Source organism: Pygocentrus nattereri, chromosome 26, assembly GCF_015220715.1.
Source record: "Pygocentrus nattereri isolate fPygNat1 chromosome 26, fPygNat1.pri, whole genome shotgun sequence".
In the NCBI taxonomy this organism is placed as follows: Eukaryota; Metazoa; Chordata; class Actinopteri; order Characiformes; family Serrasalmidae; genus Pygocentrus; species Pygocentrus nattereri.
The window spans coordinates 13,938,313-14,082,491 of NC_051236.1; positions in this window are offsets into that span (position 1 = coordinate 13,938,313).

The following is a 144,179-nucleotide window of genomic DNA, read 5'->3' on the forward strand; positions in this document are numbered from 1 at the left end:
ACTACCCACCACGCCACCATCCCACCCTTTAAAAAAAACTTGAACATTGTTAGGATAGACTTCTTTGTAATATGATTAAACTACTTTTAGCATGGAGCCAAATTCATTGCTGTTTTCAGACCTGGCTCCATTAGCCATAATAACAGTCCAACTGGATGACACAGCATTTTAAACTGAAAATTCAACATTATTTAGCCACTCTAAACAAAACAATTACAATTTTTGTAAAAAAAAGTGCATGTATTGGTCATGAGACAGTAAATGACCAACAACAGTGCACTGGAATGTTTTAATATGTAAAAGTGGATACTGGTGTATGCACGTTCACCAATACCAGTTAATGCAGATCACAAGAACTATAGGGCTTGATACAAGTAAACACATACACATTGCCTGGACCTCCTCTATCCAGTGGTCAGGGTTTTGCCATGCAGCAATGGGAGAGAGAGAGAATGATCATGCTGACCCCATAGCAGCAGCCTACAGCAGGCAGGGGACTAGTAGCTCTACTGCACAGAATACAAATCACACACACACTGACCTCAACCCACAGCCTGTGTACTAATACAGAGCAGACCAGCCTGCCGGCCTGAGACCTGTCAGAACTGCCCTTATTCAGCATTGCCCCTCTGGAACGAGCCTCAGGCCTAAAACAGTCAACATGGAGGCATAAAAGGAGGTTCATTTCCTGGATCCTGTTCATGTTGATCTACAGGATGAGTAAGTAAAAAGTAAGTCAAACAAAAATCTGATCCTAAATCAGATGACACACCACTGTATTACACTGGATAGACTGAATGTACTTGATTTCCACATGAATAAAATAGATTACTCAAAGAAATGTATAGACATATTTGAATCAGGTATACTGTTTGGATCACTTTTTTGAAAGCATATTTAAATATTCCTCAGAGTATCACAATTAAATTACCTAACTAGCAAATGTAGTAGGTGGCCATGGTCAAGAAAACAAAGTACAATACTGAAGAAAAAAAATACTCTCCCAAGACATTGACAACAAGTGCTGTTCAAGTTAGGACACTAAGACTCTACTCACTGTGGTATGCTGTCAGTTGTTATACTAGGCAGTTAAATGGGAGATAAGTAATTGAGTGATGTAAAATTTAAAAATGTATTTTCCCTTCAGTTATGCTAATGGGTGAGTGCTTAGCCTTGTTCTTGTATTACTCTGGGTTTAAGTTGGTTTTGCCTATGGGAAAAAAATAACACACACACACACACACACACACACACACACACATACACACACACAAATGTCCTACGTACATGTTTCCCCCATATATGATGACATTGAAGCATATTTATTCACATTCAAAATCATTGCTGAACATGAACTGTTGGAGAAAGAAGAATGGGTCTTCATATTGCCCCTATTTTTAACTTGAGAAGCCCTGTTTGCCTAATAGTCCCTCCCCCCAACAAACTCCATGAATATATATATATATGTATTATATATTAAATATTTTCCCAGTTGAGGCTGGGACCAGGGTTAGAATAGTTCACTAAAACTATCAATCAAATGAAAACTAGCAGTGAAAAAAGTGCTTATTAACTATAATAAACATAAAAATAATACATTTCAAAAACAAAAAAATAAAATCAAAACTACAATGACCACTGCAAAACGAACTAAAATGAAACAGAATTACTGTATAATGGAGGGACAGAGGCAGATCGCAAATGCGAAGTATCTTTATTAGGGACAGTCTGATACTCATCGTCCATATGAGAGGCAAGGGTGAACACACAGACAGAAAAAAACGAGAGACAGGTCCATAAAAGCCAGACAGAATAAGCAGGGGTCAAACCAATACAAAGAAACATCCTTAAACTCGAACGAGAAAGAGAGAGAGAGAGAGAGAGAGAGAGAGAGGGAGAGAGAGAGAGAGAGAGAGAGAGAGAGAGAGAGAGATCGCCAGGTACCATCTGGCTTCAGCACAAAATATAAATCACAAGCTAGTCCTCAATGAATGGGGATGAGCTAAATGGGTAAAAGCAAAAGTGAAACATGTTTCTAACCATTTATGTGGGAACTTCCTATAATTTTGGAAAGTAGAAGAATAAATTCCATTAACAAATCAAAGCATTTGCTTTTTACAGCAAACAGTTTTTTGGCAGTAACGGGCTAGCATACTGAGTGCTGATTTGGCGGCCAGCTCACTGGCTGAGTAAAGTGTTTTGCAGTTACTGATGGCATGAATGGTCATGTTAGAAAGGCCTGTAATGAGTGACGCTGGACAATTTGTGTACAATATTTCTGTATAAAAAGGTTGAGTGTTTGCACAAAAGCTTCCCAAGATTCCTTTTGTACTCCTTTTGGAGTGCGCTCTGGAGGAGGACGTTACTGGGTGGCAATTCTCACTAGAAAAATCTCTGCTACTATTGCGAAAGCAGCTTGACCACCACATTTGGAACGGCTTGCTGGTTTATGTACGCAGCATGTAGCAATTATTGTACTGTGACTCGTTAACAACCTTTTTAGGCTACGTTCACATTACCAAGATGAAGTGGCACAAATCCGATTGTTTTGCCCTGATGCGACTCAGATCTGACGTTTTCATCTTATGTTGCGATCTTAATGTGACGCTCAGATCGAAATACATGCGCCTTTTTTCCACTGCGCATGCGCCATCATTTCTCGTTACCATGACAGCAGCACCAAACAGAAATTAAAGCCTGTAAACGGCGGATAAGCAGCTCATCTCAACTTTTCGGCCTTCATATCGCTCAAATAATGAACAGAGCTAAATTCATTTTCCAGAGTTCAAAGGCTGGGCCTGACCGTTAGTTTGTTTGCTGATGATGCACGTGACGCACGCGATTCATTCACGTGACGTTGTTGAGTAGGATGTCCGCATGCGGGTCAGTTCGTTCACATCAATAACAGAATTGAGTCACTTACCAAAATGAATGAGAACCTTCCTGTCAGAGAGATCGGATTTGAACAAAAAATCGGATTTGAGCAATGAGGCTTGTAATGTGAACGTAGCTTTAGAGGATTCTATTACATTTAGAGAAAAAAATGTACGTATCATAAAACGTACCAGCTTTGGAACATTTTTGCAGGACGTTCGGCTTAGAATCTGAATTCCTAATGTGGGCATGGTGCAGACTCCAGAGTGGCACATGGTCTGTACCACTGTGATGTTGAAGAAAGGGTGTGTTTAATGTGGTCTTGTGCATTCTGCTTAGCATATGTGAGAAATTAGATTTTACTTAGCATTTTACCTGGAAAGCACATGAATGCACACGCAAGTACACAAAACCACAAGTGTGAACTTTGGGATTGGGATACGGCTTCATAATGAAACAGACTGCCATTGTGTTGTTATGAATTAATTTGTTAATGAATTACAAGTAATGAATAAATGAATTTAGAGAAATGAGAGAGAGAAAGAGAGAGTATGTGTATAAGAGAGTGAGAGAGAAAATTAGTGACCAAAAAAATGACAGAAATGCAGGTGCAAGTAATGAATTATTTATCCTGCCTGGTGGAACGCCAACATCTTTATTAAATAGAATGAGATTCAACAGATGAACAAAGAAAACTAGCTTTTTACCTTCATTTTAGCACCTATATTGGCTGATATATTGTTGGTATTAGTTGATGACTTTAATTGACTTTAACAATGACAGGTTTTACAAGGTAATATTAAAGAAGCTCTGATCACACTGATGCAGATACACAGAATGCTGACACAGAAGAAGGGCAGAGTGATCTTAGCATGGAGAAAGGTTTCACACAGAAACTACTGCCTGGAGGCATGTAGATTTTTGTCTGTGTGTGTCTGTGTGTGTGTCACTGCTATTGAGATGATCTTTCGTCTCTGAAGAGCCATAACACTTCACGCAAATGTCAAGTGGGGACCTTTGAACCTGGGTTGTATATAAAGACGGATAAATTGTTAGCCTGAATGCTGTACAGGTGTGACAACAGCATCATTTTTATGCCTCTGGATCTATCTGTAACTTATCTGTAAAGGGAGAGGATGAAACGGAGGTAACACATTTTTTATTTTAGTCTCCATATGTTCCACCTCAGTGTGCTGTTAAGAGACATTTAGTGTGTCAAAGAGGGGGCTGGATATTACTGCCATAGCTCATAAACTGCTAGTACATACCACCATGCCGTTAATGGCCTGAAAGCCTACATCCTTATATCAAAACCTCCACCTGCATTCATAGTTCTACACTCTTAAAAACAGGTTTCTTCAGAGTGATGTCACAGAACAACCACTGGTCCCCTAAAGAACCTTTCCATAGATGGTTCTTTAAAGAATCTGTTTTGGAAATGAGATGTATGAGTGTGACGAACCTTTTTAAAGTGTAAGGGCATTTACACTGAGGGTCTCAAAGTACCAGCCTGTGGACCACATCAGGCCCAAGAGACAGCTATCACATATTTACAATTTATCCTTCAGTGAGACAGGTTAAAACAACCCTGAGTAGGCTTGGTTGTACATGGTTCTTCAAGGGTTCTTTAATAAAAAAAAAATGGTTCTATATAGAGACATGAACACTCAAAGAACCCTTTGTATGATCAAATGAAAGGGTTCAGATGGAGAATGTGTTGTATATGTTTCTATACAGAACCTTTTTTAAAAATATCACCAAAGAGTGTTCTTCTATTGTTACAATATCAAGCTTGAAACAATAGAAGAACCATTCTTGGTGCTATATAGAACCCTTTTCTAAAAGGTTCTATATACAACCATCGACGGCACATTCGCCATCAAACCAAAGATCTCTTTCATGATGCAAAGAACTGTTTAATCATGCAAAGGGTTCTTTGAGTGTTCATGTTTCTATATAGAACCATTACCCCTGAAGAAACATCTTTTTAAAGAATGTAAATTATGATTGTAATTATACTAGTCTGCTTTTGTGGTAGATGCAGCACAACAGAGTTTAGACAGGAATAGAAATATTTTTCTCCTTTGCCAGCACTTTCATCCATCCATCCATCCATTTTCTAATCCGCTTCTCCATCAGGGCCGCGGGGGGGTGCTGGAGCCTATCCCAGCAGTCTTCGGGCGAAAGGCAGGAAACACCCTGGACAGGTCGCCAGTCCATTGCAGGGCAGACAGACAGACACAGACAGTCACTCACACACTCACACGTAGGGGTAATTTAGCATGTCCAATTGGCCTGATCGCTTGTCTTTGGACTGTGGGAGGAAACCGGAGAACCTGGAGGAAACCCACGCAGACACGGGGAGAACATGCAAACTCCACACAGAGAGGACCCCGATCACCAGGCCGGGGAATCGAACCCAGGCCCTGCCAGCACTTTCAATGCTATTATAATATACAGTCATTGACAAAACTTTGAATACTCCCAGTCAACTTACATGTGGTGTTGATCATGTAAGTGAAAATGTCTTAATATATCCTCTAAAGGGTACAAACTTAAATATGGCATTAGAGTTTAACAGATTAGAAAACCTAAAATTTTAAATTAGGAACAGGTTTAGCACAGGCCATGTTATATGTTTTCCCAATATGTTAAATTTACCAAATAAACAGTAATTTTACATAAACTCCTTAAAATCCCAGTCTTATTACTTAAGACCTATCATTCAGTAACTACAGGGACTTCAATGCAAACTGGCGGAGGTATTCTTAGATCATAGAAGAGCGTAATAAAAGTTTGGCCCTGCTGGTGGGCCCAGAGCATTTAAATGGTTAAATGGTAGAAGTGTGTTCTCTGTAGAGGATGGATTAACTTGTTTTCTCCTAGAAAATCAACAAAACATGTCATTTTATAAGGGACACCGAAACGTTTGCATACGACTGAGCTTAATTGATTTAATTGAACACTAAAATATTTATTAAATATTATAATCTTATACTACTAATACTAATAATAATACAACCCCAATTCCAATAAAGCTGAGACATTGTGTAAAACATAAATAAAAACAGAACACGATGATTTGCAAATCCTTTTCAAACTATATTCAATTGAATACACTACAAAGACAAGATATTTCATGTTCAAATGGATAAACTTTATTGTTTTTTGCAAATATTCAATCATTTTGAATTTGATGCCTGCAGCACATTCCAAAGAAGTTGGGACAGGGGCAACAAAAGACTGGGGAAGTTGAGGAATGCTCAAAAAACACCTGTTTGGAACATTCCACAGGTGAACAGGTTAATTGGAAACAGGTGAGTGTCATGATTGGGTATAAAGGGAGCATCAATGAAAGGTGCAGTCATTCACAAGCAAGGATGGGGTGAGGTTCACCACTTTGTGAACAACTGCGTGAGCAAATAGTCCAACATTTCTCATCATGGAATTGCAAGGAATTTAGGGATTTCATCATCTACAGTCCATAATATCATCAAAAGATTCAGAGAATCTGGAGAAACTCTGCAAGTAAGCAGCAAGGCAGAAAACCAACATTGAATGCCCGTGACCTTCGATCCCTCAGGTGGCACTGCATTAAAAGCCGACATCATTCTGTAACGGATATTACCACATGAGCTCAGCAACACTTCAGAAAACCATTGTCAGTGAACACAGTTCGTCGCTCCATCTACAAGTGCAAGTTAAAACTCTGCCATGCGAAGCGAAAGCCATATATCAACACCCAGAAACGCCGCCGGCTTGTCTGGGCCCGAGCTCATCTGAGATGGACTGACGCAAAGTGGAAAAGTGTCCTGTGGTCTGACGAGTCCACATTTCAGATCGTTTTTGGAAATCATGGACGTCGTGTCCTCTGGGCCAAAGAGGAAAAGGACTGTCCGGATTGTTATCAGTGCAAAGTTCAAAAGCCAGCATCTCTGATGGTATGGGGGTGTGTTAGTGCCCATGACATGGGTAACATGCACATCTGTTAATGCTGAAAGGTACGTACAGGTTTTGGAGCAACATATGCTGCCATCCAAGCAGCATCTTTTTCTGGGAAGTCCTGCTTATTTCAGCAAGACAATGCCCAGCCACATTCTGCATGTGTTACAACAGCGTGGCTTCATAGTAAAAGAGTGCGGGTACTAGATTGGCCTGCCTGCAGTCAGTCAAAATCAAAACGAGTGCATATTTGCAAAAAACAATAAAGTTTATCCGTTTAAACATTAAATATCTTGTCTTTGTAGTGTATTCAATTGAATATAGGTTGAAACGGATTTGCAAATCATCGTATTCTGTTTTTATTTATGTTTTACACAACGTCCCAACTTCATTGGAATTGGGGTTGTAATAATAAAAATGATCACAACTATTATTGTTATTATTATTATTAGTAGTAGTAGGAGTAGTAGTAGTAGTAGAATCAGTAGAACTTCTAGTAGTAGTAGTAGCAGTATCAGTATTATCAGTAGTATTAGTAGTCATAGTTATGATTTGTAGTGACAGAAGAACTTCTAGTAAACACCTTAATCCTTGCTTGTATGACTGTGTATGTTGTGTACTTAAAATTCATACTCAGAATTAAAATAATGAAACATTGTTCCCTTATTTCAGTTTAGAATATTGGGCAAAATGTTAATTTGTTTTTCTACGAGCCCCCTTCATAAAGACCACCGTGTAGTAGCCCCTAGGTAATTTGAGTATGAGACGCTTGCTTTTGACAATGTAACATTTTAATGAACGTATTTTCAAAGAACACTATATAGAAGCCAAGGACCTTTGAAAGACCTTTATTTTAAAAGTGCATCTGCCTTACATCAAGGCTTTTGATGAAACCCTACATGCAGGGCTGTATGTGGGGTATACCTTTTTATGACCAACCACATGTATGCATGTTTCTAAGTAATTTACTTTCCTCTGTAGACTAATCTAAGCCACGGTACATATTATGTTAATAATTAGTGACCATCAGTGTCTGGGGCTCACTATGGAACTATCAGCATTATCTCTGTCCCTCCAAATAGGCCTGCTCATCCACTGTAATTATCACTATTATCTTCCTTTAAAATCTTTTGAATTGACGGCCCACTTCAAAAACGTATGCAACTGACAATGCAATTTACTGCCTTTATTGAATGTATGTGGGTTGAGCAGCTATTCCATGTGGTCGCAAATCAACAGCGTATGTCTGAGTGTAGTAATTAAGAGCTGTGCCTATGAGATGGAACATCAAAGACCACGGCCCCCTTCTAATGAAACCCTGGATCTACACATTAGAGGCTGGTATTAATAATTCAGACTTTGAGATGGTCAAACCAGAGGTAGCGTGGAACTTAGATAGCTGCACAAATGGTCAAGCTATATCAGCAGTATTGAATGCTAAGTAAGCTTAAGGTTACTGCGCCCTTTTTAACGCAGCGCCATGGCGTCTATCTCCCCTCTGCGCCCCGCTCCACAGATGCTGCAATAATGTTGTTGTTCTATTCCAAGCCTCAGGACTGGCCAGGGCCCCTTGAGACGTGTCTGTGCCACACATTTGGATGCGATAAAGAAAAGAACCTCCGGGTTGCCGATTCAAAGGTTTCTCCTTTCAAACAGATTCGCTTCAGTTTGGCGTGAGGCACCGCATGTTGTCCACAGATATGATTAATTTCTATTACTCTGCTCTCTACAGCTGAAATAACGAACAGTGGCCAATAGAGAGGATTTTATAGTATAAGATTACAGTAGTGGAAGCACAAAGACCATGAGGTCATCTCACTCCTGTCTTTAACCTTTTCAGCTCTATTTGATATCTCACAAACCTGGTTTTTGTCTTCATGCTACAAGAGCCACGAGGAGAGTCCACAAACAGGTCAAGAGAGATAAAAACGCTCTCCAAACGCTGCAGATAAGAAATATCTTGGCTTCGGAAGCAGCATCCCCTATGTTAACATCAGTGACATCATGGCTAGAAAACTTATAGATGGATGTTTCTTTTTTTAACTGGAATTGCTGTAATGTCAACTGTGAAGGTTTGAAGCACGACTTCTTGGATGTGAGGGGAGGGAGAGCCCCAGGGTGCAAACTTGATTAGGCCGATATTAAATGCAAATGCAAAAAGCCACGTGGGCACTTCAGCGTGTACAGGAGCTGAGACTGAAGATCTCGGCTAAGGGAGGCGATGCAGATCTGTCTCCTTGCGCATAATTTCTATTGCAAAAAGATGTGTTTGTCTGTTTGTGTTGCCAAATATAGCACTGTGAAATGATTACCTGATTGTGGATGGGCTGCCCGTGGCAACGTGCACTATATTAAAGGGAGCCATGTATGAAGTTTCCTCTTTATTGAGTTTGTGGTTGTATCTGAGGTTAGGAAAATAAGGCTGCTATTAGATTATGCTGTATTATGATCTGTGTGTTTGATTGGGCCTACAAGACACTTCCTCCCGCCTGCTTCTGTTCCCAGTCACACTGATGTATGGCAAATATAGGCATTATGAAAAGATTAGCGTGACACAGCTAATTTTGTGTTAAATTGTTTGTACTGGAAGCTGTCAGGGGATTCGCTGCAGAGAGTTCGCTGCAGCATGCAGCAATGCGGGAATGGATCGTCACAGCACAGGTTGTTGTTTGACATATTTCGCATTTGCATTTGCTTGATATGGATTCTCATCTGCATTAATTAGCCAGGCCTAGCAGGGCCTAATAATGAAAACATTTACGCTACTCTTTGGAAGGGAGGCGTGAGGATACTGCAAAAGGGTTGTTACCTGCAAAAGCGAGACATTTTAGTTAGGTAATAACCATTTAAAATCTAATTTGTTGCGATTGACTAATTTTGTGTTGGATAGCGTGTGTATATGTGTGGATGTGTGTGTGTGAGAATGTGAAATATGGTAAGAGACTACAAATCCTCTAAACAGGAAATTAAGCTTGCGTTGTAATGCCTTGAGCCCATTTTCCATTTTAACCTTGACCAGTGAGGCCTCATACCCTTATTACATTTAATTCCTCAAAAGCAACTCACAGTCAGATACCACATAAGTAATGCTCTTAAAAATGCTGCATGTAGATTAAAGAGGTACATGACAAGGGAAGAGGAGGCACAGGAGGCTGAGTCTCTTCATGGACAAGCCCCACAACAGGGGAGAGAGGAAGAGGAGGGAGAGAGAAATAGATGGAGTATAGAGCTCATAAATCCATCATGCTCCACAGTCAGGGGAGCGGTGGAGAGATTGAGAGGTGCAGATGTCTCCAGAGTGACACCACTGTGACTGATTTGGTATTCAGTGGTTCCGGCCGCACTCTAAGGCTGAATATTTTTTGATACATATTGATGAATGTCTGCATTCCAGACACACCAAATTGAAATTAATGTAAATTGCATACAGGGACATTACCATAATTGTGCCCAAAATTAGGCACACCAGCTAACCGATTCATAATGATTTATGTGAAGCATGCTCATGTTTTATGAGACTTCTTCTAACTATCAGACAATAAGAATCTGTAATGGGCTCTACTCATTCCATCTATAGATCTGGCCAGTGATGACCTTCACCCATTACCGGCTAGAGAACACTGCAGTGCTGCATGCATACCAGTGATTATAGTCTGAGTAGGCTGTGTCTGTTTCGTAACTTAACAAATCTTTAGTGGGAAGAGAAGCCTTACTTCCTCACCCGTTCGTCTTTGTTGGTCCAGCCAGGGAAGCTTGTTTCATTCCACCTACTCCTTGGACATTCCTCTGAGAAGGAGAACCATGTTTGTAATTATAATACTTCTCAAAGTATGAAAGATTCTAGATCTGCACAATGAGAGATTTGGTAGGTGTTTTTTTTTTTTTTGGAGAGGTAATAAAGGAAATGTTAGCATTGTGGCATAAAGGAGTAACACTATAGTAACACTATAGTAACACTTTTTATCTTTTCAGTGACAAACCTTTTGCAATAAAATGACCACAGAATGAAGGAGTTTCTAGTGGGTTATATTTTCTACAAAAACTAAAAGTTGATGATGTTGCAATGATAATGCTTTATACACATAGGTACTTCCACTTGCATCATCAGCCTGTATGATCTCACTTGTGATCTCTCTTCTCATGCTAATGCTGTCCCAGTGTAGAGAGGAGAGAGAAGCAGCTCTACCATATAGACCAGAGATCACAAGTCAAATGTTAAGAAGAGTCATTTTGTCCTTTCAGCAAAAATCAAACCACCTTGGGAGCCACAACATTTTATGTCTATTTTACCATCTTGGCTGTAAATATGGCTAAGTATGTTCTAATGTCCTAGTATAGGATAAAAATAACGCAGACATACTTTGCTCCGCTTTAAGCTTTAGCTCAGCTATTGCTGCTTTTCTCACATCTCCAGTGAGAAACGTTTCAGTGTAAGTAAAATAGATTCTTGCAAAATGTCTCAATATGTTTGACTATTTTTACGAGGCTGAAGTTGCTTCTCATTCACCAGCTTCTTGTTTGAGTTTTCCCGTTCCACCTTAAATAATGCCTTAGGCACCAGAATGTACTGCTGCACCATTTAAGGTGGAATGGAATAGTTTAAATGAGAAACTGACTTCAGCTTCGCAACTTTTAGTGTTTGCCAGTTTCTCATTATAGATTAAATGTATCAGGAAGCCAGCTAGTGTGCATATTAATGCAAATGAGTCCATTTGTCACAAAATTATCATTTGTCTTAAATCTTTCTCTTTGCCTTTTAGTTAACTACTAGCTAGCAAGATTTTTGTCTGTGCTACTATGATGACCAGTCTCACCAATCTTCACAGTTAAATGTGAACGGGCAGTTGTAGGCTACATTAACTCCAACATTTAAGACCATTTATTGTTAAAACTGTTAGAGCAGTCAGCAGAGCTTTATTTTACTGCAAAAGAGGATTATTTTATTTTTATCTAAGTATCTAATTCTGCTGTAGAGCTGCAACAGAGCAGTAAAAGCATGTTGCTAACTCCAGACCTATATCAAATAAATGGATGAGAGCCTCTTCCAAAGCATCCACTGTTTTACAATTTAGGAAGTGTTTAAAATGAAGATACACATGCTATGAGAGTAAAGTAGCAGTGGTCCAAAAGCTTTTTCTTTTAATGTGAGATGCAGAAAAAACACAAGAATGAATCTGGATGACAACAACCATTGCTGAGTTTGATGAAAAACAGTGGATAATTTTTCAGGGAAGTAGGGAGGTCTGGTTGGAAAGACCTTTTCATAGCACCAGTAAATGATGCAAATGTAAATGATGACCAGTAAAATGCAACAATATAGGCCAGTAGAAAAGCAACTTAGCTTTAAACTCAGCACTGAGTAGTTATACTTAAGAAACGCTAGCAGTTAGATATGAATAATTTAAGAAATTTTGTTTAGAACAATTTGACAAAGACTGAATTGTGAGTGATCATTTCTGATTAGTTGCAATGACACTGCTGACAACATTCTATAGAGCTAGTTCAACCTAACATTAATTGCTATAAAAGAAAGCATTTGAGTGGAGCATGGATTAGTGAGTTGGAAGAGTCGTTAGTAAAATTGTAATTTTAGAGATTAACCTTGCAATCAATAAAATATTGAAAACATTGCCCAATAATGCATTCCTTTACCTTGTTCCAGTTCAAAGTTATGTTTTGAAGAGTTTGTCTGAAGTAAGTAATTTTAGCAATGGCTTTCGTCTTGTGCTGCTTCAAAAATTCCATCCAGAGTTTTGTGGGTGTTTTTTAATCCTGGAATGTAATCCTAAAAGTAATCACGTTTTTACAGTTACCTGTTTTTTTATATTTGAAATTCATAATCCTTTTTGTATTCCACTCCTTGCCCAATCCCTGACACAGGAAGCCGTCTACAAGCTTAGACCATTGAGCAATTGGTCCTTTTCTTTGCAAAACTAAAATGTTATTTTCTCCAACTGTGCAAAGTCATTTAGTTTGGACTTTCTGAAGTCTTTTTTTTCATGTGGAATTTTTATTAATTTGTAATATATAAAAATCCTCATTTTTGTTTTTTTTTAACCTGAGAACATTCAGTTCCTTCCTCATAAATAATTTCTAAACTTTTGCAGGAAATTGTTGCATCCATATTGATTTTCATGTGAGAGATTAACCTTTGTTTTAAATGCATTCAGAATGTGTTTACAGGAGTACAGTACTGGGCTCAGCACTGTTTCTCTTACAGAGCATGCTCTAATGAATCATATGTGATTCAAGCAGTATGTTGGCAGAAGTTGGCTGCAGATACTTGTTAGATCAGTCCTTTGCCCCTGACATTGCATTATGCACAAGCTGCAATCACATGAGTCAGAACTGACAGCCTGTCTTTCGCTTTAGTGCAGCTTGTGACCACAGAGGTTTAGGCGTTTCGGGAGAGGCATGTGAAAACGAAGACAAAACAGGCCCAAACACCACCTCACTTTGGTGCTCAGCCTTTAATAAAACTGAAGGTGTGAAGAGCAGGGTCAGACTTCTAGTGAGCGTGATTTTCACAGTCACACATTCTGTGATTAGCCTTCCAACCCACAATCATGCCACCCACCGAGGTTCATCAATATTATGAACCTGCAGGGGAGGACATGGCCTGCGAATCCTTAGTGTAATTACATTAAATATCATACAGACAGTACAAACAGTGATCAAAGCCTGGAATTACACAGCAGAGAAGTCGTGGCAGGAGGGGAGGAGAAGCAAAGAAGAGAGAGAGGGAGGGAGGGAGGAAGAGAGAAAGATGGAGAGAGGATTGCGTTCTCAGAAATTCACAGGGGTGTCTTCTCTCTGGTCTTGCTCTGTGTCTTTCTTTGCATGTATGTTGTCATCTCTTTAATGTTTGCTTCCCTTTCTCCTTCTCTTGCTCTTTCTTTCTCTCTTTTTTCTTTTTCTCTCTTATACTGCAACTCAATTTGGAATATGAGTACTATAACCTTATTAATCATGTGGACTCTTTTTGCTGACTGGGGATTAAATTGCATCAAAATCAAAGTCTTTTGCTTTTCTTTCTCTGAGTTTGTGTCTGCATGGCTGTCTGTTTTTGTCTCCTGCCTATTTACTTCTGTCTCTTCTTATCTTGCTCTTTCTCTTTCTATCTGTCACCATCTCCTGAATATTTGCTCCTCTATCTTGCCTTGTTTTATGTTTTCTCTCTCACTTTCCTCTTACTATGTTGCTTCTCTCTCTCATGCTCTTGTTCTTTCTCTTTCTTTCTGCTGCCATCTCCATCATGGTTGCTTCTCTCTCCCTTTCTTGCTTCCACTCTCTCTCTCTCTCTCTCTCTCTCTCTTTCTCTCTCCCTGGTCTCTTCCTCTCTCTCGTTACCTCTTTTGCTCTCTCTCCTGCTCGGTATCTCTTCTCCTCTTTCCTTCTCCTTTCTCTTTTTTCTCTTTCCTTCCCTTGCTTTGTCTCTCTCTCTCTTATTTTCTCTCTAGCTCTCTGACTCTCTTTCTTTCTCTCATAGTTTCTTCCCCTTTTCTCTTTGTCTGTCTGTCTCTCTTGCTTTCTCTCTCTCCTTCACTCTTTCACTCTTGCTCCCTCTCTTGCGCTTGCTCTATCTCTCTCTTTCACCTCGGTCTTTCTCCCTCTCTCTTGCTCTGTTGTTCTTTCTCTTTCTCTCTCTTTGCGTCTGTTGCCATCTTCTTCTAGATGTTTGCTTGGGCATATTTACCCTCTCGATTCACCGGTTCCTCAGGTGCTGTGGTGTGTCGTTGTGTAACCGAAATATTTCCCAAAATCCACACTGAGCTACTCAAACAAAGACACTTACTGGAGTGAGACAGGTGCCTTCGGAGCTCTCAATACAGCTTGGCATTTAAACGTATTCAGTGTGGCGTACTGTGTTCACTTACGTGGGCGGAAGAAGACTTTTGATTCTATCAGAGTCAACAACACTCTGCTGCTGGCTGTGCTGTAACTGTGCTTTTAACAGTGCATAATGTTCTAAATGTTAGATTTTATACACCCAAAATAGGTAAACGTTCCTGGGCTGCATCACTGGGTTGTGTTCTGCTTTGTATTCCGACTCATGCCGTGCTCCCTATTTTCCGAAGCTCTGCAAACCTTGAGCTCCCACCGACTTCAACTTCCTGTTCAAGGTCACAGCTGTCAGTGTTGAAGCAGCATTGTTAGGGGAGTGAGGGACGGGCCCAAAAATAGAGGCGATTTCTGTCCTTTGTCGAGCCAGCCATCTCCATTTCCCCATGGGTCAGCCCTGTGATACTGATCTAAGAAGCAGCCCAGTGATAAAGATCACACATCGAGCAGGAAACCTCCCCCAGGAGTTAATTGAAGTCAAAGTGAGTCACACCAGCTCAGATCAGGCAGATGACCCATGCGGGCGCTCCATTTTCTTTTTCGCCACCCTCCTCTTTTGATCAACGCTCTCTGTCCCAGTATACTTTAAATAAACAGAAGCCTGGGGGGATGCCTCTCAAAGTCAGCGCTAACACTTCTAGCTCCTTGCTGTAGGTCACCTTCCTGCAGTGGACGAGCTCCGTCAGGCCGGCGCTGCAGTGAGGATATGGGGGACAGTAACTTCAGGCCACAAGTCCTGCTTTCGGTTGCTCTGTGGCTGAGGCTATATGATGCAGTCTGAACTTTGGACAAAAGATAGAAGTGAAACTAATGCCGAGATGTTCCACCAATCCAGAACCATAAACCTTTAAAAATACATGCATATCGCATTAAAAATATAATTGTTGTTTTCATCATAATCTTATTATGTCTTTTTGTCAGTGGTGAACCATGACTACTCAAGCTAGGCAGTCAATTTGGATCACAAATGAGGACAAACCACCTCTGCTATAAAGCTCATTTCTGATAGCACCCCTATGGGATTGCGATATGTTAGTGCTAAGCTAACAACAATAAAAAATTTTTGGCTGTGCAAGGTTAAATGAAAACATTTGAAGTTTGTACAAGTCATTTAATTTGAAGCTTGTAACAGATACAATATAACACATACAATGGGGTCCAAATGGGGTCCAAAAAGTCTGAGACCGCTACTTTCCTTTCTAATTCAATACAAGGTTTTTTTTATTGCACATTATATTGTCAGCATAACAATTAGTGTAAAAAGTAGAATCTTTGAAATTGTATTATGAATTTCAGATATTTTAATATTTATTATGTGCTCTTTATGCTTTAAAGACAGCATACGCTCAAGCTACATGGACTTCATGAATTTGATCATGAATTTTTCTTCTTCATTTGACTTGTCATAACTTTTTTTTTTTTTTTTTTTACATTTTTGTTGACTCTGTCAGTTAAGAGAACTGGCATAGAGCTCCTGCTGTTCCATTTCTAACATCTGACTGAAGTTTATTGTGCACTGACAGTTAGTAACGTACCTGAACTTCCATAAAGCCTAGAAGGACATTTTTTTCTCAAGAACAAAGTCCCAGTCAATGTAAACAAAAATGTGATTGGTTGATTCCATTGTCAGTTCCTCTTTACGTTAGTGGTTATTCTAACACATCAGGGCTCCTGAAGGCCTAACCAATGGGAGAGCTCATTTGGCTTCTACACATTTAGATAGCATAGAGAAAAGAATTTTGATGGGATCAGACGATTCAAGAATTTAACCCTTTTGTTTCCAAGCATAATATAATTTAACAATAATATAACAGTATTTCACAAACTACAATACTTGCAGATTTTAATACAACAAGCATTATGATTATGAAATTAAATAAAAATTAACTGAAAATAACATTTATTTCTTATTTCATAGAAAGCAGTAGGTCTTATCTGAAGGCTTAGAAGGCCTTGTGGGTTCTCCTCTCTTTTTTGTGTGATTTGATTCTATGTGTCCAGTAATCACAAAAACATTCATTCATTATTATGTTGATGCTGCTGAAACAGAACTCATACCTCCATTTGTATAATTTGAAAACTCCAGCTGTCCTTTTCAAGATGAATGGACCAAGAGAAATGCTATAGAATTCACTTTAATTGCTGATTATTTGCTGATAAATAATAAATATTATTACATGCATAAATTATGCCCCATATTTGGTCTACTCTGGGAAACTGGTGTTGGTATTACCACAAAATGATCTATTCTGACGCCTAACCCTAAAACTTGCTCTCTCTTTGCTATGCTGTTAAAATGGGTCTTGATGGTGCAATTTACTCTTTTTCAGGTGACTTATTGGTTTTATATTTCATTGTAAGTGTATAATTATTACTGTATAAAATAGTATTATTACTTAAAATAAGTCAATAATAGTATTTTTTTTATGTTTACACATTTAAAGGACATATAAATAAATCAAATATAAATCAAATAAATCAAATCATGTAAAGATGAATCTGTACAAATTTATTTTCAAACTCCCTGCAAATGTATTGGCACCTTTGACCTTTGTTAGTACTCTGTAAACGTGTACCACAAAAAATTGCATATCTGCAGTTTGAGCTACAGTGTAATGGAGCAGAGTGAAATTAAAATTAAAAGTAAAATTTCACATTGTTGCTTCAAAAATATACTATAAATGGCTCCAAATCAATCCCAGGTATCAGCATCAGGCTGATATGAACAGAAAATGATGGACTGGATATTTTGGGGTAAAAAGAGAATGAAGCCAGTGCTGCAACAAATCTTTCCTGAAACATCTTATAGTCAAACTGTGTGATGTGATGTTGTTAGTTGTTCATTTCTTCCTGTGGAGTAGTAGAGTGTTTGAGTAGTTTGAACATGATAGCCTACTTTTAGGTTCTCACCTTAAAAAAACTCATTTATAGCTCAGTATTTTTAAAGTAGAGCTATAAAGGGATGATATGGAAAATGTGGGCCAATTTTTTAAAGCATTTGTTATGGCAAATATTGATGCTGATACATGACATTTATAAAATGTACATACTGGAACTACATCTAACTGGATTAGCATTACAGAGAAATGTAACATTTTAAGTCTGTAGTGTTACAACTGCAGTAAAAAAATACCTAGCATTGCCTAAATATTTTGTTCTTCTGGAGTACAATATACACACCATTAAATATTGATTTAATCTTGTATTGGTTAAATTTAACCATCTGTGGAATGCCGATAATATTTAAGCAATTATCTGAGGATACCGATATAATTCCAATATTATTGTGCATCCCTAGAAATACTGGATCAGTATCATCTGATATTGAAGGTTTCAGTGCTGGTATTGTTGTCAGAAGAAGAAAAGCTGTCACCTGAATTGGCCTGGGCAGAATAACTGACAAAGGCGTTTGCAATAAGGGCATGATTAAAAAAACGTTTCGGTACATTTCAGAAGATATGAGCACTAGTAAAGTTAGCTTCGTCAATAAGAATAAGGCTGAAGCCTGCACTCATGTATCCACTGCTGACTCCTCACAAAATGCATTTCCCTTATCTATAAATCTACAGCTTAACACCAACCAGTGCTGCATTCTTACTTCAAGCTGACAGCAATCAATCCTCCTATCTGAATTATGTATGCACTATCCTGCCTTAATTACCCACTAGGCTGCAACTGCTCTCTCAACACCTACATTCCAATGTCCCTGCGACATGTTCAGAGAGGATGCTAGAGATTGATGCTTTTCGCAGAGGTCTGGATGGTTCCGGCACACAGCTTCATGCACCAATAATGACACATGATGGAAGCCCCTGTCAATGTGTCATGATAGGAAATGAAGATGGATGGAGGGCTGGATGGAAAGTGATTTTGTTGAGCTGAAAGTTAAGGGACATTGCTGCAGTAATAGGTGATTGCGATTACTGTCGGTAATGCCTGTGCACGTAGCAGGGACTTACTGTAGTTGCTTTAAAACAGCAATTGACCAAAGGCTAATACATTTCTGTGATCTATTTGATGTGCCCTCTTCAAGCCTCTTCTGAAGAGATGCAGTTTGACCTACACGTTTGCTTTTGAGAGGAGGAAATCACAACATAGATGCAATATGCATGTCATAAACGAGGTATATTTCTGAATAAAGTTATGAAAAAAAAGAGTGATGAAATATATTAGTAGTGTGAAAGTACATATACATCACATACACTTTCAAGTCCATATGGTCCATATACTGACACTAAGCAGCTATATAGCTATTTTGAATTCATTGTTTTTGTGAGGTTATGGTAAACAAGGCGTTTGCATATGTCCACCTATTCAGCCTACACTCCACTGTTGAAGTGATAAGATGTGTTGTTACTGTACATTTCAGCCCAGATGTTTTTTTGAATGTGAGTTAATGCAGACTAGCCAGCAACAAACTAAACAATGTACGTATCAGTCTTAAAGAGACAATAACCAAACAGCCTGTTTAATTGTAAGGGATGAAGAGGGGGTTGAAAATGCAAATGAAATGAAAATTAAGATTCTTTTTGGTGCAGACGTGGGTCTCAAAGAGAAAAAAGGGCCCATATTTACGGAGCCCCTGAAGGGACATAGTGTAATTTTAGGCAGAAATCTGGTGTGCACCAGATATTATCACCTAATACTACCACGTGAGCAGCAGATACTATGTGGTGATCACCCAATACTATATGGTGAGCACCCAATACTATCAAGTGAACACCAGATACTATCAGGTGAGAATCTGATACTATGAGGTGAGCACCTGATACTATCAAGTAAGCACCCAATACTACATACAGGTGCTCACTTGATAATACTGGGTGCTCACCTGATAGTATCTGGAGTGCACTATTTTCCCTTTCAGAGGCTCTGTACATTTCCTCCATTTTTCTTGTATTGTATGTTTTTTTCCTCTGTGGCCAATATATAATGTTGGTATAGTTTTACCCACCAAAAACAATCCTAATTCTTTTTTACTTGACCATTTTCCAACCTCCCTCCATCCCTCAGATTTACACAGACTGTTTTTTTTAGTGTCCCTTTAAGACTCATGGATAAATGACCTGTGTTGTGATTGGCTGTTCTGTATTGTGCCACTAAAAGCAGTCCAGACTTAAAAACTCCTCACAATGTCAGAAGGAATGGCCCAGGCCTAAACTGCTGCAGGCTGAATAGGTGCATATAGGCAAATCTGTTGGTTTGTTTGTGACATCACCCGAACACTACACTCAAAATGAGCTTTTTTGCAGCTTAGTTTCAATATGTTGACTGTATTGACTGTACAGTTAATGATATGATTTGAAACTTTGACAGTGTTTACATACTACATCAAACGCTTGTATTTCAAAGTAGTGAGTTGCACTGATGCTGGTTTTGGCAGCTAGCATACATCACACATCCTAAAGGGAAACTTCATGTAAAGAATGAAAGTCATCAGCATATATCTGTAACTGTATAATGTCCCTGCTTCCTGCAACAGCACTGCGGCATGTCCAGAAATGTGCATTTCAATCAACTGTGATGGGGAAGGAGAAGCTTGACAGCAGTGTTAGCTGTCAAACACCCTTGTGATCTTCCCTGAAGATATTTTAGGCTGTGGTCGCACTGTTCTGTGTGAATTTTCTGTACGTGCTGATAGCTTTGGGGCTGAGAAGAAGACAAGACATAGCAAGAGCAAGCAAGCTTGTGTTTTCCTCAGACTTTAGACTAGTATAGGAAGTCTCTCTCTCTCTCTCTCTCTCTCTCTCTCTCTCTCTCTCTTTCTCTCTCTCTCACACACACACACACACACACACACACACACACACACACACACACACACACACACACACACACACACACTCAAAGACCTGAGCCCTTCGTTTGAGCTCTGGGTGATTTTAATTTGTCAAAACTGTTTACCAGTATGCTGCCAGGCTATTACCACTGTGTCATCTGGGGAGCAGATAGGTAATGAAAGATAGACAAAAAGAAAAAAAGAGAAAAGGAGAGAGAAAGAAGAGAGAAAGAGATGGGGTTATTTTGAAAAAGGATGCTACGAGGGAAAAACACAGAACAGGAACACGTGCATTGTTCCATCTTTTCTCGCAAATCAATTATGGTACATGCAAATGAGGTCTATTTGGGATGAATAATGCAGATATTTACTGGCTGCTGGAGAGAAAATGCCAGAGTGAGTGTTAATAAAGTGCCATGTTGTATGATTTCACTTTTTCGTACGTCTCTGTCCATCTGTCTGCTCAACTGTATGCATAGATGGAGAAAGCAGTCATCCTTAAACTGTGTTTTCTGTCTTACTCAGGCAGGATTCAGACAATTTTTCAGCGTGCTGCACTGTGGAAAAACAGAACACCTCACACAGGTACTGAAAAGAAGCTTGTGTTCATGTCATGGCTATGCTAGATGCTTCAATTCTATAACATCTCAAACCACATCAAAACTCGATTTGTTTGATAACCAGGATTTACTGGGGGAAATTTATTTTTTATTTTTTGCAAACTGCATTACACCTAAGTGTATAACATCCTGTCTTGCCCTGTCCTTGTTTTTCTCTGTTTTAGCCTTTATTTTCTTGTTCCGTGTGCCTTTGTTGTTGTTTTGGTCTGTGCCACCTCCCCAGTCCTGCCTCCTTGTTATATGTCCCACCTGTCTGCAGTCCATAGCCCTGCCCTCTCATTAGTCTCAGGTGTTTTTGCTTTGTGTGTATTTATACCCCTGGTTGTGTGCTTTGTGTTTGGTTGGTGTTTTGGGTTCTCAGACACTGTTCTTATTTTCTCTCATTTGATGTCTAGTCCTCTTCATGTTCTTTAGTCTTGTTTACTTTCTGTTGTAGTATTTTATTAGTGAGTGTTCTTGTTTTGTTACTTTGTGGATTCTTTTGTCATGGGTTGCATCCTGTCTCTTCGTTTCCCTCTATCTTACAAAGTATACGGTTCTAGTGAATTTTCTGCACCAAAAATAAAATAGGATTTCCCTCTTAAAGGAAAGTTTTTCAGTGAAAAAACAGTAAACTAACATGATTCATCACTTATAACAGATGCAGTCGATCAACCACGACATGTTTGACACGTTGACTTGTCAAACATAGTGTCAAACATGTCAAACAAGACAGCTTTTAGTTTACAATAGAGATACCAGGCTAATGTTGCTAACTAACAAGTGACTTAGATTATCACCAAATCATCTCAGTAAATATATGTCCAAAAATATCTTTCAATCTGCTCAAAATGCATCCAGACCTTCATTTGTCTCATTTATTTGCAGACTCATTAATTGTGAGTAAGTGGAAACACTTTTGTCTCAGCACAACATGCAAAATCTGAGCAAGATGACCCAAAGATGGGGATATGTGAATTTCTATGGGTTACTTGGCAGAGAACTGTTACAAAACCATAAAAGTTATTTAAAAACTTTAACTGGAACTGCCACACAAGCCTTTCCACAAACATAATTAGAATGAAAATTATAGAGCAGACTAGATATTCAAATGATGCCACTGAGGTTTTAAAAAATTCTGAAGCCATCAACCACTTTTATTATTAATTGGGAAGTTTCTTAAATGCCTTGACTGTACATTTCAGAGAGACTGCAGCAGAATGCATTATCATGGGGATTGAGTGGACAGAATGGCTGGAGTTGTAGGCAGGACTTTTTTCATGAAGACCACTTCATTCAAGACCAGTTCATGCACATGCTTTAGAAACACTGGATAACAACTATATGTAGTTTTCCCTATTAAAATAATTCCCTGCATTTTGAAATCTGAACAGGCTGGGCTGGAACTTCTACTATGGAACCGGCATTCTGGCCCATTTCCACCCCTAAATTTATCCATTCAAAAATGTTGCAAATGAATTTGCACCATCACACTGATGCATCATAATGCACACATTTCTTTTACACACCCATAAAGTCTACCCAGCTGTATACACATTTAGAGAAAGCAATCTTGCGATTTCACAAGGCCCCTGGGCGGAAGATCCCACAACCAACCCTGGTTGTGTAGATGTAAGGTAGAATGTCCATCCATCCATCCATCCATCCATTATCTTCCGCTTGTCCGGGGTTCGGGTCGCGGGGGCAGCATCCTAAGCAATGAAGCCCAGACCTCCCTTTCCCCAGCCACTTCCACCAGCTCTCCAAGGGGGATTCTGAGGCGCTCCCAGGCCAGTTGGGCGATATAGTCGCGCCAGCGTGTCCTGGGTCTTCCCCGGGGTCTCCTCCCAGGTGGACTCGCCTGTGACACCTCCCGAGGGAGGCGTCCAGGAGGCATCCTAACCAGATGCCCGAACCACCTCAGCTGGCTCCTCTCGACGTGAAGAAGCAGCGGCTCTACTCCGAGTCCCTCCCGGATGACTGAACTTCTCACCCTATCTCTAAGGGAGAGTCCAGACACCCTGCGGAGGAAACTCATTTCGGCCGCTTGTATTCGCAATCTTATTCTTTCGGTCATTACCCAAAGCTCATGACCATAGGTGAGGGTGGGAACGTAGATCGACCGGTAAATCGAGAGCCTTGCCTTATGGCTCAGCTCTTTCTTTACCACAACAGACCGGTAAAGAGCCCACATCACTGCTGACCCAGCACCAATCCGCCTGTCAATCTCCCGCTCCCTTGTACCATCACTCGTGAACAAGACCCCGAGATACTTGAACTCCTCCACTTGAGGCAAGAGCCTATCCCCGACCCAGAGAGGGCTCTCCACCCTTTTCCGCCTGAGAACCATGGTCTCGGATTTAGAGGTACTGATTCTCATCCCAGCCGCTTCACACTCGGCTGCAAACCGATCCAGCGAAAGCTGAAGTTCGTGGCCTGATGTCCCCAATAGGACCAAATCATCTGCAAACAGCAGTGATGTGACCCTGAGGTCACCAAACCGGACACCCTCCATCCCTTGACTGCGCCTAGAAATTCTATCCATAAAAATTATGAATAGAATCGGTGACAAAGGGCAGCCCTGACAGAGTCCAACTCTCACTGGGAAAAAGTCTGACTTACTGCCGGCTATGCGAACCAAACTCCAGCTTTGTTTGTACAGGGCCTGAATGGCTCGTAGCAAAGAGCCATGTACCCCGTACTCCCGAAGCACCTCCCACAGAATACCCCGGGGAACACAGTCGAATGCCTTCTCCAGATCCACAAAGCACATGTGGACTGGTTGGGCAAACTCCCATGAACCCTCCAGAATCCTGGAGAGGGTGAAGAGTTGGTCCAGTGTTCCACGACCAGGGCGGAACCCGCACTGTTCCTCCTGGATCCGAGGTTCGACTATAAGCCGGACTCTCTTCTCCAGTACCCCTGCATAGACCTTGCCAGGGAGGCTGAGGAGTGTGATTCCCCTGTAGTTGGAACACACCCTCCGGTCCCCTTTTTTAAAAAGAGGCACCACCACCCCAGTCTGCCAATCCAGTGGCACCGCCCCCGATGTCCACGCAATGTTGAAAAGACGTGTCAGCCAAGACAGCCCCACAACATCCAGAGCCTTGAGGAACTCAGGGCGGATCTCATCCACCCCTGGAGCCTTGCCACCAAGGAGCTTCTTAACTACCTTAGCGACTTCGGCCTCAGTAATGGACAAGCCTATTCCCATGTCCCCAGACTCAGCCTCCTCACTGGAGAACGTGTCGGTGGGATTGAGAAGGTCCTCAAAGTATTCCTTCCACTGCCCAATGACATCTTCAGTCGAAGTCAGCAGCACACCATCTCCACTATATACAGTGCTAGTGGCACACTGCTTTCCCCTTCTGAGTCGCCTGACGGTTTGCCAGAATCTTTTCGGAGCCGACTTAAAGTCAGTTTCCAAGGCCTCACCAAACTCCTCCCATACACGGGTTTTTGCCTTGGCAACAACTGAAGCCGCAGATCGCTTGGCCTGTCGATACCTGCCAGCTGCCTCTGGTGTCCCACAGGCCAACCATGCCCGGTAGGACTCCTTCTTCAGCTTGACGGCATCTCTCACCTGGGGTGTCCACCACCGGGTTCGAGGATTACCGCCCCGACAGGCACCAACTACCTTACGGCCACAGCTACAGTCAGCCGCTTCAGCAATGGAGGAACGGAACATGGCCCATTCTGAGTCAATGTCCCCCACCTCCCCCGATATCTGGTCAAAGTTCTGACGGAGGTGTGAGTTGAAGATCAATCTGACAGGTTCTTCTGCTAGACGTTCCCAGCAAACCCTCACTATGCGTTTGGGCTTGCCTGGTCTGACTGGCATCTTCCCCCACCACCTGATCCAACTCACCACCAGGTGGTGATCAGTTGACAGCTCAGCTCCTCTCTTTACCCGAGTGTCCAAAACACATGGCCGCAAGTCTGATGACACGACTACAAAGTCAATTGTTGAACTGCGGCCTAGGGTGTCCTGGTGCCATGTGCACTTATGGACATCCTTGTGTTCAAACATGGTGTTCGTGATGGACAAACTGTGGTTTGCGCAGAAGTCCAAAAACTGAACACCACTCGGGTTCAGATCACAGAGGCCATTCCTCCCAATCACACCCCTCCAGGTCTCACTGTCATTGCCCACGTGAGCGTTGAAGTCCCCCAGTAGGACAATAGAGTCTCCAGGAGGAGCACTTTCAAGCACCCTTCCCAAGGACTCTAAGAAGGCTGGATACTCTGAACTGCTGTTCGGTGCATAAGCAGAGACAACAGTCAGGACCCGTTCCCCAACCCGAAGGCGTAGGGAAGCTACCCTCTCGTCCACCGGAGAAAACCCCAACATACAGGCACCGAGTCGAGGGGCTATGAGAAAGCCCACACCTGCCCGCCGCCTCTCACCATGGGCAACTCCAGAAAAGGATAAAGTCCAGCCCCTCTCAAGGAGATTGGACCCAGAGCCCAAGCTGTGTGTTGAGGTGAGCCCGACTATATCTAGCCGGTATCTCTCAACCTCGCGCACCAACTCAGGCTCCTTCCCCACCAGTGAGGTAACGTTCCAAGTTCCAAAAGCCAGTTTCAGCAACCGAGGATCAGAACGCCAAGGCCCACACCTTCGGACACTGCCCGATCCACAACGCACCGAACCCCTACTATTGCCCCTCCCATTGGTGGTGGGTCGATGGGAGGGGGGACTCATGTAACTCCTTCGGGCTGGGCCCGGCCGGGCACCATGAGTAAATGCCCGGCCACCAGACGCTCGCTGGCGAGCCCCTCCCCCAGGCCTGGCTCCAGGGTGGGGCCCCGGTAACCCTGTTCCAGGCAGGGTACACAAGTCCTGTTTTTCTGTCTTCATAGGGGTTATTATGGATCACACTTTGTCTGACCTGTCACCTAGGACCAGTTTGCCATGGGAGACCCTACCAGGAGCTTTTGCTCCAGACAACATAGCTCCTAAGATCATTCAAGCACGCAAACCCCTCCACCACGATAAGGTGGTGATCCAAGGAGAGATAAGGTAGAATGTATATTGTAGAAATGTAGAAAAAAGACCAGAAACAATCATTTTAATAAACCACTTGTGTTTGCTTATGTATGATTTGAACAGTAAGGTAAATAATTAATTTTCAATTAATGCACAGTCACCTTTTATTTCCTGCAGTTAAATTTCTGCACAGTGTTGGTGTTGGCGGCTTTTAGTAATTAAAAATTTTCATAATACAGAATAGATAATACACAAAATGCCTCGTCCATTGGCCTTACAATAAAGGGTTTTAACAGAGACGCACGAAAGGAACGTGAAATCTAAATCGCAGGGGTAAGTTCAATCTATAGGTTACATCATTAATCCTTTTGACAACTTTAAAGGGCCCACTATATTTGGGTTGGGGCTTTTTACTCCCCTCAGTCTGATGAAAATCCCTCATAGCCAACCACATGCGATCTTCTGGTTCATATATGGGAGTGCGACCATGGTGTCTGTCTGCTTGTTCTTTATTTTTCTGCAAGACAGTCTCTATGCATTGATGTGTCTCCTCCCAGACCTGTTCGCTCCGATAACCTAGACAGTACTGAAAAGGAGTCAAGCCATTCGCAGAACTGGTTAGAGACTTCTGTGCGATTTTGTCCCAGGCCAGAAATTGATACAGAAGGGTTTTTATAGTAAAGACTCTTAAAACCTTGCCTAACTCCTTATTCATCCTTTCACATTGTCCATTGGCTTGTGGATGACATCCTGAGGTCAAAATAATAGACAGTCCAACATGCTCAAAAAATGCTGACCATACCTGTGTGGTCCTCTATCAGATACGATATCCTCCGGAATGCCAAAAAGTCTAAAAACAAGGTTTAATAAAGCTTCAGCAGTTTGAAAAGCACTAGGAATGTTCTGAAATGGAATAAATCTCACTCCTCTTGAAAAACGATCTATGACCTTCAAAACAGTGGTGAACCCTTTTGATTCTGGGAGATCTGTCACAAAATCTATAGCTATATGTGACCATGACCTAGCTGGTACTGGTAAGGGCATTAATTTACCCGCAGGTAGTGTCTTGGGTGTTTTACCTTGAGAGCAAGTGGTGCAGGACTGAACAAAAGAATGTATATCTTTCACCATGGTTTCCCACCAATACCTATGTAAAAGCAGTTTATGAGTTCTTATTTCCCCGGGATGGCCTGTAGTGAGAGAGGACTGTGCCCACATAATTAACCAAGTATGAAACCACGAGGGCACATACAACTTTCCAGAAGGACACTATGTAGGGATTGACATGTTCTGTAGAGGTGCTTCTACAGCCTCATCTATTTCCCAATGTATAGATGAGATGTTAACTTCTGGAGGTAAGATGCTTTTCAAGCTTTCTACTTCTGTGCTATCACTGTCTCTCTGGTAAATTCTAGACAGGGTGTCAGTTTTGGTATTACGAGAGCCGGGTCAGTAAGTGATACTGAACTTAAATCGTTCAAAAAACAGGGACCATCTTGCTTGTCGGGCATTTAACCTCTGCATTTCGTCAATACTCTAATTTCTTGTGGTCAGTAAGCACGGTAAATGGATGATTAGAAAAATGAGCAAATCCAAGAAATCTTTGCAGTTCTGTCACAGTAGGACAGGGCCAGTTAACTACTGCCTCAACCTTATGATAATCCATGAGTCCTCCTTGATCACTAATGACATATCCAAAGAAATCAACTGAATTAAGATGGAATTCACATTTTTCTCCTTTGACATTATTGCCCAACAACTTTTTCAGAATTGTGCTGACATGCTACACATGAGATTTCAGATAAGGAGAGTAAATGAGAATGTCATCAAGATATGCGATCACAAACGTCCCTAACATTTCCCTGAATACCTCATTAATAAAACACAGAGGGCGCTATAGAGAGCCCGAAAGGCAAGACAAGGTACTCGTAGTGCCACCTAGTGGTCATGAATGCCGTCTTCCATTCATCTCCCTCTTGTATTCTGATCAGGTTGTAAGCACTTCTGTGATCAAGCTTAGTGAATCTTTTGGCTCCTTTTAACCAAAGGAAGAGGATACAGGTGGGATTTAGTGATCTGAGGTAATAATCTATGCAATGGCATAATCCTCCATCTTACTTTTTAATAAAGAAAAAACTAGATGATATTGGCGATGGGGAAGGCTGAATGAACCCTTGTTCTAATGCCACATGAATGTATACATCTAGAGCCTTTTGTGCTCAATCTAAACAAACGCTCAGTATGTTCACAAGAGAAAGCAATACTTCGCAACTGATCTAATCTAAAGCATGAGCTCTATTACTAAACTAAAAGAGGCACATGATAAACACACAGCTAAGTCCTGTTAATACTCAGGGGACCTCGACCGCTGATAGGATGGTGGAGAGATGTCCGTAGTCACATGACCTGGCTGAGGATCCTGGGAAGTGCAGTTCATGTCCTCGGGAGGACTGTCTCCATGCGTGACAGAAGCATAGCATTAATCTCTGAACTCTGTCCTCACAATGATTAGATTTAATTGCAGTTATACAATGAATCAGTTTCACAACATTTCAAATCTCACGATAGTTAAATTCTGTTCATTTATTTTGGAACGGATTTAGAATTTTTTGTTAAACACACAGAATGCACATATGTGATTGAAGGAACTACTTACACAGCAGTGGAACACAGACAATGAAAATGAGAATTTTGTTTCCACCATACAAAGGCAACATACCTGCTCTTGAATATTGTTAGAATCATATACTATCAATTTTCACATCGAAAATGCAGCTGAATCACTACATTCTGCTCAGTGCACTATGGCATTTTTGAACTGTGACTCTCACTTGCATTCTCCATCCAGTCATTTGTCCAGCATGTTACACTGTGAGAAACACATCTTGTGCTACCACTAAAAAAAAGCTTATGCTACCATCATGGCTCACTACTCCTTCACCTAAGAGATGCTGGTATTACCGTTAGACACTGGATTCAGCATTAGGATGAGTCACATGTTATTATGAAGCAGGATTTTCTAAGCTGTGTGTGTTTTTTTTTTCTTCCTGCTGGATATATGCTCTGTGGTGTGCTTTCCCCTCAAACAGAAGCCCAGGACGACTTTGACAAATTCCACAACCTGAGCCATCAGCCGCCCGGCCTGGTGCCAGGCAGGTCCAGTCACGCCTCACTGGCCCCGCGACACCAGGGAATCAATCGCTGTCCCTATTCATAATCCATACGTCACTGTTCTCTGAACAGCTATTTAAACTGCCATTTGTCCTCCCTGTCGCTGAGGTGAAAACTTTATGAATAAAGAATTACTTTGATTTACACGCAGCACACACACACACACACACACACACACACACTCACACAAAAAGATGACCTGGCTTTGGCAGCCTTGCCAGAAGCTGTAGAATTATTTGTCACAGGGGTACCAGGAGTTACAAGCAGCTCAATGCATTATGAATAGAGTCATGAAACTGAGGGCCAATACAGTAAGGAGTAAATGATACACCCTGGCTGTCTTTTGTGGCTGATCCAAAACAGCCATTACTGTTATTCCTTTATAAATAATGGCTAAGGTCACGATTTTGTTTCAGGATTAAACAGGCTCCTCTGTCCCAGCTGCCCACACTCTCCTCAGATCTCCTCCAGCAAGCTCCAAACTGTGTGGAGAAACATGGAGGTCTCTACATAGGCACTGACATTCGCCAGTAATAAGAGCATAAAGAAAGAAATGCCCTGGAGGCCCACTATGAACATGAAAAGCACTCACAAACCACTCAGATCTAAATGTCAGCTAGTGTCCTCCACTAACACAGGACTATGTTGAAGCTGCACGTTAATACTGACCCATGAGCAGCTCAGATATGTGCTCTACCAACTCCAACAGGTACTATCACAACTAACTTCACCCAGCACTAAAGGCCAAATTCCTCAATCAGCAAGAACATGCTGCTCTTTATGACAGCCAGCACGCCTGAGCATGCTCAAACTTCACACTGGGCTAGCAGGCTATCACAGAGGGGTGGATTATACTTCTGATTTTCTTTAGATCTAATAACGAGAAGACTACCGAGACTAGCATCCTATTAGCAATACCAAAAAATGTTGTTAAAAGAAAATGTTTATTGCTACTTGTTATTAGTGGTGAAACATGACTATTAAAACAGGCCTTTAGTTCAGGCTAAAAAGAAATACCTCTTTGATAATGCAAATTTAGCAATGTTAGCACCCCTAATAGTACTGGAACACCAATCCAACGCTGAGACATTTTTTGATTGTTCTAGATTAAACACTGACATTTGAAGCTTGCAGAAGAAATTCCATGCTTTTCACCTGAAATTTTCAATTAACTTAAACATGTTTTAACTAGTATGTAGCAGTTTTACAACAACTTTTTTGGTTTTCTGGCACAGAGTTGCCACAGATGTTTTCCATTTCTAGCAACTTATTAAAACTTATCGTCTGTCCTAAAGTACACATCTGTGGTTTTAATTTGTGCTGACACTGGTGTGTGTGTTTATGTGCTTTCCATGTGTGTCACATTTTGCACAATACCACATTAAACATATTGAACACACCCTTTTGTGAATGCCACACTGAAGCATGTGAGGTGTTCTAACACACTGTTTTGTGAGAATGTTGGCAACTGCGTGTCCCACAAAGAGTATTATTTGTAACACAATTGTTTACTGCAATCATGTTTTGCCCATTTTTATAGCATCAACATCACATTCCATATCATGGAAAACAATTATTATAATTAATGCTAAAGAAAATATTTCTTTGTGTCAATACTTCAGTATGAATCTGTCCACCCATGTAGACTCACAATTTAAAGAGTGACTTTACTGCAAACTTCTGTTATGGGTGAGAGGAATTTAGGCCAAGCCAGCAATCACCAAACCTTCAGCAGAAGCCTGCAGGACCGCATGGGGTTTTGTTTAGGCTGTGTATTTAATCACAAGGCGACCAGTTTTAGAAAGGTGATGACAGGCAGAAAGGGTCTTTTCTGTGGAAGAGGCATGGTTGACAAGGACACGTCTGCCTCTCTGTCCTCGTTTAAATCCCATGGAGAAGGCCACCACGTGGAGTCAACCTTCATTAGCATCACCCGCTGCCATAGAGGCAAATTAATTGCCCGCCTTTTTATTAATTGCCTAATGTCTGACGATCATAGCCATCTGTGTTTAAGATCCCATTCATGGTGCACAAACTATATAGTGAACGTCAGGACAGTCCCCACAGACATTAGCTGTACATATTTAGCTTCTAATAGCAGGACATAACAGCAAATCCAAAGTAAGCAAGCTAAAGTTTGTGTTCATTGCCACGCGAATAGATGGGCCATGCATTGATATTTTGGTAGGAAGTGTAATAAGTATATGCCTGGTAGGATAAGTAAAAGACCATCTCAGCTGGCACATTATATCATTATTAATCTCAAGCCTTTTTGTTTAGTAGCTACTAGAACTGTGAAGCTATATCTAAGTTGTGTATGTGGGTCCACGTATAAATCCTTGCTGATTAAGTGGTAACAACATGATGAACATATTTGATGTCTTCAAAGCTCTGTCTAGTTGCACATCAAGATTTTGATATTAGTTGAGCTAAGACTAGTAATCTAAGATGTGATCATACAAGCAGCGTGGTTCTATTGTCATATTGTCCGACTAACTTAGTTACCTAATCTTAACCTGACCTAAGCTCAGTCTGACTAAAGCATGTGGTCTAATCCAATACTGACCAGGCTGCTAACAGGTGTATAAAATCAAACACATAACCAAGCAATCCTGATAGACAAACACTAGCTGTAGAGTGGGTCATGTTGAAGAGCTAAGTGACTTTAAACATGGCACTGTGAGAGGAATTGCCTGAGTCCGTTGGTGTTATTTCTGCCCAGATAGATCTGCCCTAGTCAACTGTAAGTGCTATGATTGTGAAATGGAAGAGTCTACAAGCAACAACAGCTCAGCCATGAAACAGGACCCTGCCAATTCACAGAGCTGGGGTGAAGTAAGTGGTGGTGAGTTTTCACGTAAAAATGATCTCTTTCATACCACTCACAATAGAATTTCAACCTGCCTCTGGAAGTAAAATCAGCATGAGAACTGTGCTTCCGGAGCTTCAGGAAGCGGGTTTCTATGATAGAGCAGCTGCACACAGGTGTATGATCACTATATGAGCGACACAAGTGTTGGCTGGAGTGACGTAAAACACACCACCGCTGGACTCTGAAGCAGTGGAAATGTTCTCTGGAGTGATAATTCATGCTTTATTACTTATAAGTCTGATGGACAAATCTGTGTTTGGTCGATGCCAGAAGAATGTCTAGTGTCAACAGTTTTGTGTTGGACAAATGTGGTGGAGGAGGGATAAGGCTAGGCCCCTAAGTTCCAGTGAAGGGTAATGTTAATGCAACAGCATACAAAGTAGACAATTATAAGCTTCCAACTTTGTGGCAACAGTTTGGAGAAGGCCCTTTCCTGTTTAAGAATGACTGAGCCTCTGTGCACAAAGCGAGGTCCATAAACACATGGTTTGATGAGTTTGGTGTGGAGGAACTCCAGTAGCCTGCACATAGCCCTGACCACAATACTACTGAACACCTTTGCAAACAACTGGACCATTGAATATAAGACAGACCTTCTCCTCCAGCATCAGTGCATGAGCTTAAAAAAGAGGTGTCCAGGCAGTTGAAACAAAATCTTGAGGAGGAATTTTACTTTCTCAAACTGAATGACCCACCAATGATGATGAGTGGTCTCTGACTTTTGCTCTGTGCTATATGTGCATCACAAATTAGGTGTTTCATGTTGTAGTTAAGTTGTGCATGTAAACAGGACTATAAAGAGACTTGCTGTTTTTTAAACATCTTGGTTCTGTTCTGTTTTTCAGACTAACTAAGAACTATTGTGTGCATGAAAACAAAGCTTTAGTGTCTGATTTCTTCAGCGCTTGACTGTATGATTGAGTATAATTTAGAGCAACTTACAGAATTTTGCATAATTGAGGAAATGATCATCTCAGTTTTCACTCAATTTCCCATGATGTGCTGAAATTGCAAATTGCAAGGTTGCATATTTTCAAAAAACACTCCAGTAGCACATATTTCCCATGCTTTTAATCAGAGTGTGATGAAATTTGGCCTGTGAACTCCATGCTAAACATAGACAAAGTCCTTGATGTGCAGATGAATAAAATAAGTTTGGACATGGATTGAGCAAGAGGAAAAGAGAGAGGAGGGAAAACATCATGCCAGGGTTAATGAGCAGAGAGAAATGGAAGAGGGCAGAGGTACCGCTTGATCCGACTCTTCAGTTGTGAACTGGCAGGCGGGTAATCAGGTCACGTAGATTGATATGATAATCCCGAGGGCGAGGCATGAAAGGAAGGGCTAACTCGGCATCGGCAGAGGGGGAGTGGCAGAGGAGAGGGAGGAGAGCGGGGGTGGGGGGGTTCTTCTGATGTCTTTTCTCAATCGTTTTTCTGGGGTCTCCTAGGGCAGCAAAACACAGCCACTGCACATTCCATCACAATGGCACCTTATGTGTGTGAGTCTGTGTGCATTTCCGCACTTGTGAATGTGCACTATGGGCTTTTTTCCACTGTACATTCAAAAACAAGAAATGTGAACCAGTGGAATTTATCTGTCTAGGTCTTGTTCATTTTAAGTTTGAGAACCAAGCACAAAATGAACAACCTGTATCCACCAAAAAAATGACTTAAATTTTTAATGCCTTTTGGGTCATCTTAAGATCATCTGGTTTGGCTACTTTGCTGAGTTAGATTCAGATTCCTTTATTGATCACAGGGGGAAATTGCAGTTAGCTAGTTAGCTTAAATTTTTTGACAGATTTTTATACACAAATAATGCTCAGGATATCATTCTAATTCACATTCTGGTACCCTTACTGAACATGGAATAATGCTTGGTGACTTCATCTTCATCAGGAAGTGCTATGAATTTGCCGTTGACTTCAGCTGCAAGCATTCCCAAAGACAGAGGAGAACACCCTAGATTACCATTTGGTGAACTTGGTATCTACAACAGGTATCAAAACCAAACTGAAACCTTCACTACTGGACTGATGGACAATACACAAATTATATATTCTCCACCTAAAAAGCATTGCTAGAATAGGATAGTCTAGACAACCCACACATGACCATAAGGTCACCATGCCCAATGTCATGCCTCAGCTAGACATCCCTTTTAGCACTGGGCTAAATGTGATGGATCTCCACCCATTGCCTTTAGGATAGGAGTAGGAGTGACATTTGCAATCCAGAACTGATCATCCAACATCACTACCAGATCTCACTAATGCTTGTGTGATTGAATGCAATCAAATCCTCACAGCAATGTTCTAGCATTCAGTATACAGCTTTTCAATGCCTCAATTTATTTTTGCTGAGCATATGTCTGCGCTGGTAAATGTATGTTTGTATGTGCTTGAATTTGTCTTTGCTGTATGTGTGAGTGATATGGGGTATATTTTTACCATCGTGCTGAATGTGCGAGGATGCACAGTGCTGTGAGCAGTGGGCTGGCACGGCTGCAGACAGAGGGGTGTGAGATTTCAGACAAACGAGTCGCTCTGAGCGCTGTTTGAGAGTTGTCAAGGTGTCAGAGCTGGGGCCTGACCGGGCCAGGCTGATATACATGGTGTGAAGATGTTCCCTGGGGCTACAGTAAAGGCCTCCATGCCCGCATGTCAAGCACTCACTCTAACCCACTGCAAACAATACCTAGCACTGATGGAAACACAGCCATAACACTGTTTGGCAGCTTGCATTTCATCTGACAGTACTGTCCATAAATGAAGGAAAAAAGGAGAGAGAGAGAGAGAGAGAGAGAGAGAGAGAGAGAGAGAGAGAGAGAGAGAGAGAGAGCATGAAAGCAATAAAGCTTGAAAGTAATAAATAAAAAGAAAATAAGTGAGAAGAGTTGAGAGAAAAAGAGAAACAGAGCAAGTCAATATAGGAGCATAGAATAAAAAGAAAAAGAATGAAGAGGGATTGAGTGAGAAAGAGATCAAGAGAGAGAAAGTGGAAAAGGTACAGAAAGAATGAGTGAGATAAACAGAGTGAAAAAGAGAAATAGTAAGAGAGAAAGACTGGGAGCGTATAGAGAAAGGGATGAAGACAATTAAGAGAAAATAGAAAAGAAACTGAAGAGAAATTGAGATTGAAACAGACAGACACTTAAAAAGAAAGGAAGAACCAAAAAGACAAAGGTGTGTCTAAATGGCACACTTAATACAATTACTAACTAGAGTTTGAGTATGTAGCATGTAGTGCAGTTACAAGTATCAGCACTGAGTATACTCAAAAATCCACAATGCATATTTGGTACTAGTCGATTTTTGAGTATGATAATATTGTCCCACAATACAATGGGAAACGTAAAGGGAGGACCTTCTTACATCTGGAAAATTCTGAAAAAATGGCAGATGTTGACCAGAAATCTGTAAAATACTCTGCAAAAAACAAATATATTCCAATGTCTACAAGTTCCTTATTTAAAATGTATTTAGCATTAGCTTCTTTTCTGGTTTGAATTCTAGATTATGTTGCCTGCAAATAGTTACTGTTAGTGCCAGACGAGAACTGTTTACCTTTAAAGTTGCTGCTATAAAATGAATAAGAGAGTTTTAAAAAAATACTAATCATTTAAACTTCACCAGGGACCGATGAAGACACCAAGCTCTTAACCAGCTGGCGTGTCAGCCATGAAGCCCTCTTTACGGGAAAGAGGAACGCCGCATTCCGAGGATACGAGTAAGTTTTGTTTTGTTTTGGCATTGTTTACTACAGTAGATTGCCTTGCATTAGTATACATCTCTTAGTACTGCAGCTGAAGACATTCACACTATAGTTGAGCGAATGAATGAGACAGAGAGTAGGTGATTGAGTGAGGGAGAGAGAGAGAGAGAGAGAGAGATATACAAAATAAACAGAAGAGAGACATTGAGATCATGTAAGAGAGCAACAGAGAATGAAAAAGATTGATAAAGTGCAAGTGAGACAAAAAAAAGAAAGTGAGAAACAGCAAAGGAAAGTAAGACAGAGGTAGAAAGAGAGAGAGAGAGATAGAGAGAGAGAAAGAGAGAGAGAGAGAGAGATGCATCAGCTCCTGTTTGTATGCGTGACTGTAAGCTGCTGAAGTTGTCTTCAATGCTATTGAAACTTGAGAGAATTTGAAAACGGCATCTGTCTAAGACAAAGTGGGAAAAAAAAAGAAAAAAACTTGAATGACTCGCAAAGACACTACAGAAAGGAGAAGGGAGGGGATAAGAAGAAAATTGCCAGGCAGAATATCATAAAGAGGCACCATGCTGCTGGAACAAAATTGAGAAGAGGGGCGCTGAGCATGGCGTCATGCTGTCACAATCTCGCCTGAGCGAAGCCATTTACACAAAGAGCCACGCCAGCAGAGGTGGGCTCTACTGAAGGATCTCTGCTAAGTGCAACACCACAGCATGCAGCGACATTGACTTGCAGATACAATCTAACCCAAGAGCTAATTGAATGTTTCTTAGACCCATCCTCTCTAATTAATCACCTCTCCAAGGCGGACCGAAAGCAGGGAAACACAAAGGTAAGGACTGTGACTGTGAGAGTATACACTAGCAGGGATGCGTGAATATGCTGAGATAGAAGGGGAAAAAAAGAAGGGACAGGGAGTTCTCTCATCTAATCAAAACAATGTCTCCGCTGACATTTGAGATTCTGCGCTACCTGCCGAAAGGCCTTGACTCTGTCACAGTGACATTTAGACCAAAAGAGAAACTTTGAATGTTAGATTATCCACTCTACGTTGCATGCCATCAATCAAGCCGGAGTCTGAATCTTAAGCAAGAACTTCAAGTAGGTCTGCTGGGATCTAGTTAATCACCCCAGAGAGAAGACTCATGAAGATCAAACAGGTTTAATTTGATAATCTGGTTGGATATTAGGCCTGCCTCTGGATGATTTTACTAAGTGCACCTAAAATGAGACTTAATTCTATTAACTTTTTCCTTGAGGGTATTTTATAAGGCAGTACTGTTCAATGTTTCTGTTACAGTTGTATGAAAATCTATAATTTTTAGTCAAAGTACTCCATAACCTCTCTACATTAAAGGGCCCATATCATACTTTTTTATTTTTTATTTTTTATTTCTCAGAAGTTTATGTATGATAGTTTTGTGGATTATACAAAAAAACATAATTCTCACTTATAAGATTTATCTTTATTTTATCTTTAATCAAGCAGGTAATTTATTACTGAGCCTTTAAGGCTGACATGTCTGTTCTCATTGGGTGCCCTGTATTGTGCCTCATTCAAGCAGATTTATAGGCCAAAGCCCTACTTATATATTCAACATGAGTGGGTGGGGCTAAACTGTGGCTACAGATGTGGACAAATTAACATGTTTTTGTGACATCACAAAAACAGTCCATTAAAAATTTGCCATTTTTCACAGCTTAGTTTGCGCAGCATGTAGATTGAATGATACATTTTCAACCTTTCTCAATGTTTACATACTACATGAAACTACATAAAAGTGAAGAAAATTCATTTTTTTGTGATACAGGCCCTTTAAAGACTCCTACACTATGATGTTAGTGCCTCTGCTACATGCTAATGTCACTCATTTCCATTTGAAGGGTTATTCCTGAGGCGAGGTTGCAATGCGGACCCCGCTACACAACATGATACCTCAGGTACGTGGGGCTGAAAATAGGCTTTACCATATCAAATAGGTTTCAGACATGGTGCTCAACAACACCCTGCGTCCCTTTTTCTATGACCGGCCATCTTGACCTTTTCAGTATTCATTCCCCGATCGCATCAGCGGTCCCTTAGCCAATCAGAGGGAGCAGAATTTGCAGGTCAGCGGTACCACCTCAAAGCAGAGGTCAGCAAGGGGGGAAGGGGAGTTTGATGACCTCCAGGGGGCGCCAGGCTTATCTGACGGCTGAAATGAGATGCGGTCTCCCAGCGTGTGGGGTAAGGGCAGGTGCAAAAACACCCTGTCCTCAAACAATCTTTAATGTCAGGTAATCTCATTGTAGGAGGAAATTGTGCTGTGGGTGGGATGTGGAGGGCGAGAGCTGGAGGTGGTTGTAACACTGAGCTTGGAAATGGAAAGTGGGAATATATGATGTGTGAGACTTGTGTGTCAAACCAGGAACTGAAGAAAACAGAGACAAAAGTATAATCACACAGTGTTGTACATAAACATTTCTTTTTTTGCTTTCCTCAAATAAAAGAGTTTGATTTTATTGATTAACCCTGTTAAAGCTGGTGTATGGGGTGTTAGAGTCTAAAGAGGAGGGGTTTCAGGCATGCCACGAGGTTTTGAGAGCCTTAAAGTAGTAGCTCCACCTGTACATTTCCTAAAACATAAGGCTTATGTTCAGGCCATCCTCAAATTTGTGGACGTAACTCTGAATGCAAAAACCAACAATTGCCCCAGTGAAGAAAAACATTTAAAATCACTGATTTATTTTGCACCATTTGTATGTAAAGGAGGTCAAATATCCATTACTTTTTCCATAGTGGTATAAAATAATACTCATTTTTCTCACTTCTCAGTTAATTTCAGAATAACTACAGATGGCATTTAACACCTGTGGCATATTTAAAAGCTAACTTTAAGTTAAAAGATTTGTTTTTTAAAGTTCTGTTTGAGTGTTTCAGTTAAGGTGCTTGTAATTGCTGTTAAACTGCTGTCCTTTTTCTCATTTCCACCTGTTAGCAAATAAACTGTAAAAAAATGATGAAAGAAGTAAAGAACTCAGCAGAGCTTAAAAACAGATAAAAACAGAATTCAAACTGATGTTTTTATTAATAGTTATTGAGTGATTCAGTGAAAAATATACCATATGACAGATTGTGACCTTCAGAAAAGAATATTTGTTGATTATAAATGTAATGGAACTAAGGGATTAAGGAAATGTTTCAGATTAACTTTGTTTTGCATGAAATGTTTACCAGTTGAAGGTAATGAACTGCACCCCAAAGGCGAGATTAACTGTAAGACTAGTTGAAATGGTCACAAAAAATGTAAATCGATGCAATGGCAGTAAATTCAGTACAGTATGTTGTTTAAGATAGACATGCTTTCTACGCTAAATTTGTAAAATATATAAATATGTTTGGTGAAAAGAAGCTATGTCAAATTTATTTTAGCCACAAAGTAGAATAGAAAAAGAAAATAAAATTATACATAAAATTGGATGGATGGATGGATGGATGGATATACATAAAATTACTAAATTTACACACAGACTGTATCGCTGTTGTTAGAAAAAAAACATGTCTCCAAAATCTCCAAAAAATCTCCAAAATGATAACTTTACAGGAGAAGGAAAATATATACTTTACTTTTAAAGTAAGTCAATGGAACCAGACTTTTTGCTGAGACATTTTGGGCCATTTCTTTTGGTCCATTCATCATTAAATTTACACACAATATAAAGGGAAACAGGCAGTATATGTCACAAACTGAAACTGATATATATATATATATATATGTGTGTGTGTGTGTGTGTGTGTGTGTGTGTGTGTGTGTGTGTGTGTGTGTGTATTTATTTATTTTTATTTTTTGGAAAAAATTGCAAGTTCCAAAAAAATGAACTGTTTTGATTTCCAGTCATATGAAAAAGTTTAGGCACCCTAGTCAAGCATATTCTGTTAATTTTCTTCAGGGAATGTCTTTCTGCGCATCTGCAAATTTTAGAGCACAAATACTGTTTATTTGCCAATTTAACATACTGGAAAACATAAAATATAGCTTGTGCACTGCATATAGATTGACTCATTGTTTATTGGTGTAAGCTTAGTTGTAGCACTGTGTTACAACTAACCTGTTTAGTGGCTTTAAGCCTGGTTCAGAGTTATTGAAATTCTTCAAAATAGTAATCAGTAATCAAGTGAAAAATCAAGTCTAAGGTGAAAAATTTACTTTTATGGTCTTTAGTTTGAATCTGGAGAAACATCCCTCATACAGTTGCTATCACAGTTTCCAGATGATTTTACTTTGTAAATATGAGAAAATAAAAAAGATAAACTATCCACATTTTACTTGTAACAACACTGTAAAACTTTTTAGTGCTATATAGAACCATTTTTCTGAAAAGGTTCTTTAAAGAATCTAGAACACGTAAAGATGTGTGTGTCAATGAAGAGAAACCCGAGCTATCATCCAAGAATCATACACAAGAGGCTGTCCATCATTCAGAAGAGCCATTTATCCTTGCAAAGAAGCATTTAAACTTTCAAGTGTTTCGAGTGAACATTCATGGTTTTATAACCACTGCCTTTACTAAAGAACCCTGGAAGAATTTAGAAGAACCTCTATCTTTACAAAAAAAAGTCATGCTTGAAGTGAGGCCATATATACCATATAAGAGTTCTGTATATCATAGTTTGTACTTACGAGAATAAAGGTTCCTAAGAGGTTCTTGGCCTGGTTTAGACCTTTACATCCCATTAAGGTAAAAGTCTTTGCATTTGAACATCTCATTTAAATAGTTCTTTAAAAGACCATCCATTGGAAGGTTCCTCAGGGATCTTCTATGGCAAAGATCACCGATCTTATCCACAAAGGGCCAGTGTGGCTGCAGGTTTTCATTTCAATCAAACAAAAGCACACTTGTTTCATCAGTTGATCTCAGACTTCAAACAATTGATTAGGTTCATATGAGGTGCTCATGGTTGGCTGGAATGAAAACCTGCAGCCACACTGGTCCTTTGCGAATGGTGACCCCTGTTCTGTGGCACTGCATTGTAATGACAGTTAGAATAATTCAGCCATGTGGCTCGTTTTAGCATGTCTCACTGTGGTAGGAGACACTGGTGTTGGCCCTGGAAGAAGCAATGAAGTAAAGGAAGTTTCCCTCTGATGGGGAGTATTAAAGGGAACCTGCAGGGTTGGATCGATTCAGGGAGTAAGCTGAGTCAATGGCTCCCCACCTCACTGACACACCGACTGGGGCTGTGTGTGTGTGTGTGTGCGTCTTTGAAGGGTTGGGTGGTGCTTTAATCTCTTAAACCCATGGGCCAGGTCATCCGATGACATTGAAGGGTGTGAGTGGTTGTGGCTGTGTGTGTGTGTGTGTGTTTCCATAGGCACATGTGCACATACCCTCCAGAACTAATCTTCACACACTGCTGACACCCTCCTTCACATGCACACACACACACACACACACACACACACACACACACACACACACACACACACACACACACACACACACACACACACTTCACAGTGATAAAGCACATCAGAGCTGTGAGCTGCAGAAGTGGCAAACTAACACTGCCACCGCACTCGCACCCCCCAACCCCCATCCTGATCCTGGAATCAGTATTAATATAAAATGAAAAGTGTGATTATCATATATATATATATATATCAATGTTAATTCAATATCTATATCAATGTTCATTTGATGCATATCAAAGTTCATTGTATGTTTGCCAAAGATCATTCTATATAAAAATATATACAATCTGCATCAAAGTACATTGTATATATCTATCACTGTTTATTTACTGTATATCAGTGTTCATACCATATATATATATATATATATATATATATATATATATCAAAGTTTCCCTTACTCATACTATGACATAAACCACTTTGACAAGTCTGTATAACATTCATGAAGCTCATGAAGATGTATGTCTGGGAAAGGTTTGGGTGACTACTGACTTCTAGCATTTGTTTGCAGTGTTAGTCTCACAGCCCCAGCAAAATAAAAATTAAAAAATTGGACACTGAGCACATCTTGGCTGGCTGACTACATTTGGGCAAGTGAAAATGGTGTAAATTTGACTTCTTGACAAACTATACCTTTAAGCCAAAATTTTGCATCAGCTCGGTTTGTCTTTGTACAATATATTATGAATGGCCACATTATTAGAAACACCTTCTTTTGGTGTACAGAAAAGACTGTCTGTCTTTTGCTATAAGCAATTTGTATTAGTTATACTTTAGCCCTTCATGAGCAGTCAGTTTCTGACCACAGAATTACTCTTGGCTGAATACTTTTAGATGACACTCCTCTCTTAGCCTCACTGTGATGCTAACGTGAATAAACCTCAGCAAAGCCACTGTGTGATACACTCGAACCAGGAGTATATCAAAGTCACTTCTTTGCTAAGAATGGTGCACCATACTGGGCAGAAGAATACCTGGGCAACAGATAGGCTACCTATAGATGGGTGGATATAAGGTAGGTGGAGTGGCCAGTAAGGGTAAATGCAAGGTTGATGTTTCCAATAAAGTGGAAAATGTCTGTATAGCATATCCAGTTAATCAGGAACAACAGCAAAAAAAAAAAAAAACAGTGTGAAAACAGAATGAAAATTTCTCTTTTAGAATTTAAGACGTCGTAGGTCCAAAGAAGCATGTTACGGTGCAAAACAGTATAAAAGTACAATAGGACAGTCTTGCTATAACATAAGATAGTTATACAACAAAATCCTTTAGATGGCATATAACAATCTTTCGATTATACTGGCTTGTTATACAGCATAGAGAAAATTGAATGGACTATAACATTCTTCCTATTACATCATATTGTTATACAACATAGAAAAGTCCTTTAAATGGCATGTGCTGAAAGCAGGACTAAAACTTCCTCCATTGTGCATAATCTCATTTCTACAGTTCTGGTTACTGGCGGTCCAGGGCGGAAAAACTACTTTAGGAAGCATTACCAAATCCATGCAGACAAAAATGTGTCACTGACTCTCATTAAAAGCAACAAATCCTTTTGTTTTTTAAAATAAAATGATAGTCCCTGCAGTGATTTCCAGCAACGTTATTGCCATTTTAAGAGGCCCTTCTTTCATGTGGCTTCGATCAGTTATTTGGCTCTTAAGAAGAACTGTACACATTAAGTGACTATTTGTCCCAGAGTTTGTGGGGAAATGACCTCTATTTATATGTACACCACTAAACTGTTTGCAATCCAAACAGTTTAGCGCGTTTGAATTCTTGGTCTTCAGGGACTGCTGCATATGAAGTGAACCCTCACTCTGAATTTCAAATACATTTCAACACTTCTCAAAATTCAGCCATAACGTTCCCTCACAGGGACAAAGCAGTTAGTCTCGTGTGGCCATATATGCTAAAAACTAATCCAGAGTGAAGTCATTGTAAAAAGCAACTATTCTGGGGCCGAAAGCCATTTCAAATCAAAACATTTTATTCATATCAAAATATTAATAGTATCAAGAGAAGGGAAAATGATAAAGAAGCATGAAAAATCATAAAGGTTGCCATTAGATTTCTGTTATTTCATTTCCCCTCAAATGTGTTTGTCTCTTCTCTCCCTTTCTCTCCCTTTTTCCCCTCACCATATTTTTCTCTTTCAGGCACACGCTATTCAAAGCTTTACCAAACAAATCAATACTTTCAATAGGAATAATGCAACTAATGGCTCCTTTTCACCGCTTTCCATTTGATTTCTGAGGAAGCGAATTGTGGGCCTACTTAGCCGCACAAAAACAAATGAATAAGAGGAAAATTGAAAAATCTATTGTGCTTGTCTGCTAGCAGGAGTCTTTTGTGATACATGTTGTGTTAACTGAACTCATATTTGAATGAAAATGTGAATATGTTTAAATACAAGGTGCCCAGTAATTTGGCCACCCTGATGGTTTCTATCTATTGCATTTATAGAAATGCTATACTTTTTGGTAGGACAAGTTAAGATTGACATGAGCAAAGTCTAAAATGACAGGAATGTTGCAGAAGATGTTTTACTCAATTCTTTAATTGCTGGATTAAAGTCTTAAATAAATAAAACCATCACAAAATTCTATAGCACAAATAAATCTGCACTTTTGCCATTTTCAAATGTTGTTACATTGGAGTGAAACATGAATGATTTTCATAATAATAATTCTACAGCACATACCATTGGCAAAACGTTTAACCCGTTTAACCCCACTGGGCACAATTGTGATTGAAATATGTTTTTGAGTTTGTGATGCTCCAAAAGAGGTGTTAATGTTTTGTACTGAAGAGTAAACTATAAATTAAGGTTGTCTTGATTTCATATTAACATTGTTACATGGGTGGTGTAATTGGTCATATGACCAGAACCATATACTTTAAAAATGCACTTGAGAAAGCTGATGCCTGCTTCAAATGAACATATAAATAAAACATTATAGCAATAACTGCAGTATCACTTACTGATATGAACAGGTTAATTGGAAACGGGTGAGCATCATGATGAGGTTCACCACTTTGTGAACAACTGTGTGAGCAAATAGTGTAACAGTTTAAGAACAATGTTTCTCAATGTGCAATTGCAAGGAATTTAGGGATTTCATCATCTACAGTCCATAATATCATCAAAAGATTCAGAGAATCTGGAGAAATCTCTGCAAGTAAGCAGCAAGGCAGAAAACCAACATTGAAAGCCCGTGACCTTCGATCCTTCAGGCAGCACTGCATTAACAACCGACAACATTCTGTAATGGATATTACCACATGGGCTCAGGAACACTTCAGAAAACCATTGTCAGTGAACACAGTTCACTCCATCTACAAGTGCAAGTTAAAACTCTGCCAAGCAAAGCGAAAGCCATATAGCAACAACACCCAGAAACACCGCCAGCTTCTCTGGGCCTGACTGTCCGGATTGTTAACAGCACAAAGTTCAAAAGCCAGCATCTCTGATGGTGTGGGGGTGTGTTAGTGCCCATGGCATGGGTAACTTGCACATCTGTTAATGCTGAAAGGTACATACAGGTTTTGGAGCAACATATGCTGCCATCCAAGCAATGTTTTTTTCAGGGACGTCCCTGCTTATTTCAGCAAGACAATGCCAAGCCACATTCTGCACGTGTTACAACAGAGTGGCTTCATAGTAAAAGAGTGCGGGTACTAGACTGGCCTGTCTGCAGTCCAGACCTGTCTCCCATTGAAAATGTGTGGCGCATTATGAAGCGCAAAATACGACAGCGGAGATCCCGGACTGTTGAGCAACTGAAGTTGTACAACAAGCATAAACATGCCCCTGTCCCAACTTCTTTGGAACGTGTTGCAAGCATCAAATTCAAAATGAGTGAATATTTGCAAAAAACAATAAAGTTTATCCATTTGAACATTAAATATCTTGTCTTTATAGTGTATTTAATTGAATATAGGTTGAAAAGGAATTGCAAATCATCATATTCTGATTTTATTGATGTTTTACCCAACGTCCCAACGTCATTGGAATTGGGGTTGTAAGATTGTACTGCCACATTCATATTATGTTCAAAGGAGACACAAACATGTGACAGGTGGGAAAACACAGTGGCTCATATTTCCTGCTGATAATCCAAACTTCTATTGCTTTCTCATAGAGCTTTATCTTATCTGAAGTTTTGGACATGCTAATCTAAAGGAAATGATAACCCAAAAGAGACCACATGCTAAATCTCCATTATTAATTCAGGACGCTGCCTCTCATGTATTTCTGGTGTAATTGTGTTTAACTGTTTAACTGGTGCAACCTTTTGATTTTCCCATCAGTCCAAACTCACCTTTTGCTAAATTCTAAGTTCTGCCTCCTTTAGTTACTGTTTAGTTTTGTACTAAAAGTTGAAAAAGCTCAGCAGCATGAAGGTAAACTTTAGAAGCAAACAGACGAGAATATTGGAAAACCCTATGTTCAATGGAATCATACATTCTTGAGAACTGACACTAAAAATGTAGACCAATTAAGATAATAATAATAAAAAAATCAGGGAAATTTAATCTACCAGAACTTAAAGCAGTAGGTTTCCACGTCTGATAATGGCTTGAGAAAGCTGCTCCTTCAGATGAATGAACACTAAAGCTAACACCACTGAAACACAGCTGGAGTAACAGGGAAGGTACTTCTAGCCATGTAAAATCACTCCATGGTACACAATAAATACATACACAAAATGTAACCCAACAAATAACAACAGCAGTGAGGCGTAGCATTGCCTACCACACCTCTAAAGTACCCTTATGAAACACGGGGCAAGTGGCAGATGGCACAAAAATCATAATAGTAATATGTCATTTTCAACTGAAGGGTTTATAGAAATGCACTTAAATCTGCTGTTCTGACTCTTGCACTGTGGCCAGGAAGGCAGAAGTTTAGAGAAGTGACCCTCCTAAAGAGCACACAGAGCGAGTGGAAGCGATAAATGCCTCTGTAATGGAATGTGTGAAATGTGCGCAGTCTGAGAGTCTGCAGCCTGGCTGTGTGCATAGTTCTCAGGTGACCTCTGAAGAGTGACAGGGAATGTTAGGTGTGGTCACTAATACTGTTCCCCAGATAGTTAATCACCCAATCAATCTTGCCTTTGACAAAGGCTCCTCTGCTGAAACATCTCTTGTTGCAATCTTTTCTCCGTCTCTACCTCTTTCAGGCCTGGGAGAGAGGGGGAGGGGTAGAGGGAGAGGAGGGGGAGGAAGTGGGGGGAGAGGGGTTGCTTAATCTACTGATTCAATTCCTGCTGATGCTTGTCGCTCCCCTTCTCTGTCACAAAGGGCAAATGGAGCATGCAGCCAAAAACACCCTGACCAAATCACATTTTCTCTCCCAAGTTTGCTTTCCTCTCCCTCATTCTCTCTGGAACATGCACTCTCTCTCTCTCTCATCCCACCCCCGGTCTCTTTCTCTGAAAATGAAACCCTTTGAATTCCTTTCTGATCTGAAGAAATCAGTGAGATCCGGACAGGCTCAAGGCAAGAGACTTGATTTGACGCAATGAGCTCTTTGCTTTCAAGGCGTCCCTCTCTCTCTCTCTCTCTCTCTCTCTCTTCCCCCATCACATCTCTCTTCCTCTGTTCCTCTTCTAATGAAATCTCGCCCACTTGCTTTCCCACATCTGACTCTGTTATGTATGCATAGTCACTGGTGCTGCCAAATAACGTGCAAACATTCATCCAGTATCATATTTGCACAATTATGACATGGGCCCTTGCAGGGTTCCTCAAAGCAAATACTTGAATTGCGAACAAAACTGCTTCTCAGACATAAAGTTAGATAAAAATGAGGCAGATGTGTATGAGGGAATCCTCTGTCTTCAATCTGAAATTCAAGGTAAACTCACTATATTCACAACTGTTACATGGGAAAAAAATCAAGACAAATAAGATATCGATAAAAGTCTTGAGAGATTATACATGTTGTAGGTCTCTGAACAGATAGAACAATACTTGTAACAGTTTTCTCTTACCCAAACTCAATCTCCCAAGCATAACTTCAGCAGTGTCCCACTACCTGCTGCTAAGGTTGTTGTCTGAGGTGCTGAAAGCCTGGGTGCTCTCCATGGTTCTGAAGCTGGAGAAGTGAGAGGCCAATGTCAATCTTTTCTTTTTTTTTTAGCATTCTCTATTCTCACTGCACCTCTGATTTTATTTGACATGACTGAATGATGACTGGGATAAGAGGCAGATTGTCAGCTCCCGTTTAAAAGATTGTTTGGTCATAGCTTATTGACCATTTATAAAATATAAAGGCTTCGGTGAAAATGAAGACATATTACTGTGCATAATTTTCCCTTCAGAGTGTATTCTCATTACTGCCATTGATAATTCTAGGTTTTGTTTTACTTCTGGAAACAGCTGTTTTGTTTTGTTTGAGGTCATGAGGTCCAAAGAAATATCAACACATGTAAAGCAGGCAATCTGGAAGCTGAAGAATCAGAACAAAGGAATTGCCAGAATTAGTTGTATACCAAAATCTATTGTTTACTGTCTCAGTAAGAAAAAGGAAACCACTGATGAGCTCAGCAAATGTGAATACTAAAATATGAGTGATATGTATGCTATATGACTTTATTTTCTGAAGCACCTCATGTTATTGGCTTATAACTCTTTCTCGCACTCACCCATGATTAACAAGTTAAAGAGTCTCCACAAGGGGGCACTGTTGAGTGGTGTGTCTGGAGGCTAGGATAGCACATCCCCACACAGTAGTTTAACTGGCCAAAATGGGAGCCACCTCTAATGAATCTGGTAAACAGGCTATTAGTCATTTCTGGACAGAGTCGGGTATCATCTAACAGTTCTTCCTTGGAAATTGTACTCGATTCATCTTGATTCTCACTAGAAGTGGCGAGATATACCACAATATGTGTGGTAGTGATGCTTTAACCTATTAGTTGAAAAGACAACAAAATGGCTTTATTAGCTATATGCACAGATGCATCCCGACCCTCCAATCTGATTTGTGCTCTTCTACAATAGGTCTGAACACCACTGACATTATTATTTCTCAAGTAGTTTTCAGTGCTTCATGAGAGCTGTGCTTCATAACAATGGCACTGTGTGTTACTGCTACATTTGGTGTACACCTATTTAACAGTTAAATATATGCTAAAATTATGTACAACCTTGCAATTATATAGTAACATATGTGAAAACCACTTGGTATGAGCCACTTACAAGTCCAGTGCAATACTTACTCAGAATTTAATAAATAATTATGTACTACCTGCAAGTAATACATGGTGCATACTTTGCCTGCGTACTGTGTCCTTGTTTTACAGTCTTCTTCCCATCCCATTACAGAGGACATACTAGAATGTACCTGATAGTAGATCTAGTTATGTTCTACAAGTGATATTGACAAGAGAACAAGTAGCTGCTGCGTATTCATTACATACAACAGTACATTATATATTTACAGTCTTATTACTGCAATATAATACACGACTTATTAGTAAATGTACCATTTAATATAGAATTAATTACTGTGCTGGTAAAAGGGTAATTAATACTCAGTGGTAGATACTCTACTGTTTTTCCACCTTCATCACCTGTACTTACCTGCAGGTATGCATGTCTTTGCTGAACCAGTTTGGTAGTACTTACTACTTTTATGTAATTAGGTAATATTCCGAAATATACATTGCATTTCTCATATTAGTTCATCTTTACTTACATATAGAACTTGCAAAGTATGCAACTGGTACTAGTGGTACTAGTAAGAACATCATGATTATCTCTTGCATTGGACTGTAAAATAAATTGCTCCAATTATACTGTAACGTCCCTGAAAAAAATTAAGAGCATGCATTGTATTCCATGTGGTCACTGTAACATTTCATAGTCTAAATGCCAGAGTGCAGAATTACTTTAAACTGCCTTCCTTCATGAAATATACTGTATATATTTTTACGTATTCTTACACAGTGTAATGTCAAAATAGACTCTGTTAATCCACTATCCAAGCGTATGCATCCTCTTATCACAAAGTTACTACATGTGATTAATCCAGAACTCAAATAATAAGATGTTTGATATTGTATTAGCAGTCTTGGATTAACAGTCATATTCTGAGGAAGCCAGATGGATAGTTCTGCAACAGTCTGGTGCCTAATTTGTGCAAACATCCTCTATCATATTTTCACATGAATGACTAAGACGTGTGAGTGGCAAGCAGATAGTGCGGCACACTGAAGACACAAACAGTGTGTGCTTGTGTGAGATAAACCTTATTTTCAGTTTTAACACCTTTTTTTTCATTTGACACTTCATTCCAGCTTAGCATCTGCATGTGTTTTTATAAATCACCTCATTGTTCCAGAAAGCACTAATAACCTGCATTCCTCCTTGGATATAAATGGTAGAAAGACAATTTGTGTTAAATCTGGTTTAAGCGCAGTAGATCTTGAGAGGGAAAAGAGACCCTGTGATTATGCATGCATTTCCTATGCATGTGTTTGTGCGTGCTTAAGCATCCATTTGTGCCTTCCTATGATTTTTTTTTCAGTTTACACTTGCTTATTTATTGATTTATTCAAAATGTGCTGTATTGTCAGATTTACAATTTTAAGGGCTTTATTTAAAACCAGTGTAAGCCCTCATTCTCAATCAGCGGCTGTATGTGAATAAAATGACATTTTTATGAAAACACTGCCGCAAAAAAATAAAACACGTCACTCTCAAGCACACTAACTAATTTCCTTCTCCCCGCTGTTGATCATTTCTTCAGATATTCCCACTCAAATCACTGATTACATTTCCACCCACTGCATTCAGAACTTTCTTCTCTTCAAGGTTTAAGGCACTTCTTGTGAGACGGAGAGAATGGGCCAGATTATCTCAGTACTATGTCTAATAGTTTGCATCAGCTTATGGGTGATTAATTAGGCGCACGTTTCAAAAACATGCATCCTTCTGATCCTCAAAAAGACCTCAAAGTGCTCCAAACCTCTGTGGCTTTCTCTGAATCAAAGGCAGTGGAGAGGAAAAGCACTGCCAATCCTGCCGCACTGCCAATGCTTGCTCGCCCAGAGAAAACACTGCAGGACTTCCTAGCTCCCCACAGCATCTGACCAATCCGAGCCCTTCAACCCTGGGTGACTAAATAGAGAGAGCTGAAACTAGCAGTAGCCCCTCACATGCTCATGTTTGACAAATGGTTGAGTCCTTGAGCTGCAGTGAACGACCCTTGAGGATTAGTGTGTTACTGTATCTTATTCCCACTGATGGAAAAAAGAGCTGCTCTACTGCCACTTTTTTCTGTTAGCAAGAAAGATGCTGTAAAAGGGGAAGAGTGGTCTCTTGCAGTTTTTTTCTTAACAAAAGCACAAAATGTAAATACCTTGCAAGTATTTTGACAAAACTGGCAACATGTCTGGTTCTGTGCTCTGTTGGGATTTGACTGTGCAAAGATATGGTCATTTTCTGTTTCATTGTTTTAGACCTTAAAGTAAATGCAACTGCTTAGGTTTTAAGCACTTTTCTCCAGTGGCCTTCCTGGCCTTTAAAATGATGGCAACCAAAACTACATGTCTGTAAATTTTAGCCCATTTTTATTTAATAGGAGCACCATGTTTATTGTATTTCACTTTGCAAGTCTTGTGGTAATACTTTTATTTCATTGTTTAGTTGTGGTTGGAAAGAAGCTAAAATTATTAAACATGCAATTAAAAAAACATTGAGGAGATGGACAGAAGGTCTTACACATGGGATTAGCTACCAACACAGGCCTAGTTTCCCAAAAACTTTATACAATTAAGATCATCTTAACTGCTACAGAGAGTGTTTATTGTTATCCTTACTCTACCATTCAACAATCATTCTTGTGCTAGATGCTTTTGGGAGACCCATGAATCAACTAATCACATTTCCAATGAGTTGAACCAATGTGGAGAGAATAAAAAAGTCACTCCAGGCCTGCTGGAAGTTCTATATTTGTCACTGTCTGTAAAAAAACTTGGGATCTAATCAGGTTTTAGTCAGATGTTAGAAATGGATCCAGCAGCATCTCTAAGCCAGAACTCTTTATTGTAACATTTGGGAGTGACAAGGAGGCGGACGCATATGCAGAGACTTATTCGGGGCAAATCCAGATTCGGGGTCAGAACAGTCCAGGGTCAAGGAGCCAACACGGCGAGATCAGGGTACAGACATAATAAACAGAAACACAGAATAACACATCAAAGACCAGCAAGGGACTAGGGAAAGCACAGGGCTCAAATACAAAAGGGATAACAACGGTTAACATGATACAGGTGGAAAACAGGTGGTTACAATCAAGGGCAGAGTCAAGAAACAAGGGGGCAGGACAGGGAAGAATTAAAACAAAGAAAGCACATGGACAAGTAAACAAAAGCACATAGAACACTGAAACCAAAACAAAAGCACATGGATGACTGGGAGGGGTCAATCGTGACATTTATAGTAGCACGCAAAGGGGGTACTTTAGCATTAACATCCTACTAAAACTCATATAGGGGCACTAACAGAATTTAGCATTTTTCTTTGACCAGCTGGATTGCTTCATCCTGTCATGAAATGTGTAAATAATAAGCAGCTTGGAAACAAGGGGGAGATGGGACTATTGCAAAATTTGCAGGACCCTATGCCACATGCATAGTGAGTGTATAGGGCCAACTGGCTATGACTGTAACATTCTGGCCATGCTCATTCCCTCTGTATTTACTTTCTCTCTTGTGTCTGGCCATGGGCTCTGGTTTTTGTTTTGATTCTCTGCCTTGTTTGATATCCTGCACCCATGTCTTGTCTGTTGCCATTTCCTCTCATTGTTCCCATGTGTTCCTTGTTTGTTTTCTTTTGTATACAGACTTCATCTCATCTCTGTGACTTGCTTGGCTTTTAGAGTGATGCATGGCCTTGTTCCCCTGGTTTTGTGGTACCCTTTGGATTATTGTTTTGTTGAGTTCTTTTAAGTTGGTTTCCAGTTTAGTCTCTCATTGTTCTGTTTTCCTAGTTTAGTCTTTTGTTTGTTTTCTCTGCTGTTCTAATAAAAACAATAATAAAACTATTGATGTGCACTTGCATCCTGCCTCCTTGCCTCCACTTTTGTTACAGTGAGGTTTAAAAAGTGTTTAGAACTTTGCATCTACAGTGCAAGGGACTTCTCAACTCGAGGAAACCAACTAGACCTGACAGTTAAGGTGATGAGGCCAACTGGGTGTGTTTGGGGAGAGAAATCACCAAACTGTGTTGGACACTTCCCTCTAGGACCAGAAGAAGAACCTTGGTTCCTTTACACATTTTCAGTGCAGGGGTCATTCGTTTCAGCCCTGGAAGGCCAGTGTTCAGCACAGTTTAATAATTTCATTGTTCAAACAAAAGTAGTTCAAATCATTAGTAAAACCCCAGATGTGATAGATGTTTCAGATGGGAAATCATCATAATGGACATTGGACCCTCAGGACCAGAATCGGCTACCCCTGCCATAAGGATTTTTTCACTGAGGAATCTGTAGTAAATTCCAGATTAAGAACTGTCATATCAGCTGAATGCCTTGACAAGGCAAACACCTTTCTGCCATGTATACATATTTCCACCAACACTCAGTGTCCAAAGCCTACACAGACCCTGCTCTAATATTAGACATACAAATCTGGTGTTCCAGAAATGCAAAAAAAAAAAAAAAGAATAGAAAGACCCTGAGGCTTTGTCTCTGGATAATGCACCCGAACAGCTCCAGCATCCAGTTGGGGACAGCATGGTTGACAGTGGGAACAGCAATAACCAAATGTGTCCAGATCAATTGAGGAGATGCCTTCTGACAAACCGCCCTACTATGCAAATGTGACTCGATGAATGTTGGGTCTATTCACTGCGATTGAATGTGCAGTTTGCTCCCTTAAGGCACCGTTTGACAACAGGATTTTTTTTGTCTCTGCCGTCCCTCGGTTTTTTCGCAGCTTTAGTGAAGATGTTTCATGAGGTTTGCTACAAATTGGTAAGCACCGACTTAAGAACAGGCACTCCTACAAGAGCTGTCAATTAAAATGATGGGCAGGTACCAGCCTGAGGACAGAAGTGTTCTCTGCCTGTTTTTTGTGTGCTTTACTGCCTGAGTAACATTGAAGAACATGTAAAACTAAAAGTGGGATGCACTCAAATCCACAAATTGTGGCTTCTGGTTTGTTTCTTGTCATTTGGAGTTGTAACATTCCGTTTTTTCCACTAAGCGCTTTCCACCTCTATTTTACTTTTCCTTGCACTATGAGAATTAAAGTGTTCATACATAATGGAAAACTGAAATTTCTGCATTTTGTTTTAAATAGAGGTGTATAATGTAGGATGCAATTGTTAATTAATTCCAAAATGTACAATTTATTCCTTAGTTCATACAGCTCATATATGTAAACTGTATACAAGGCCATATAAGCTGCAAAAATGGCCATTTTGAAGTCATGGTTTTCGTGATGTCACAAAAACACATATTTGCACATATCCCAGAATCCAACCTGCAGCAGTTTAGCTCCATCTATTTCTAGTGAAGTTATAAGTAGTGCTTCACCCTGGACTGTTGCTTTGAATAAGGCACAATATAAGGCAGCTAATTAGAATAGAGATCATTTTAAATATGTAATTCTTAAAAGCACAGTAACATAAAGCACGCTGCTTAAAAAGGGTTGGGAAATGATCATGCGAAAGAAAAAAAAAGGCTTTTTGGTGTATAAACTCACATAAATGTCATAAGCAGACCTCAAGGGGGGAAAAATAAAACATATGAAAAATGTAAGCTATGGGACCTTTAAGAGATGTGAAAAATTTGCAGATGCATTTGTTTTGGGGGAGGAGTAGTGGCAGGGGTTGACATTTACATTCTGTTACAATTCAATCATATTTATACTGTTTATCATGCATGCTAAAATGCCCTCCACTCCCTGATCTAATTCCCCACCTCCATGAGCAGTAACTTTGCCCAGGTTCTCTGAACCTGCTCTGCATGCAGGGTGGATTCATCACCATACAGAACATCATGCCATGTCTCCACTCCCTCACGGTTTACAGATTTCCCTCCAACCCTTCCCTTATGAGAGATTACAAAGGTGACCCTTATTTCCCGTAGGACTTTTGCTGCTCCATCAGGATCAGCCTCCTCTGCGCAGGAAAAGAAAAAAAAGAAAAATCCCTCTAGACCTGCCAGCTCATCCCAGAGGTGCTGCGCCAAATGTAAACACCCCAGAAATCTGGTCCCAGGAGCTCTTTCATCAACCTGATGTGAGGTGATATTCCTTAAGCAGACGGGCAATCTACACACCATCAGTCAAGGACGGGCTGTCGAGGAACCAGAAGATAGAAGCGGTCCCCACAGCCGCACGTCGAGCCACTGCATCAATAGCTCGGGCGTTCTAAACACACCAAGCCCCCCACGTCTTTAATTGACACAATCTAATTTCAGATGCACCAGCTGATGAGGCTCGGCGTTCAATTCTCAGGCGTGTGCTGCGAGCCTGGATCTTACTTGTGAAAAATTGGATCAGCATTACCATTTGATTACAAACAGGAAAAGAGTGAGTGTATAAAGCATTGGAATAAATAGGTGATACATTTGTAATCAAGACTTTTTTCCCCCACCCCTCGCTATTTTCCCCTAAGTGGGAGACTTAATACACACTCAAGAGAAGGTGCAACTGCTTGAATCTAATGGAATGGATTTTCACTCCGCACATATTTCAAGCAAAAGGAACTCGTCCGGTCAAGAAAAAAGATTACAGTCAGTCACAGCATGATGTCCCTCTGCAAATTACAACAGTGATTTCCATGTTAATGTTAGTGGGTGGATTTATAGATAATAAAACCAGCATGCTGTCACCTCCTTCCTAAGCGCCTCTCTCTATTTTTTATGCACAGGTCACAGAGATTACTCAGAAGTCCATTAATCTACGTGCCACTGATCGGCCAGATAATGGTCACATGATTTATGCCTTTATGATTTACATTTTATTGGATCAGGCAAAGTAAGTGGGAGATGAATAAATAAAATGTAGTGTAATGCAAGGTTTCAGTGGAGGATTTAGCTTGCTGCTGGATGAATGACTTTTCCTTCAAATATTCTGTGTGAGCTTTATCATCCTCTCCAAGGGAAGTTGCTCTGAAAGGCATAATGGGACGTATTTCTTCAAAATGAAATGGGGGAAAAAGAAAGTCTTTCCCTCTGCAGGGTACTTGGGGAAAACGTTCTCCTTTTGGAAGACACAATCAACAGTTTTCAGAGAATGGTGTCTCACACAGGCCACTAGAACCACAGGCTCAATGCCTCAAGATGGCCCTGAGAAAAGATCAATGAATCTACATTGTGTCTCTTAGAATAAGTGAAATGTTTGGCTTACGCTGTTTATCAAACAATAGGTAGTTTGTTGTTTAGGAATTCTCCAGCAACCTAATCTCTGTCAGCCACATCTGCATGGCTGATAGAAATTTTGTTTACCTGTACTTTATAAAGAACAGAAAACCCATTGAGTCGACACACAGATATTAGAGGCCAATGTGCAGGTACTGAAGCATCTTATAAATTAGAGGGTTTTCTGCAGGAGTGGTGTTGGTATTTCTTTAAAAACACACTGCTCAAAAAAATAAAGGGAACACTTAAACAACACAATATAACCCCAAGTAAATCAAACTTTTGTGAAATCAACCTGTCCACTTAGGAAACAACACTGATTGACAATCAATTTCACATGCTGTTGTGCAAATGGAACAGACAACAGGTGGAAATTATTGGCAATTAGCAAGACACACTCAATAAAGGAGTGGTTCTGCAGGTGGGGACCACAGACCACTTCTCAGTACCTTTCTGCTTTCTGGCTGATGTTTTGGTCACTTTTGAATGTTGATGGTGCTTTCACACTCGTGGTAGCATGAGACGGACTCAGTAATGGTGTGGGGTGGCATTTCTTTGCAGGGCCGCACAGCCCTCCATGTGCTCGCCAGAGGTAGCCTGACTGCCATTAGGTACAGAGAGGAGATCCTCAGACCCCTTGTGAGACCATATGCTGGTGCGGTGGGCCCTGGGTTCCTCCTAATGCAGGACAATGCTAGACCTCATGTGGCTGGAGTGTGTCAGCAGTTCCTGCAAGATGAAGGCATTGAAGCTATGGACTGGCCCGCCCGTTCCCCAGACCTGAATCCGATTAAGCACATCTGGGACATCATGTCTCGCTCCATCCACCAATGCCATGTTGTACCACAGACTGTCCAGGAGTTGGCAGATGCTTTAGTCCATATCTGGGAAGAGATCCCTCAGGAGATCCCTCCATCCGTCACCTCATCAGGAGCATGCCCAGGCGATGTAGGGAGGTCATACAGGCGTCATACAGGTGAATGTTTATGTCTGTCTGCCCTGTGATGGACTGGTGACCTGTCCAGGGTGTATCTTGCCTTACACCCAATGACTGCTGGGATGGGCTTCAGCTCCCCCTGCGACGGAGATCGGACGGATTTTTTATTTTTTTGCATAGGACTGTAGGTTTGCGGTCTGTGTGTTTAAGGAGAGTTTGGTGTTCATTTGTTTTGTGAAATAAGTACTTTAAACTTTAAAAAAGTGGTGGGTCATAGGACTGGGTACCAAAATTTGATGCCAAAAAGACGCAGACATTATCATATGTACCAAAAAGTCTCAAAAAATCAGTGCCTATTTTTGACACTTTGCATAAAATGCAAAAGACGAGTATTGGAGTTAACCTTTCTACTAATGAACAAAAAATTAAATAAAATAAAAAACAGTGTGAAAGTATGATGTGTTTTAGGGTTAATAAAAATAAAAATAGTATACTTTGAGAATAAAAATGTCATATTTCAAAAAAGAAAAAAAGGCATACTTACACTCTCAGGAAAAAGGTATGAAAGTGTCACTGGGGCAGTACCCCTCTTGTCACTGTGGTGATATCATCAGGGGTACATCCCAGTACCTTTAGTCAGGGAACATAACTGTACCATAATTACACCACTCCACACACCCTATCTCGTCTCCAGGCTTTTTATTTTAATGTTCTGATTTAAAACATTTGGTTATGAAAAGGGTACAAATATCTACTTTTCCATTAGGAAAAACGCACGTAAGGTACACCATTGGACTTTAAAACCACTGTTGTATCTTTGAGGGTACACTTACAGTACATTGTTTGTACCTTAATGAATTAATCATGTACCTGCATAGTACATTTATTTCTAACACATCAGCACCAGCCTGTTATTAGTAAAATAAATAGCTGAAAAGGCTGAGCAGGAAACTATTCTATTTGACATAAAGAACCAGACGGGCTCAGAGGGAACTGCCTGTCTGTTGAAGGAGAATCTCAAGCAGGGTTGTCTAGCTAAATGTGTCGATGAGGTCAAAAGTCTGGCTCTGCTTTGAAAAATGTTACTGAGAACAGTTCCAGGTGCAACTAGAGCCTACTGGCTTGCAAAATGGCTAATACATAAAATCTGATTAAACATTTGATTACGCATGGAATTAATCTCCGTCATTGAAAAATACAGAATTTTCGACTGCATGAAGAACAGCACTATGTTTGCGCTGGAGAATCTGGGCTAAATACATTACAACCACACGCAGACACCAGTGTTCCCAGTGATAAAATACCATCAGGAAAGTTAACAGTTTACTGTGCAGCTTTCTCATTTTGCCAGAGAAAACTAACACTCATTACTGTGCCATTTATCAGCATTATCATTATCAGGGGTCAGGTAATGTTAGCATAAAACTAGCATGTGTTAGCTAGCTAGCTGGTTAAAATTCAGCCACCATATGAACAAATCTTTAAGATTGTCATCATTCATGTTCCGTAGGCTTTATAAATAAGCCCTGTTAACTACTTGCATGCTGTTTTCATGTTGTATGTGAGGGCTTTGACAGTATTTGGGCCAGTTCTACTTGCACTAATACGGATGCCCACAGAGAAACAAACTCTTTCACTGTAGCAGAAAAGCTAAGGATGTCAGTTGAGAGAAGGGAAGCATGCCACAGAGCAGCAGGAGAGAGATCTGACATACTCATATTTCTTAAAAAGAACTCAACTGAACTCCAACCAGCAATATGCTCACAAAGAAAGTTTTATAGTTTAAGTAATGCTCATGTGTTTTTGTTCTTCATAAAGCAGCATAAACATGCTCATTGCTTAGTCTCCAGCAAAATCCAAATGAAAAGATGGAACATTCTTATGGTGACGATATGAGACTGAGATTAATGGTAGAATATACTTTTGTGAATAATTATTCCTTTTTTGTCCCAATTAGAAAAATAGTATTGTTTTGGTATCAATATTGAATAGAAAGTATTGTATCAGTATTGAACATTTTCAAATGATACACAGCCCTAGTGGGGCATCTGTCCATATGGTGCTGAGATTAGGCTGAAAAACTTGAGTATACAGTATGATTGTCAACAATTAGAGTTGTATTGCTGCAATTTCTCTCCTCTCACACTCATTCACATGTCCTTAAACACATTAGCCCAATGCACACAGATATATTCTTACCCAATTGTTAACCAGCAAGAAAGACTAGAGTATGAATGACATCTCATATGTATAATGCTTGGTTTCCTCTGAGTAATAGGATAATTACTAAGCGGAAGAACTTCAAAGTGACAGCCATGATTTAAGTACACATAGTGGAGCTCTGACCCTATGGACACTCGATTCAGAGAGTCAATGCACATTGCCAAGAATCCTGTTGGGAAAAGAAAAAACAGATGAATGCATGGCTAGGGCTAAAGTTAAAATGTTCTCTTTATCTATGAATGCTGATAATTTAAGCAACTTTCAGAGGTAATCAATAATGCTTGCATCGTTAAAATTCATAAACAGATTCTAGCTCTATGCCATGCATACCAAACAGGATATTCACTTCACAAATGCTTCTCTCTATTGACCCCTCAGTCTTTCTTCTGTCCTTGCCCACTGTCCAGTGCTGCGTACTATGCCTTTCTCCTCTCTCCCAGTCCCAGGCTGCCTCTGCTGAGGGACAACACTCCTCCAAATGAATTTCCATTACTGAACAGCGACTGGCTCAAATAAATCATCATAAAACTGCATCTCTGGCCTGTCATTTCCCAAAGAGCGGCAGAGACTTGTGGGAGTGTGGAGGGACCTCGGCCATCACATGACTCAGTGAAGCAAAGCCGATGGAGAGAGGCACATGAGGAGGCTGCCTGCGCCTGAGGGAGAGCCGCAGCAAGCATCTCTAAATGGATTCAGGTCCAGATTCACCAGAAGAAAACAGCTCTCATCTAGCCACATGCCCACGACCGTGGGACGTATGTGAAGATAGGGATTCAACTGTGCCAATTTTGAAATGTTGAAATCAATTATAATTGATTAGCATAATTTTCAATGAAGTATTCACTCATTATACACTTCTCTGCCTGTTTTCAAAAGTAAAAATAAAAATAGCCTAATGTTTGTATTGTCTAATTTCTCCAGTCAAATCTGTGCTTTCAGTTGTGCATCCTGTCCATGCTCTGAACATAAATTAATAGCCAGCTAAGATAACTAGCCAGCTAACTTTAAGCTTAGTTTGACCTTTCTCTTTTATGACAGTGGATCCCTTTTTACTGGGCTACATCACCATGGCAACTTATACTGCTCACTCAGCCTGCTCCATGAAGGGTTAAAGTTTAAGATTACTGATGATAAACAGCTCTTTGACCAATCAGGGTGAGCTTCTGACCAATCAGAGAGTGACAAAGGTGAAGTCACTTTTCTTTCTTCGTGATGTTTGTGGTGTCAACCACAATGACATGAAGAATCTCCCTATTTGAATTAAGCAACTATTAGTCCAGTAAGCATTAACACAGGGGTAGTGGGTTTTTTACACAATTGACTGTCAGGAACACCACACTTTTGTGTGCACATCCACAAGGATTGATCTGCCTGACATGTGTTGTTTGTGAATGGTTTCCACTTCATTTATAAGCGGTATATAAGTGTATGCTGCTTTTGCCACCTGACATAGCAAGCCCTGCCAAAAAAAAATGGAAAGTACTTTCGTCCTCACTAAGGACAACTACAGTCAGGGGAAACAAGTATTCAAATATGCCTGCTTTTGTTGTTTAATATACTTCCATTGTATATACCAATTCAAATTTAAACACAGTGTCTTTTTACACAGAGTAAATAACCTTTACAATGAAATATATCAAACTGTAGATATTAATGCTGCAAAATGCAAATTACACCTGATTTCATTATAAAAGCCACGTTTGTAGGAAGATATGCAACAAGTAGCAATCATGATGAAGATAAAGGAGCTTACAAACGTTCTTGGGGATAACATTATTAAACAACACTCCACAACACAACACTACAAACTACAGAGCCCTAGCAAAGACCTCAAGCATCCCTATTAGTACAATTATTTTGGTAATCTGCAAATGGAACTACAACTAACTGTCCTCAGACAGGTGTGCCAGGGCTAAATTTCACAACATACTCTTAGACTAATGACAATGAGAAGCCAGCAGTCACTCAAAAAGTGTTGCAGGATGAGCTTAAAGCACGTTCAACAATAATTAAACAATAAAAGCGAAGATGGGGACAATGTTGAATATATAATTCAACAAGACAACAAACCCCAAATGTAGAGTCAAAATAACTCCAGACTTGTTTGTAACAAGATAAAGGTGTAAAGATACAGTCCATTTGAATCACGCTAAAAATTTACATTGGATTTTGAAATTGCAAGCCCATCAGATGTACTGTTGTAAATTTGGGGAGCAAAACTGAATCACAATGCTGGAAAAAGCTCATTACCTCTTACTGTAGACATCTCAAATCTGTAATTGCAGCTACAATTTCTGTCTGGGCACTTTTTTCTTTGCAATTTCATTTTTTAAGCACTTTATGTATATGTTATTTTATATTATGTTATGTGAATACATACACTCATGGGCAAAAAACTGGTGCAAAATCTGATAGTTTTACTGGTGGTTTTGGCTGGTCAGGGCACAGATTTCATGCCTACAGAGAATATTTGGTCACACATTAAACACAAACTAGCTCAGCAATGCTTTCACTAATTTGAAACCATCAATTCTGAATAGAACAATATTGTTTTTTCTTTTTTCCGTAAAAGGCTGCCTGCAAATCCACCCACAAGAATTTAATGTTTAAAGAAAGGAAATCAAAGGGAGACACTCTCCCATATTAAATTACTTAATATTTGCTTAAAGATATTTAATTATATTTACTTTATATTTATTTAATGATTTGTTGTTAAGACCATTAAAAGCTTAATGATTTGCCATTTTAGTCCATTTTTTGCCCAGGAGTACCATATTTTGTACCTGAACTAACAGAGAAAGTTGAATTTGCTTGGTGAAACAGGCCCCTGGACTATGTTGTTGTCTCTAATCAAAAAGCACAATACTTTTTTGGCTCTAATTACACCCAGTCTATGCTACTGTGTGACTTTTACATGCATACATTTAAATATCAATTAAATTTAATAACCCACTCTAAATTTCCATATTTAGTTAAAATAGCTGTGCACTACAACTTTTCCCTAGATTGAATGGGATTTCTGCCAACGATAGTAGCAACAGCTGCTACTAAAGAATGCATTTGTGGGTGGAGCATGCATAGTTCAACTCTGTATCACACCAAAATAATCAAATCAAACTCAATTTGAAATTTCATGATGCATCAAAGCATTTCCTAATTAACTGTAACTCAGTTATAAAGTCATATATTTATACCATTAGTAGTTATAAAGATTGCATAAACACTGTATTATGGTTTTATATTACATATAAATTGCTATAATTACTATTACTATTACTATAATTGTAATAGTCTGTATTATAACACAGAGTATTATGGTTACCTGGAGATCAGAGAATGCCATACAGAAGCTTCTCAACATCATGAGTCTGTGAAAAGAAAGCTTTTGGATACATTCCAGTGAGCGTCAGGATTGGGCAAATTTGTTTCTGAATTTGTAATTGAGTAAGCTCTATGAGCAGGCTTGGTTCCCAGCCTCAGTCCTCAAGAATAAACACAGCCACTAACGCAAGCAGATTTTCAGCTTCTGCAAGTCACCTCTAATAGTGAAGATCAGTTGTAACGCTGAATAATTCCAGGGTAAATCTGCAAGTCATCGAAAGCTCTGAGCGAAAACATAACCTGCGTTTGGCCATCATGATGCAGTTGGGAAGCTATTGATCTTCAGCTCATTAAAATATTCATATCCCCCACAAAGCTCTGAGCTGTTATTATAATTCTGCATCTTTTTTTTTCCAAGAGAGAGGCTTTCACAATGCCTTTCACACTTCTGATATCCCTGTCTCTAGCCGAGACAAATTCACAAATATTTCATAGCCTTGACACGGATTTCATGTTATTGTTTTTCCTATGCACCATCAATTATTCACACTGATGACAAGAGGAGAAATAAATAGTGGTCCTGGAAGCCTTGCATTGTTTGATACTATTTTTCTTCTCCCAGCCCTACGTAATATTATGTTCCCTCTGCAATTCCGCTGAACTAAGAGATGATGACTGCTGCATTTACAGAAACAAGCTTTCAGTGGCTTCTTTAAGGCTTGTAAGAGCAATAGATTTTGATCTAAATGTGCTGTTTCATCTCTCAAAAGCAGATATCTGGAGATTATTACAGAACGTGTGCCTGTGACAGGCATGTAATCTCCAGCTGTAATAAGGTTTTTTTTTTTGAAGACTGTTCTTTCTTTCTTTCTTTCTTTCTTTCTTTCTTTCTTTCTTTCTTTCTTTCTTTCTTTCTTTCTTTCCTCACCAACAACTCTCTGTTAAGTTGGAGTTGGGAATAAGCTCAGAATATCAGATTTATCAAATGTGGTAGAACCTTAATGCAATGCAGTCAGTACTGACTCAACACTCAGGGTAGTATGGGCCATATGCCTTTGGCACATTAAAGATTATTGCATGTACCTGACAGACAGACCGGTATATTTGCATATTTTAAATGGCGTGGTGTATCTGAGCATCCACTGCCCCATGCCCCATGAAGCTTTTTTATTGGTTGCTGTATGCTGTTCCCATTCCCCACTAGCATGTGATCTGAAAAAAACATCTGCAAATCATGTACCATCTGCAAAATAGCAATTAACATGAATGCTTATCAGGCATCTCCAGGGTTGGACAAACTTTAAAAATGAATACACTGTCCTAAAGGTATTCAGTAAAATATATACCATTACAATACTTAAAAGTAACATATGTTTGTCCAAAAATAAGCCTTATAAATAGCTATGGTCTGAATAATTCATTGTTTGTATAGTTTTTTTAACTAATTAAGTCAAATGGTCCATATACTCTCTACAGCTGAGTAAACTGAGTACTGACCACTAAAATGTTGAATTTGACCACTTCAGTAGCCACAAAGTAAACATATGAACAGGAAAGCTAATTAAAAATGTGCCCCCAACAAGATCATTGGGTGTAGTCTGCCAATGCTTCAGGACATCTATAACAGCAGGGTGATGAAGCACACTGGCGGAATCACAACCCCCCTCTAATTCTGGACATCACCTCTTCCCTCTGGTGGAAGATTCATGGCCGTCAACAACCAGACATGCCAACAGCTTTTTTCCCTAAAGCTGTAGCACTCCTTAACCACAGTGGACACTTTAATTTTAAACTAATCCTAAAAACCTGCTTATTTGCACAGCTGTATACATGTTCATTTTCACAAATGTTCATATCATTGTGTAATATTTTGTTATATATTAGTTTGTGTATAATAGTCACCTCAGATCTACATATGTATAGATATTCATTTCTGCATATGTCCAGATATTCATACATCTCTTTAGCTCCTTTCGCATTATTATTATTTTTCATTCTTTTGTTTTAGTTATTCCATTTTTATTTGCCCTTTAGATAAAATGTCTTAACAGTCTATGTGCTTGTCTGGTCTGGTTACATGTCACACATGTGTGCACTCATCAAAACAAATTCCTTGGATGTGTAATATACCTGAAGATTCTGATTCTGACTTGTGTCTTATATCTTGTGCACAATGGGTGCTACATACATACCATAACTAACAGTATCAATTTAAAATAATTCTCATATTGTCATTTTGATCCCAAAAAGAATTAATAGCAATCATAATGACTGTAAGCACTTTTGCTGGATTTCATAGGGATAAAGTTATATAACTGCAAACCTCACCCCTCAACCTGACCCACGCCCTTTAGAATCATGAGAGCATGAAATCTTAGTAATCCAATCATAACTCACATCACAGTGGTAGATTGGCTTCACGCTCAAACCGTTAGCTTGTGTGGATATAAGGATAAAGGGGGAAAAGGGTGTTAGGAAAAAAAAACAAAATATATGTTTAACAGAAGATTATACAGAAGCATCAACAACTAAAGATGATAAGGTTTTAGTATTTAGTGTGTCCACTTTTTTGCCTCATGTCGGCCAAATTGCTGGTCGCTCATTTAAACTCCAGTGGACTGTTGGTTGCTATGGTTTCACTGATGCCATACACATATCAACTTTGTTGTGTTGCTGATTCTGCCCACTTCGCATGGCCAATGTTCGTGATACCTCCTGTTGCCAGAAATCAACAGCTTTCATTGAAAATGAATGAGCTCCAGCTGCCTTGTCGAGTTGCTGCCGGTAGAGTCCTGCTTTCAGTTTTTCAAATAAATCTGCAAGGATATTTTTCCACACCTCCAAAGTTCAGTCTTAGAAGTTTGTTGAATTTTCTGCTTCTTACAATTTCAAACAAATTCACTGATGTTGAGGCTTGGACAGAATAAGAGACTCAGTCATTCTGTTATTCTGTGAGCACCAGCAGCTTCTTTGTTAGCAAATTTATAGTCCAGTAGACTTGGCCTTTAGCCTTTGGCAATCATGAGATCTGAGTAATCTAAATATAGCTCATATGTGATTTGGCTTTGTGATTAAACAGTCCAAGAGGCAATGGAGGAGGAGAAAAAGTTCCAAAACTTGTAGAAATATTCAAGGCCAATAGAGCTGAACGTTATCTCTAATGTCTTTTAAAAACCCAAATGAACTTACCAGATCTACTAACTCATAATACTTATTGCTATAATCTCAAAATTGTAAAGACTGTTAACAGTTGTGCTGGATTTCATTAAAAAGCAATTTGTAAGAACTCTTTTCACCACAAACTCCACCCAGACTTGACCTTTAACCCTTTGCAATCTTGAGATCATGAGATCTCAGTGATCATAACTCACCCAGCTGTAGTTTGGCTTCATGATTAAACAGTCAGAGAGACAGAAGAAGAGCAGAAAAAGCCTCGGTGGACATGACGAAGGCAGCCTTTCCCGGGCTGATCTAGGCATTGAGCCCCTCTGCTCTGGGAGCTCTTTGATATGTGAGCTGGTTAATCCCGCCTGCTCCTCGGGCTGCCATGTCTTCATCCTCCCATCCAGGTGCCCTTTTATTAACCTTTGACTCTCTGTTTGAAGAAGCCGGCATTACGTTGGCTTATCCCCTCATCGCTTCGGCTACAGACGAGCCTGTGTCTCTTTTCTCAGCCCTGTCTCTAAAAGTGCTTTGTGGGTTGGGAAAGTCCCTGTTATGAAGCGGTTTATTGCAGGGTCAAAAATTCCTTGACACGACGCGAAGGTGGGCTGCATAAGTTGAGGCACTCAGCTGGTTGGTGGTGCTATTGTGGTTTTACTCATTAAGGCTGGGCATTAAGTCTGCATAATTCACATCACTAATTACGAGGGTGTTCTGTTGTTGTAAAATAAGAGGCTTTAAGCTACTTGAAGTATGAGAGAGAGAGAGAGAGAGAGAGAGAGAGAGAGAGAGAGAGAGACAGACAGACACAGTTATACAGTGAAAGAGAGAAAGAAAGTGGTAGACAGAGAGAGAATAAGCTAAAAAGGAGAAAGAAATGACAAAGTTAGAGAGAGAAAAAGAAGGGTAGAAAGAGTTAGAGAGAAAGCGATGAGAGAGAGAGAGAGAGACAAAGAAAGTTAGACAGACAGAGGAAGCTGACAAAGAGAAAGAAAAAGAAAGGTGAAAAAGGTAGAGAGAAAGAAATGAGAGAAAGACACAGAGAGAAAGAGAGATAGACAGAAAAAGAGATATGGAGGAGAGAGAGAGTGTGTGAGAGAGAGATAGACAGCAATAGAGAAATGAGACTGAGCTAGAGAGAGAAAGAAATGAGAAAGAGTTTGAGAGAGAACGAAATGAGAATCAGAGAGAAAAAAATAGAGAGAGTGAGAGGGAGAAATAAGAAAAAGACAGAGAGAGAGCTAGATAGAAAGAGAATAAGAGAAAGAGAGAGGGACAGAGAAAGACAGAGCAAAAGAGAAAGAGAGAGCTAGAGAGAAGAAAAGATGTCTTATAGCATCACAGGCATAAGAAAACCTCACTGCTCTACACGGCTTCCGTTTTACACTGTGGGAACATTTCATGATGAATCTCTCCTTTTAAAGTATAATAAAAAATGTACTTTAACAGTTTAAATCTAAGCTAACTGCTCAAATACTGATCTTAAGACTTATCATTCAGGTACTACTAAGGGTTTATAATATAGCAAAAATATTTCTTCATCACTAAATTATTTGCAATACATCATCTAACAATATTTAGGTTTTCTGACCAGGTTGAAATGCAAAACATTCAGCAAACTAGCAGTGCCACATTTAAAAAAGGCATTAAACATGTAATGCAACATGTCCGTGTAATGGACTGACATCCAATCAGTTACTCGTTACTATGCAGTTGATGCAGTTATTGCTTACTGGTTGTTGTTGTGGCATACAGGCTCTCTTTAATTGATCTAAATCTTTCTTTTTAGAACACCTGCAGTAGTGCAGTGTTGTAAAAGCACAGCCAATATCAATGATATACTCAGAAAAGCAACTGTGACATTCCTTATCATGATAATAATGACCAGGGATATCTAATGCAAGGCTGGACAGGCTCTGTCTAATAATCAAGTCATTAATATCCTAAAAGAATCAATATTATGCATGCCTGGAATCTGGTGGACAATGTCAATGTGGGCAAAATGCAAACTTGTTTTAGTGCCTTATTCAAGGTATATTGTGACTTAAGAGATGTTTGTGTGCAAGCCAATGATCTCTCTTTGTCATAGCTGGCCAATTTTGACAAGGTCTTTGCTGAGGAGTTAACATTATTTCAGTCAAGACATTTTGTGAAGAATAAATAGAAAACATCTCCAGCAATACAGCTGCAAGGCCATAGGTTGTTTTCAGTGAATAAATAGTCTGTGTGATATGTTTGCAGAGACTGGACATCATAACTCTAACACCAGGAGCATCCAAATATCTTTATCTGGCCCTGATGATAACAATAACATATAGTTTTATTTCCCACCCTTATTCACTAATATGAGATATTCAGTAACGGCTATGAGCATGTTTCAGTTATGAGAAGAAGAGGTTATAATAGATTGTTAGGATTGTTTTTTCTTCTCCTGTAACACTTTGTTAATATTTCAGAAATACAATGTCTTCTTTCAACAGTGGCAATATGTAATACTTCGCTGCACTTGTGGGTTTCTTTAGCAAGCACTGCTCATTTTAAACTGTCGCTCACATTTGATTTTATATTTCAGATGATTTAACAGCATTATAACTGCTACAAATACAAAAGTACAAGATGTTTCCAAGAAGTGAATGAACATTTTTTTTAATCATCATAAGCTTAGATCCTCACTTGAATCTCAAAGAATCAAAATTCTAACACAGTATAACAAATTCTGCATGATGAAAAGAAATTCACAGCTGGGATAAATATATCCACCAAAACCACAATCAGGCATCTTAGCTTTTTGTTGGCACCTATCTTAGTTAATGTCTATCTATTCTTGATGGAAGCACCTTAGGTTTTTAGACTCCAGTGCTCATAATTAAAAAGAAATTCATGATACTACAAGTCCTCATCATGATCTTGCCATCTCATTTGAAAACTCTCTGATTGTTCTGTCTGTAGAGGCAAGAAGTGATTCTGGATGGCCAGTTATCGCTCCCGACTCACATCGTGAACCTAACTCGGTCATACAGATGTCTCCTGTACAACATCCACAGGATCCGACCCTTCCTCACCCGAGAGGCCACCCAGGTGCTAGTGCAGTCTCTTGTCATCTCAAGGTTTGACTACTGTAACTCGCTCTTGGCTGGTCTTCCCATGCAGGCCATCAAGCCTCTGCAACTCATCCAGGATGCGGCAGCACGGCTCGTCTTCAACCTCCCTAAGTTCAGCCACATTACCCCACTGCTGCGCTCCCTTCACTGGCTTCCTGTAGCTGCACGCATCAGATCCAAAACCGTAATCCTTGCCTACAAAGCCAAAAATGGACCATCCCCTACCTACTTGATGGCAATGGTGAAATTTCGAGTACAGCTCGGCTTGACCCGCCATTCTTCAAGGCGCGTGGGAGACAAGCGTCGAGAACGTTCTTTGTACTGGCACCCAAGTGGTGGAATGAACTCCCACTGGCTGTCCGTACAGCAGAATCTCTTGCTGTCTTGAAACACAGACTGAAGACACATCTCTTTACACAGCACGTAAATGTACTTTAAATTAAGTATTGATTGCAATATATTGTGCTACACTTACATATTATAATTTATTGTATTGCACTGTGTATTGGAGTTTACTATATTGTATTGTATTGTATTGTATTGTACAGAGTTCTGTGTTCAACTCTGTTCCTTTTCTCTGGGTATCTACAGTGACTTTTTGTTTCTAGCAGTATCTGAGGTCAGGACTGTCTTTCTCTCTAACCTATTGGTAACTAGCAAAGATACTTTCTCTAGATAGACAAAGCACTTCTTGTAAGTTGCTCTGGATAAGAGTGTCTGCTAAATGCTATAAATGTAAAAATTATGGTTATGATTAAAATTATGTTTTTATTATGTCACTGTACTAATTTACTAAGTAATTTCAAGTAGCCTTTGTTAGCCTGTGTGTTTGTTTGCTGTGCAGAGATGCCTTTCCTGATATTTAACCCTTTAACATTTAAAGAGCTGCCTTAACAGTAGTAATTTTGAATTATTTTCTTAATTTCTTAATTATTATTTTACTTATGGAATTATTATAATTAATATGTGGACAAACAAAGGTGTTTTTGCAGCTAATCTGTGCATTCAGTAGCAGTCTCTGAGAAAAAGACAGCTGCCCTACTCTGAGCTCCTCCCGGATGACCAAGCTCCTTACCCTATCAAATAGAGTGTGGCCCACCACTCTGCGGAAAAAGCTCATTTCTGTCCCTTGTATTCATGATCTTGTTCTTTTGGTCATTACCCACAGCTCATGACCATAGGTGAGGGTCGGGATGTAGAATGACCTGTAAACAGAGAGCTTCGCCTTATGGCTCAGCTCCTTCTTCACCACTACAGTCCGGTACAGTGACCGCATTACTGCTGCCACCTGACCCAGCCTGCAGCCAATTTCACGATCCCTCTTTCCATCACTTGTAAACAAGACCCCGAGATACTTAAACTCCTCCACCTGAGGCAAGTCCATTCCCTTTACCATCCTTTTCCAGGCTAAAACCATGGACTCAGAGTTGGAAGTGCTGATCTGCATACCAACCGCTTCACACTCACCTGCAAACTGCTCCAGTGAGCGCTGGAGGCATCCATATGATCCAACCAAAAGAACATCATCTGCAAATAGCAGAGACACCACCACCAGAGACCCCAGCTACGCCTTGACACTCTGCCCATGAATATAACAAACAGGAGTGGAGACATGGCACAACCCTGGCAGAGTTAAGACTGAAAGAGTCTGACTTAATGCCAAGTATATGAACACAGCTCTCACTCTGGGAGTACAGAGATTGAATGGCCCGGAGTAGTAGCCCCGGCACCCCATACTCCCGGAGGACCTCCCACAAGATATCTCAGGGAAATTGGTCATAAGCCTTCTCCAAAGTCACAAAACACAGTTGGCAAACTCCCAAGCCCCCTCAACAATTCATGAGAGGGTGAAAAGCTGGTCCATGTAATCCATATTGTTCCACCTCTGAGGTTCAATTATTGGTCGAAGTCTCCTTTTCAGCACCTTGGCATAGACTTTCCCAGGGAGGCTGAGCAGTGTGATACCCCGATAGTTGGCACACACCCTCCAGTCCCCTTTTTTTAAAAATAGGGACCACCACCCCAGTCTGCCAATCCAAGGGTACTGTTCCTGAGGTCCATGCAATACTGCAGGCACGTTAACCTTGATAGCCCCACAATATTCAGAGCCTTAAGCATCTGCAAAGGAATTTCATCCACCCCCAGTGCCTTACCACTGAGATAGTTGGCAAGCTCCTCAGTTGCAAGGCACCAGGGGTGGATGAGATTCATCCAGAGAGCATGTCTCTTCACCAAAGTGTGCAGAACATATGGTCCCAAGTCAGATGAAATGACAACAAAATCGATCATTGACCTTTGACCTTTGAACATCCCTATGTGACTTTTGACTAATTGTTGAACCTCAGATTGAGGAGGAACAATACGGATTATGGGAAATACAGATTATCCACCAGGGAAATGGAGCTTGACATGCCAGAAGCCTCTGGCCCTGACTCCCGTGAGGGAGGCATGTCTCCCTTAAGGTTAAGGAGTTCCTCAGAGTGCTCCTTCCACCTACCGACAATATCCTCATTTGGAGTCAGAGTTTCTCCACCCTTGCCACTTTGGGCGCAGCCACCTCTACTGCTCCTTAGTTAACAGATAGTTGTTTAGAACCTCCTTGAGGCTGACTAAAAGTCTTTTTCCATGACTTCACCAAACTCCTCTCATGCCCTGGATTTTGCTTCTGCCATCGTTGTGGCTGCCACCTTTTTTGCCTGTCAGTACCTATCTGCTTAGTCAGGAGTCCTTCGGGCCATCCAGTCCCTAAAAGCCTCTTTCTTCAGCTTGATGGCCTCCCTCATTGCTGGTGTCCACCAGGGGGTTCTTGGGTTACTGACAGGCACCTGGCAGCACAGTACTGGCAACACCTACAGCTTCCACTATGGAAGTTTTGAACAGGGCATGAGAAAAGCTCTTCCGGAGGTGGGAGTTGAAGTCATCCCGAACAGGGGCCCTCACTATTCACTTGGGCCTACCAGGTCTGACCATCAGTCTTCCCTGCCATCTGATCCAACTCACCACCAGATGGTGATCAGTTGACAGCTCAACACCTCTCTTCACACAAGTGTCCAGAACATATGGTTCCAAGTTGGGTGAAATGACAAAGTCAATCATTGACCTATGACCTTTGAACACCCTTGTGTTTGAACTTAGTGTTCGTTGTGGACAATCCATGCCTGGCACAGAAGTCCAATAACATTTCACCTTTCGGGTTCAGATTGGGCAGGCCGTTATTCTCAATCATGCCTCTCCAGGTCTGTAGGTGGGACCCTTTCCAGAACCCCGCCTACTCATTTCAAGAAGGCTGAATACTCTGACTTGTTGTTTGGTGCATAAGCACACACAACAGTCAGAGTTTTCCTCTCTGCGACTTTTTGCATTGAGGTGACCCACAACTACATGGCTGCCAGCCCAGTGCCTCTCACCCTGTGCAACCCCTGAGTAGGAGAAGGACCAATCCCTATTCAGGAGTTTGATTCCAGAGCTGACACTGTTGGTGGAGGTCAGCCCAACTATATCTAGTTGGTACCTCTCAACCTCCCGCACAAGATCCGGCTCCTTCCTCCCCAGTGAGGTTACATTCCATGTACCAAGAGCCAGTTTCTGCTGCAGGGGCCTAGGCCACCAAGGGCCTCCCTGCAATCTCCCACTGCCTATACGGCACTGCACCGCTCCCCCTTGCTGGACCTTGCAGGTGGTGGGCCCACATGGTCTTATGTATCTCTAAAATGGTAACTTTACAGGTGAAGATCAAAATGTACTTTACTTTACTTTGACTTTAATATAAGTCACTTACTTGACATACTTGACTTTAATATAAGTCAATGGAACCAGACTTGGACTGTTTCGTTTGGTTCATTCATAATGAAATTTACATACAATGTAAAGGACAACAGGCATTTTCAAATTAGGTCAAAACCTGAAAAACAACAAAAATGCAGATAGAAGTTTTTGTTCTGACAAATGCTAAATTGAGAATGCAAAGCTTTAGTTATATGTGAAGCTGGATCAAATACGTTGCACCATGGTGCATTAAGTATAGCCTTGCAGGTTAGAGCCCCAATTGATCTGCTCCAAACCAGTCATAGAGATCTCACATCTTGAAGTTGAGTCACATTTTGAGAAAAACGAAAAAACTGAGCATAAATAAAGTCTTTCTGCACCATGCATTATGAAAATGTATTATATACTCAGTTCTACTCAGTCTGCACATTAGAAATATCCTTCTTATGATCTTAAAAACACATATTAAATCAATGGAGAATGGCCTGGCAGTAATCCCAGTATCTGGAATTAGGCCTCAAGTCATCAGCAAGAATGAAAGAACATCACACACACACACATACACATTTTCTAAGCTGCTTCTCTCTCAGGGCTTGCGGGGGGGGGGGGGTTCCTGTGCTTGCTGAAGCCTATCCCAGCGGTCATTGGGCAGAAGGCAGGATACACCCCGGACAGGTCGCCAGTCCTGAAAGAACATCAGTAATAGCAAAATGCTGACTTCAATCTGACAATCCCTCTTTCTCAATTCTCCTTCTCTTTCTCTCCACATATTTGACATGTCTCTCTTTATCCTTTTACTCTCTCCCTTTGCTGTAGTTTCTCTCTGTGTCTCTCTCTCTCTCTGTTTTCAAACCCCTGTAGACTCCACACAAAGGGAATTACATTACTCTAACTCAGTGTGCACATGTTCATAAATCAAACCCAACCTGGAGAGTCTCTCTCTCTCCTCTCTCTCTCTCTCTCTCTCTCTCTCTCTCTCTCTATCTCTCTCTTTCTCTCTTCTTCAAAGATTGTGCTCATCTGATAAAGCCAAAGTTAATCAACAAGCTCATTAGGGGTCTGACTAGCCAGGTAACACTGCAGATTGTCTAGAGTGCTGGGGATTCCTCTCTCTCTCTCTCTCTCTCTCTCTCTCTCTCTCTCTCTCTCTCTCTCTCTCTCTCTCTCTCTATCTCTCTCTCTCTCTCTCTCTCTCTCTCTCTCTCTCTCTCTCTCTCTCTCACCTCTCTCTCACTATTAGATCTAGTATAAAACAGAGCTACAGTGTACACACTGTACACCTATTGTATTCCATTTGCACTGGTACTCATAGTAATAAAAACACTGCTAAATGCAGTGCATTCACAACGACAGCCATAGCCAGGCATAAGTCTTTTTCCTTTTTTCTCTGCCTTTCACCTACCCTGTGCCAAATTCAGCACATCCACTCTCGCGCTGAAATCCATAACTGTGATGTTATTCCGATCGTGTTCGGTGCGGGAGTTCAAAGAGGGCTGTAAATGCATTTGTAATGAGTGCTCTTGCTAATCACGTCATAACGTAACATGCTTCAGAAAAACCACTGGAGAAAATCCTGCTCAGTTCTTCAAAGCCAGGCGCTTAAGCATCCCACAATCCTCCTTGGGCAAACTGTTGTTTGGCCTATCAATACCAAAGGCTCCCAAAAGTCCTTTGTTTACCGAACAACAAACCATTTAGAGAATTTAGAGAATTCTCTGCCTCTGTTTTCATATGAGAACAGAGAGGGTAGTTGTCACTCTTTCTTCTGAGATTTTAATGATGGTTTGTTAGAATAAGAACAAAACAATGTTGCCCCTTTCTGTTGAAAACTGAGGACACCTTTCAAATTAAGATTTACTGTACACCCACACACATACACCCATGCACACACAACTTAAAAAGTGCAACAGAAACCATGTGATACTTCACATATCTTTTTTTTTTTTTTTGCTTCATTGCTTGCAAATTTATATACTGATCAAATGTTTGGGGGAGAAGGGAAAAGTGCAGTGACATAGACAAATGTGTATTACACTTACTATGCCATTACTTTGGCAGGTAAATACAAGTTTTTGATGTCACAATAGAGATTTCTTTCCTGGTGAGAAAAACCAGGAGTTCAGTCACCCAAAGACATCATCATGAACTAATGTCATAAACCCACATAATAAAAAAAGTGTTAATTTACTTGACTGAAGTGTGTACATTTACTCCACATGAATAAAATCTACAAACCCTGGCTCCAAAAAGGTTGGGAGAGCATGCAGATAAAACAGAAGGAGTGATCTGTACAACCAGCATGAAACTTGATCTATTAACCAATGAACGTCATCGTTTTCTGTAAAATACACTCGATCTGAAATTGATACATGCAAATTCCAAAACAGCTTGGGACAGATGCAACTTAACATCTGGGAACATCATAAATCTGTGATGCAATCATGTTTGGGTATAAAATCATCCAGAAAAGGCCCAGTCCTTTATGAGCAAGGATGGCTCAATGCTTTGTCCAAAAATGCATCAGCTAATGATCCAAAAGTTTAAGAACAATGTTCCTTAAGCAATTGTAAGGATTTCAGGTATTTCATTCAAGTTTAGGGAAGTAATGTTCTTTGGTTTTCCTGGTCAAAGGACCATCCTGATTTTTACCAGCATGAAGTGGAAGAGCCAGTGTCTGTTATGGTATGGGGGTGTATTAGAGGCTATGGCCTTGCTAACTTGCACATCTGTGAAAGCACCATTAATGCTGAAAGATACACGTTTATATCAATAAATACTGTCTTTTAGATGACATCTTTTTCAGAGATGACAGTGCTTATTCCAACATTAAAATGGCAAGCGACATTCTGTGTGTATTAAAAGAGCATGTCTCTATAATCAGAGAGTGTGGTTGCAAGACGGGCCTGTCTCCCATTAAAAGCATATTGTACATAATGAAGAACAAAATATGACACTAAAGGCCCCATATGGTTGGGCAGCTAAACACTTGCATAACAGAATCAGCATTGGATTAATTGGTATCTTCTGTCCCAAAATGATTATTAACTGTTGTTAAAAGGTAAGGTGATGTAACACAGTGGTAAACATGCTTCTGTCTCAATGTTTTTGGATTGAGTTGCAGGCATCAGATTAAGAACGAGTGCATAGTTACAAAAACCAATGAAGTTCATAAGGAAAAAGATCAAATTTGTTTTTGTACTGTTTTCAGTTTAATAGAGGTCAAACAGAATGTACAAATAACTGCTTTCTATTTTATTAGCATTTCACATACTGTCCCAACAGTGTCACTGAGGGCTGAGAATGATCCACCATCCAAAAAATACCTGCTCAGTGGTGGTCATTTTTCTTTGGTCAGTTTCTGTTGATCAGATATTCTTTGGTTGGTGGACCACTCTCAGCCTAGCAGTGAATCTGACATGGTACTGCATGTGGCACCCATGAGCATCAACTGCTTAGTCCCAAAAATATCCAGAGCTTTTCAGGGCTAGAGGACAGTTAACACAAGGTGAATCTTCAAGTTAGACGTTTCTGACGAAATAGCCAGTGTTACCTTCGTGTTGGTGTTGATCAAATGCTTGTCTTCTTGGCTGAGGCCCATATGTCACATTTAGTCCAAACACATCACTTGTTGTGAGCACCATTTTTATGCATTTGTCTACAGTTGTTCACTTTTAACATTAATATCATGCATAATAAAGGGTCAAAGTGTGAACCTGGTTCATTGGATTCTCAAACATTATAGCTTGCCATTAAACACATTTACAAACACCTACAAAGAAACATACAGCAATATGTCATGACTACAGGACAACTGTCTCAAGCTACTGCCCAAGTAGCCATTTGTGCAGTCAGGCATTCGGCACACACGTCTATCAGACAGGAAGAAGAGCTCCCGGTGCTCCCGTCTTACAGACTAGATGCTACAACACTATTACCACCATACATCATGTAAAATTAACAGCAGGGGCCCCTGTCAGCCCAGACATTGGCACTTAATCTTGACTTTTTGGCAGACTGTTGCCATAACGGGTCAAATGGCAGCCATTAATCAAATATCCCTGGAGCTATGGGAGGGAGCAAGTGGGAGGACAGGTGGGGGAGGGGTGATGGGGGTTGAAGGATCACTATTGTGGGGTTGGGGGGGCATGGACAGAGGGGGCTATGAAGGCATGAAAACGGAAACCTCTCCTGAAATTAAGCCTGGTCATAAACCCTTACCCGAGGAAATAATCCAGTCTATTTCATAAAAGATTAAACCTCTTAAAGAAGATGGATTGCCTCATTTTCTTTATCTAGCAGGCATAATCCTAGATTATGGGGAGACAACTTGAAGTTGGGAATTTGCAGAAAATTTGCACAGGCTGAAGAACAGAACAGTTTATTTGAATGGAGATTGCCCTTGCACAGTTGGGCATTAGAGCTTTACTTATGCCTGTTCTGAAGCCACATGTAGACTTGTGACTGCCATGTAGCTTGACACTGAGAAATTAACTTCATGGCTCTTTCTTTTAATTAGCATATGCAGAAAAAGTGACTCTGCACACCAGAACTAATATGTTCTTTTTTTCACTCTTGCCAATTTTGAAGGGACCATATCATGGAAAATCAAGCTTTCCCCACATTTTTTAAAATTAAAGAGTTAGATGTTTCAAAACATACTATTATAAATTCAACATTTTTGTGATGTCACAAAAACCCAACACATTTACCATGTTGCCGATCCACACTTAAGTAATAATAAGAGTTTCAGCCGGGATGAGGCACAATACATGGCAACCACATTTAGCAGCCTTGAAGGCACAAAAAAAACATTCTGTTTAATTATAAGGCAAAAAGTGGCTAGAAAGCGGTTATGCAAACATAAATAACAGTTATTTTTTGTATATAAACCCATACAAACATTAAAGCCGTGTTTGCCAGTCCAGGTCCTGAAGGCCCACTGCCTTGCAAATTTTTGTACTTTCCCTGCTTCTACCACACCTGATCCAACTGATCAGCTCATCAACATTCCTTACTGAGTGCAAGCATGGGTGTTAAAGCAGGGAAAGCACTAATGTGTGCAGGACAGTAGGCCTCTACAGTACCAGGCTGAATCATTTGAACTGAATAATTTGTTAAAAAAAAGTAAATGAGATATGATAGTTTTAAGAAATTCCACAAAATGCAACGACAGAAAAAAAAACAGATGTCATTTTTGTCTCTGGAAAAATAAGTACACCCTTGGCTTCAGTAGCTAGTACTGCCCCCTCTGGCAGAAATAGCTTCATGCAGGCAATCCCTATAACTTTCTATCAGTTTCTGACATCTGCCTTTGTCCATTCCTCCATGCAGAATTCTCTCAACTGTGCAGTGTTTGAGGGTTTTCTTGCAATGACAGCCCATTTCGAATCCCCCCACAACATTTCAATGGGATTCAGATCTGGGCTTTAACTGGGCCATTGCACATCTGTCCATTTTTCCCTTTTGAGCCATTCCTTGGTATATTTGGGATATTTGTCCTGTTTTAAGGTCTACTTCTTCAGCTTCACCTTTTTAACAGATGGCCTCACATTCTCCTCATGCACTCCCTGGCATGAAAGAGAGTTCATAGTCGATTCTATGACTGCAAGTTGGCACAGCCCTGAGGCAGCAAAGCAGCCCCAAACTCTAACATTCCCACCTTCATGCTTTACAGTTAGTAAGAGGCTCTTCTGATTAAACGTTGTCTTTGATTTCCACCAAACGTGACTTAAACAACTCCATCTTTGACTCATCTGTCCATAGCACATTGTTCCAGAAGTACTGATCCTTGCCTAGATATTCATCAGCAAGCTTTAGACAGCAAATGCTTACTCCTGGTGCAACTCCCATGTAAGTTAAATTTCTTCAGTCTTTTTCTAAAGGTAGATGCATGAACTTTTATGTCAACAGTGGCAAGAGCTACCTGCAGATCCTGTGATGAAATTTTGGGGTTCTCAGAAACTTCTTTTAGCATCTTACATACTGACATTGGGTTAAATTTGCTGGGGTGGCCTGGACAAGTTGGAAGTGATTTTAAATCTGCTAAACTTGTAGATGATTTATTTGGACAGTGTAATGACTGATTTCCAATATTTTCTCCTTAAACCACTTCCCAGACTCACAGGCATCTATAACTTTCGTTCTGAATGCCTCAGAGAGCTCTTTTGATCTATGCATGATGCTACCACTCACTCCAATAACAAAGAGCAAACCAGGCCTGATATTTTAGTTCCTCCAAGATATGCTCTAATGGTTTTCTAATCATTAGCACTTGATTGGATGCACATAATTACAATTTGATATGTTTGAAGTAGAAATATATGTAGGGGTGTACTTACGTTTTCCACATAAGAAAATTACATTATTGTTCATTTCAGGTATGTAAAATATGATTGTTAAATTATATTACCTTTATCTATCTACACTATTTACAAGACTTGATGTCTGTATCTTCAGATATGTCGGAAAAAAGTTCAAACCTTTCAGTGGGTTCCTGCTTACTTCTTCACACGAATGTATATGTCCAACTAGAGAACCATTTAGGAACATTAGTTGTTGAGAATGTATGAAGAGTGTCTTACAAGACCAATAACGGCTTTTTGTTGTAAGCTCATGATATTGTTTGAGCACATACATTGTTTGTAAGCGCATGACCAGTTGCTTAGAATCTTTAACAATGTGACGCATTTAAAATCAACGGCCCTGACTCACATGCAGAGAGTGACAGGCACTGATCTCTGTGGTTAGCCTTGGTGGTGGCTGTCAGCTTGGTGATGGACAGTCGCCGTCCCCTGAGTGATTAGAGCGTGAGGCCGGGTGAACTGTGATCTAGTGAACTTTATTTTCACTGGCAGCCCAGACGTGTCCTGAATGCCCCACTGCAGTGGCCTATTTCTGATGGAAGTGTAGATTCTGCCTTTCTAACTTTCAATCGATAGTATATTTGAATTCGTAAGAAGAAGAAGAGATCATAAACAATGATTCAAATATGGGAAAAAGTTACGTTGGTTTGAAGAAAAAAATCTTTTTTACATTTTTGAGAAATTTCTTGACATTGAAACAAGTCGATTCAAATTTGTGATAAAGAATGTTAATTGAATGTAAATATGTCGTTCATACCGTAAACACTATACATACCGTATAATCTTATCTGTTATTAGAACAGGATATTGTCACTATCGTAACAAAGCCTTGGATCTCCAAAAAGGTCATTCTAAAGGAGAAGGAAAAATCATTCTTAACTTTTAACTGAAAATTATAGAAATATTTATTATTCCAATCAGCGTTGGATCGTGTCTGCTGGTCCATTCCTCAGGAAAGTTTGACATAATTTAAATTATAACCATGTTTCTAGATAAAGTCATCATGCTGTGAAAACCCTATATTTAATTGAAAATAATACATCAAATATCAAATGTTGAAACTGAGAATTTGTTATTGTTTTGTGAAAAACACACTCCCATTTTGTTTTGCTACCAGCAACGTGTTTCAAAAATGTTGGGACAGGGTGGCAAAAGACTGGTCCAGTTCTGTAATGCTAAAAAAACCATGTTGGACCATCTCACAATTAATAAGGTTAATTGGCAACAGGTCATTAACATGATTCGGTATAAAAAAAAGAGCATCCCAAAGAGTCTTTCAAAGACTGCACAGGCAAATAGTGCAACAATTCAAGAATAACATTTCTCAACATAAAATATCAAAGAACTTGGGGATAATTTCATCAATTATGATATATAATATCATTACGAGATGCAGAGAATCTCTGTATTCAAGAGACAAGGGCAAAAACTAATGGTGGATGACCCTGATCTTCAGGCTCTGTAGTGAAAATCACTGTTTGGGATCAGAAACACTTTTGAAAAAGTGTGAAAATAGTTTGTCACTGCATCCATATATGGAAGTTAAAACTTTATCATGCAAAGAAAAAAATATTTATAAACACTATCCAGAAAGGCTGCCAACTTTTCTGGGCCCTTTCTCATTTAAGATGGACTGAAGCAAAGTGAAAATGTGTCCTGTGGTCTGGCAAAAATTTTGAAATAATTTTGGAAATCATGGACGTCGCATCCTCTGGGCTAAAGCGGAGGAAGGTATAGCAATAGTGTACATGGCGTTGATAACTTGCACATCCATGAGGGAATCACTAATACTGAATGATACATCCAGGTTTTAGAGTATGTTGCCATCTAGATGATGTATTTTTCAGGGAAGGCCTTGCCTATTTCTGCAAAACAATGCCAAACCACATTCTGCATGTATTACAACAGTATGGTTCCAAAGTAAAAGAGTCCAAGTGCTTAACTGGCCTGCCTGCAGTCCAGATTTGTCACCCAGTGTAAACGTTTTGTGCACTATGAATTAAAAAATATGCCAAGGCAGTCCTCAAGCTGTTGGAGCAGCTGAACTTCCTATATCAAGAAAGAATGGGAACTTTCAAAAACACTGGTCTACTCAGTTCTTAAATGCTTATAGAGTGCAATGAGGTGATGTAACACAGTGGTAAGCATGCCCCGTCCCAACTTTTTTTAAATGTGTTGCTGGCATCAAATTCAAAATGGGCATATATTTTTCAAAAAACATTAAAATTTGTCTGAAAAACTGTCCTAGCACTTATTTTCAGTTTAAATGATTTTCACAACACTACATACCGTTTTTATTTACATTTTGCGCATCGTTCCAATTTTTTAAAAACGGGGTTGTATGTCAAAAAAAAAGAAAAATGAATGAATGAATGAATGGTGCAGCAAAATTAAAGCATTAAAAGTTAATTAAGGGATAAATTGTCTGTTCTTTTTCCAGTCATTGTATGTCTCAGGGTAGTAATACACAGACAATTTTTTAATGGTAACCTCTCAGCCATCCTTCCCCTGCCACTTCAGAAGAGCCATCAGTATGGAGGGGATCCGGAGCACCTTTGTATCTTGATAAAGAAGTTGTCAACTGTGGGGCTCCACCCTGTCTGTGAGTAAATCCCCCCCAGTCTCCAGGATTACTCCTAACTCCCCCAAAATCCTGCCCCGTGAAACATCACAGAAGGAACCACATGGGGATATTACATAACTCATTAGAGCTGTGCAACACTGTTCTCTCTCTCTCCCTGTCTCCCTCCCCTCTCCCTCATCCTAGCAGTCTCTCTGACACCCTGAGTTGGCAAATTTAGTTTAAAATCAGTCCTAGCGAGATATGCCTTCAAACTTAAGGTAAAGTTTTATGTATTACGGTAAATGCCCATTACATTCATAAGATGGCTGTAAAAAGAGTTAACTGTATTATAAATTGTTAATACATTTCGCTTCCACCAATAATATTAAGAATTAATGATAGTTGATGATAAAGAAATTTATAATCCAAAAATGTGCTGTACACATGAAATAATAATAACAGCAACTTCTTTAGAAATCTGGTCTAAATATGTAAACAGTTTCCTGAAAAGTCTTTCTTGTAATGGGTTTAAAAAAGTAGAAGCAGCAGTGACTCAGTGGGTTAGAGGCTTCATCTGGAACTAAAACATGGTGGAGTCCTCGTTTAATCCCCAGCCAGGCACCAGGGACGCTGACGTTAAATTGAAGTTTTAAGTGTCCTTCTCTTCCCCATCCCCTTGGAAAAAAGGGCTCACAGCTTCAAGCTGCAGGGGTTTTGCAACAAGGCATCCGTGGGAAAGACCAAGAAATACTCAGCGGCCTTAGCACAGACAAATGCATGATTCAAAAATGGATCAAAATAGAAAGTAAACAATGAACCGCCATTGCCTGGTGGTAGAACAAACCCCCTGAGTCTCAGCATTATTCAAGATTAAAGTGAAGTTAACAAGATTACGCATGATCTCATTGTTTTATTCTGCAGCAAAAAGTCTAGCTAATGGAAGCCCCACACAAATATATTCTCAAAGCCTCTCAATGGAGAGCAAAGCAAGATGAGAGAAGAAAAAAGGGACACATCAAGGAACTAATTCAGCCGGCTGTGTATATTGTACATCACTGTCATATCAAAACTTTGTAAATTTGTTTTGTTTCTCATTTTTATTTTTAATACCATTTAAAAACACCAGCAGCCCTTTACATTGTATGAACATTCCATGATGAACGGGTTAACACAAACGGTTTCAAATCACTTGGAATAAAATTTCATTAAGCATGTTTTTTCATAAACAAAACTAAATACTTTTGTTGTACACTTACCATTTTGGAGACAGTGGATTTCATTACAACAAGGACAGTATGCTTGCTGGCATGAGTACTAGGCATGTAATGAAACACATAATATCAGTTTCAATATGATTTTTGATTCGCCGGTCAAGAATTGATTTGATCACACACTGGTCTGGCTCAGAAAAACACAGTTAATGTTTGTTATAAAATAGCATGTCCTATAAGTACCAAATATGTGCTAAATATTATGAAACAGTGCAACTAAGATATACTGTTAAGAGAAGTGACACAGCAACTGAAAGGTTGTAGATTCACTGACTGATTGGTTATACTGATTGCACCATTCGGCAAGATACTGACCCTCCCCCCACCCCACTGCCAAGGGTGACTAATTTCCCTTATGGTCTCATTATGGTATATATGTCTCCATTTTCATATGCCCTCCCACCCCCACCCCCCACAACTACCAAAAAAGAAGCTCACTTGAAATATGTGCATCATCTACTCTGAATGTAATTGCAAAAAAAGCCAGCAAATGAGAGACATTCAGAAGAGGCCAGGTGGTGTATGCATGCATACAAGTGTATGTGAGAGAGAGAGATAAAGAATGAAAGAGAGAGAGAGATATTCATAGGCTTTTGGTGTTTGTTCACACATGCCCACCTCTCTGCTTTGGAAGGGTAGCATCTGGCAGTCCATCGTCAGATGAGAGACCAGGCAGGAATCTCCTGTATAAGACTTTCCAGCTCTTTGATTTCTCTTCAGTCCTGTGGCAGATTGGAGGGTGGAGAGGGAGAATAGGGCATAGAACAGCACATCAGAACATCAGAGTTTACCCTGATGCTTGTCTCCAGCACTCTGACAGGTAAGCAACGGTGCACTGTCCACAATGAAAAAAGCAGGGGAAAAAACAACATTAGGATAGGATGAATTCATGTCTCTTGAGACATATGGACATGGGCTGCCAACATTCTGATGTATTTCATAACATAATTGTTAAACAATATTTTTTTCTGCAGCAATAAATGGTACAGATTAAAATATGACTGAAAACAGGAAATAGACAACTGACAGTGTTTTTCAGTTTTTTGTAGGTCCTCCTGTAGCCTGCCTCACATTACTTTTTAAAAGTTTCATAATACTTCTTTAAATGATTCAGAATTGCTTCCTGTGCTTTCTTCACTGCTGTCCAAAGACCTTCCATAGAGGTTGGATTTTTATTCTCCACATATTTCTCAACACAGGTTCTCAGTGGGATTTGTAGTGGTTTTTCTTTAAAGTGGCCACCTTCTTATATTTAACTTTTTCTAGAGGTCCACTTATGACATTTATGTTGTTTTATGTGCCAAAACAGTCATAATTCACATAATTGACATGACCATTTTATTTATAAATTAATAAGATGTTTTTGTTACTGACCCTTTAAGACAAATATAGTATGTAAATGACCTTTGTTCTGTTTGGGTGAACTGTATTGTGCAACATTCAATAAATAGTTTAGGTTAAAACACGCGTTATAACTTCAGTGTCAGATGGCGGGCTAAACTGCTGTACGCTGAATAGGCAGACATGTAAATATGTAAAATGGTTTTTGCAACATGACAAATTGGCCATTTTTTAGCTTGGTTTCCATTTATACACTGTATGGGCTGGGAAGTGAACATGCTGGTACACTTTATTTGGATGGTCCCCTATAGATGCTCTACACATACTTAAATCATTAACAAACTTTCTGGTGATGTTCAGTTGAATCAGATGTTCATGGTAAGGGATAGATTTAATAAATTCTTTCACACTGAATTTTAAGTTATGGTGTGTTACTTACAGACAGACTGAGCATTCATGAAGCATCTACAGCAGACCATCCAAATAACACTCAGCTTGAAGTCAAGTCAAGTCAGGCTTTATTGTCCAAAGTACAAAGTGAAACAAAACAACCTTCCTCCAGGACCAACACAGGAACACAAGTGCAAGACAATATAATAAACACAGTACAGTGTAATAAATAGGAAAGACTGATAATAAATGCAAAACAGAGCAAAGGCAGTGCACCGTACTGAAAATATGTGGAGTTATGCAAAGGAGCATGTGATGTACTATGGCATATTAGCAGAACAGCATTATACAATATAAATCAAATACAGTTTCATTTAATGGATAAGTAGTTGAATGTTTCTTAAGGATATACTGAGCCTTTACAAAGCATCTACAGTGGACCTTCAAAATAAAGAGTTACCAATATGCTTTTTAGTTTACATGCATCAAAGTCCAAAAAAGCAATGAAAATGTGACTGTCCGTCGCATGGACCTTTTAAGTGAACAGAGGGGACACCTCCTTTCAAACATATCAACAGTTGTGAAACAGCAGTGTCTGACATGTGCACCTCTGAGCAATTCATTCTAACTGCCAGTGTAGATGAACAATTGACAGTGCTTTCTAATATCAACATTAAGGCTAATATACCTGTTAACAAATGAAGACCCATGAGGATGCACGATTGGCCCTCTGCCAGGATTGAGGTCTTGGGATAATGGCCCGTTGCCAAGCGGCACCTCCTCATGGCCGACCTTGCCTCCAGCGAGAGTGGCACGGGGGGCATCAGTGCCAGCAGCCAGTCTGCGTCTGCACGATTAGATAAAGCGGCAGAGGCCAAGGGGGAAAATGTCGCCCTTGCCAAGACAGCTCGGCACAGGGTCCCGGACAGTGCCGAGAGAGCGTAATGAAGCCTGTCACTCAGGACGGCGCTCAAGCAGGAAAATAAATCAGTGAGAGAAAAGCCCATCTGCTGACAGCGAGAGATTGTGAGCATCCTGTCATGGTGAAATGTTGAAACTTTGTAGAAAATAGATTTACAAGGAGTCCAACCCCCTTCGTTGAAAGTAGTGCACCTGATAAAAGAGCAGGTTAGTAGTGCAGCATTGAGTCACCCAACTTGAATTCAGATGTACACTACTAAAAATAAAGGTTCTTGGTTTGAACGTGACAGAAGAACAAACTTTATTTCATATAGAACAGGGGCACCCAAACTTTTGCCTTTGGAGGCCAAAATACCTTGTAATGTGAGGCTGAGAGATAAAATGACAATAAACAAATGAAGAAGGGAGGCAGCTTTAAATTGAATTTAAAAATGATTACACTATATTTTGTTACTTTAAAAATTCTATTTTAAAAGGAAATCAAGAACTTATAAAGTAATATAAAATGTAGAAATGTGTTTTTTTCCCATTAGCTGAGGGATGAGTTTAGGGTAACTATCTCAAAATAAAAAATGGTATCTTGTCACATGAAATGATCTTAAATTTAGTCAATATCTCTAATATTCCCCATTTTGAGACTGTGCACTTATTTAAGAATATATCTTATTTCTAGACATTTTTACTTGTTTTATTATTTTATTGAGTAAAATTATCTCACTATACTGGTGGATAATTTTGCTGGTTTCAAGCACATTTCTTAAAACAAGTAAAATTACCTGCCAATATAGTGAGATAATTTTACTTAATAAAATTATTTAAAACAAGCAAAAACTGTCCAGTAATAAGGTCAGTAATCTTAAATTAAGCTTTCAACAATCTCAGCATGAGTAATGTTAAATTTTTGACTTAAGATAGTTTTATTTGACAACATGCCAATTTTTTCAGTGCTGCAGGGCTACATGGGCCAACTGGTAAACAACCTCTACATTATGTTACGTTTACACTTAAACGAATATCTTCAAACAGATACTTCTCATTTAAAAAGAGAATTCTGCAAAGAACCACTCATTGAAAGGTTCTTTAGGGAGACAAAGTGTATTACACCGAAGAACCTGCACTGACCTTATGTGTAATACCATGTGACCGGGACTGACACATCTAGAGACTAATCCAGAAGGTGATTTATTAACCAAACACATATAAATTCTCTAAATCCTTGATTCAGCTCTATAGCAAATCAGCTTTCAGTGTCTTTTCCTCATTTTCTTCTTAGCATAAATGAGATGAAGCAAGGTTGAGACAAGGTAATACCTTGTAGGGGGCCATCAACTGTTATTTTCATGAGTAGACTCTATTGGATCATGGATCTCCTGGTGAGCTGAAAAAACATCCACATTGGTAGAGTGACACTAAAAAATAACAACTAGGTTGTTTTTTTTCCATGGTGATTTAGTAACATCTCCTTTGGTCTACAGGCCTCATTCAATCATGTCACCACAGAACACCATACATTTTAAGAGCAACAGTGGTGAAGACATTGACCAATAAATGAAGGAAATATTGTATGGAAAGATGAATTGGGTTGCAAGTATTTCAGTAGTAACTACTCCCCAGAAAGATAAGAGCTACATCTGTGCTGTCTTTTTCTCCCTTTGTCTTTGGGGACAAAGGGTATTCCATTCTTCCTTTTGAACAAGTGCAGCTTTTCTCACAGTTGTAGGGTCTGCTCAGGCAGACTTCATTTATTTAGCAGTGTCCTTTTTAGAGATAATAAAACAAATGGCTGCAGATAAATTATATTTGACAGTTTTGTTTCCAAGTGTAAGTATCAATTTCCTACAGAGGCTGAGATATCAGAGAGCACACCAGCTGCACTCACTTGGCATTCTGGGAAGTGATTACCAGCGCTTCCTCTGATAAAGCACTCTGTGTCTCAGCCTTGCTTTGCTTGCTTTCTAGATTATTTGCCTGTGATTTGTCGTTTTGTGGGTAAATTACTACATAAATATACGTTGTGTAGAGTGAGGTGTCTCAGTCTCAACATTTCTTTATATTACATGGCTTACTGTAAGTAAACAAACAGCGCTGCCAACATAATAGCAGTACACAACAGGTTTATGGAAAAATCCTGTAGATGGGCTAAGATTTTTATCCCTGCTAAACTGTCATTCAGGAAGTCACGACGAGTCCAGAATGAGTGAAGCGGTGCTTCTCTAGCTTGTCCGGAACTGGATATGGCCAGAGAATAATCCACTCATTACTTATCATGATAAACTGCAAAGTGCTAGCATCAATAAGGGACTGTGGTGAAGCAATCTAATCAAGACCTAAGACCAGAAGCCTCATTAGTGTGGAGATCCATGACTACACTAATGGCTTCCAGGTGAGAGCCAGCCATGAATATCAATTACCGTTTCATGTCACTTTGTACAGGTAAGTACTTGTCAGAGAGGTCATTCTTAGCTTAAAGATTCAGCTTATATTGACTGAATGCAGAGAACTGAACACTGATGGATGAATGTTTATATGGTTCATATACAGAATGTTTCTCTAGATGTACATTTGTATTATTATCAATCATAAAAATACTTTAGTACTGTAGTAAACCAGGCTCTGTTATTTGGTATTAATAGTTATTTTATTTCATTCATTTAAGATTTGCTTTGATTAGTCATATATTATCAAATATTAATTGAATCTCCCCAAATCACCAATTTAATCATATGCACCCACTATGGTTTAAGTAGTTTGTAGCAGAGATATTCAGAAGTCACGTCATGAGTCGAGTCGAGTCTGCAGTCTTTAGGGTGCAAGCCCAGGTTGAGTCTTGGCTCACTGGGGTGCGAGTGCGATTCGAGTCTTGAGTCTGTAGTAGACACTTTGTAGTTTAGTCTGACAATTAGCTTCAGTCATTAAACTGTATAAAATTAAATCTTTCCCAAAATCTGGGCAGGTTCAAATAAAAGCCTTTCAGTACAGAAAAACCTTCAATCCGAAGGACAGAACTGAAGCCCCTATAGAAAAACCAGTATAGACCACCAAGACTAATCACTAGCTTATGCTCTGTGATGCTGGTATGCTAGTCAATCAGCATGACCATACTGGGTAACAAGCTAAAACCAGCACTAGACAAGCATAAACCATTTTATTCATGGGATGCATGCTGGTCTATGCAATTTGTTTTTACCAGGCACTGCAGGCAGCAAATACAGTGTTTAAAGGAAAGAGGCAAAACAAGGTCATTAGAATGCAGTTTGTTTAACAGGTATGCTATTAAACTAGCATAATATCTAATCCAGTTAAGGTTTTAAAGGAATACTATCTGTAATTTATTAAAACCTAAATTACATTAGTGAACAACAAGTATACTAGTGTGCCAGCTAGCAAACCTGCTATCCAAACTATATCCTAACCTTTAATGTTGGTTTTCCTCTTTTCCTTTAGTCTTGCAGGGCCAGACATGATTTGTAGTACACTTCTGTTCGAAATTTAAACAGAACATTATTTGAAGCCATACTGTACCAGATGCATCTGCAAGTTGGAGCAAAAAAGCCACTGCATTAATGACTCACAACTGAAGCGAAACTGACAGACAATGTCTAACATGCAAGCGTGCGTTTGAGTTACGTGACAGTCAACAACCCTGCTGAAAAAACCCATAGAGACTATTAAGTGCTTCTGTTGGTTCCTAGTGGTTTTGTAATGTCTTTTGGCTTTTCAAATGGGTTGATTTAATAATTTAAAGAATCTTAATGGTTTAACAGGTGACCAGTGGCTGATTCTAAATCCATTTGAAGATTTCCTTAAAGGGATCTAAAGGTGTTCTATGGGACACTTGTGGTCTATATTGGAAGCCATTGAGCCAATTCAGATTAGAAAGCAAAACCATAAGGTATAAACCCGACTGGTTTCTAATGGTCCTATTGAGTGTGACTCAAGTGTATATTACTGACATGTGTCCCTATTTCTGGTTTGTATTAAACAACTCACATTTTGTGGTTTGTTGTAAATCATAGATCAAAATGTCCTTTAGGTAAAACAATAGATAGCTTAGGACACCCATCAACCAAGGCTATGTAATCTGTTTTTGGCCAATCCTACAAAAACATGTAAGAGCTTGTGATGATGACAGCCGTCGTCTGAGACGCCTAAGAGTCTGCATAAATGAGGTTAATCCCTGGGACGCAGCATTCAAGCTCAATGTTGCCCGTCTTACCCGTGTGAAAAGTAAGGCTGTTTTCCAGCAACACCAACAGCTGCCCTAGTGAACCACTGGGTAAGAGATAAACATAAGAGAACACTCAGTTCTCTTTTCTTCAGAGCCACGGAAAGTCTGTTATGACTTTTTTTTCAGCTTGGCTGCATTTTATTATTTTCTTTTTGAACATTTAACAAAAGATTTTTGAGTGATGTATTATTTTTGCTCCTTCATTGCAAAGCTGTTTTTGTCTGAGAATTCTTTGCAATAAATCTGGCAGAAGCATTTATGGACGGCTTTTTATCTCATTTATTTTGGGCCTACACAAATTTCTTACAGTGCTCCGATTCTGGATCCTGGAGCTATGTTGACCTGCAGCAAGCAGTACTTTGGCACCATGATCCATTGCATTATAGATGTGCTGGCTGCATCCTATAACTTGACAGAAAACAGATCAAATGTGCATATGTGTGAACAGTCAGCTAGTTATGTAAATCTGGGTGAGAAAGCATAGCATTACTGGGCTGTGCATTCCATAGTAGTACTGCATGTGCCTGCTCACACCACATTTGACTACTTTTTTAAATTATTAAATTTCCCACAGGAAAGACACACTAAAGGGTTTCCATGGTAACCAGAACCATATCATGATTGGTTTGACTTCTTCCAGCCTTTTTTTTCTTTTTCGGTACAACAAAATAAAAATGACTGCTCAGAAACAGAAGGTATATATTAAAAAGTGTATAAAAATTGTAGTCATTAAGACTTGTTCCAATTATTTGGTATATGACCACTTTGGTGAAGAGAGAGAGAGAGAGAGAGAGAGAGAGACAGACAGAGAGAGAGAGAGAGAGAGAGAGAGAGAGATGAACTGATGCAACAAAGATGAAACCTGACAGACAGTACTCTCTGTGGCATGTGAGTCACTTTGCTTCTCCCCTGCAGCCTTTACGCACAGCTGTTGCAGGGCTTGCGTTGCTGTGACAGGATGAAGACCTGAGGAGCCTCTCTCCACACACTGAGCTCAGGTGGGCTGCCGCTATGGCACCATGAATGCACTCTATATTCACTCCCATTCTAACATTGTTAAACTCAATGCTCTTATGTATTTACCTGACATCCTGACTAAGACTATTCAGCACTTTCAACAAGTAACATTCTACCAAAAAGATTTTCATGAACTTAATAATAATAATAAGAAGAAGAGTAAACTTTATTTATAAAGCACCTTTCATACATCCATTTTCTAAGCCACTTCTCCTTCAGGGTCACAGAGGTTGCTGGAGCCTATCCCAGCGGTCATCAGGCGGAAGGATACACCCTGGACACACCCAGGGGCAATTTAGCATGTCCAATTAGCCTGACTGCATGTCTTTGGACTGTGGGAGGAAACCAGAGAACCCAGAGGAAACCCATGCAGACACAGGGAGAACATCCAAACTCCACACAGAGAGGACCCCGGTCACCCAGCCGGGGAATCAAACCCAGGCCCTCCTCGCTGTGAGGCGACAGTGCTACCCACCAGTGTTTAGGTCACTCCACAAAATATTTAACAAAAATGATATTCTTTCATAGAGAAACTCTTCTAGCACGACATTAAACTAATGGTAGAATCATGGTGTTGATCGAGTGGAGACAACCTGGTTGCAAGTCTAGAGGTGTTTTTCTTACAATAAGGTTGATGAACTTGCATTTATTGATGAGATTGTGAACTCTAAGTCTTTTAAAATAAAAGCCTTTTTGGAAACTTGTTTTCTAGCACAATACATTTTTAACTATGGTGCAAAAGTCCAAATAGTTTTTGTGGCCACTATACATGTTAGGTAGCACTCAAAGTGCTTTACAGTGCACAGCTAACCTTAAAAAAGATGATTAAAGATAGATAGAAAGATAAATAGAAGGTAAATAAAAATAAATAAACTAGCCAGGTAAACAAAACACAGATTTAACAATTCAATTTCTACACATTTAAATGGATTTAACTTTCTTTCATGATTTAACCCCTTAAATGGCCAGGGCCCACTGGTAGGCCCAAAGTTCAACCAGTTTGCACTGAAATCCCTGTAGACAGTTAATAACATGTCTTAGTATGTAATAAACATGAGATTTTAAGAGGTTAAAAGTGGTCAGTATTTTGCCCAATCTGTTTAAAACTCAGAAATTGAGAATATGGTAACACCATTAATTATAGGTTTAGGAAATTCACTATATTATAAAATATAATCATACAGCCAAGGGAAGACAGCCTAAGAGGAAAGGTAAAAAAAGAGATGGCAAGCAAAATTAGGAGAATGGAAAGCCTAATATGCAAATGAACAGCACACAGGCTTAATTTAGGTATGCCTCTTGTGAAAGCAGGTGGTACTTCTTCATGCAGTTGGTGCTGAATAACTTTTTTCCTTCAATTTTTATTTGAAGATCTGAAACACTCAAGTGTGACAAATATGCAAAAATAGAACATATCAGGAGGGGGCAAATACTTACAATGCTGTATAGCCTAGAACTCTATACCATGCTCATTCATTCATTACAATAATCAACTTTTGGTCACTCTGCAAGAAACTACTATTTTGCTGTTGGAGCTTTTGGTAACAGTGGTCTACTCTGTACATTCCAGCCCCTGTTTGAGAGTTGGTGAGCAGGGGATTGAGCATTTCTCTTTATCAGGGACAGGTTGTGCAAAGGAAAAGCTCTGGTAATGTGATTATATCCCAATTACAATCACTGATTGCACAGAAAGAACCAAACATGAGTGTACATAATGAGTCTATTTCAAGTCCATTTAAACCACTTGGAAGTTAATAATAGAATTAATTCGGAGAGATCTGGGTTTCTCTTTTCCCAAAAAATGTGATCCTAAATAAGCTACTCTCTTGGGCACCTAGTCCCAAACTAAATAACATTTTCAATAGTGAATAATTTGATCATTCATTCCTATTAGGTGTAATGCTGAGAAAGCAAGTTCTAAACTCTTTCATTTCAAATTAGATTAAAACAATTTAGCTTGCACGCTAGCAAAGCACTAATCTCTTGTTAAACTCTTCTTATCGTTTAGCATGTGCATAGTTCTGCCAACCACATCAAAACACAATATCATTTCAAGTGAAACTTTGGTTGAGGTGCCAATAAGCATACATTGAAAGGAAAGCACTTTTATTCAGGTGGAAATATAGCAGCACTGTTCCATGCAGCCATGTGGTTGGCTTTGCCACAGGCAGGCAAGCCTTCTGGGTGTTCTACACAGTGGTGCAGCACCTTGGCCTACACGTGAAGCCATGGTTCTGGCAGCCGTACAGCAGCATCTGCCAGCTATTATGAGGTACACACCTGAGGCGAGGAACACCACATTCACTCTGCCTAGAAAACAAGAAAGGCTGTGGATTCGCTGGCGAGGTCCCTAGATGGAAAAATAATCTCAGACAGGTTGGCGTGTGCATTTTTTTTTCTTGTGGTTTGTGTGTGACTGTAAGTGTCTGTGAGTTACAAGGGCTTAGGAAATTATTCTTATTCTTCTCATTAAAACTTGGAAACGGCTTTGTAATTCTAGAGCCAGTCTTAGCCTTCTAATTTGTCTCCTTTAATCACAAAAGTTCTCCAACCGCTCTATCCAGTGCCCTTCAATCACATACGTATAATTTCAGCTCTCGAGGACGCTTAGACTGTTGCTTTCAACGGCTGCTCTGACTGCAGATCCCATGATTCCCTGGATCAAAAAAAAAAGGCAGGGAAATTTTAATCCACGCCACCAGTGGAGCAATTTCGATCCATTATGGCATAAAGGGCATTTTTGAAAGCCAGACACAAAACGAACCGGAATTAAGAGGAAATTTAGAACGTATTGCGTGGTCGATTCCCTCTTCTGCTATTTTCTGAGCATCATTTACACTGTTCATTAGAATTCTACTACATGACCTGGCTCATAGTTAACACGTCTCCAAGGTTAACATTTTTAATTCAAGACTGAGGGGTGCGGGAGAGCTGCTCCTTTGAAGTTTCTTGTTTGAGTCAGAAGGGAGGCTGCAAGGCCGCTGAAAGACCGTCTACGATATTGACATTAAAACTCAACACACAGAATGATGCCAATTGAAATTTCATACGCCTCCCTTTGGGCGAAGAACAGAGCTGGGCAAGCTAGTGTGAGATGAATAATGAAACTCCTGCTCTCTCTCTTTCTCTCTCTCTCTCTCTCTCTCTCTCTCTCTTTCTCTCATTCTTTATTTAATGTGGAACTCTCTTTTGTTGCTCCCTAGTGCTCCTCAGGAACGTTCTAAGCGGAACACAGGTAAAGAGGCAATGGAACACCAAGAGGGTTTGTGCAGTGAGAGGATATCTGCATGAAGGGCAATATAGTTGGTGTAATCTCCGGAAACAGATGTGAGGAGGCAAATCCAGGGACCCCAGGTTACTATGTGTGCACAAAATGACTCAATTTTCCATTTAGTAACTCTTTTTCTCTGTTTGCAAAAACGTTCATGAATACAAATGATGAATGTATTGCTGTTATAACACTTTAACCACAAATTATATCATAGTTAAACACTTGATCCATGACAAAGAGAGAAGTGGGGTTTCCTCATAACATTATGCTGTGTGTTAAATGCCCTACAGCACTGTTTGCTTTAATGTACAGGGTGCAAGTTTTAACTACCATGACTTTCACCCAGATGCCAACACTGGCTCTAGTGGATCCTTGTGCCAATTAGTGTCATATTTAAGAATACCAAAGGCGAGTACTTTGTAGTAGTCAAGTCTGAGTCAAGTTGGAGGCCAGGAGTGGCTGAGACTGAGACAAGATCGTTTTTTCAGAATCTAAAAATAAAAAAGAAGAAAGGAAAAGAAGATGTAATTCATTTCTAGTTCACTGTACATTCAAATGTAGTGTATAATAAATAATGATGTTTTATAATAGGCTTTATAAGACATAACATTGAATATTATATTAATTATGATTATAATGTTGTCTTAGTCCAATGTTGCATGTAACTATTGGAAGCATACATCTAAGCATACATCTATTTTAATTATTAAATGAAAACACAGTAATAACATTCTAATCTGCGCTCAGGGGATGTTTAAATTTTGTAAGCAATGAACATTAGTAAACAAATAATGCCCAGTTAAGCCATCATGGAAAGAGTCAGATCCTGAACCAGCAGCAAACAGAAAGGAAAAGAAAGGACAGTTTTATTCTGTGTGAAGGTTTTGTTGATATTCACTAATGATAGAAAAAAGTTCAGCTGTCCCCATCTCAGGTTGAGTCATTGCACTCAGATGGTCTCCAGAGCAATTTTTGTGAGACAAGACCAAGTCAAACAGATGACAAGGCTGACAGTATGAATTGATCGTCTCAAGACCATTCTGAAACACTAGTGCCAGTGTCTTCTAAATGACGCAGGGGCAGATTTACTAAGGAAAATGCTAATTACCAATGGTCTACTGACACTGTTCTAGTGGAGGTGACCAATTTGGAGAGTTATCTAAAAGAACTTCCATGCAAATGAACACAGGCACAACTTCATGATCATAAGTGCAATATAAACATGTTTGGCCCACATGCTTCTTGAAAGCTGGTTTACGACAGACAGGCACTTAAGCTTCTGTGACTCATCACATGAAAGTAATTTTATTTTCTTAAGATTTTAAGACCAAAATGTTATGGGCTGAAAGTTAGGGAACCAGCCCTGTGACCGGAAGGTTCAATTCCCTCGGCTGACAGTCCATGACTGAAGTCCCCTTGAGCAAGGCACCTAACCCCCAATTGCTCCCTGGGCGCCGTGGATAGGGCTGCCCACCGCTCCGGGCAAGTGTGCTCACTGCCCCCTAGTGTGTGTGTTCACTAGTGTGCATGCATATGGGTGTTTCACTGCACAGATGGGTTAAATGCTAAGGTATAATTCCACAGTATGCAAAACACAGTTGGCAAAATGGCTCTAAATTCTAATAAAAATAGTTACCACTTATTGAGAAAGAACCTGATAATTTCATTAAAAACAATTATTTATATTGTAACTTTCTGTTATAAAACGTTTATTTTCAGCTGATGAGAAGAGCTGAGCTAGAGTTGCATGTCAAGTGCATTTGGAAGCTGTGTGCTGTAAAATTAATTTAGATCATTTAATTTATTTTTTAATTAAGTTTAATTTAATTTTACTGATTGCTCCCAAGACCTGTCCAGGGTGTATCCTGCCTTCCGCCCGATGACTGCTGGGATAGGCTCCAGCACCCCACCGCGACCCTGACAGAGAAGCGGCTTGGAAAATGGATGGATGGATGGATGGATGGATGGATGGATGGATGGATGGATGGATGGATGGATGGATGGATGATTGCTCCCAAGATTTTTTTAATTGTAAAGTAGCTTTAGTAAAGCATGGCTTGCAGAGGCTGAACACTGAAACCTTCATGCAATTTTAGTTGCTTGAACCCTACATTGCATTTCACTTGTGTTTCAACTCTGTTCAAACTCAGCTGCAACAGTCACAAGTGCTTTAACATTGTGAAACAAGTTTCATGAAACAGCCAATCAAAACACCAATAATACATCACTTGACAAACAATTGGGCAATTGATTTCTCCAGAAAAGTCCAGATCAGTGGAAATAAAAATAAAACAGAACATTTTTTTTGTTCGAATAAAAAAGGAAACTCCCTAAATACCTAAATAAAAAATAATAATCTAACAAAACTGTTTTTCTTTTGGCCTTCATTTGTTTGAGTAGGTGCTTCTTTGTTTTCTTTCATTCTAATCTCCTCCCAGTATTTTTTGCTTTAAGCAATTTATAGAAACTCCTATAAATCTATTTGCAATGAAGCAAAAGCTCAAAAGAATGCGACAATCCTTTTGGTCTTATTGCTTAAGCACCATTGTGCCTGTTGAGCAAATCATTTTATTTTCAACCATCTATGCACTCATTAATCCATGTCCTGAAACTGAAGGAGTTTTTTTGTTGGACACTCTAACAAGTTTCATTGTAGTGGAAAGAGCTGTGAGCATAATGCCCCCACATGGTTGGGAAATGCACACCACTGAGCAGAAGAGAGGCTGTCAGTACAGCTACTGATGGAAAATAAATAACATGGGCAATACTGGAACTTGAGTTCATATGATGGCAAATTAAATTTTTAAAATGACAGACTTTGATGTAACATTGTTAGTGTTTCAAAATGTACAATTAACTACCCTTTCCTTACAGGTCATATATGGAAATTAAGCTTCCAAAATAGCCAGTGTTTTGTGATGTGCATATATTCAGCCTGCAGCATTTCATTCACCCATTAATAAGTTAACAGATCCTTTACAGGGAACAAATTTAAAGGGGGTAAATTTCTATGTATTTGTAATGTATTGGTAAACAATAAAACATACAAATATAAAAGGTGCAATAACATTTGCATAAATAGACACTTATTCTGCAGTTAAATGTGCAGACGTATGTGCTCTGTGGTGGATGTGCTTTTATTTTTGAAAATCAACAAAACATGTAATTTGACCAGGGACACTTAGAGTTTTGCATATGACTGTACATATACCATTCTTAAAGGAACAGCCTGTTTAGTTCTAAGGACTAAAGAGAAGTTGGAAAACAAGTCTGTGGCCCATTTCAGCCAAAATATCTGCAGTGAAACCTGTTCTATTGTCATGTTTGGCCTAGGAAACTCTATTTTGTATTATCTCTACAGAGACTGTCTGTATGACTTTTTGTCCTGTTTTATTTGCCATTATCACCCAGCCACCTCCCCTCCTCTCTCTGCAAACTCTCTTTCCCTCTCCCCATCCAGCACCTGTATGGACCACTCCTGAATCATCGGTCAGCTCCTTCACATCCCATGCTTCTCTCCTCTTCACGCCGGCCCCTCACGCTCCCATCCCAAAAGGTTAATAACCTGCCGAAATGTCAAGGGCACGTCCGAGAAGTGTCAGAGGCCCTGCGTGCTGGGGAAACCAATATGAAAGACACACAGGCAGCAAACACTATTGGACCTTGATTTAAGAAGGTGCAGATGGCCTCAAATGGCCACACTGAGACATGTGTTGGCAAGAGTTTGGCCTACACTGCTGTAGGGGGGTGATAATGGTGAGGGTGAAGGGGAATATGTTTCGATGTCTGCCCTTGATTATTTTGACCTCATATAGAACGTCTGTCATACTTTACACCTGCTGTATTTGACATTTGTCCTCATGAGCCATTCATCTGTTCTGATACCAGGGCTGAGACATCCACATAGACTTAGAAGTCAAACAAGAAAATATGAGGGCACTGCACTAACTTTCATAGAAATATAAAGATTTAAAACCTTAAAATTAAAGGCTTTATCAGGGAAGTTATAATGGAATTATGGATTATGGGAAATCTATAGAATCATCATTCATCATTTATCTTTGTCTGAAAACTGACAAGAGACTACAGATCCCAGTGTGTAATGAAAATGTCACATTTGTGAGCACTGCACATCTCATGGTACTAAACTGCAGTTGTGTGTTTATCAGTCATAGCATGCAGTATGTCAGGTTTTTGTGCTATCGCATATGCTTAACCTTGACTGGTTGGGTTTCTCAGTTTCTTAGCTATAGACAGATTAATTTAAGTGCCTTATAAAGGTGTTGGGCCACTACGAGTCACCAGAACTGGAACTGGAAGTCTCTTCTTTGTAAAGAGGGGTTTATACACTGCAGCCCTACTACAATATCCCTCTCAAAGTAGTTGTGGATGGACTGTTCATGCTGAGATAGTCTTATAATGTGCTTATAGTGTGACATCTGAGGAACGGCTGCTCTTTGGTTTCTTCTTTAGAAATCCACTGATATAAAAGCATCACAGTCAATGAACGTGCTCTTAATTGGACCATTGATTCTCGAGAATGAATATGAGGTGATGCACAGGCCAAATTCCCTTAGTCATCCATCAATATTAGGAATACTAGTACACACACACGCAAATACATGGCTGTAAAAATAATGTAAAAAATGAACTGCAAAATGTTGGTCTCCCCATTTTAGGGCAACACTTAACAAGTTTTAATAGTTAGAGCTCTTAGGTACCAGAATAGGACACAATATCCCCTAACCACAGTGAGGAGGATGGTTTAAGCTTTAGTCACCAAGTCCCTAAGTAATTAGATGCCACCTCCATGCCAACAAACTATTTGGAACATTTGCCTGAAGAAGCCTCTCCTGATATTAAAACAAAAATGCAAGCACCCAGAGTTTGTTAAACATTAGTGGAACTTTGATTAGAGCTGGATGCTATGATCAGATGAGACACAAACAGAGTGATAATCCTCACTGTAAGTAGATTTGTGATGTTTTGGAACTTGTTTTCTTGGAAAGGCTCTGGAAATGTTGTAAGGAGTCAAGGACTCATATGGACTCATTTAAGTACAAGGATATTTTAGATCATCAAGATAATTTAGATTTTAGAACATGGCTGGCTCAACTAGGAAGCTAGGTCATGGTTGGATTTTCCAGCGAGAAGTAAACCTCCAAATACACACAAAAATGCTTCCCTGACTACTGAATCAAGTCCCTGACTCCTGACCTAAGAGGCATTGAAAGCCTGTGGGGTGAGCTGAAGAGAGGACCTGTAAGGAAATGGAAATACTTTGTGTGGAAGAATGGACTCCTTTTATATGTGCTTCCCTACTTCACCTGCATTATAAGTGAAGATGGTCAGGTGATATTGTGTGGATCTCGCCTCTCTAATTGCTGCCTCTTTGATTCCTGCCCTACCTCCACTAGCATGTGAACCAGAAACCAATCGCATTGTCCCATCTTTCTGGAAATTGAGGAGAGAGGAGGTTTCCAAAGCAAAAAAAACATACATGCATTCTATACTGAAGTCATTTTTAATTGCAATGTGTGACAAAGGCATGTGTTAGTTTCTCTGCCTCACCTCCTGTAGTCATTGGATGATTACAGTTAATGGGATGGGCCAGCCAAAGGATGATGAAAGTTAATTAAATCATCGATGTGGTTAAATTTTAATGAAACATTCCCATGTGATAAGTCAGTTGATAATAGGATGTGTGTTTATTATCTGCAGATGTGTGAAAGTGATGATTACCAGAAGAACGTCTCCTTTGACAAACATGTTTGCCATGGATTCATCAGTCCTCACATCTAATCCTTACATTTTTTTCTCCTTTCTTCCAAGGGAGGATTAAGACGAGAGGAAAAGAGGCAAGGAACGGAAATGAGGATGAATGATTAAAGACATGAGATCCATCGTCCACTCATAATCACTGAAAAGAAAGAGTGCACAAAGTACTAAATGCAAGTTAAATGTAAATTCAGCAGCCAACAATGTGATGTGTGTTTTGAATTCATTTATTGATTTATTTGTTTCATTAAATATCTAATCGAAAGGTTAGATGTCACTCATATTTACAGAGATCTTTCGGATAGAGATTTTTCGGATAAAGTACTGTGCGTAAAAGCCTTCACAGGTCCCATCTGATTTTTAATGTTTTATGGTGTCCATGAAACTACAAACGTTCTCTGTAACACTATATTACAGGTACACGGTCTGCCAGGAATTGAGGGATTTACTATAGAATAATTTATCAGAAAGTAGTGAATTATTAATTAGAAACACATAAGTATGTCATATATTACATACACTATATTGCCAAAAGTATTCAGTAACCCATCCAAATCATTGAATTCTGGTGTTCCAATCACTTCCATGGCCACAGGTGTTTAAAACCAAGCACCTAGGCCTGCAGACTGCTTCTACAAACATTTGTGAAAGAATGAGTTGCACTCAGGAGCTCAGTGAATTCCAGCGTGGTACCGTGATAAGATGCCACCTGTGCAACAAGTCCAGTCCTCTCTACTAAATATTCCACAGTCAACTGTCAGGGGTATTATAACAAAGTGGACACAATTGGAAACGACAGCAACTCAGCCAGGAAGTGGTCAGCCATGTAAAATGTCAGCTGATATCGAGGCATATAGTGCGCAGAGGTCACCAACTTTCTGTAGAGTCAATCTCTCCAAACTTCATGTGGCCTTCAGATTAGTTTAAGAACAGCGCGTGGAGAGCTTCATGGAATGGGTTTCCATGGCCGAGCAGCTGCATCCAAGCCTTATATCACCAAGTACAATGCAAATCATTGAATGCAGTGGTGTAGAGCAGTGGAGACGTGTTGTCTGGAGTGACAAATCATGCTTCTCCATCTGGCAACCCAATGGACGAGTCTGGGTTTGGCGGTTGCCAGGAAAACGGTACATCTGTCTGCCTTTTGCCAAGTGTAAAGTTTGGTGGAGGGGGGATTATGGTGTGGGGTTGTTTTTCAGGAGTTGGGCTCGGCCTCTTAGTTCCAGTGAAAGGAACTCTTAGTCCTTCAGAAGACCAAGAGATTTTGGACAATTTCATGTTCCCAACTTTGTGGGAGCAGTTTGGGGATGGCCCTTTCCTGTTCCAACCTGACTGTGCACCAGTGCACAAAGCAAGGTCAATAAAGACATGGATAAGCGAGTTTGGTGTGGGAGAATTTGACTGGCCTGCACAGAGTCCTGACCTCAACCCAATAGAACACCTTTGGGATGAATTAGAGTGGAGACTGTGAGCCAGGCCAACCATAAGATTAAATTAGTCTGCATTCTCTTATGCATGTACTAATGAATGAAGGTAATACACTGCTCAAGAAAATAAAGGGAACACTCAAATAACACATCCTAGATCTGAATGAATGAAATATTCTCATTGAGTACTTTGTTCTGTACAAAGTTGAATGTGCTAACAACAAAATCACACAAAAATCATCAATGGAAATCAAATTTATTAACCAATGGAGGCCTGGACTTGGAGTCATACACAAAATTAAAGTGGAAAAACACATTACAGGCTGATCCAGCTTTAATGTAATGTCCTTAAAACAAGTCAAAATGATGCTCAGTATTGTGTGTGGCCTCCACGCGCCTGTATGACCTCCTTACAACGCTTGGGCATACTCATGATGAGGTGGCGGATGGTCTCCTGAGGAATCTCCTCCCAGACCTGGACTAAAGCATCTGCCAACTCCTGGAAAGTCTGTGGTGCAACGTGGTGTTGATGGTTGGAGCGAGACATGATGTCCCAGATGTGCTCAATCGGATTCAGGTCTGGGGAACGGGCGGGCCAGTTCATAGCTTCAATGCCTTCATCTTGCAGGAACTGCTGACACACTCCAGCCACATGAGATCTAGCATTGCCCTGCATTAGGAGGAACCCAGGGCCAACCGCACCAGCATATGGTCTCACAAGGGGTCTGAGGATCTCATCTCGGTACCTAATGGCAGTCAGACTACCTCTGGCAAGCACATGGAGGGCTGTGCGGCCCTAAAAAGAAATGCCACCCACACCATTACTGACCCACTGCCAAACCAGACCCACGGCGTCTCCAGACTCTGTCATGTCTGTCACATGTGCTCAGTGTTAACCTGCTTTCATCTGTGAAGAGCACAGGGTGGCAGTGGGGAATTTGCCAATCCTGGTGTTCTCTGGCAAATGCCAAGTGTCCTGCACGGTTTTAGGCTGTGAGCACAACCCCCATCTGTGGACATCAGGCCCTCATACCATCCTCATGGAGTCGGTTTCTAGCCGTTTGTGCCGACACATGCACATTTGTGGCCTGCTGGAGGTCATTTTGCAGGGCTCTGGCAGTGCTCCTCCTGTTCCTCCTTGCACAAAGGCAGAGGTAGCAGTCCTGCTGCTGGGTTGTTGCCCTCCTACGGCCTCCTCCACGTCTCCTGGTATACTGGCCTGTCTCCTGGTAGTGCCTCCAGCCTCTAGACACTACGCTGACAGACACAGCAAACCTTCTTGCCACAGCTCGCATTCCGTCTCATGCTACCACGAGTGTGAAAGCACCACCAACATTCAAAACTGACCAAAACATCAGCCAGAAAGCACAGGTACTGAGAAGTGGTCTGTGGTCCCCATCTGCAGAACCACTCCTTTATTGAGTGTGTCTTGCTAATTGCCAATAATTTCCACCTGTTGTCTATTCCATTTGCACAACAGCTGTGAAATTGATTGTCAATCAGTGTTGCTTCCTAAGTGGACAGTTTGATTTCCTCAAAGTTTGATTTACTTGGAGTTATATTGTGTTGTTTAAACTTACGTGTACTAGTAGTAACCAGACAAAGCCCAATCTCACATTCTCGTCCTGGTTTCGCTTCCCAAGAACCAGAGTTGCACGTTTGTACGTTTTTATTATCATTCAAGCCAGTGCAGTGGATCGTAAATGGAGTCACAGGTTTCATTCGGTTGTGTGCTTGCTTTGGTGGGTTCGTTCACGAATATATGTAAGTTTGCAAAAACATAGGCACATACATGTCTACCTATGCCTCCAAGAATTGCTGATTGACGGCTGTGACATGTATTACTCCAGAGAGCGTGTAGTGTGTCCCACAGTGTGGTTGGATCCTTCCGGGGCCGCGGTCTACGAAGGCGTGTCCTGCGAAGGCTGAACCGAACTGAGACGATCTGCTCTACGGCGGATTTTCCGCTTACCGTTGCGCCACGAAACACTGCTCTTTTCATCTTATTTTAAAGTACTGTAAGTATGGAGCCAGAAACTTCGATTTTAAGCGTTTGTTTATTTATTTATTTTCATTTATTAGAGCTGGAGATACTTCACCCCGAACTACTGGTGAGATGTATAGTTTGCCATTTTCCTCAGTGTAAACCCAATACTTATATTTATATATATTTAACTTGAATTTAAAAGTGAGAAGCTCAGCCGCTCTTCGCTTCTCTGTTGATGCACATTTACATTGTTTACATTTACTGCATTTGGCTGATGCTCTTATCCAGAGCGACTTACAATTATAAATACTTAAACGTTTTTAATGTAAAAGAATGCAATTATTTCCTGAACATAGTTCGGCATAAAACATTTTAACACTGCTGTTACATTTTTAAGATCTTTTAAACTCTCCGCGATAGGAGTTTAAAACGGCGCCTCATGTACGTCCATGATGTCTGTGAGCATGAACAGCCAATGAACTGCTCCGCTCACCAAGCACTCACTAGCAGTAATGCCCGCCTTCTGCTGCCCAAAATCGGTTTGCTGTAGAAAAAAAGGAAATATGTAAGTAAGATTTCTTTGTTGTCATAGTGAAAAACATCCCTCTACTTTCTAAAATTAAAGAAATGTTCTGGGCAAGAGAGTAGAGATTATTTTAACTTTTTATTTTTAGCTGGTGAGCACCATTTACTCCCATTCATTGAGGACTCATTTCCGAGCGCCCTCTGTTGATTAGCAGTTCTGTTTTTGATATAATGGTGGGGATAGGAAGTGGTCAGGCTCCTCGTAAACCGGCTTTGATTCATCCAATAACACTGCAAATATCGTGACCAGGGGAAGTAAGATCTGGACGAGGATGTGAGATTTGGCACATTGCCAGTTTATGAGGAGGCTGGCCTTGTTTTCCTATTTTTTCCTGTTTTCGTATTTATTTATTTTTCTAAATCTGTTTTCTTCCTTATCAAAACACCAGATGGCACCTGCAAGCAAGTCCTCAGTGAATGGGGGTAAATTGAGCTAAACACCTAAAAAGTAAAAGTGTTTCCTTTTTTCTACAGCAAACAGCAGGACACTGGCATTACTGCTATTGAGTGTTGATTGGGTAGCAAGCAGAGCAGCGTCAATGGCTCTTCTTGCTCCCTGACATCATGAACATACATGAAGCATTCAAGTTTTAATTGAAATGAGAACCATTTGTCACTGTGTTTGCACACTGTGAAATTAGACCTCTGCATTTAACCAATCCGTGCAGTGAAACACCCACATACATGCACACTAGTGAGCACACACACTAGAGGGCAGTGAGCACACTTGCCCTATCCACGGCACCCAGGGAGCAGTTGGGGGTTAGGTGCCTTGCTCAAGGGCACATCAGTCATGGACTGTCAGCCAAGGGGATCGAACCGGCAACCGGTCACAGGGTTGGTTTCCTAACCTCCAGCCCACAACTGCCCCATTCAAAAGCTTTAAAAATCTAACAGCTGTGTTAAAATGTTTATGCTATTCTTTGTTGAGAAAATGAATGTATTATTCTATATCAAAGATGTTTAAGCATTTATAAACTATGATTTTGCTCAGATGCCATGAACCCATTTATTTTGCCCTCTAGTGATTGAGAAACAGAAGACATTACAGAGAGGTAATTCATCTCTTTACAAGTTCTCTGACTGAGCCAAGGCAGCGAGAGGGTGCGCTAACTGTGCATTGTATGGGGTCCTCAGAACTGGTATTGGGAACCTTGAATTCCCCTAGGAAAAAGACACTGCACTGTCCATATCAATCGTTATCTAATTTCTGAGTTCATTGGTAAGAATAGGATAAGCCATTCTCTCATGTGGTACTGATTCAACATAGGAGTTAAAAGCTGTCATATTTTTAACATGAAGGATGAAGTATAACTATGGCAACTGTCACAAATGAGGACTAGTGGCAAAAAGATGTCAGTGTAAGTTTTTCTTTTTGTTAAATAAACATAGACACTTGGTAGGTAGAAACAGACAAGATAAAATAAGAAATCCAAAACAGTAAACTTAAGACCTGACAGATAGAGACAGGTAAATACAAGAGCTGCTTACACAGCAAGATGAAGCAGATACTGATGCAAAAGATGTTGAAAGGAGCTGCAGAAAATACACAGGTGCCTTCAATAGACACAATATACAAGAACATTGTGTCTAAGGGAGGATCTTGTGACAACAGAATGGACAATTAACACATAAATGCCTGAAAATTAAGATGCTGAAGAAGCCCTTCTTTACCTTTATCATTAGTGCACACTGTAGTTAATGCAGAGTAATTTTATCTTGTGGTTGTTACGACTTATTCTTTTGTTACTGTTTAATGACTCATTACTTTCTGATTAATTGTTTGAAAGTAACACCTTAATTACTGGCAGATCATGTACCCTTAATATAAAGGGTCACCTTTTTTTAGTAACTGAGGTGACATTATCTGTTTCTTTTTTTTCCCAAAATGCCATTGATGCATTTTTTTTATTATTATTATTGTTTTATTTATACATATGTATGCGCCTATACATATGAATGCGCTATTTCTGATTCTGCTATAGTTCATACACTGATTGTTTTTGTTTAAGGAGCTTACATGGCATATCTGAGACAAGGACAATTGTTTCCGCCCATGCAATACCAGAGAATATGTGCCTCATTTGCACACAGCCACAAGTTGGTTATGCCTAGAAAAGACCATCCCATATGATTTGTCCACAAACAGGTAACTGACTTCTATCATGCCAAAATATCTGAAATAAAGATAGAGACCTGAAGGTTTTGTTTCAGAGCGAGATTCTTATGGGTAAACATTTTGAATCTGGCTAAGGAGGTCCGACTTTAGCTTCACCCATCAGCTTCTGGACTGCCAGCAGCAGCTGAGGTGGAGAGACTCAGCTTTACTGGCTGAGTTAATGATGTCGTTCATCTTGCTCAGGTTGGCTCTGTCTGTGCAGGTGCATCTTAGCGTGAATTTTGGCTCCAGGCCGGTTTACTAAAGATTTTCCAGAGGCAGAGGAAAATTCTGCTGGGCAAAAGTTGAGTAAGCATACACAGTGAGAGGAAACAATTATTCAGTGCGTGTATCCACTTCAAATGTACACACATTTGACTTTTTACTTACAAATATCAACAAAAAAGTACATATTCATAAGCACAATAAGGATATGTTTAAAAGAGCATTCAGACACCACAGATTAATAACATTGGTATATTGTTGCCAAGATGTTATATCTTCAAGACGTCTGTGACCATCTTCAGTTCAAGGTTACTTGGTGTCCTTGTGATGGACTTCATAGATTTTCAATGAGATTCAAGTCAGCAGATTGGCCAGGCCATGCAAGCATCTTCAGTTCATTTTTAGAAACCAGTCTTGAGATATTTTGTCTCTTTTAAACATCCAACATCTCCACAAATTTAGTTTGATTTAATTTCTTGACAGATGAGCTCTGTGATACATCACTTCATCCTTTCCTTTGATGGAGTGAAATGCCCTAGTACATGTTAAGTGATCACTGAATTATGGTGATGGTCAGCAACAAGAAACCTTGAGAATATTACTTCTTCAACTTCATCTTTAAACTTCAGTGTGGTCAGCGGTATATAATTCCACTCCTTATATGAGATTCTGTGGTCTCTCTTCCCAACCAAATTTATATTTCTCTCCAAATGACTATTTATTTGTGTATTTCTAGACACAGGTTTAGGGATGGGATGTGGGAGGTGGGATGTGTCCTTGGGAATACTTCTAAAGAGCTACTACATAGTAGGCCTTGACCTCTTTGAGAAAAAGAGGAACAGAAGTTACCTAGTGCTAGTTCACCCCAGGCAACACATGCTGTCAATAATAAACACAGATACACTTCAGAAGATTGATATTTCTCTCAGGATCCCACAAGCAGTTCGTGCAGTTTATGTTTTTGTAATACTAGTGAAGGCTAATTAAAGGACTACTTCACCCAAAAATCAAACTTACAGAGCTCTCCTCTGACCTCAAACAAGATTTTAGATGATATAGATTTCCAGCACTTGCTAGACACGTTAGCCTCATAGCTAAAGGGCAATACTCGAGAAGCAAACTTTAGACACCAAGCATATAAATTACATATATCATTCTTAAAAGTGCAGTAACAAAAGCAGCTTGTTTAATATAAAGAGATAAAGAAAGATTAAAAAGGAATTATGTTCATCCGTGATGAAAACCACATAAACATCATAAGTAAAAAAAAAAGAAATCCTATGTGGGTGTGGGTATATATATATATATATATATATATATATATATATATATATATATATATATTACTTTTTAAAGCAAGCCTACTTGGAAGTAGCTTTTCCCACAAATTCAGCATTAACTGACACTAAAACCAAACAAACCACTGAAATACGGCACGTGGGGCTCACACAGACGTGCAATATGTCTTCCAGTGACAATCCTTAATTACAAAGAGCAATTAAAAATACATTTCACTGCCGGCAGACAGCACCTAATTCATCACCAGCTTGAAATCCTCTATCAAGAGATTTGTTGATTAGTTAGCCTGCCTTTTCCAGTTACCATGCTAATAAACTAAAGGGAACAATTAATGTTTTGTATGAGGAAAAAAACTGCCGTTATTAAGGAAAATGACATATATTGCTTGAGAACTCAGCAGGTCTTAAAAAACAAATCCGAAATCAGCATGAGACAGCAGAGTTCTCTGGCAGGTACTTGTTAATAACTGTGCTATAGTGTTCCACCAGGTCAGAGAATAATTTTTTGGGTTCTTGCCACATATTGTATGCTTTAATAAGTCGAATGCATTTGAATAGAAACATCATCTTACGTGAATGGAAACCCACATTTTCAACACAAAGCTACTTTCACTAATTGAGTACCTTAAAGCTAAAGAATAAATGCTGATGGATTCAATTACTATATACCCTTTTCTGAAACTATAGATCAACCTGCTAGCTAAAAGCCACATATTCCACACATGAAGTATTGAGTGAAAGGACGTGAAACACTCTTAAATTTTGGGATTGATGTCTTAACCAAAGTAGGCATTGATGAAAACCGTTAATCAATGGTCTTTTGAAAAGCCATGCTGATAGAAGTGAGAGCGTGTGACCAGGGATCAATCAATAAGCTGATTACAATCAGCCGTCTAACCTATCACACATAAATCATATTAATGCTGGAGTGTTTAACTATAAAGAAATTACATAGGTTATCATTGATTGGTTCTCATTGTTAGAAACCAATAAGCAGAGCACTTCACCAGAATACACAAGCACTGAACTGCAGCTTTGAGATTATGCACCCAACAGCCACTCATTTAACTTGCTTTGGCTTTAGTCTTTTCTCTGGAGGTGAGTAGTATGAGAACATGTTACCATTATCATGATAAATGATATCCCAATACGCTATTCTTACTATACAATGGGTATTGTCAGGTCTTCTACAACACTGAACAACTGAATGTATCAAAAAAGACAGAATAAGTGTATAGAACCTATATTAATTGTATATTAAACAACAATTGGGGTAGAAGTGGGCCAGAAGTGGAACTAGAACCCCTGTGTAGATTTCAAATTATTGTAGGGTAACCACATATAGCTGATTTACTCTGTTCTAAATGGTTCATGAAACAAAGTGTGTGGTGAACACATCTTAAGGTCATCATACAGCCTATTCAGCCAATGGGAAATGGCACTGCTGCAGGGTCTGCACTTCCAGTGTCCATTTGTTGTGGTCACTTTAACATGCAATAGATATCAAATGGTCCATCTATGTGTTGGTGGAGAGTCTATAGTCTAAGACTAATAGTGAGCTAACTAGCTTGCAAATGTAACTAGATACTGTACATTGTTGACAGTTAAGGGCATAATTTAGTATTTTGGTTGCTATTTTTTTTTTTGGCTTGATGTTTTGTTGGCTCTTTGTAGTCTCTGCCTTGTTGAAACGTTTGTCTAGTTTGATGTGTGGTTAGTTAATAGCAGTTTCAATGGAAGTGCCATTTGCTCTTAGAATATTTCAAACCACAGAAAAAGATAAGTCATCATAATTATCATCCATTGTGGCAATGCCATCAAATTTCCTGATGTTGTGCTAGAGCACCCTTACTTGATTCTGTAATGTTTTTCATTGACTAACTCCAAAACTAATAAACTATTTCATTATTTCAACTATTTCAACTGGCTGTCCCACCTACCTGCATGATAGGGCTGGTAGTGACCCTGCTTGTGATGCAAGCCACCATGTCTCTGGAGTTTATGAAGACGTCTTGCACACAGAAGAATGGTGTGATGTTATAAGCATTTTAAGGGCCTAAGGTTGACCACAGCTTCTTGTGCTGACTTGGGATCATACCATGATAGCGTTCTGCATGTCTAGGATTGCCGCTCAAGAATCATTGCCAGCCAAGCAGTCTCCTTTTTATTGCATGGCACACTCCATATACACAGATCAATATCCAATTCAGCTCACATCGCCTCCTCCTGATAAGCACCGACCACACACGTACACATGCAGCCAACACTCCTGCTGAATTCAGTCACACCTCAATTGCTTTCGTTGCAGGAGATTCATGTTAATAAGTAGATCTTCTCAAGATTGTGTGTCTCAGGTGACGCATGTTGAGAAATAAGATGTAGCCTACAGAATGTTGTGAATGTGCCATTGTTTATATTACCAAACTTCAGCATGTCAAAGATGGATACCATGTGATGCACAGAGATTTTGTGTCTGAGCCTTGTATTTAGCTAAGTGAGCAATTTGTCAAACAAATTTAAATACGTATCAGGAAGCTGTTTGAGTATTTATTATATGCAGAGAACATGCTAGAAGCAAATCAAACCTCCTTAGCCCTCCCACCTTCTTACCAACCTCTTACCCACCCTTCCATGTAAAGAAGATGATTATTGTTGTCTTAGTTCTGTTAATAATTCCTTATACAGACAAGTCAACATTCAATAAATCTTCAGGTGTGGGTAACTGATTATTGTGCTGTGTTTAATAAGCTTTCAGAATTTTAATAATTGATGCATAATTAGTCATGAGTTATTGTCGTATATTGTAGGACTAACAGACTTTCTCTAATTATGCCCAGATGGAGCTTGCTGAGCAGTGGATGTTCATGGAGGGAAAGCCTCAACAGAGATTCCGGGGGAAAAAAATGATCTTTCACAGTAATCAGAATAATGAAATACAAATCACTCTGCACTGCCTGCAGTGGTGTGAGGGAGCCTGAGCTTGCTTTCTTTCAGAGGACAGAGACTAAAGTCACTAAAATGGCAATATGGCTGGAATCAGCGGTTGTTATAGTTGACTATAATGAAAACCTGAGGCAGAATCAGCAGAGAAAGTAGAGGAGGGGCACTTTCCCAGCCCCACAAACAAACAACAAATAAATAAATACATAATAGGAGGAGTAATGGAATACTGGTATATATGATGAGCCAAAACATCACTAATTTGTTATTGGTGCTCTATATGCTGCAAAAACAGCTCCAACTCACAGAGGAATGGACTCTGTGAGACCTCTGAAGGTTCCTTGTTGTATCCACATAAAGACAATCTCAGCTTGTAAACTATAGCAGGCTGTAGCTCTCACTTGGATTAAAAAGACTAATGCTATAGCCAGTGCATCCCCCAAAACTTGAAATGAAACCTACACCACTGAAATAAACCTTCGTTGATAAACAGGCTCAGGTTTGTTTCTTATTATTAGTTAAGGTGCAGAGGATGAGGAACTGGAAAGAAAAGCAAAACATAACCCGACTACAGATGTAATTATTGGTCAATGATTGTAGTAACTCATAGTTAGTGCAGTGTTTTGCTGTATGATTAACAGCAAACAGTAAATGCACGAGGGTCTTTGTTTTTACCTGGACAGAGTGGCTAATTTTCTCTAAAGAGTCTGAGAAGGTTTTTTTGTTTTTTTCTTTAAAGGCTTAGTGCCCATTGTTAGGGTTAGCTAATGTTCCTCTGTCATAACAAGAGACTTCCATTCAGCTGGCATAAGTGTTCTACAGTGTTAACTAGAAATTTTGAGTGCATTGTGGAAGACTAGTGAACCAAAGGTCACCCTGAAATGTCAATTTTCAATATGGAAACTAAGAGAAAAATGACAGATGACTAATAATGGGAAACATATGCAAATAGGGGTTGTGAAAATCAGCAACAGCAGAGAAAAAACAACAAAGATTAACATGATCTCATGTCAACTTAATGTTTCGTTTTACCTACTCACTTTATTCAGCTTGAAACTCCAATGACTAAAAGAAATGCGACTATCAAAACAAGTTTGACAGAATCAAAGCAAAAAATAAGAAGGAAGATGAGGACAGCTCAAATGATGAGGAAACATATATTAAACACAAAATGACAGGCAGCAAGATGGTAACATTACACTGCCTAGCACTAATAATGAGGGAGATTAAAACGTTTTAATAATAGAGATGACAGTGAACAGTCACTTATGCTAATACCATTGCCAGCTTAGTAGGAAAGGCTTTTCTCTTGTTATTTAAAAGTTGTAAGCAGTTTATGTGTGTATGTGTTGGGCTAGTAGGGCCCACTACTGAGGTTTGCCTCACCTTGTGTACGACAGCTCCACCACTGTTGAAAAAGATCACTGTTAATTATAACAAGCAGAAACTGGTAGTTAACATCTGAAATAAGAAATAACATTGATTAAAAAGCCAACTGTTAATGTCCTGAACAGAGAAAAAATGAAACTAACTGCAACACAACTCAAGTTGAAAGACATTTTTAATTAAAACAAACAAACAAGCTAATGAAAATTTCAAAACTGTAGTGAACCTGGTTGAAAAACAAAACAGACACCACACTGCCTTGACACCTTATGTGTGCGTACGTATGCTTGCTGTCTATTATTGCAAGTAAGCTGTCTTTGAACTGCCACACCAGTCAAGTGGGTCGTAAATCACTGTGGGGAAAATTACAGTTTTAAATTCTCTACAGTTACTGCTTGTTTATATCTAGCCAGTTATGACAGGCATCTGCTTGATTGACTGTCAACATACTGAACAAGCTTTTCTATGTTAAGTTGCAGTTGTTTTGAAGTTGATGGGTGTGAGGAATTATGATGGCCCTTTGGTGATGTGGACTGCTGTAGTGTCTGTTTTCTGTCTTTCAGTTGATCAGCAAACCTTCAATTTCTCTCCAAAACTGCCTTCAGCCCCACAAAGCTATGATTACTCTGACTCGGAGAGGAGGAGCTGCGGCTATGCTAAAGTCAATAATCAAAGGCCAGAGAAACCAACAGTTTGATTTCACTTCTCTCTCTCTTTCTCTCTTTCTGTATGTCACTCTCTCTCTCTCTCTCTCTCTCTCTCTCTCTCTCTCTTTCTCCCTGTGTTCCCTCTCTGCTGTCTATGAGGCACAATCATTCGTCTTCATCCTACCATTTGTGTTATGAGCACATTAAAAGCTTCATTGTCCTGAAATTAATTTTGATACAAAGACACACTCCGCTGAGGCAAAGGTTGTTTAGCAACGGCATGACAGTACACAGCTACCCAGGGATTACTGTATCTTAATGGATCTGATTTACAAGTTCACATTAAGCTCATTCTCTCCGCCGCTGATTTCAAAGCACTATTGCATTGTAATTTGGCACATCAAAACGCTCTTGAAATGTTTCACTGTTTTCATTGGTGTCAGTCTTCTAGGGCAGGATTTATTTATAAGCTCAAAGGCGCCCTGTTGGCAGATTATTCCTACATTACTGCAATGGATATTGAGATATCTGACAAGTCCCAAAGCTAGGATAATGCCTGGTTCAGGGAAGAATAACCTTATGCTAAGGATAAATGACCTAAAAGGATAAAATGGCAGTCAGTGTTCATCAAATGCCAAGATAAGAAAGCATCATTTTCTGTAAGAATGGCCGTAGAGCATCTACGGCACAAAAGGTAGCACTTCCACCCCCTTTATCAATCCATTCTTCATTAGAGCTCCTGTCAAACACTTTCCACTTAATCATCTTGACTGGAGAGATCAGTGGGTGGTGTGATTAATATAATTAGGCTTTAATGAAAACCCTAAATTAAACTGAAGAACAAATTGCTCCATCAGTAAGTGTTCTACTTATAATAGGGACCTAATGCATGATTGTGGTTTGCCACACTGTGTATGTGGTCACTTCTTAAAAAACACTGCCAATTACCCTTGTGGATGCTGGTCCAGGAACAGCCTCAGAATCAGTTCTAACCTAAAGCAGTCAGTGTTGGAGAAATTTCAGTGTAATTATATTTCCTGTAACAAGGAATTGTAATGCATTATAGAAACAGTTGGAATTATATTGCAGTTACTGACTTCTAAAGAGTTTTGCTACTTTTGTTGCTCGCATATCTGTAACAATGATAATGATGACCTGCATAATATGCTGTTGGTCCTACACATGCTCTGACCTTCCAAGACATACACTCTACAAGACCTCTAAAGGTGCCCTGTGGTATCTTGCACAAAGACATTGGCAGCATGTGGATCAGAATTGTTGTTCCAGCACATCCCACGAATTCTCAAGTGGATTGAGATCTGGGAAACCTTTCATCATGTTCCTCACGTAATTCACAAGCAATGTATGCAGTGTGGCAGGGTGTATTCTCCTGCATAGAGAGGCCACTGCCATTGTGTAACACTATCACCATGAAGGATGTACGACAACGATGATCAACAATGATGTTTAGGTAGGTGGCACATGAAATTGACGTAGACATGAATGCTTGGACTCAAGGTCTCCCAGCAGAACATCACCCAGAACATCACAGTACCTCCACTGACTTGTCTTCTTCCCACAGTGCACCCCTCCCATGTTCCAGTGCCCATTATAAGCACTTCTGATGAAAGACAGGGGTTAGCATGGGCACTCTGAACAGTTTGCAGACACACAGTCCCATACACAACTGTATGTGGGCAAAAAGGGCAGTACCTACCGCTTGAGAGCAGTAATAGTAATCTGTAATAGATTACATTTTTAGAGTAACTACCTAACACTGCAAGCAGCATAATAACCACAACGCTGATCTTAGATTAGTGTGCAAGGGCACTTCTACTACCTCTGTGGTGGGTGCATGAGAATTCAGAGTGCTTGGAAGCATGTTGATTGGTGGGACTGAAGATGGAGGACCAGCTATTTTGTAATGTAAAGGTTTCTAACCCTGGTCCCAGGGTGCCTGCTGTTCTGCACATTTAGGTGTTTTCCTGATCTGACACACCCACTTTGACTCAGGAAAGGTTTGTTACTGAGCTGATTGTGTGAGTCAGGTGTGCTGGGTGCAGGGAAAATATAAAAACGTGTGGAGGGCCAGAGTTGGGAACCCCTGCTTTAACTTGAGGTTTATGCTAAGAAACCGTTTAAAGTCAGATCAGTTAATCTTAATTAACCTATGAATTTTCACTCAGAAAATAGCAGTATATGTCTTCTCCATTCACCGTCCTTCAGATCTCGAGAAGTATGAGTATAAAATGAATAAAAGCATGCAGAGCTGTTTCTTGCCATAATAAATCTAAGCAGTCGCTTGGCCATAAAGAGTCTTGAGTATGTATGTTTATTTCTTTTTGTTAATCACGATATTGGCTTAAGAATGTTTTATAAAGATATATGACTTTGTTTCAAAAATAATCATGAAAGCAGAACTGATGAACGTCACTCAAACACGCGTCATAATTGTTTTCATTAGATAGTGTTGTTGTTTTAAGACTTCCTGTATATTAGTAGTTGTATCACTATTCCTTTAGAATTTCTTAAACTATAGTGTTAGATTTTAGTTGTATCTTTGATTTACTTGCAGCTCAGATCCATTGGGCACATGTAGGCTAGTGTTTGCGCAAAAAAAGTCATGTCAAATTACATATTTAGTTTAAACAAAAATGAAGAAGCGGTGCAAAGGTCACAAATATGAAGCAAAAAGACAAGTGCTCCTGCAGCAAAGACGTAGCAAAAAAAATCCAACCACAGCCACAAGGCATGTGCAGAATAAATCCCAGAGCAAAGAAATTCCTGGGCACACCATCTTAAGAAACGTATAAAAAGCCTGTATTGAAACATGGCAATATGTATAAAAATGTGCTGATGCATTGTGGTCTCCTGAGGCCTTCATCAGGACCCAAACATTGGTATATTGGCAAAACATATTTTGCTTATTTTTAATTAAAAGTTTATTTTAATTATGAAAATTAATAAGTGAAATTAAGTGAAAATGAATGAACACACATCCTACATAGAGAACACATTTAAATATGTGTCACGATTGGCCCCTCCAAGTCCTGTCCTTGTGCTCATGTTGTGTTTACTTCCCAGTCCTGTCCATGTGCTTCTTTGTTTTGGTTTTCAGTCCTGCCCTTTTGACTGCAAATAATAAGTTCAAATTGTAGTTAAGTTGTGGATTACATAGAGCAGAAAAAGGAAATTATTAACAAACTGCAAGCTAATGTTTCTGTTTCTGAACAGTTCCGGAACAGAACAACCAGTTCTAGAACAGACAAAAACAAGAACGATAACATATTTCCGTTTCCTTTTGTTCCTGGCAAAATATTGTTTGTTTCCTGTTTTTGTTTTTGTTCCCCAAACTGGTTTGTGTGTTAATCTCTTAAAGTAGATCCTCCCCGTTTCAGTTACAGTGTAATTAGGAATCCCCAAGAGGGAGAGGAGAGGAAATCAGCCCTCCACTCTATTGTACCTGTAGTATAATTAAGAATTGCACTGATTGCACTGGACTAGCGGACTTCCTTCTCCGGAGAGAAACTGAGGATGCCTCTCTCTCTCTCTCTCTCTCTCTCTCTCTCTCTCTGGAAACATAGAACAGTGGAGGGTGAGAGGTCAGCTCTCTTCATTAGCACAGAGAGGAAACGTTGGTGTAGCCCGATCGTCCTGCAGGAAGCTTCAGTCACGCTTCGCCTCTCTCCATTCCAACAAGTTCAGCGATGCTGCTATCCTCTGCGGCTTAAACCCACTGCTCGCCAGAAACCCACTAATTGAGAGCTAATGAAACTCGCACATGGATTACATTGTTATTAATTTGACGAAGGTGAGTCATAGTATGTCTGACCTGCTATCTTTCTTTTCATTTGTTTAAAAGAAAGAAAGTACATATGGCCTCTTTGCTTCCGCAGGCAGTGAAGCTGAAGATAGTGGTTAATGTGAAAGGATGTGCTCCAGAGACGGATGAGGCCTCTTGCCTATATTAAAGTTTCTAGAATTTCTCTGTGAGCAAAATGAATGGCATTTTTGACCATTGCTGCTTGCGGTGAACAAAAATGTTCCAAAGCAAAATGTTTTGCCATATATAAATTTTCCTCAGCATGACAGTGAACTCTGAATTATAAGGTCATTAAGGAGCTGAAATCATGTATTAGTACATGGAAGCTAACACTGCTGTCTTAGTAGCTGGCATTGATAGTATGTTTAACAGTAGACTTGATTTCGTGTCACGTCATTTCTGCACACAGGAGTGTTAGCTTGCTTGTAGCATTTATATAGCATTATTTATATTTTAATTCCCGTCGTGAAATTTCCTCACTACGAAATATTCTACAGTCAACTGTCAGTGGTATTACAACAAAGTGGAAATGATTGGGATTGACAGTAACTCAGCCATGAAGTGGTAGGCCACATAAAATGACAGAGCAGGGTCAGGCACATAGTACACAGAGGTCGCCAACTGTCTGTCCAGTGAAAGGAACTCTTTAGCAGACCAAGAGATTTTGGACAATATCATGCTCCCAACTTTGTGGGAACAGTTTGGGGACGGCCCCTTCCTGTTCCAACATGACTGCGCACCAGTGCACAAAGCAAGGTCCATAAAGACATGGATGAGTGAGTTTGGTGTGGAAGAACTTGACTGGCCTGCACAGAGTCCTGACCTCAACCCGATAGAACACCTTTGGGATGAATTAGAGTGGAGACTGCGAGCCAGGCCTTCTCGTCCAACATCAGTGTCTGACCTCACACATGCGCTTCTGGAAGAATGGTCAAAAATTCCCATAAACACACTCCTAAACCTTGTGGAAAGTCTTCCCAGAAGAGTTGAAGCTGTTATAGCAGCATACAGTGGGCTGATATATTAAACTCTATGGATTAAGGATGGGATGTCACTCAATTTCATTTGCGTGTGAAGGCAGACAACCGAATACTTTTGGCAATATGGTGTATATATGACAAATGTTGATAGCAGCCGCCTCTGTCTCTTCAGAACTGGAGCTAACTTATGGGTGTGTTTAGGGTCTGGCTATTGGGCTATAGCCACAGGTCTCTTTTTACTGCCAAAATATTTCATATGGATATGACTTAAAGGTTCAAACAACTATTGAATGTGTTGTGGTAAAAGTATCCCTTTCCATCCCTGCCTTAGCTGCTAGACGTAATGACTTTTGAGACCCTTTTTACTTAGCAACTTTGTAAAAATTGCCAAGCGACAAATCTCACAAGAGGGAAAACAAGAAATACAAATCTTTTATAGAACTGTTTTTTCCATAGAAAAAATATAGAATTTATAGAATTTATTTCCATGCACGATGCTAAGAGTAAGTTTAACATCAGTAGCTCCTCTGGTAGTGCACGCAGGCTGGAACAGACCCCTTTTTTATTTCATAGTTAACATAACTGGATATTTTAACCATATATTGACCGCTGATGTGGAATTTAAGAGATCTAATGGCAGTAATTTTCAAAATCAGTGTTCTTTTTCTTACAGAAAAACCTGCTTAGAGATCCTAATGTGGTCAGAATGAAGCACAATTTCAGAGGTCTATTTCATTCTCTCACATCTACACACATCCTGTGGCTAGGATGTGGTACAACACCATAAAAATTCTTTAAATGCTAAAGTCAACATAATTACACGTTATAAATGATCAGCTCCAACCAGAACAGCAGAACAGATACTGTGGAATCTAAACATCATTTTTAAGAGAGTCACACCTTTTTCATCTTCCCCAGTAATAATTTCACTGTGATCCAAACATGATAATGATGTAGTTGCTTTTTGAGCAAGACAGGCTAGAATAATGCTATTGGTTCTTGATAGATTGAGACTATATTTTCTAATCTCACCTCTACCCTTCTCCTCCTCTCTCATTCTTTGCCTCTATTTTCATGCTCAGGTGTTAATTGGCCGAGGGAGCGTGACAGTGATAGATTTTTGCAAGTGCAATTACTCAGACAAATTGCCCTTTAGAGGAGATGTAGATTGCCTAACGCTCCTGTGTCCTCTTAGATTTGAATCCCTAACACTCTGGTCATTAATAATGGGGAGAGGGAGAGCTGATTTCACATGCCATTTAAACCTGTGATAAGACCAGAATACTCTCATTCTGTGTGAAAATTGCAAGGAGAAGATTGTCCTCAAGCGCTGATCTAGAAGCACCTCCAGCCATGACCTTAAACATTATAAAAGGAGTGCATAACTGGTTTAAGAATTACCCAAACGTTGTAGAAGACAAATGGACGTGTTACATCTCTGTATATTATGCTAAAATTTTAGATCATAATTGCATGGTAGTTATTTCAGAAACTCTAAAGGCCAACCTTAAAGTTTTGAGACACTGCTGACTTTGCTGCATGACAGTAGCTGATCTGTTTTTAGTAAAAGAGATCATTAGACATTTAACAACAACATGAAAGTGATTATTCTGCTGTTTAATCTACTGATTTCTCATTGCTATTGCATATATTTTGATGTGCAATAAACATGATCTAACAAAACTGAAAAATCTGTGGGTTTTACTTTGTGTCACAATTAACTTTTAATTGTGAAGAAAACACATGAATAAGAATATACTTCACACATCAGTCACACGTTTTATTTTCACTCTGATTAAATCAGTAATAGGCCCTAACTAATCTGAATTTTGTTCTAAATGTGAGCATACTTTTTGAAACTAATGCAGTGTATCCAAGAAGAAATGGCAGCCTTGAGCTACTTTTATATAGTAATATAAAACAGGGTAACACATAGATCCAATTCCACATGCTGAAACATGTTACTATCATATGAACATGCATATATCATAACTTCTCTGGGGCAGATTTGAATGAGTTGAAATGTACAAAGTCACAATGTATGTGATTGGGTTACCTTGATTGTCATCTATCCTGCTTTTTTAGGCCTTAAAGCAATGGTCTGGCCAAAAATAAAAAAAATACACAAATGTCCTCTTAGCCCAAACATAGTCAGCTGGTGCTTATTTATTTTTACACTAATGTAGGCTAATGTAGCTGACAAGTAATGGAAGCTGAACCCTACAAGGCTAGCACCTAAAAGTGTGTTGAGTTGTATAAACACCTAGATCATTACTATTTACTACTATGTGATTTTTGGTTTTCTATCTATGGTGTCTAAACAGTGGAAAACCATCAGAGCTTTCTAGGCCCATTTAGAAGGCCTAATGATTTCTGTGAAAATAAAAAGGACCTGCCTATAATTTTTAGTTCATATTCATTTAAATAATGAAATGAGGTGGGAAAAATTCACTCTAGGCATTCAGGATGCCCTGTACACATCACTGACTGTGAGTATGAGTGGTAGTCTGGTATTTGGCAGACACTCTCTTCTAGAGCGAATTACAGTTTGACCATTTTTTACAAAGGTAGGCGAAAGTAGTGTTAGGAGTCTTGCCCAAAGACTCTTATATATATAGTGTAGGGTCCTTGCCCAAGTGAGGGATCAAACCCTTGTCTACAGTGTAGAAGGCAGAGGAGTTAGCCACTATGCTATACCAACCACCTGACCAACAGCAGCAGCTCTGTGGCAGTAGTCTTTAATGAACAAATTAATGGAAAATTGCTATATGCAGGGAAAAATATATGAATATGTATGATTCTAAATGTTGATATGAGTGTTACTTAGTGCTAATATACTACTAGAATCCCATAGGGGTGCTAGCAAAAATTAACACTATTGTAGAGGTGATTTTGACATTTATGGCCTGAAGTGAAGGCCTAGCTCTACTAGTCACAGCTCTCCACTGGACAAAAGTATGTTATTATTAAAAACAACAGTAGCAATCATCTTCAAACCTGAGTTTTTAACCATGCTTTTGTCCACTAATATAGATGACAGTGTGTCATGCAGTGTCAGAAAGCACATAAGCGGGCCTGTTCTAGATTCTTAGCATGGTTTGAGGCAAGTGTATGATTTAGCTATGCAGTTTACATGGTGCTAATGGTCTGAAAGCTTCTTTTACTGGTTAGCTACATTAGCCTCTCAGCTCTAGCGCAACTAAAGAGGCAGAGTTCAGGCTTTAAACATGTGTTGGCTGATTGACTTTATTTGGAGTGAGGGGAAAATTGTGTAAATCTGATTTTTGACCAAACCGTTGTTGGCTCAAAAAATTAGCTCTATTTAAGTCACTCTCCTGTGTCTGCATGTTTACCATCCTGGAAGGCCTGTGTGCAGCACCCTGGTTCTACAATAGTCATTCAAGTGATGGAGACTACAGCATGTGGGTGGGATTGTTCATCTTGGGGACGGCAATAATGCTGCAGCTAAATCTCTATGAGAGACAGTAAGGGATTTGAGATGCGTCAGACTGACAGGGAAAGAAGATCTCCTTGAATATGTCCCTGTGTACAAAAGCGGGTGGCATGGAGGCTGAGGATGAAAAGGCCTGTTTTTATTGTGCCCGTTAATCCTCTCTCCTAAATGTATTATCTCCAGGACTGAAAGCGCTGATGACTTATTGACTCTTTTTGGCATCCTAAAAGCATCGGGCTCCATCTGCCAAGAGCTGTTTGGCATCGAATCAGCCTTAATCCCCTTTTGCTTGCAGATATCTTAAAAACCCTCCCATCTCTCCCTACCTCTCTGCCCTGCTCCCTCTTTCTCTGTTACACACATTCTCTCCCTCATCTCCTTTCTTTTTTTTATCCTTTTTGCATGTTGCCCCCCACCCCCAAGTAAAATAGACTTTATATTCCTGGAAGTTTTCAAAATGGATTTAGAGAAAAGATGAAACTCTCTCTCTCTCTCTCTCTGTCAAAAAATAAATAAATCAGACGTCATTATTATCCTGCATACATTCAAAGGCACTAGGACCATTTTCCGAACAATCAGCAGGTATAATCCATTTGCTGTTCTGTTTGCTCCGCGATTGTCTGCATGTGATCGGCTCAGTGTGGGCTGCCTCTGCCTCTGTCTTCTGCAGATCTTCATGGGGGCGGCGAATGACCCTGAATCCTCCTATGCAAGCATGTGCCATTGCATCTGCACATTAGTCACCAAATGTCAAGCAATCAGTCCCACACTATTTACCTCTAGATCAATGTAGATGCACATGAAAGCACCATCATTACAGCTGGTATTGCTGTGGACACATGTAACCACTCTGTAGATGGTGTGTGAGTGATAAGGGTCAAATTAATTCCACTAAGTTTCTCTACAAATGGCATGTAGAAATGCAGACAAGATAATCAGTCCATAAGCAATAATGATTAAACCTAAGCAAAAGTATAGCTTTTGGTCTGACTGAACTTATGGACCAGTTTCCCAAAAGAAAGCCTAGACTTTAAAAGATTTTCAGTGATGAATCACCTTTGGTAGTGCAGAGTACTTTCACACCTACTTTGTTTTGTTTGGACCAATCAGGCATTTTCTTTAACTTTATTTGTTTGGCCGAGTGAACAGTCCACCTGTTCTCAGGACCCTTTCAGCAGCACATCAGCATTATATTTACACCTTATCTGCATGTTTATATAGCCGATTTTATTTTGTTAATAAAGCAGAAGAGCAATAAAGAGTAGCAAAGCAACAAATTGACCACTTACATTTTGTAGGAGGGGTCGGCCATCAGATGCCTGGTGAGCTGTTTTTTTTTTATTAAACTAAAATAAGTAGCATCACTGAATCAGGAGAAAAAAACATAAAATATTGGGTTGCTGCTGCGAAATGATCACTTTTATTTCTAACCAAAACTTAACAATGACATAAAATAATTATTACAATACATCCAGAGTTTAAATACAACAAGTGCACTGATTATACAAATAATAATTGTGTTTGACCTTTTGCAACATTGACCACTTACTTTTTTTTAGTAGGGGTCAGCCATCAGACGCCTAGTGAGATAAAGCTATAGTATGTAAGTTGTTTTTTGATTAAACTGAAATAATTAGCATCATTAGCATAAAAATCTGTATTTTTTTTTTACCTTTTTCAGCTTATCTCCATGCAGTCTAAGGCCCAATCCCATTTCTTATTTTTACCCCTACCCCTTGTTTTCGAGGGTAACCCTGCCCCTTGAAACTGAGTTACAAGGGGTAGTGGTTGAAATCTTCCCCCTATGAAATTGGACAACCCTTCAAGAACCGGAAACGTCATCAGTTGTCATCAGTGACTTTCACGTAAACAGATGAGACGAGGTTTTCCAGCCATCTCCAGTATGTCACCTTCAGCTGTGGTGATTTCACTTGTGTGTCGCATGACAGGACAGGTGAATCATATTTAAAATAGCCTGAAAAAATAATCAGGACGTGTTTTTGCTCGCGATTCATTCACAATTTCAGTTTTACGCATTAATCAATCAAAGAAGTCACCGAATAAAAAAGATCACAAACAAAAATCTACATTACTTCATTAACAGCTACTATCGCTGCTCTGTAGGTGACCCTGCCAGACAGCAGAGGAGGGGAAAGTTCAGCTCCTCACTGCTTAAATACATTTAGGGCATTATACGCCTTGAAAGAGGGGGGCTATTATTTATTATCACTACCAAGAATTCTTTGGTAATATGAAGCTGAACTTAGCTTTATCATTGATTTCCCATTCTACCTTAAATTGTGCAGCAACCTCGGGTGCCAGAACGTAACTGCTGCACCATTTAAAGTAGAACAGGAAAATCCGCTAGGTAGACATCAGCATATTACTAGCGATTTTTATGTGTGCTATGAAGGAAATGACAAAAAAAACACTATTACAATGGTTCTCTTACAATACAATGGCTTTTTAATGGAGAAAATACTTACATTTGTGTGTCTCTTTGGCCACTTGTGCAGCCATTTTGCAGATGATTCGCATAGCATTCTGGGAATTTCCTCATATCACTCCATTTGTAGTGCACCTCTGAAAAATCGCAGTTTCAAGGGCCAAACAGCCTTAACACTTCACCCTACCCCTCCATCTCCACAACAATTGGGACCCCCCCAAGCCCCCCCCCCCCCCCCCCCCCAAGGTTGCAAGACTAATTTCATAGAATGTTCAAGGAGGTATAATACTTGTCTTAATTTGTTTATGCAGTCCATGAAGAAATATTTTGCACTGTGCCATTCAAAGTTGGATATAGTGTCTGCAATCAATGTTCTTCGTGCCCTTATCAGTGTTGGAGTTTCTCAGTCACGATGATATTGTCCTATAAATCGTTCCTACACCATTAAAAGTAGGATCTACTTTATCTGCATCGTGTTCCTGGCAGCCAGACATTGTCTCTTGATTCTAAAGGTGCAGCGAATGCAATATCCTCCACAGTAAAACTCTATTTCCCAAGCTTTATCTGCAGATGCATAGGAATGGGTTACCGGGGGCCTGAGGGCACTCTGAAACGCTCTGATTGGGATCTAATGAAGCCATCAATTAGTTTGACAAAGTTTCTGGACACATCTTACCCAAAGGCTAGAGCTGGCTTCTGTTTTATTCCACCTTTGCTTGAGTTGCCACCCTAAATCAGAGAAAGGAATTACTGTGGAGGCGATAAAGAACCGATGACCAAAGAGTAGTGATTCAAGTGTCTTTTGCCTTGCCAGAGTCTCCATGGAGATCGCTTAAAGGTTTTCTTTAGAAGCAAAACTTTCAGCTTGATCTTATAAAATGCTACTTCTTCTAACAATATTAATAATAAATTAACAATAATTTAAAATAACAAAAATGACAAAAACAATAGTAATCATACTTACCATCATTGTCATTAAAGAAGGTATCGTTTTAATCCCTTAAACTGCAAGAAGCTGAATCATTATTAAGTTGCTAAAGTGTTTGATATGAAATGCATCATTTTCAGATCAAGTCAGAATCGTTAAAAAGAGGTGGTGAAGGAAACCAGACGTCTGAAGTTTGTAATGCTTGTGATGTGAAGCTACAACATAGAAAGCTGTTAAAGCTGTTACGGTTTCAAATACAATGGCTGATGTTGCTAAATGTTTGACATTGTTATACAATTGTTCTGAGCCCAGGCTTTGGTCTAAAATAATGCTGTTAAAATCTGAGAGATGCACACAGGGCAGTTTGTTTCAGATTTACCACTATTTTACCATTTTTGACATTACATATAATAGATGTAACATATATAATGTGCAATATGCAGATGATCACTGTTACACAAAAACTTAAAAAACACAAAAAATCTTTTGCTTTATTTGCATAATTTAAAAAGTTCCTTTAGCATCTTGTGAAAATTTCATGATGAACACACAAATAGAAATGGAACCAAAAATACATGGAAAAAAATCTTGTTGTATTAACTTCCATTATAAGTCAATAATGTTTTTCCTGCTCTTGCAAAATTACCATTTTGGAGATGCAAGATTTTGCTTCAACAGCAATGATATATACAAATATCTAGGCTCACTAGTGGTTCTGGAAAGTGAATAAAATGGCAATGTTTGTGTTGTAGACATTGCAACCCACCATCACTGTAAAGAAATTAGAGTCGGGAAGTTTCTCTATAATCCACCATTTCACATCAGAAAGACTGAATTGTGGTGAAATTCTGCAAAACTGGTGGAATTCCCCTTTAATGACTAAATATTAAGCATGGCATTCAAGGAGTTACATTGCTGCAGGCATTCTATTCGTAATCAGATCCGTTTATGATGTAGGGAAAGGCTTTAGTTGCGTTCATATTCCAAACGTGCAATTTTGTGAACAGCAGCTGCCCTGTTGATTTGGTAACAATAGCAAATGACCCAGTTAATGTACCAAAGGGCCTCATTGCAGACAGCACTGTCATCGAGTGAGCTTACATTCTGTCATAACCAATACCCAAAGAGAGATATCTAGGCTACCTCTTATACTCATTCAGCTTCCCCTTTTTAATATGGCAACTAGAGCCTCCCATCTTTTTTGGATTCATTTCTCACAGTGACCTTTCCAGCTGCCTGCTCAGATGTGGGCCCTGTCCCTTGTCTCCAAACCTACCCAACACACTGACCTCCAAACAGCTTTTAACGTCTGCAGCATCTGAGCTTCCACTGCAAGGGCTCTTTAGACCATGATATTTAAATAAAAGATGCTGTAATCCAGAGAAAATGGTGCACTGTGCATATGCAGTCAAAATCAGATGACATGGAACAGCTTTTAAATCGTGGTGCAAAAAGCAAGCTTCACTTAAGCGACGACTTAACTCTCTCATTTTTCAGTCTGCAAATGCACACACATCTAAATCAAAGATGTAGTTTTTGTTTCTCCCTGCAATTTACATGTTGTTTACCTGGTATGTTTTTTCTCTTGGCCACTGAATGCATTTGCTCATCTCCCTGCAGAACTGGCCCTCCATCTAATTGTGTGGCATTGTTTAAAAAGCTTGTGTTGGTGTAGCATTAGAAGCCTGAGCAGAACAAGCAGAAATTTTGTCAGGTAAAGCTCCCGCTTGGCTTGCAGCACCTCCACCAGTTTGAAATGGAGACCACTCTCGTGTCTGCTCATTGTTAGAAGAGAGTATTTTATGAATATTTTATCTCTCCTGTCTCTTCCTGCCTCCCCACCATCCAGCCCGCATACAGATTTGTACTATGGGATGTGAATGAACCATATTTCAGAATTGTGGGGAACTGGATGGGCTGTTTCCAAATTAGGGTTCCAAACATACCATTATCATATTTGTTTTGCCAGTACACACATTCACAGTAAAATATGGGCAAACTGTTCATTTATTTGGCAGGACAAAATATGTTCCTTGGTAACATATGTGCCTTGATTGTCCTGCCTTTGCTCCACCAACAAATACATTCTTTCTTAACAACTGTTGCTGGATTAGACAGCCTTTAAAGAATGTTGGCCAAAATCCCATTAAATTATTTATTTATTTATTTAGTCGCATGCAAAAATTTGAATACCTCAACCAAATTAAATGTTTTGTTATTTTTCAAAGTGAAAATCATTTAACATATCGTCTACATGGAATAAACATAAATATGAATTAAATATAAATGTGCCTTTTGCACAGGCCACACCTTGTTTTTTTTTTAATAAATGAATAGCAAAAAAACAGTGAATGTGTATTAAAATTGCAGAATTGTGTACTCTGTAGAGATTTTTAAAAGTTATTTTCACTTAGACAATCAGTAAAAAATGGTGCCCAAATTTTTGCATAGTACTCTACCACATCAAACCACTGTGGTGTAAAGTGTCACTATTCAGTGTTTTTCAGGTTGACTCAGTGGCGCAGAAAGGGGGTATGCAGCGTATGCGGCGCATATGGGCGCTGCACTAGAGGGGCGCCAAAACGATGCCGGAAAATTATTTCTAGTCTGCATTTTCTGTAAGAGCTGTTTGTTCAAGTATGATAATACACATCAAAAAACAGCACAGCACTAATCAGGCGCCCACCCACTCCGTCCCCTACCCTCCTGTCATTTGCTCCCAAACACAGGCGCTTGAGAATGCGCCCCATAGGGAACCCGTCAAGGCGTGTGTTTTTTTTTTTTTCCCGTCGTGGCGCAAGCACCTGCAGGGTATTCAGGATGGAGGGGCAGAAAAAAAGCTCTCCGGGGCACAAAACAGAAAACGGAAGAGAGAAAAATATGTTGTAGGGATGAAGAAAAGCTTCTCAAAGTGGTTGAAAGACAGCAGGTTGGTCAGTTTATACGCTTTATTCACCTACGTCACCTTTGTCTACCAAAACGAGACTGTAGGGTACGAAAGTAGTTGGACCACTGGGTTCTAGCAAAGCTGCCTCACTGCTGCGTTCCCAAATGCACTTATTCATAAATAAAGGAATCTAATAGAGGTCAAACCTTCCATAGTTTCCCCAAAGATCCCGTACTTCACCGTGAATAGATTCACACAATCAGAAGAGATCGCCTTTTCAGTTTAAGATGTATGTTACTGTGCTAGCTAAGGCTAGCCATATTAATATTACCCAGCCAGCCAGATGAACGATAGCAGTGAGGCAGTAAGCTAACGTTAAAGCTAAATTTGGTTCTCCAGCTACGACCTGATTAACCCTGAACTGGTTATTTTCTCAGTTTAACTTCAAAACGAGTGACATTAGTCAAGCCATAGCTCTTTATAGTAGCCTGTTTAGCTAGCTAACCTAGCTAGTCAACATTCTAGTTAACATCCTAACCGTGGTAGCCTGGTCTAAAGCTCAGCTCTCTGGTGTCACTAAATCATCTTAAACTCTTAGTTTCTAGCCACATTCAGACACATTCAGCCTGTAACTGTTTTAGTTGAGTTTTCCTTTACATTTTTATTTATTTTGTCCTTTTATTTATTTAATTTTCTGTTTTACCTTTTTATTTCATTTATTTCTTCCTTTTATTTGGTGTTGTATCATTGCACAGAATTGTTTTTAAATGCATTATACATGCGAATAAACTTATACATATAAATGTTATACATCCACTACACATTTATTTTCAAGAACTGTAATTGTGATCCCATGACCCTGAGGGAGAAGCGGCTTAAAAAATGTGTGTGTCTGTGTGTGTGTGTAATTATGATTCACTGATAGTTAATTCATGAAGAGCTCATGCACAACTGAATGCTTTATATAATCATAATACTTGTACTGAAATGTATAAGAATATTATTAACAGTTCCTTAAAAACGAAATAGTTTTTTTTTAAGTTGTGCAACTTTGCTTGTATTTGCTTGTATGCAGACGGTGGACCCGGAAGCTTTTCAAAAAGCTTTGATGGATCAAGGACAACTGCCCAGCAGACATAAGCGGGTTCTTTCGGGGGTAACTCACTGTTTGGAATCACTGGCTCATCAGCAAGCTGAACAACAATCACAGTTAGCTCAGTTAGTCACTAGTTTAAAAGAACTGAGTAGCCAGCTACAGGCTTTAAACCTGACGGACCCAATATTAACCTGGCTACTTCTATGGCCTCGGCATCGAGCTCATCAGTTCCTTTCCCAGTGAGTAAGGCTGATAAGTTTGACGGTAACCCAGACAAATGTCGAGGCTTTCTGTTGAAATTTTCCATGTTTTTTGATAATTCCCCTCTTAGTAATGACCAGGCTAAGATTTCCTTTATAGTTATAGATAAAGTGTTAGAATTGGACCGCAGCCAGCTGGGACCAGATTCACCATTTGTCATATTGCGAGTGACTGAGAGCACGTCACTGCGAGCGACTGATTCGCGTGTCTAACAGGTTTGCCCGCTCAGTGAAGCACCCACTGTGAAGCCTGTTAAAAGTACTCTGGTTATAGGAGACTCGATTGTCCAACACGTGAAATTAGCTACTCCTTTAGGGGCGCCAGCAGTAACAGTTAGATGTTTATCGGGAGCCAGAGCGCCGGACATTAGTGGCAACCTTAGACTGTTAGCAGACAAAGAGATATTCGAGGATAGTCATTCATGTAGGCGCCAACGATATCCGTCTGCTGCAGTCTGAGATAACTAAGGCTAATATTAGAGAGGTGTCTCTTAGTTAGTCGACAGAGTAGTGTACACAGCTGCTGACAGTCCAGAGCCGGGACCAGGCCGCAGACAGACTGGCTAAACCGACCGTCTGCGATCCGCCTTGAGGCGTCACCCAAGATCAGCTTTATTGAGACTGTGTCTTTGCCCCAAATTAAAACTAAATTTAATCATAGAAAAACTCAATCAGCCCGTTTAAGTAACCTAATCAATATATATCCATGTTCTGATGATAGCACTAACACCTTAGACCTAAAATTTGGACTACTTAATATAAGATCACTAAACTCATCGTAAATGAAATTATAAGTGTTCATAAACTCGACATTTTCTGTATTACTGAAACATGGCTTAGACCAGATGAATATTCAGCCTATCCCTGCGTGTTGTGGAAACACTAGAACATGCCTTTATTACTTCCAGGCTAGACTACTGTAACGCGCTACTGTCAGGATGTACAAGCAGGAATTTGAGCAAACTCCAACTAGTCCAAAACGCCGCAGCCAGGGTCTTCACTAAAACTAGAAAATTTGATCATATCAGTCCAGTGCTATCATCACTCCATTGGCTGCCTGTTAAATTCCGTATTGATTATAAAATTCTTTTATTGACGTATAAACCCCTACACGGGCTCGCTCCTTAGTACCTGCAAGACCTTATTTCCCTTTATGAGCCATCTCAACTATTCAGATCCCAGAGCGCTGGCTTATTAATAGTTCCCAGAATTCATAAGGCTGCAGCTGGGGGAAGAGCTTTTTCTTATGAAGCCCCCAAACTCTGGAATGATCTTCCAGAAAATGTTCGGGACTCAGACACAGTCTCAATCTTTAAGACTAGGCTGAAAACTCACAGATCCAGGGGTCCATGGGCACAGGGAATTATAGTAAACTGAGACGCTGGTGCTGTCGTCCCGCTGCTCGCACGCGGTCACTCAGGTGTGTAGACGGTGGAGCGAAGGGATGCCAAACTGTTTCAGAGTGCTGCTGTGTCTGTGTGTCCTTCTGGTTCTCTCCTTTTAGCTAGGCTGTCATAGTCAGATCTGCCGGAGTCATTAGCCACACTCTGTAAATGTTTACATCCCCTGTTTTACGTACAAGCAGACAAAATAAAAATAATTCCCTCTCCCTGCTTTTTTCCAAGTATTCAATCGCCCACATGTCCGGCCGGACACTGAAGGACGACTGACTGTCGAGCCCTCCTGCTACCCACTTCAGACCAGCTGCCCACGCCCCAGCTACCACCACCTGCCTTGGACTAGCTGCCCACCCTAAACTGATGTTCTCATAGACTCCTAGCTATTCCTACTACCAATACTACTGCTATTAATATTAGTAGTATAATCACTTGTAGGTAGTTTGACCAGAGGAGGATGGGTCCCCCCTGGTGAGCCTGGTTCCTCCCAAGGTTTCTTCCTCAGTTGTGCACAGATCAGTGCAACTTTGTCATTTCAAGTCCTTGAGCAATCAGAATTTGAACTCATCTTAAGACTTCCTTGGCTAGAAAAACATAATCCCCAGATATCCTTGTCAGAACATACCATCACCAAGTGGTCAGACTCATGTTTACATTCCAGTATCATCCCTCCGGAAGTAGTAATCCTCTCTACTACTGTAGAAAGCCCCCAGGAATAAGCTCCTGTTAGCCTCCCTGTGGAATATGTAGGTTTCAGTGAGGTTTTTAAAAAGGAAAACGCAACGAGGCTAACCCCACATTGCTCCTCTGATTGTGCTGTCGAGTTAATTGAAAATCCTACTTTTCAAAGCTCAAGTATATCCTGTGACACAAGAGGAACAAAAGATGTGTATATATACAGGAAGCTTTAGCTCAAGGGTTCATTAGACCTTCCTTGTCTCCCATATCCTCTAGTTTTTTCTTTAGAAAGAAAAAGGATGGCCAACTATATCCTTGTATCGACTACCGTGCTTTGAATCAGGTTATGAGACCTTATCCCTATCCTCTTCCATTGGTACCTGTAGCCTTAGAACAATTAAAAGGAGCTAAGATCTTCACCAAATTTGACCCTCGTAGTGCTTATAATTTAATCCAAGTCAGGGAGGAAGATGAATGGAAGACTGCATTCATGACCACTAGATTTCCTGGGTTACATCATTAGTGAGCAGGGAGTACTTATGGATGATAATAAAGTAGATGGTTGAACTGGCCTATAACTACTACCATGAAAGAGTTACAGAGGTTCCTGGGTTTTGCTAACTTTTACTGGAGATTTATATGGAATTTCAGTACTATTGCTGCTCCTCTCACTTCTCTGCTCAAAGGATCCCCTAAAAGAATTCGATGGAATGAACAGTCAGAAATTGTGTTTAAGAAACTTAAGGCAGCCTTCACCACTGCGCCTATACTCAAACATCCAGATCCTCAACAACTGTTTGTGGTTGAAGTCGCATCAGAGACAGGAGTAGGGGCAGTGCTTTCACAGACACTAGGAAATCCTTCTAAGTTGTATCCGGTAGCTTTCTACTCTCACAAAATGTCACCTGCAGAAAGGAATTATGGTATAGGGGATAGAGAATTGTTAGTGGTCAAACTCGCATTAGAAGAATGGAGACATTGGCTTGAGGGACCGGATCATCCATTCACCGTCCTTACTGACCATAAGAATTTAGAATATCTGCGAAAGGCTAAAAGATTAAACGCTCTGCAAGCTTGTTGGTCATTATTTTTCACAAGATTCAATTTCAGTATCACGTATACACCCAGGTCTTGTAATACCAAAGTGGATGCACTTTCCAGAATTTATCAGAGAGAAGGAGCTCATGCTAAACCCGACAGCCTTAAAAGCATTTTACCCCCAGAAGTTAAAATTTCTTCGCTATGTTGGGAAATAGATGAGGCTATTGAAGCTGCACTAGAGAACACCCAGATCCCGAGTCAGTGTCCAGCTGGGAAGTTGTATGCCCCTCAGTTTCGTGATCAGTTAATAACTTGGGCACATTCTTCCATCACTACTGGTCATCCAGAGGAAACGTGAACACAGAAACTTCTCTTGAATACATAATGGTGGGAAATGATGGTTAAGGACATTCACTCCTTTGTTCAATCCTGCTTGGCCTGTTCACGATGTAAGACCCCAAAAACACTACCTGCTGGAAAGTTACTGCCATTACCAGTACCCGCTAGACCCTGGTCACATATTGCAATAGATTTTGTAACTGATCTCCCAGTTTCACAGTTATCGATCATTTCTCTCGAGGGGTGCGATTCATACCATTTAAGAATCTTCCCAGTGCTTTCCAAACAGCAGAGGCTTTATTCAACCACATTTTTAGGAATTTTGGAATTCTAGAAGACATTGTTTCAGATTGAGGACCCCAATTTACATCCCAGGTATGGTCTGCCTTTATTGAACACATCGGAATCTCAATTAGCCTTCAGGTTACCATGCGCAAGCTAATGGACAGTGCAAGAGTTGGGGAAATTCTTATGTGTCTTTTGTTATGAAAACCCCATGGACTGGAGTAGATTTCTGGCATGGGCTGAGATTGTTTAGGTTAACAACCACCCTTGGCACCTTGGTCTGGTTCAGACACAGATGTACCAGCTGTGGATGACTGGATGAAACGGAGTGAACAGGTCTGGGAGGACATGCACAGACACATAGAGATGGTGCTACAGAGGAATTAAGAAAAGGCAGACAGACATAGAGGTCGCACTCCTGTCTACGAACTGGGAGACCGTGTCTGGCTAGCCATGTGAAACTTCCATCAGACAGAGGGAAGTAAAAAGCTCCTACCCAAATATATTGGGCAGTTCAAAGTTGTTAAAAAAATTAACCATGTGACTTATAGATTGGATCTTCCCCCAAGTTTTAGAGTCTCGTGGTCTTTCAATGTGTCTCTATTGAAACCTGTTATTGCAGGCCCACTGGACGAGGTGTCGCCAGACGTCAGGCCACCACCACCGGAGTTGATAGACGGAGTTGATAGTCTACGCGGCCCGGGGGACTCCAGGAGATGGGGTGGTATGCTATAGTATCTGGTGGATTGGGAGGGGTACGGTCCTGAGGAGCAGTGTTGGGTGCCTGCTAAGGATGTATTGGACCCCACTCTGATTACAGATTTCCACAGCCAGCACCCACAGATGGTACCATCATCCTATCAGCGATCTAGGTTGCCTGAATACTAATGATCAGCAGCTGTGTGTTTGTCACATGTCATGTGTAGTGTAGTATAAAAGCCCAGGCTTTAGCATAGTTTCCTTGTGAAGTATTGTTTTCTCTTGTGAAACTACTAAGCATTTTTTTCTGTCTTGATCTTGATCATGTTTTGACTTCCTACCTGTTTTTCTCTTGACCCTGATTTTTGGACTTTCCCTTTCTACTGTTGCCTGGTTTGTTTGATATTTACTTTTGCCTGTTTTGTGGATGCCCTTGTCTGTAATGATCGCCTTTCTTGTTCTGCTGATCTTCCTGGATTTGACCCATCTCTGGTTCCTGACTACTCTCTGTATCTACGATTACCCAAGTAAAGCTGTACTCTTTAACTGTGAGCATCTACTTTCTGGTTGCACGCCACAATTTGCTTTACCCGGCATTTACATATTTCAATTATCTTAGCAGTCATTGGGTGGAAGGCAGGATACATCCTGGACATCACAGGGCAGACAGACATATACATTCATATACATACACTCACACCTAGGGGCATTTTAGCATGTCTAATTATCCTGATTGCATGACAGTGGGAAGAAAGCCCACGCAGACTCGGGCCATACATGAAAACTGTGGTCACCTGGCTGGGAAATTGAACCCAGGCCTTTCTTGCTGTGAGGTGACAGTGCTACCCGCTACCCCTTTGTGATTTTTAAAATGTAAAAAATTTTAAGTAAAAAGTATTTACAAACCATGATTTTGCACAACACTTTTATGGGCAGAACATGGATAACTCATGCCCACTATGTGATAATAAAATCACAAGTGTTATACATAATAATTTGCTATGAACAAGTGTCACATTTACATCAATTCCTCTGAGTAGGTTCCTACAAAGAGAAAACGACTGCCACCATTGAAAGCTTTAGGCTATTTGTTTGCTATTTCCCCCTGGTGCACCTGGACCTTCCATTGACAGGCTCTGTCTGTCTCTGAAGTGCATGCACATCCCTGTTGTGTGAAAAACTGCTGCTTGCCATTCTTTGTCTGTCCCCTCCATGTGTGCTGCTTGCCTGATAAGTAAACAAATAAACAAAAGAAGTGGCTCAGTAAAGGCCCCAGGACAACCTCTGTGTTCGTATGACTGGGCAGGCCTCCAGGATCCCACTATCCCACAGTCTTTCTGTCCTGTATGTGCCATTGGCTTTAGAGCGACCTGGCTGGTGTTGCTGTTTATTGTATTGCCCACTTTCTGGTCATAGAGGCTGGATGAGCAGCAGTCTCTACAGCATAAAATTAAATAGTCTGGACTGGATTGCTACAGCACAGGGCTTAAATAAGACTGACAATTTTTTAGTTGTTTCAGTTGTCAAGTGAAAGTACTCATCTGTTTTACATAGTGAGTATATAGTGAAGTTAAAAGCCAGCAGAAAAGCTTTCAAGCTTCTCTCTTTTCTCTGGAGTGATGTCAAAAAAAACTTTTTTTTGCTTACAGTCACTTTCAATGGATGGTTCTTTCAAGAACTGTTTTTGATAAATAAGATGGAATTATGAAGAACCTTTCTAAAGTTTTGAGGACCTGTAATGGAAAGGTTCTACACCAGTTACAGGTTCCTTAAAACTGTACATATTGTGTTGGAGTACTTGTCCTGTGAGCAGCAGAAAATAAACTTTGGAAATGTGGATAAAATCCATGTAGATTCCTTGGAAGAAATGCTGCCTGAAAAGAATGAAAGCTCTAATAAACCCATAGAGTAGACACAAGTGTCTACTAAACAGTTGATATTATATTTTAACTGTTTAGATTTCTGTGCAATTTCCTATGTATATTTTGTTCTGTTTTCTGAAGGTGATAAATGAGTAGCGTACATGATGGCCAGTTTGACTGGAAATTAAATAAATAATGGGTGGTTTCTGAGTTTCATACAGTACTATACCCATCCACATCCAGAAACCATTTAGAAGACCTGATTTATATCAGGGCAATACCACTCAAAACAATAACAGCTGCAGCTTGAGTGGATATAAGATGGGCAGCGTGAAGATTTCTGTCCATGTAAATACCTAAAGTAGACATTTTGCACTTTAAACTCATAGTCTTTGTTTCATTTTAAATCCAATAAGATGGATTACAGAGTCAAAACCAAAAAAATGTGTTGCTGTCCAGTTAGATACAACAACACTAAACACACACAGACCGTTACCAGTTCCCCTGAGGTTACATCCACCCCAACAACATTGGTCCCACTGCTCCTCAACTTATAAAGCTCAAGGGGGCATGTGTGTAGAGGATGTGTGTATGTGTGTGAAGGGATGGTCAGATCAGCAATCTCCTGGCTGTCACTTTGCCCATCTCAGGTCCACCTGAACTCTAGCTGTTCCTGTCCTCAGTGGCATTAGTGTAGATGAGAGCTTCTCTGCAGGCATTTGACCTCAATGGAAAAAAAGCCTGCCACAAATCCGCCCTAGAGACTTAGACCTGATGGGGTTTTACAAGCAGGAAAAAATCTGTTGTTGTTCTTGTAGCTGCTGCTGTATTTGTGTGTGTGTGTGTGTGTGTGTGTGTGTGTGTGTGTGTGTGTGTGTGTGTGTGTGTGTGTGTGTGTGTGTGTGTGTTGTTTTTTTCCTCCAGTAGAAATCCTTAGGCTGTACGAGCTGGCCTCCATGCCTCTTGCACAATGAATTTTACATGGGCCTCAGTTTGACTGGTCAGCAAGTTCTCTTGTCTAATGCAATCACCATATAAGTGTTGGGGCTAGAGGACTGCCCAAAAATCACAAATTAATAATTCAACAGGAGTTTCCCCAGTGAAGACTACATAAATATGGGCTCTAGTGACAAAGGCCCTTGATAAGGGACCTAAATTACCATTTGAAGACAGGCCTCCAGGCAGCAAAATAACAAATCATGGGTCTCTGTCATTGAAACAGATGTTGGAAATGCAAATGGCATTGTTGTGCTGTTTTTATTTGTGATTTGGAGGCACAGCCCACTGCCCTCTGTCCTGGCTGGTTTATTCCCTCAAGAGAAGCTGAGAAAAGACACAGGTGAGGAAAAAGCTGAGGAAAGCTTTGTATGACTGAAGTCAAGTCAATGTCAGGACAATGTTATATATTTTGCTGCACTGCTAAAACCCTGCATATCTTTAGTTCTTAAAGCTGAATTTTGACCGAGATGCTAGTTGAAGTGATTTTCTCAAAGTTTCTGCATCTAGAAATGTTTGCAGTTCACTTCAGCACAGGTCTGACTTTTGTAGAAGACAATATGTGTCATTTAGAACCTACAAAATCATATTTGATGTGAGATACAGCCCACTGTATTAACCCACAACCTCTGAAAAAGACATAAGTGTACCACAAGCCTTTATTTTACATAATGTGCATGCAGTAGTGGTGTGTCAGCTGCCATGAGTGTATGTGAGTAAGTCAAGGAGAAAAAGTGCAGGAATACTCCTCCTCAAATCCCTCTAAGTGAATGGCAGTTTTGCTGTTCATTTGCATCAGCGGTATTACTGCCTCTCGCCTCATGTGTTGACAAGCGGAGCAATGTTGACTCCTACACCTGCGTCCCGCTTTGATGACCCACCACATCCCTATTCATGTAAATGGAAACGCAAAGCCGTTTTGCATGGAAACATCGCTGAGTCAATTTTGCTAACCCTTCCATGCAGAAAATAGGGGAGGCATAGATAAGAGGCACGTGCACATCCCAAACTGTGTGCTGTGTCTATATTATGGTAATGTGTGGCTCTGCTGGGTGGAGCTGTGACATTCTACCAAACCTGAATGAAATCATATTACCATACCATTGAGTCCTCATAGCTTAAGCTTAACTAGCAGTTCCATTTTCTGATGTGGTATCAAACACTCTTAAATATAAAGGTATCAGAAAAGGTTTTTTGAAGTGATGTCATAGGATAATTACTTTTGGTTCCCCAGGAGAAGAGGAAAGGGGAAAATGCTTCATCACCTCAGAGAACAGTGTTTTACTGCTTTACAGCCCAATGCTATACCCCTGATGCTAGACATTGGACATGGTAGCCTTAGGCCCATTTTAATGGATTGCTTTTCTATGGAGATTACATGAGCTGTAAATGAGCAATTGAACACCTCTGAACGCCAGAAAAGGGTGCACCTTAAAGTAGCTGAAGGACTGTCTGGGTTCTTTCAGACATGTAATATAAGAAGCAAGGGTCACAATGTGTACAACACAAATATAACCATTTTTTTTAGAATTCTACACAACCAATTCTTTTGAGATGTTGATAATGGTGAAAAAACAGTAAATCCATAAAATGAAGATTTCTTTGGAGGCTATTTTTGTTTAGAGACCCTGAATATACTTGTCTGCCATGAATGAATTAAAACAAAAAATACATTTTGGACCAAAGCCTTGTCTCAAACATATTGTAAAGTAATATCTCAGCCATCACGCAGCATATCTGTAACCATTTCATATAATAACTTTCTTTGAAGCAGCTGTTAGAGACAAACACTTTGGACATCTGGGTCCTATCAACACCACTGTGCACAATTCTCACTTTGCAAGTTTCTCTAGAACCGAGCATTTCTCATCAACCCACTCTGAATGTCTTTGTCACGTCTTAACCATCTAATCACACATAAAATTTAAAAAATCTGTGGATTCACCTTTAAAGAACTATCTTTGTAAGTGATGTGAGGAACCTCCACATACTGCAAATAAATATTTTCCCTAGAACCATACTTTCAAGCCAAGAAACATTAGGGAACCTGTATTTTTAAGTATTTTAAATACAGTGCTTCAAGAATAAAGCATAAAGCGATGCAGAAAACAGTTACTTTTGATGCATGAGCAGGATAATAAAGTTTTGATTCACAGCAGCAGTATTAGATCTTATAGGGGTATATTCAGAAACCAAGCTAGACTGAACAGCAGTTTCCAGCAGACATTTTCCAGTCCTTGAGAATTATCTCACTGTAACAGCTGATGTACTGTCACATTGATGCAAGTTATGAGTCTAGCTTTTCTACTGATGTTTATCATAGGATTTATTAAGCGGCAGTTCTATATCAGTGTGAAGCTGCGCCTAGCTGTGTTTAAACTTAATGTTTTGGATCCCAGGCTGTGTGTAAATGCCAACCATGCATAAATTTTCCTTGACAATTAGAATTTCTCAATATGTAGGAGGTTGTCAGGGTTTTTTTTTTTTGGCTGTTGGTAGACTACCGTATGGAGTCCAAAGGAAAGCAGCAATGCAGTGCTTAAATGAGTTCTCAGGGGTATTGTTAAATGCCCTGACCCCAGGGTGAATACTTATCCCCCTAACAGGGGCACAATTTGAGGCCAGTGGGAGAGAGAGTAGGGGACGAAACGGACCAGTAATTGCTGTGGCAAGACAGGGGTATATTAGAATACATGAATAAATAAATGACTGGGTAGCACTTGGTGGGAAAATTGTGGCTATGGTAGGCTGGTGGGTAGATCTTGACCGGAGACATTTTTATGAGGGAATTTGAGGTGCATGCGTAACATCAATTAACTTGTGTTTACCTGAGTTGTTATCACGTGCATTTCAAATGCAAGAATTACCAAGATAGGCTTCTAACCTACTAAGCACTTTATTTTCAACAGGACCCACAACCTTATTAAATATTCATGCTGGTTGCAGGGCATAATGAATAATATAATAGCAACATATATAGCCCATGTAATTTAGATCATAACAGACATTTTGGTGTTTAAAGATGACCTGCAAAGTTTCTAATATGCTATTGAGTTAATGTGAACTGATTTAGTGATTCGTACAATTTTTCTGGGAAACCTTATCAAGAACACATGCTTTCCTTAAAATGCAGCTGTGCAATGCATACAGATGCTAAATCGACTTGTATGGATGTGAATTAAGACATGAAGATTAAGTCCATTTAGTATGTAGGAGAAAATTTGCCAATCTATGCATATCATGGATAAATTTGATGTTGTGTGAATTACAGAAAAAAACATACATCCATCCATCCATCCATCCATCCATTTTCTAAGCCGCTTCTCTGTCAGGGTCGCGGGGGGGTGCTGGAGCCTATCCCAGCAGTCTTCGGGCGGAAGCGGAAAAAAACAATACAAAATAAATGTTTATATTATTTATTCATTCTTCAAAGACAAATGATCTGCAATCTCCACTAGGGGGCACACATCTCATGCTATAAGACTAGAAGCCAGTCTATGACAGCCCACATACCAGTTGTTCAAGAAGCAAGCAGACTTCAAGTTAACCTCTAGACGCTAGCAGACATCAACCTGGAAACTTATCCAAGACAAAGGAGTTAAAGCAAAAGCAAGTCATCCAGCTAACACCAGTGTTAATGGCTGTGGAAGCACAAAGGACATATGAAGACATAAATGTGGTTGGTACTGTATAATAAAAGTGTCAGACTTGTGCAGAATAAGATTGGAACCAAAAAAGAGTAATTTTTCAGAGTTTGAAATGGTTCACTTGCTAACTCATTCACTATTCATTATTATAGCATCTGCTGCATAGTGAATTGACTGGAGAGTGACCATAGTTATTGATGAAAACAGTAAAATGTGGCTGACAACACTATATGTGTTATTTCTGTATTAAAGGGTGAGAGAGGAATAGAGAACTGTAGTTATGTGCCATGTTGCTGACGGTTCAGTGGAAGAATTCAAAGCTCCAAAGTGTTGCGTTTACTGATATAGGCCTTCATATGCTCCGCATATTTCACAGGCCATCTGGCCTGTCTCTGAGGCATCCTATCTCTATAGACTGAACTGCATTTCTAACACAGTCATACGTGTCACACAGAAAACAGCCGGATTGAAGAATTCTAGAGCCAGTTCAAGCTCTCCATAAAAACAGCTGATCAGACCTATCGGAGAACAGTGTGCATGTGGATAATGAACAGCTTGGTTGACAGCTCTCTATCCAGCACTGGCCTTCTCCACCACTCATACAGTACTAAAATCAGTATCCAGCTTTTATGTAATAGTGTTCATATGATGGGCAAAGCTTTTGTGATCTAGGTTTTTGGGAGTTTTCATTTTCTCTATATCTGTAACTCCAGTTTTTTCACTTATTTTCATCTGATTTTACACTTTCTTATGCAAATTTATTATCTTACATTTGATCTCCTCAGAAATATCTCCTGAAAAAAGTAACTTGTACTGAACTGCTCTTTTGACTAGACCTTATACATGGTCTTGTAGCTTTGTAGCATGGACTCCAGTTTCATGCAAGATGCACCACTGAAGTTTTAGAAGTAGTTTTATTCTTTCATTGGGCTGAAAATCCTCCTGATACATCCACTTCTTCTGTCTGAAATTCCCTTTGTTTTGTAAACAATATTGAAACGCCAACCCGAAAAAAGAAAGAAGAGATAAAAGTCTCCCTGACGGTGTTCTTCAAAAGTGCATCATTATGCAGTTAACAGTGTTTGAAATTATTCTGGCCTTACCAGGTATCAGTGATGTTTTCGTAAACCCAAACCCCTGCATTGCTGATTCTATGAGAGCCGCCTGCTACAGGTATCAGTGATGTTTTCTTGAAAGCAAAACCCTGCAATGCTGATTTTATGAGAGCTGCCTGCTATGCCATAAGATTACATTTTGAGAAAGGTAGAGAAAATCAGATTCTCTGCTTTTTTCTATGGAGAGTTACACTGAGACTGGCCTGTAAATATCTCTACTAAAACAGTTAGCATACATTATTTAAATATCTCTGCATCAGTGGATTGGTTTTCTGTGTTTGATATGAACTCAGGTAACTTTAGTGGTGTTGCTTCTCTTGTTGGGTCAGACCACAGGTGATGTTTCTCCTGCTGTGTGAGAAGCTTGCATTCAGAGCTTCTATTTTTCTGTGCCGGCCCTCTGACTGTGCAGCATAGGAATCATTGAAAGTGTTTGGAGGGGTAATGATGATTCATAGCCTACCCTTTGCAATGGGAGAATGTTTCATTGCAGATTTTGAGCCTGTAACACAATACCTAGTGTTCTTGTTGCAGATAATGAGACACAAGTCTAGTGTTCTTTTGCGATGACATAAGAGGAGAAGCAGGAAAAGCAGAAAAAAGCATTGCACAACATGTTTCAATAGAAAAAGAAATTATATTAGTGTAAATTATAACATGCAGATTAGCAAAACAACAGGTTCAAGTGCTCAAGGGCTTTCTGTGTTTTGGTTGTTTTTGATGTACACACTGTTAGCATGAAGGTCCGTCAACATCTCAGCAATGGCTGTGCAGGTATCCTTGTCTTGTACCTGAATTGTTCTCTTCTTTTGTTCTGTGCTATTCAGCACCTCTGTGCAGGGAAGTATAATATTCTTGTCTGGACTGAAAATTACACCTCTAACTTGCACAGTACCATAGTTAAAGACCACATTTTCATTTATTTCACTTCAAGGTGAGACAGTCACTGAGTACCGGTCATTCATTTTTTCAATACCAGAAAAGTAGAAAATGAAATGAAACTGAACAGAAAATTACAATATACACTATATACAATATCAGTTACAGTATTAAGTGTGTTCAGTTTACATCTTCCATTCTTTTCTGAAGTCTTGCTTTGAGTTTTTAAAATAAGTCTGCTGGGATTGAATGATGTTCTGGACTCTGTGGTGGTCAGTCCAATTCCAGCAGCTTCTTTGATTAGCAATTTTTTCCTTAGTGATGACTTCGTAACAGCTACACTTCCTTTCTGACTCATAGTGTTGTCTTCTCACAGTGGAAGGATGGACAGAAACACTTTTGGATTTTTCTACCTAAAGCAATATTGGAAGCTTTTCTCCTCTCATTCAAAGTGCTGTATATATGATGGTGACAATTTTGTTGGTCTGCCATTAGTTGTCCCATTTTCTATTAACCTTTTAACATTTTTTGAAGCTCTTATTTTTTGTTGATTTTTCCTTTGACTTGTGCAAGTTGGTTATCTCATGTCTAATTTCCTCAGAAATATATCCTGTACTTAAAGGTAATTTTGACTGGAAATTAAAGCAAAGAAGGGTGGTTTCTAACTTGCACAGTACTGCATACAACATAATGTTCGTTGTTATGTCTCTGGCAAACAATGTTTTAAAACTGCAGAACTCAAAACTACATAAAACATTATACTTATTAGGTATGAACAGCAGTTGCAAGAGGACTTCAAAGGTCACACAAGTGCTGTACTAATTATACCACAATATTCCTGTCTAAAAACGGTGGAATGTTCCACCTCTTCATCCTAACAAAGCGCTTTACAAAATAATTGTTGAGTAAAGCTTTGCTTGGAATATTGCCAAATTCCAAGTAATACTAGAGCAGCACAGTGCATATAAACATAGCCTGTGCAGGCATAACATAGAATCTTCTGAGAAATTATTAATCATGGCATTTCAAACTGTGTGCTAAAATGTTATGAACATAGAGCAAAATTTAGTTGACAGCAATGACATTGTCTTGATTAAATTACCATTATAAACAGAAAGACAGACAGACAGACAGATAGACAGAACTTCATTGATCCCAGAGGGAAATTGCAGTGTTTCAGTAGCAAGACATATAATTTCACATAAACTTACATATACTATAAAGAAAAATAGAAATAAATCTAGACATGAGGTAAAGTACAAGAGAAATAACCCTTCCTGGATCAGGGCCTTGTTGTGGCAGAAAGGCTTGTGTGGTCTAGTGATCTTCAGAGATTCAGAGCTAAGCAATATGACAGGTCTGGAGTGAAGACCCAGACTAACTCGATCCAAAAACCCTTCATGATAAATGGACACAGACCATTGTGTACCCTGACCGGTAGAAGGTCACTAGATATAGTTGGGTTCACCTCCACCCATAGTGCCGGCTCTGGAACCAAACTCCCGGATAGGGGTTGGTCCCTCTCCTATTCAGGGGTTGCACAGGGCGAGGGGCGCCGAGCGGGTGTGGGGATACTCATGAGTCCCTGGCTGGCAGCCAGTTTGTTCCAGTGGAGAGGAAAACTCTGTCTGTTGTGTGCTTATGCAACAAGTATTTGGAGTATTTGGCCTTCTTGGAGCGAGTGGGTGGGGTTCTGGAAAGGGTCCTGTCTACAGACTCCATAAGCTTACTGGGAGACTTGCTCACATTGGCAGTGACTGGGAGACCTGGAGAGGTGTGATTGGGAAGAATGGCCTGCCCGATCTAAACCCGAATGGTGAATTGTTATTGGACTTCTGTGCCAGGCATGGATTGTCCATAACGAACTCCAAGTTAGAACACAAGGATGTTCATAAGTGTACATGGTACCAGAGCTCATTGGGTCAAAGGTCAATGATTGACTTTGTTGTCGTTTCATCTGACTTAGGACCATATGTTCTGGACACTCGGGTGAAGAAAGGTGCTGAGTTGTCAACTGATCACCATCTGGTGGTGAGTTAGATCAGATGGCAGGGAAGACTGATGGTTAGACACGGTAGGCTCCAGTGAATGGTGTCCCGGAGGAGGTAGGGGACATGGAGTCTGAATGGACCCTGTTCAAAACCTGTATTGTGGACGCTGCCAGGCATAGCTGTGGCCAAAAGTTTGTGGGTGCTAACCCTGGGCGGTAACCCAAGAAACCCCTGGTGGACAACAGTGGTAAGGGAGACTGTCAAGCTGAAGAATAAGGCCTTTAGTGACTGGATGGCCCGAAGGACTCCCAACTCAGCAGATAGGTACCGACGGGCAAAAAAGGTGGCAGCTGCAACCGTGGCAGAAGCAAAATCTAGGTCATGGGAGGAGTTCAGTGAAGCCATGGAAAAAGACTTTCAGTCGGCCACAAGGAGATTCTGGACAACTGTCTGAGGATATTGTCGGTCGGTGGAAGGAGCACTATGAAGAACTCCTTAATGTGGGAGACATGCCTCCCTTGTGGGAGTCAGGGCCAGAGGCTTCTGGCGTGTCAAGCTCAATTTCAATGATGGAGGTCACTTAGGTAGTTGGCAAGCTCCTCAGTGGCAAGGCACTGGGGGTGGATGAGATTCGTCCGCAAATGCTTGAGGCTCTGGATATTGTGGGGCTGTCATGGCTAACATCCCTCTGCAATATTGCATGGACCTCGGGAACAGTACCTTTGGACTGACAGACCAGGATGGTGGTCCCTATTCTTAAAAAAGGGGACCGGAGAGTGTGTGCCAACTATTGGGGTATCACACAGCTCAGCCTCCCAGGGAAAGTCTATGCCAAGGTGCTGGAAAGGAGACTTCAACCGATAGTTGAACCTTAGATTGAGGAAGAACAATGCGGATTCCGTCCGTGAAATAACAGACCAGCTTTTCACTCTCTCACGGATTGTTGAGGGGGCATGGGAGTTTGTCAACCCGGTCGACATGTGTTTTGTGAATTTGGAGATCTGGATGTCCCCTGGACGCCTCCCAGTGGGGGTGTACCAGGCACGACCAACCAGGACAAAACCCCAGGGTCATCTTAGGACCCACTGGAGGGATTGTACCTCCAAGTTGGCCTGCGAGCGGCTTGGGGTCCCTCGGAATGAGCTGGTAGAAGTTCAGGGGGACAGTGTCACCTGGGATTCTCTGCTCTCTCAACTGCTATCACAACCCTATCTTGACTGAACAGTTAACGATGATGATGATAAAGAATAAAATAAAAGTATATCTATTTACATATTTACATGGCATATGAGACAGATTTGTTGCATTTACAGACAGCAGGCACTGAGAGATATGAGGTAAACTAAAAGCACATATTATAGACATAACTAACTCTGAGTTGGATCAATATTACATTGTAAAGTGCATAGAGAAAGTGTTATTACAGTAATAGTTGTGATATA